At 38.9% G+C, this 124,007-nt stretch overlaps 3 protein-coding genes across 6 annotated transcripts; 2 read left to right on the forward strand and 1 right to left on the reverse strand.

Annotated features, from left to right (window-relative positions):
- The first annotated feature begins 26,641 nt into the window (after positions 1-26,641).
- On the forward strand, positions 26,642-75,822 carry LOC138322608 (methylcytosine dioxygenase TET2-like). Of its 4 annotated transcripts, none has more exons than XM_069266580.1 (10): positions 26,642-26,763; positions 33,793-34,238; positions 59,303-61,013; positions 62,650-62,740; positions 62,867-62,960; positions 65,007-65,215; positions 67,146-67,290; positions 68,614-68,703; positions 69,046-69,183; positions 70,654-75,822. In XM_069266580.1, the coding sequence occupies exons 2-10, from the start codon at positions 33,813-33,815 to the stop codon at positions 72,319-72,321; spliced, it is 4,572 nt and encodes a 1,523-aa protein (XP_069122681.1). In that variant the 5' UTR covers positions 26,642-26,763; positions 33,793-33,812; the 3' UTR covers positions 72,322-75,822. The 4 variants fall into 4 exon arrangements, with proteins under 4 accessions (XP_069122681.1, XP_069122682.1, XP_069122683.1 ...); XM_069266581.1 differs by lacking the exon at positions 26,642-26,763 and adding an exon at positions 27,122-27,274; XM_069266582.1 differs by lacking the exons at positions 26,642-26,763; positions 33,793-34,238 and adding an exon at positions 58,966-59,081.
- A 2,226-nt stretch (positions 75,823-78,048) lies between these two features.
- On the forward strand, positions 78,049-78,864 carry LOC138324187 (uncharacterized). Its single transcript, XM_069269268.1, has one exon. It carries the CDS (start codon positions 78,049-78,051, stop codon positions 78,862-78,864), a length of 816 nt encoding a protein of 271 aa, XP_069125369.1.
- A 6,660-nt stretch (positions 78,865-85,524) lies between these two features.
- Positions 85,525-114,515, reverse strand: LOC138324188 (galactokinase-like). Its single transcript, XM_069269269.1, has 8 exons — positions 114,241-114,515; positions 106,911-107,097; positions 106,383-106,641; positions 104,604-104,815; positions 93,581-93,750; positions 93,163-93,373; positions 91,471-92,046; positions 85,525-91,309 (listed from the first exon to the last, which is right to left on the reverse strand). Exons 1-6 carry the CDS (start codon positions 114,400-114,402, stop codon positions 93,302-93,304), a joined length of 1,062 nt encoding a protein of 353 aa, XP_069125370.1. The 5' UTR covers positions 114,403-114,515; the 3' UTR covers positions 85,525-91,309; positions 91,471-92,046; positions 93,163-93,301.
- Between the last annotated feature and the right edge of the window lie 9,492 nt (positions 114,516-124,007).

Below are 124,007 nucleotides of genomic sequence, written 5' to 3' on the forward strand. Positions count from 1 at the left end.
TGAACACCTAGCCACTTGTGGGCAGGGCCTGTTCTAGTGTACCCTTTCCACAAGATGACATTAAGCGGACACCTAGCCACTTGTGGGCAGGGGCCTGTTCTAGTGTACCCTTTCCACAAGATGGCATTAAGCGAACACCTAGCCACTTGTGGGCAGGGGCCTGTTCTAGTGTACCCTTTCCACAAGATGGCATTAAGCGGACACCTAGCCACTTGTGGGCAGGGCCTGTTCTAGTGTACCCTTTCCACAAGATGGCATTACATGAACACCTAGCCACTTGTGGGCAGGGCCTGTTCTAGTGTACCCTTTCCACAAGATGGCATTAAGCGGACACCTAGCCACTTGTGGGCAGGGGCCTGTTCTAGTGTACCCTTTCCACAAGATGGCATTAAGCGAACACCTAGCCACTTGTGGGCAGGGGCCTGTTCTAGTGTACCCTTTCCACAAGATGGCATTAAGCTGACACCTAGCCACTTGTGGGCAGGGCCTGTTCTAGTGTACCCTTTCCACAAGATGGCATTACACGAACACCTAGCCACTTGTGGGCAGGGCCTGTTCTAGTGTACCCTTTCCACAAGATGGCATTAAGCGAACACCTAGCCACTTGTGGGCAGGGCCTGTTCTAGTGTACCCTTTCCACAAGATGGCATTACACGAACACCTAGCCACTTGTGGGCAGGACCTGTTCTAGTGTACCCTTTCCACAAGATGGCATTAAGCTGACACCTAGCCACTTGTGGGCAGGGCCTGTTCTAGTGTACCCTTTCCACAAGATGGCATTACACGAACACCTAGCCACTTTTGGGCTGGGGCCTGTTCTAGTGTACCCTTTCCACAAGATGGCATTACACGAACACCTAACCACTTGTGGGCAGGGCCTGTTCTAGTGTACCCTTTCCACAAGATGGCATTAAGCGAACACCTAGCCACTTGTGGGCAGGGCCTGTTCTAGTGTACCCTTTCCACAAGATGGCATTAAGCTGACACCTAGCCACTTGTGGGCTGGGGCCTGTTCTAGTGTACCCTTTCCACAAGATGGCATTACACGAACACCTAGCCACTTGTGGGCAGGGCCTGTTCTAGTGTACCCTTTCCACAAGATGGCATTAAGCTGACACCTAGCCACTTGTGGGCAGGGCCTGTTCTAGTGTACCCTTTCCACAAGATGGCATTAAGCGGACACCTAGCCACTTGTGGGCAGGGCCTGTTCTAGTGTACCCTTTCCACAAGATGGCATTAAGCGAACACCTAGCCACTTGTGGGCTGGGGCCTGTTCTAGTGTGCCCTTTCCACAAGATGGCCTTAAGCGGTCACCTAGCCACTTGTGGGCAGGGCCTGTTCTAGTGTACCCTTTCAACAAGATGGCATTAAGCTGACACCTAGCCACTTGTGGGCAGGGCCTGTTCTAGTGTACCCTTTCCACAAGATGGCATTAAGCGACACCTAGCCACTTGTGGGCAGGGCCTGTTCTAGTGTACCCTTTCCACAAGATGGCATTAAGCGAACACCTAGCCACTTGTGGGCGGGGCCTGTTCTAGTGTACCCTTTCCACAAGATGGCATTAAGCGACACCTAGCCACTTGTGGGCAGGGCCTGTTCTAGTGTACCCTTTCCACAAGATGGCATTAAGCGGACACCTAGCCACTTGTGGGCAGGGCCTGTTCTAGTGTACCCTTTCCACAAGATGGCATTAAGCTGACACCTAGCCACTTGTGGGCAGGGCCTGTTCTAGTGTACCCTTTCCACAAGATGGCATTACACGAACACCTAGCCACTTGTGGGCAGGGCCTGTTCTAGTGTACCCTTTCCACAAGATGGCATTAAGCGGACACCTAGCCACTTGTGGGCAGGGCCTGTTCTAGTGTACCCTTTCCACAAGATGGCATTAAGCGGACACCTAGCCACTTGTGGGCAGGGCCTGTTCTAGTGTACCCTTTCCACAAGATGGCATTACACGAACACCTAGCCACTTGTGGGCAGGGCCTGTTCTAGTGTACCCTTTCCACAAGATGGCATTAAGCGGACACCTAGCCACTTGTGGGCAGGGCCTGTTCTAGTGTACCCTTTCCACAAGATGGCATTAAGCGGACACCTAGCCACTTGTGGGCAGGGCCTGTTCTAGTGTACCCTTTCCACAAGATGGCATTACACGAACACCTAGCCACTTGTGGGCAGGGCCTGTTCTAGTGTACCCTTTCCACAAGATGGCATTACAGCTGAACACCTAGCCACTTGTGGGCAGGGCCTGTTCTAGTGTACCCTTTCCACAAGATGGCATTAAGCGAACACCTAGCCACTTGTGGGCAGGACCTGTTCTAGTGTACCCTTTCCACAAGATGGCATTAAGCGAACACCTAGCCACTTGTGGGCAGGGCCTGTTCTAGTGTACCCTTTCCACAAGATGGCATTACACGAACACCTAGCCACTTGTGGGCAGGGCCTGTTCTAGTGTGTACCCTTTCCACAAGATGGCATTAAGCGGACACCTAGCCACTTGTGGGCAGGGCCTGTTCTAGTGTACCCTTTCCACAAGATGGCATTACACGAACACCTAGCCACTTGTGGGCAGGGCCTGTTCTAGTGTACCCTTTCCACAAGATGGCATTAAGCGGACACCTAGCCACTTGTGGGCAGGGCCTGTTCTAGTGTACCCTTTCCACAAGATGGCATTAAGCGAACACCTAGCCACTTTTGGGCTGGGGCCTGTTCTAGTGTACCCTTTCCACAAGATGGCATTACACGAACACCTAGCCACTTGTGGGCAGGGCCTGTTCTAGTGTACCCTTTCCACAAGATGGCATTAAGCGACACCTAGCCACTTGTGGGCTGGGGCCTGTTCTAGTGTACCCTTTCCACAAGATGGCATTACACGAACACCTAGCCACTTGTGGGCAGGGCCTGTTCTAGTGTACCCTTTCCACAAGATGGCATTAAGCGGACACCTAGCCACTTGTGGGCAGGGCCTGTTCTAGTGTACCCTTTCCACAAGATGGCATTAAGCGAACACCTAGCCACTTGTGTGGGCAGGGGCCTGTTCTAGTGTACCCTTTCCACAAGATGGCATTACACGAACACCTAGCCACTTGTGGGCAGGGCCTGTTCTAGTGTACCCTTTCCACAAGATGGCATTAAGCGGACACCTAGCCACTTGTGGGCAGGGCCTGTTCTAGTGTACCCTTTCCACAAGATGGCATTACACGGACACCTAGCCACTTGTGGGCAGGGCCTGTTCTAGTGTACCCTTTCCACAAGATGGCATTAAGCGGACACCTAGCCACTTGTGGGCTGGGGCCTGTTCTAGTGTACCCTTTCCACAAGATGGCATTACACGAACACCTAGCCACTTGTGGGCAGGGCCTGTTCTAGTGTACCCTTTCCACAAGATGGCATTAAGCGGACACCTAGCCACTTGTGGGCAGGGCCTGTTCTAGTGTTACCCTTTCCACAAGATGGCATTAAGCGAACACCTAGCCACTTGTGGGCAGGGCCTGTTCTAGTGTACCCTTTCCACAAGATGGCATTACACGAACACCTAGCCACTTGTGGGCAGGGCCTGTTCTAGTGTACCCTTTCCACAAGATGGCATTAAGCGAACACCTAGCCACTTGTGGGCTGGGGCCTGTTCTAGTGTGCCCTTTCCACAAGATGGCCTTAAGCGGTCACCTAGCCACTTGTGGGCAGGGGCCTGTTCTAGTGTACCCTTTCCACAAGATGGCATTACACGAACACCTAGCCACTTGTGGGCAGGGCCTGTTCTAGTGTACCCTTTCCACAAGATGGCATTAAGCGGACACCTAGCCACTTGTGGGCAGGGCCTGTTCTAGTGTACCCTTTCCACAAGATGGCATTAAGCGGACAACTAGCCACTTGTGGGCTGGGGCCTGTTCTAGTGTACCCTTTCCACAAGATGGCATTAAGCGAACACCTAGCCACTTGTGGGCAGGGGCCTGTTCTAGTGTACCCTTTCCACAAGATGGCATTAAGCGGACACCTAGCCACTTGTGGGCAGGGCCTGTTCTAGTGTACCCTTTCCACAAGATGGCATTAAGCGGACACCTAGCCACTTGTGGGCTGGGGCCTGTTCTAGTGTACCCTTTCCACAAGATGGCATTAAGCGAACACCTAGCCACTTGTGGGCAGGGCCTGTTCTAGTGTACCCTTTCCACAAGATGGCATTAAGCGGACACCTAGCCACTTGTGGGCAGGGCCTGTTCTAGTGTACCCTTTCCACAAGATGGCATTAAGCGAACACCTAGCCACTTGTGGGCTGGGGCCTGTTCTAGTGTACCCTTTCCACAAGATGGCATTACACGAACACCTAGCCACTTGTGGGCAGGGCCTGTTCTAGTGTACCCTTTCCACAAGATGGCATTGACACCTAGCCACTTGTGGGCGCCTGTTTGACCTTCACAAATGGCATTAAGCGACACCTAGCCACTTGTGGGCAGGGCCTGTTCTAGTGTACCCTTTCCACAAGATGGCATTACACGAACACCTAGCCACTTGTGGGCAGGGGCCTGTTCTAGTGTACCCTTTCCACAAGATGGCATTAAGCTGACACCTAGCCACTTGTGGGCAGGGCCTGTTCTAGTGTACCCTTTCCACAAGATGGCATTAAGCGAACACCTAGCCACTTGTGGGCAGGGCCTGTTCTAGTGTACCCTTTCCACAAGATGGCATTAAGCTGACACCTAGCCACTTGTGGGCAGGGCCTGTTCTAGTGTACCCTTTCCACAAGATGGCATTAAGCGAACACCTAGCCACTTGTGGGCAGGGCCTGTTCTAGTGTACCCTTTCCACAAGATGGCATTACACGAACACCTAGCCACTTGTGGGCAGGGCCTGTTCTAGTGTACCCTTTCCACAAGATGGCATTAAGCTGACACCTAGCCACTTGTGGGCAGGGCCTGTTCTAGTGTACCCTTTCCACAAGATGGCATTAAGCGGACACCTAGCCACTTGTGGGCAGGGCCTGTTCTAGTGTACCCTTTCCACAAGATGGCATTAAGCGAACACCTAGCCACTTGTGGGCAGGAGCTGTTCTAGTGTACCCTTTCCACAAGATGGCATTACACGAACACCTAGCCACTTGTGGGCAGGGCCTGTTCTAGTGTACCCTTTCCACAAGATGGCATTAAGCGAACACCTAGCCACTTGTGGGCAGGGCCTGTTCTAGTGTACCCTTTCCACAAGATGGCATTACACGAACACCTAGCCACTTGTGGGCAGGGGCCTGTTCTAGTGTACCCTTTCCACAAGATGGCATTAAGCGGACACCTAGCCACTTGTGGGCTGGGGCCTGTTCTAGTGTACCCTTTCCACAAGATGGCATTAAGCGAACACCTAGCCACTTGTGGGCAGGGCCTGTTCTAGTGTACCCTTTCCACAAGATGGCATTAAGCTGACACCTAGCCACTTGTGGGCAGGGCCTGTTCTAGTGTACCCTTTCCACAAGATGGCATTAAGCGGCATTAAGCTGACACCTAGCCACTTGTGGGCTGGGGCCTGTTCTAGTGTACCCTTTCCACAAGATGGCATTACACGAACACCTAGCCACTTGTGGGCAGGACCTGTTCTAGTGTACCCTTTCCACAATATGGCATTAAGCTGACACCTAGCCACTTGTGGGCAGGGCCTGTTCTAGTGTACCCTTTCCACAAGATGGCATTACACGAATACCTAGCCACTTTTGGGCTGGGGCCTGTTCTAGTTTACCCTTTCCACAAGATGGCATTACACGAACACCTAACCACTTGTGGGCAGGGCCTGTTCTAGTGTACCCTTTCCACAAGATGGCATTAAGCGGACACCTAGCCACTTGTGGGCAGGGGCCTGTTCTAGTGTACCCTTTCCACAAGATGGCATTACACGAACACCTAGCCACTTGTGGGCAGGGCCTGTTCTAGTGTACCCTTTCCACAATATGGCATTAAGCGGACACCTTACCACTTGTGGGCAGGGCCTGTTCTAGTGTACCCTTTCTACAAGATGGCATTACTAGAACACCTAGCCACTTGTGGGCAGTGGCATTAAGCGGACACCTAACCACTTGTGGGCAGGGCTTGTTCTAGTGTGCCCTTTCCACAAGATGGCATTAAGCAGACACCTAGCTACTTGCTGGCAGGACCTGTTCTAGTGTACCCTTTCCACAAGATGGCATTAAGCGGACACCTAGCCACTTGTGGGCAGGGCCTGTTCTAGTGTACCCTTTCCACAAGATGGCATTAAGCGAACACCTAGCCACTTTTGGGCTGGGGCCTGTTCTAGTGTACCCTTTCCACAAGATGGCATTACACGAACACCTAACCACTTGTGGGCAGGACCTGTTCTAGTGTACCCTTTCCACAAGATGGCATTAAGCTGACACCTAGCCACTTGTGGGCAGGGCCTGTTCTAGTGTACCCTTTCCATAAGATGGCATTAAGCGAACACCTAGCCACTTGTGGGCTGGGGCCTGTTCTAGTGTGCCCTTTCCACAAGATGGCCTTAAGCGGACACCTAGCCACTTGTGGGCAGGGCCTGTTCTAGTGTACCCTTTCCACAAGATGGCATTAAGCGAACACCTAGCCACTTGTGGGCAGGACCTGTTCTAGTGTACCCTTTCCACAATATTGCATTAAGCGTACACCTAGCCACTTGTGGGCTGGGGCCTGTTCTAGTGTACCCTTTCCACAAGATGGCATTAAGCGAACACCTAGCCACTTGTGGGCAGGGCCTGTTCTAGTGTACCCTTTCCACAAGATGGCATTAAGCGGACACCTAGCCACTTGTGGGCAGGGCCTGTTCTAGTGTACCCTTTCCACAAGATGGCATTAAGCGGACACCTAGCCACTTGTGGGCAGGGCCTGTTCTAGTGTACCCTTTCCACAAGATGGCATTAAGCGGACACCTAGCCACTTGTGGGCAGGGCCTGTTCTAGTGTACCCTTTCCACAAGATGGCATTAAGCTGACACCTAGCCACTTGTGGGCAGGGCCTGTTCTAGTGTACCCTTTCCACAAGATGGCATTAAGCGAACACCTAGCCACTTGTGGGCTGGGGCCTGTTCTAGTGTACCCTTTCCACAAGATGGCATTAAGCGGACACCTAGCCACTTGTGGGCAGGGCCTGTTCTAGTGTACCCTTTCCACAAGATGGCATTAAGCGAACACCTAGCCACTTGTGGGCTGGGGCCTGTTCTAGTGTACCCTTTCCACAAGATGGCATTACACGAACACCTAGCCACTTGTGGGCAGGGCCTGTTCTAGTGTACCCTTTCCACAAGATGGCATTAAGCGAACACCTAGCCACTTGTGGGCTGGGGCCTGTTCTAGTGTACCCTTTCCACAAGATGGCATTAAGCGAACACCTAGCCACTTGTGGGCTGGGGCCTGTTCTAGTGTACCCTTTCCACAAGATGGCATTAAGCTGACACCTAGCCACTTGTGGGCAGGGCCTGTTCTAGTGTACCCTTTCCACAAGATGGCATTAAGCGGACACCTAGCCACTTGTGGGCAGGGCCTGTTCTAGTGTACCCTTTCCACAAGATGGCATTACACGAACACCTAGCCACTTGTGGGCAGGGCCTGTTCTAGTGTACCCTTTCCACAAGATGGCATTACATGAACACCTAGCCACTTGTGGGCAGGGCCTGTTCTAGTGTACCCTTTCCACAAGATGGCATTAAGCGGACACCTAGCCACTTGTGGGCTGGGGCCTGTTCTAGTGTACCCTTTCCACAAGATGGCATTAAGCGAACACCTAGCCACTTGTGGGCAGGGCCTGTTCTAGTGTACCCTTTCCACAAGATGGCATTACACGAACACCTAGCCACTTGTGGGCAGGGGCCTGTTCTAGTGTACCCTTTCCACAAGATGGCATTAAGCGGACACCTAGCCACTTGTGGGCAGGGCCTGTTCTAGTGTACCCTTTCCACAAGATGGCATTTAAGCGAACACCTAGCCACTTGTGGGCAGGGCCTGTTCTAGTGTACCCTTTCCACAAGATGGCATTACACGAACACCTAGCCACTTGTGGGCAGGGCCTGTTCTAGTGTACCCTTTCCACAAGATGGCATTAAGCGGACACCTAGCCACTTGTGGGCAGGGCCTGTTCTAGTGTACCCTTTCCACAAGATGGCATTACAACGAACACCTAGCCACTTGTGGGCAGGACCTGTTCTAGTGTACCCTTTCCACAAGATGGCATTAAGCGGACACCTAGCCACTTGTGGGCAGGGCCTGTTCTAGTGTACCCTTTCTACAAGATGGCATTAAGCGGACACCTAGCCACTTGTGGGCAGGGGCCTGTTCTAGTGTACCCTTTCCACAAGATGGCATTAAGCGAACACCTAGCCACTTGTGGGCAGGGCCTGTTCTAGTGTACCCTTTCCACAAGATGGCATTAAGCGGACACCTAGCCACTTGTGGGCTGGGGCCTGTTCTAGTGTACCCTTTCTACAAGATGGCATTAAGCGAACACCTAGCCACTTGTGGGCAGGACCTGTTCTAGTGTACCCTTTCCACAAGATGGCATTACACGGACACCTAGCCACTTGTGGGCAGGGCCTGTTCTAGTGTACACTTTCCACAAGATGGCATTAAGCGGACACCTAGCCACTTGTGGGCAGGGCCTGTTCTAGTGTACCCTTTCCACAAGATGGCATTAAAGCGAACACCTAGCCACTTGTGGGCTGGGGCCTGTTCTAGTGTACCCTTTCCACAAGATGGCATTACACGAACACCTAGCCACTTGTGGGCAGGGGCCTGTTCTAGTGTACCCTTTCCACAAGATGGCATTAAGCTGAACACCTAGCCACTTGTGGGCAGGGCCTGTTCTAGTGTACCCTTAGTGAATAAGCCGTACAATCTAAAGTAGTTTGATAAATAAACATTCACATACTTTATTCTGCTTATGGACAGCATGGAATGTAGTGGTATTCGTCCCCAATGCAAATATTGTCACTGAGCTTGCAAATGTTACTTACTTCCGCATTTTATTTGTTGACCATTGCAAGTGATTTACTGTTTCCTAACTTGAACTTTAACTTTTGTTTAATTGCTGCTTCAAACCAAGTTACATTGAGGATGTTCTAGCTTAACAATAGATTAGACATACCACAGTGGTCTAAGGTAGAATTAACGTGTGAAATCCATGGAGATAAAAAAATTCGAGCATTATGTAAATACATTTGCAGTTTATGTAACATATTGGATATCTTGCAATCATTGTCACTTGATACAATTCTTGCCCAGATATTTAGCATACAAGTTAGTTATAGCAAGAGGCATTCTTCCTAGTTCGCCTCTGGTCATATCATTACTTGTGCGAGTATTTATGTTTAACAATAATTTACAAAATGTTGTGGGTACAGTTTCAACAATTTCACGCTTTCAAAACCTCATACCTCGCACCCATACAGCAATATCGGTGCTACAAGTCTATCAAAATGATCTGACGCCATATTATTTGCTAATGTTAATAATCTCACTTTTCTTATTAATGAAAACATAGACCTTTTACCCTGCTGGACTAGTTTCGTTTCAGCTTCATGAAAGTTGTGGTTGAAAATGATACCCAAGTATTTGGAAATTTTCTGATTTTCCCTTTAAAAAATTACAAGTCATCAAGTTAGTTTTGTCTACAATGACATCTATGTTCCATAAATTACTCTAGTTTTCAAGCTCATTAAGGTCTTTTTGTAAACAGTCAGGGAATTCTGCTAGTACAACGGTATCATCAGCATACATTAAAATGTACAATTTAAAAAAAAAAAACACTTCAAATGTGTCATTATCAAAATTATTATGAATTAAATATGATAGATAAGGGAGCCCATTATAAATTTTTCCACTATGATCTGATAAATCATTCAAAAATAAGGCAAATAACAGTGGTGATAGATTTTCTCCCTGTCTCACACATTACTGCCAACCCTTACACATGACTTAGCGTGGTCATGTAAACATTTAAAACAACCTTTAAAATCTTTCCATTCACCTTATTAGCCGGTAACTTCATCCAAAGCATCTGTCTGTTCACACTATCAAAAGCCACATACAACATTTTCTTTTGATTCAAATGCAAATCAATCAATGTTTTTAGATTGAAAATATGGTCAATCGTAGAGTAACCATGTCTAAATCCTGCTTGCTCTTCACAGAGTAGATAAGATACTTGAATAAACCGAGTAAGTCGATTATTAATACATGCTGTAAAGAGTTTGCTAAAACAACTCAACAAAGTTATACCTTTGTAATTTTCAGGGTTCTGTAAGTTACCTTTCTTTTTGTAAATAGGTATAAAAAGGCCTTTGCCCCATTCTGATGGAGTAATATCAGTTTGAAGTATTAAAGTGAAGAAAAAAATCAAGTAAAAATATCTCGCCCATATCTGGCATAGCTGCTTAAAGGAATTCATTAAGTATCTTGTCAACACCAGCGGATTTATTATTTTTTATGGTATTCACTACCTTAGTTACTTCTGATAAAGTAAAATTGATGTTAATGTACTCATTTTCTTGAGCGTTCACAAAATTTGGTACAATACTGTCTACTTCGTCTGCTTGAATTAGAATTAGTAAATCTGATTTGGTGCTGACATTATCATCCAGAATTAGTAAATCTTATTTTGTGCTGACATTATCATCCAGAATTAGTAAAGTGATTTTGTGCTGACTCTGATATTATCATCTAGAATTAGTAAATCTGGTTTTGTGCTGACATTATCATACATAATTAATAAATCTGGTTTTGTGCTGACATTATCATCTAGAATTAGTAAATCTGGTTTTGTGCTGACATTATCATACATAATTAAAGAAATCTGGTTTTGTGCTGACATTATCATCCAGAATTAGTAAATCTGATTTTGTGCTGACTCTGACAATATTATCCAGAATTAGTAAATCTGATTTTGTGCTGACATTATCATACATAATTAAAAAAATCTGATTTTGTGCTGACATTATCATCCAGAATAAGTCAATCTGATTTTGTGCTGACTCTGACATTATTATCCAGAATTAGTAAATCTGTTTTTGTGCTGACATTATCATCCAGAATTAGTAAATCTGATTTTGTGCTGACATTATCATCTAGAATTAGTAAATCTGATTTTGTGCTGACATTATCATCCAGAATTAGTAAATCTGATTTTGTGCTGACATCATCATCCAGAATTAGTAAATCTGATTTTGTGCTGACATCATCCAGAATTAGTAAATCTGATTTTGTGCTGACATCATCATCCAGAATTAGTAAATCTGGTTTTGTGCTGACATCATCATCCAGAATTAGTAAATCTGATTTTGTGCTGACATTATCATCCAGAATTAGTAAATCTGATTTTGTGCTGACATTATCATCTAGAATTAGTAAATCTGATTTTGTGCTGACATTATCATCCAGAATTAGTAAATCTGATTTTGTGCTGACATTATCATCCAGAATTAGTAAATCTGATTTTGTGCTGACATCATCATCCAGAATTAGTAAATCTGATTTTGTGCTGACATTATCATCCAGAATTAGTAAATCTGATTTTGTGCTGACATTATCATCCAGAATTAGTAAATCTGATTTTGTGCTGACATTATCATCCAGAATTAGTAAATCTGATTTTGTGCTGACATTATCATCCAGAATTAGTAAAGTGATTTTGTGCTGACATTATCATCCAGAATTAGTAAATCTGATTTTGTGCTGACATTATCATCTAGAATTAGTAAATCTGATTTTGTGCTGACATTATCATCCAGAATTAGTAAATCTGATTTTGTGCTGACATCATCATCCAGAATTAGTAAATCTGATTTTGTGCTGACATTATCATCCAGAATTAGTAAATCTGATTTTGTGCTGACATTATCATCCAGAATTAGTAAATCTGTTTTTGTGCTGACATTATCATCCAGAATTAGTAAATCTGATTTTGTGCTGACATCATCATCCAGAATTAGTAAATCTGATTTTGTGCTGACATTATCATCCAGAATTAGTAAATCTGATTTTGTGCTGACATTATCATCCAGAATTAGTAAATCTGATTTTGTGCTGACATTATCATCCAGAATTAGTAAATCTGGTTTTGTGCTGACATTATCATCCAGAATAAGTAAATCTGGTTTTGTGCTGACATTATCCTCCAGAACTAGTCAATCTGTTTTTGTGCTGACTAAGACATTAAAATCGCCAAAAAGACAGACTTGTTTATAGTTTTCTGGGTTGAAGTCAAGTAAATCAACCGAGATTCAGTCAAAAATATCTGGCTTACTATAAACAGAAATCTGTGGTGGAACATTTATCACTCCAAATAAATTAGTATCTTTATTTTCAGTTCCAAACCATAAAACATTGTTTGAGTTACCGTTTCGTACTTGTTTTTTTTATCAGAGAGATCTGATTTACACACAAGAACAATACCTCCTGAAGCACGTTTGAATTTTTTCCTGTTTCTGGTTATCAAAATATGTCCTAAATCAGTAAAATATTGACCGATGTCATCTAAATCACACAGTTTGGTCTCAGACCTATGATATCATAACTTGTAACAAAGTTAGCAAACTCTGGACTTCTAATTTTAGATTTTAGCCCTCAAACATTTTAAGTAACATATGACACGGAACGTTTCCCTTTCTGATGAGTGCGCGCGACACGTTGGCATCACAATGATGGGTTTTGCTTTTTACCTTTGATTGATCATCCCTATTCTGTGACACGCGCTCACCTCATTCCTTCTCACATTTGCCCCGATTCTTTGAAAGACATTTAGAACATTGTCTAAAGATTCTTCTTCGTTTTCATTCCCGTTGTTTGTCTCTTGTAAGTTGAACATGCTTACTTGTCTTTCCTCGTTTACTGCCCTAATTTATCATTCTCATATTTTAGCATTCTGATTCTATTATACATTTTGTTTATTTGTACTTTCATTGCTGCACTCTGCTCCTCAACCTCTTGGAATATTACTTTCACCGACCTTTCCACCGTCGAGATTTCTGGTACCAAAATGACAGTCAACATATATACAACGGTTCAAAAGTTACTGTGGAAAACGCGGACGACCTTTTCAAGATAGGAGTAACACCTAACTACGACACCATGACTAGGCCAGGAAGGTACCTATCGTGCAAAGCGAAGAAAATGCCACATGTAAAAATATTAACTTTGTTGCTTAAACTGATTGCGGGCTACACAGACAATATGACTTCAGGAAAATTCAGGTCAATTTCAGGAGAAATTTTTCAGATCAAATTTACCTGAAAATAGCAAAAAAAAAGTCACCTTGACCTGAAATTGACCTGAAGTTCACATGAAGAATTTTTCAGGTCAATGAAATTCTTCATGTAAAATTGACCTCAATTTCAGGTGAATTTCATGTGAATTTCAGGTCAAGATTTTTTCACGTCAAATTGACCTGGAGACATATTGCCTGTGTATTTTGTGTGTTCCCTCGCTAACCTGGCATGACTCTATTGCCTGTTGAATGGTTACGTTAATGTCATTCTTTATCTCTGTCTTATCGTCCGTGTCCATTGGCTCTCTTATCAAAGTGTTCAACACATAACTTATTTGACTGAAATTTAGTTTTTTAGGTCACCTGAGACGAAGTCTCAAGTGACCTATTCTAATTGCCTTTTGTCCGTCGTCGTGCGTCGTCCGTCGTCCGTCGTATGTCCGTAAACAATTTACATTTTCGACTTCTTCTCCAAAACTGCTGAAGCAATTTCAATGAAATTTTGCACAAACCTTCTAAGGCATAAGGCCAATCAAAATTTTGAATGATATGGTCCCCACCCCCCAGGGGGCTATGGAAGGGGCCAAAAGGGGTAAAATTGAGTAAAATTTCAAAAATCTTCTTCTCTACTCACAGATGTGGTAGAATCAAATACTCTTCATAGATAGAAAGGTCTTAAGGTCCTTTACAAAAATTGTGAATTATATGACCCTGGGGTCTCTAGTTTCCCGCTGGGGAGGGGGTTAAGTTTAATCGCTGAATCGCTGAAATGACATCTTTGGTAAGCTTCTGGGCTTGTTTGATGTACGTTGATGCTTTCTTCAACTGGTATAGTACTATACATATGCGTACTATTTGTTAAAAACTTAAAAACTTTACTGTAGTTTATATTGGGAAAACACATTTTTGCGCATTATTTGGTCATTTGTAATAGGAAATGAGTCAAATGTTGTCAGAATTATCAGTATGAGAAGGCCATTTAATCCTATTAACAAATTTTCAATGACTGACCCCCAGGAGCCTTAGGGGCGGGGTCAAAATGGGTCAAATAGGCTAAAACTTCATAAATCTTATTCTGAAATTCTGGAAATGGTAGAATCAAATACTTTTCATAAATAGAAAGGTCTTAAGGTCCTTTACAAAAATTGTGGATTATATGACCCTGGGGTCTCACGTTTCCTCCCTGGGGAGGGGTCAAGTTTATTATAGTTTATATAGGGAAAACACATTTATGAGCATGTTTTGCTCAATTTTCATTGGAAACAAGTCAAACTTGGTAAGAATTATTAGCCTGAGATAGCATTTTAATATCATATCCACATTAGTCCTGGCTGACCCCCTGGATGCAGAGGGGCGGGGCTAAAAAAGGGTCAAATAGGCTAAAACTTCAAAAATCTTCTTCTGAAATTCTGGAAATGGTAGAATCAAATACTTTTCATAAATAGAAAGGTCTTAAGGTCCTTTACAAAAATTGTGAATTATATGACCCTGGGGTCTCACGTTTCCCCCCTGGGGAGGAGGTCAAGTTTACTATAGTTTATATAGGGAAAACACATTTATGAGCATGGTTTGCTCAATTTTCATTGGAAACAAGTCAAACTTGGTTAGAATTATTAGCCTGAGATAGCATATTAATATCATATCCACATTGGTCCTGGCCGACCCCCTGGGGGCAGAGGGGCGGGGCTAAAAAAAGGTCAAATAGGCTAAAACTTCAAAATTATTCTTTTAAAATTCTGGAAATGGTATAATCTAATACACTTTATAGATGAAAATGTCTTAAAGTTTGTTTATAGAAATTGTAAATTATATGACCCTGGGGTCTCCTGTTTCCCCTTGGGGAGGGGGTCAAGTTTATTATAGTTTATATAGGAAAAACACATTAATGAACATTTTTTGCTCAATTTTCATAGGAAATGAGTCAAACTTGGTTAGAATTATTAGCCTGAGATAGCATTTTAATATCATATCCACATTGGTCCTGGCCGACCGCCTAGTGGCAGAGGGGCAGGGCTAAAAATGGGTCAAATAGGCTAAAACTTCAAAAATCTTCTAAAATTCTGGATATACTAGAATCAAATAATTATAGATGGAAAGGTCTTAAGGTGTTTTATTAAGTTGTGAATTATATGACCTTGGGGTCTCACGTTACCCCCTGGGGAGGGGTCAAGTTACTTTCGTTTATATAGGAAAAACATATTTGTGAACATTATTTGCCCAATTTTCGTAGGAAATTAGTCAAACTTGATTAGAATTATTAGCCTAAGGTATAGCATTTTAACATCCATATCCGTCCTCGATGACCCCCTGGGGGACCAGAGGGGCAGGACCAAACAGGGTCAAAATGATAAAAATTTCAAAAATACCTCTAAGTTCACAGGTTTGATGGAAGCAAATACTCTTCATAGTCTAAAAAGTCAAATTTATAAATCACTGACCAACTTCAAGGCCCAGCATATGGTGTTTATATGTCTTTAATTTGTTTCATTATTTGTTTCATTATATATTCTAACTCAGGTGACCGTTCAGGCCCATGGGCCTCTTGTTTTATTTTACAACTCTGGATGTGTGCTGCTCCTCTCGTGTTCTTTTCTCACCAATTTTCTCATTACTACCTTTCTTTGGTGTCCTATTGGGGTTTCCTGGCATCCTATCAATTATACTTGATTGGATCCTTCTGTATGTACTTGTATGCCCCTGGTTTTCACTTTTTCCTTGTTTGACTTTAATCAAGGTCATTCATCGTCGACAGCCGCCATGGTCCATCTTGATCGCTACCATCATGTGAATGCTGTTCAACATCAGTATGCTATTGGACCATGAGTATAGTTACAGTTTTCTGTGTGCGTTTGTAGCCGCAAGAAGCGTTCGGGGACAAGCAGATACGTAATAAGACATGTTAAACTCTATTTGGTCTCGGTACTTTATATTATGAAACTGCTTCAGACTCATCTAGTTCCTAATTCAGTAGATTTGGTATGGCTGTTTTTATAATAATTTGTGTATTGCAACAGAATTTTGTCTTTAGATTCCTTACATGTATTTGGCGTTTATTTGTTTACATTGTTGTCGAGCTTTGTTTATGTCTATATCACCAGATTCCAGTATTTGTTCCAATCATTGTGACATTGAGATCTTTTAAATTAAAAAGCTAAAATCCAACACTGAACTCAAATAGTCGAAAGTCAGTGACGATACAGTGATGTTTTGAATGATTCGAATTATCTATTGTTATAGAAGTAGTGTCAGACTACTTAAATCATTGATTTGTGGCAGCCCCATACAAAGTAACAAAGCAGAATATCTTAGAGAATAATGCTGCATTTTTAGCCCACCATCATCAGATGACTGGGAGCTCAAATTGGACCTGTATGGAAGGCTTGTTTTCCCAATAGTCGGGACTCCATTACGTCCAGACATGGTTTTGGTATCGGTCCAGTCCAGAACTATCATCGCAGTGGAACTTACAGTACCTTGGGAGGAAACGTGTGAACAGGCGGCGCATGAAAGGAAGAATTAGAAGTATGTGGATCTAATAGCAGACTGCAAAGAGAAATGGTGGAATGAATGCATGCCCGTTAGCAATCGAGGTTGAGTGCAGGGGTTCCCGGCTCAATCATCGAACAGAATCCATCAACATTTAGGAGTATGGGGAAGGCAATGTCATCAGCCACGAGGAGAATTGGTGAAGCTGCTGAGAAAGCATCTTGCTGGTTATGGCACCGTCGGGGAGACTTGGAATGGAAGTCAGGATCCATCGAGAAGTGGATTAGTCACCACTACTGACCCACCAACTGGAGGATATCGTGGTTTAGAGTTGAAACATCTGAGGATACTAGTAGTTGTCGACCACCTGATGCGTATGGAGACTGACAAGTGAGCGCAGAGTGGCAGAAAACCAGGCATTTGAAATACAGGGATGCCAGTAAGATGATGCAGCATTGGATCAGTTGTAAGTATAACATAACAGATGGCACACTGATGGTAGTAACCACTGAAGTATCGAGGATGGTCTAATGTCGGACTCTACAAACTGATGGTAGTAACCACTGAAGTATCGAGGATGGTCTAATGTCGGACTCTACAAACAGATGGTAGTAACCACTGAAGTTGAAGTATCGAGGATGGTCTAATGTCGGACTCTACAAACAGATGGTAGTAACCACTGAAGTATCGAGGATGGTCTAATGTCGGACTCTACAAACTGATGGTAGTAACCACTGAAGTATCGAGGATGGTCTAATGTCGGACTCTACAAACAGATGGTAGTAACCACTGAAGTATCGAGGATGGTCTAATGTCGGACTCTACAAACAGATGGTAGTAACCACTGAAGTATCGAGGATGGTCTAATGTCGGACTCTACAAACAGATGGTAGTAACCACTGAAGTATCGAGGATGGTCTAATGTCGGACTCTACAAACAGATGGTAGTAACCACTGAAGTATCGAGGATGGTCTAATGTCGGACTCTACAAATGATGGTAGTAACCACTGAAGTATCGAGGATGGTCTAATGTCGGACTCTACAAACAGATGGTAGTAACCACTGAAGTATCGAGGATGGTCTAATGTCGGACTCTACAAACAGATGGTAGTAACCACTGAAGTATCGAGGATGGTCTAATGTCGGACTCTACAAACAGATGGTAGTAACCACTGAAGTATCGAGGATGGTCTAATGTCGGACTCTACAAACAGATGGTAGTACCACTGTCGAGGATGGTCTAATGTCGGACTCTACAAACAGATGGTAGTAACCACTGAAGTATCGAGGATGGTCTAATCGGACTCTACAAACAGATGGTAGTAACCACTGAAGTATCGAGGATGGTCTAATGTCGGACTCTACAAACAGATGGTAGTAACCACTGAAGTATCGAGGATGGTCTAATGTCGGACTCTACAAACAGATGGTAGTAACCACTGAAGTATCGAGGATGGTCTAATGTCGGACTCTACAAACAGATGGTAGTAACCACTGAAGTATCGAGGATGGTCTAATGTCGGACTCTACAAACAGATGGTAGTAACCACTGAAGTATCGAGGATGGTCTAATGTCGGACTCTACAAACAGATGGTAGTAACCACTGAAGTATCGAGGATGGTCTAATGTCGGACTCAACAAACAGATGGTAGTAACCACTGAAGTATCGAGGATGGTCTAATGTCGGACTCTACAAAACAGATGGTAGTAACCACTGAAGTATCGAGGATGGTCTAATGTCGGACTCTACAAACTGATGGTAGTAACCACTGAAGTATCGAGGATGGTCTAATGTCGGACTCTACAAACAGATGGTAGTAACCACTGAAGTATCGAGGATGGTCTAATGTCGGACTCTACAAACAGATGGTAGTAACCACTGAAGTATCGAGGATGGTCTAATGTCGGACTCTACAAACAAGATGGTAGTAACCACTGAAGTATCGAGGATGGTCTAATGTCGGACTCTACAAACAGATGGTAGTAACCACTGAAGTATCGAGGATGGTCTAATGTCGGACTCTACAAACAGATGGTAGTAACCACTGAAGTATCGAGGATGGTCTAATGTCGGACTCTACAAACAGATGGTAGTAACCACTGAAGTATCGAGGATGGTCTAATGTCGGACTCTACAAACAGATGGGTAGTAACCACTGAAGTATCGAGGATGGTCTAATGTCGGACTCTACAAACAGATGGTAGTAACCACTGAAGTATCGAGGATGGTCTAATGTCGGACTCTACAAACAGATGGTAGTAACCACTGAAGTATCGAGGATGGTCTAATGTCGGACTCTACAAACAGATGGTAGTAACCACTGAAGTATCGAGGATGGTCTAATGTCGGACTCTACAAACAGATGGTAGTAACCACTGAAGTATCGAGGATGGTCTAATGTCGGACTCTACAAACAGATGGTAGTAACCACTGAAGTATCGAGGATGGTCTAATGTCGGACTCTACAAACAGATGGTAGTAACCACTGAAGTATCGAGGATGGTCTAATGTCGGACTCTACAAACAGATGGTAGTAACCACTGAAGTATCGAGGATGGTCTAATGTCGGACTCTACAAACAGATGGTAGTAACCACTGAAGTATCGAGGATGGTCTAATGTCGGACTCTACAAACAGATGGTAGTAACCACTGAAGTATCGAGGATGGTCTAATGTCGGACTCTACAAACAGATGGTAGTAACCACTGAAGTATCGAGGTTAATGTGGTCTACTAATGTCGGGACTCTACAAACAGATGGTAGTAACCACTGAAGTATCGAGGATGGTCTAATGTCGGACTCTACAAACAGATGGTAGTAACCACTGAAGTATCGAGGATGGTCTAATGTCGGACTCTACAAACAGATGGTAGTAACCACTGAAGTATCGAGGATGGTCTAATGTCGGACTCTACAAACAGATGGTAGTAACCACTGAAGTATCGAGGATGGTCTAATGTCGGACTCTACAAACAGATGGTAGTAACCACTGAAGTATCGAGGATGGTCTAATGTCGGACTCTACAAACAGATGGTAGTAACCACTGAAGTATCGAGGATGGTCTAATGTCGGACTCTACAAACAGATGGTAGTAACCACTGAAGTATCGAGGATGGTCTAATGTCGGACTCTACAAACAGATGGTAGTAACCACTGAAGTATCGAGGATGGTCTAATGTCGGACTCTACAAACAGATGGTAGTAACCACTGAAGTATCGAGGATGGTCTAATGTCGGACTCTACAAACAGATGGTAGTAACCACTGAAGTATCGAGGATGGTCTAATGTCGGACTCTACAAACAGATGGTAGTAACCACTGAAGTATCGAGGATGGTCTAATGTCGGACTCTACAAACAGATGGTAGTAACCACTGAAGTATCGAGGATGGTCTAATGTCGGACTCTACAAACAGATGGTAGTAACCACTGAAGTATCGAGGATGGTCTAATGTCGGACTCTACAAACAGATGGTAGTAACCACTGAAGTATCGAGGATGGTCTAATGTCGGACTCTACAAACAGATGGTAGTAACCACTGAAGTATCGAGGATGGTCTAATGTCGGACTCTACAAACAGATGGTAGTAACCACTGAAGTATCGAGGATGGTCTAATGTCGGACTCTACAAACAGATGGTAGTAACCACTGAAGTATCGAGGATGGTCTAATGTCGGACTCTACAAACAGATGGTAGTAACCACTGAAGTATCGAGGATGGTCTAATGTCGGACTCTACAAACAGATGGTAGTAACAACTGAAGTATCGGAGGATGGTCTAATGTCGGACTCTACAAACAGATGGTAGTAACCACTGAAGTATCGAGGATGGTCTAATGTCGGACTCTACAAACAGATGGTAGTAACCACTGAAGTATCGAGGATGGTCTAATGTCGGACTCTACAAACAGATGGTAGTAACCACTGAAGTATCGAGGATGGTCTAATGTCGGACTCTACAAACAGATGGTAGTAACCACTGAAGTATCGAGGATGGTCTAATGTCGGACTCTACAAACAGATGGTAGTAACCACTGAAGTATCGAGGATGGTCTAATGTCGGACTCTACAAACAGATGGTAGTAACCACTGAATATCGAGGATGGTCTAATGTCGGACTCTACAAACAGATGGTAGTAACCACTGAAGTATCGAGGATGGTCTAATGTCGGACTCTACAAACAGATGGTAGTAACCACTGAAGTATCGAGGATGGTCTAATGTCGGACTCTACAAACAGATGGTAGTAACCACTGAAGTATCGAGGATGGTCTAATGTCGGACTCTACAAACAGATGGTAGTAACCACTGAAGTATCGAGGATGGTCTAATGTCGGACTCTACAAACAGATGGTAGTAACCACTGAAGTATCGAGGATGGTCTAATGTCGGACTCTACAAACAGATGGTAGTAACCACTGAAGTATCGAGGATGGTCTAATGTCGGACTCTACAAACAGATGGTAGTAACCACTGAAGTATCGAGGATGGTCTAATGTCGGACTCTACAAACAGATGGTAGTAACCACTGAAGTATCGAGGATGGTCTAATGTCGGACTCTACAAACAGATGGTAGTAACCACTGAAGTATCGAGGATGGTCTAATGTCGGACTCTACAAACAGATGGTAGTAACCACTGAAGTATCGAGGATGGTCTAATGTCGGACTCTACAAACAGATGGTAGTAACCACTGAAGTATCGAGGATGGTCTAATGTCGGACTCTACAAACAGATGGTAGTAACCACTGAAGTATCGAGGATGGTCTAATGTCGGACTCTACAAACAGATGGTAGTAACCACTGAAGTATCGAGGATGGTCTAATGTCGGACTCTACAAACAGATGGTAGTAACCACTGAAGTATCGAGGATGGTCTAATGTCGGACTCTACAAACAGATGGTAGTAACCACTGAAGTATCGAGGATGGTCTAATGTCGGACTCTACAAACAGATGGTAGTAACCACTGAAGTATCGAGGATGGTCTAATGTCGGACTCTACAAACAGATGGTAGTAACCACTGAAGTATCGAGGATGGTCTAATGTCGGACTCTACAAACAGATGGTAGTAACCACTGAAGTATCGAGGATGGTCTAATGTCGGACTCTACAAACAGATGGTAGTAACCACTGAAGTATCGAGGATGGTCTAATGTCGGACTCTACAAACAGATGGTAGTAACCACTGAAGTATCGAGGATGGTCTAATGTCGGACTCTACAAACAGATGGTAGTAACCACTGAAGTATCGAGGATGGTCTAATGTCGGACTCTACAAACAGATGGTAGTAACCACTGAAGTATCGAGGATGGTCTAATGTCGGACTCTACAAACAGATGGTAGTAACCACTGAAGTATCGAGGATGGTCTAATGTCGGACTCTACAAACAGATGGTAGTAACCACTGAAGTATCGAGGATGGTCTAATGTCGGACTCTACAAACAGATGGTAGTAACCACTGAAGTATCGAGGATGGTCTAATGTCGGACTCTACAAACAGATGGTAGTAACCACTGAAGTATCGAGGATGGTCTAATGTCGGACTCTACAAACAGATGGTAGTAACCACTGAAGTATCGAGGATGGTCTAATGTCGGACTCTACAAACAGATGGTAGTAACCACTGAAGTATCGAGGATGGTCTAATGTCGGACTCTACAAACAGATGGTAGTAACCACTGAAGTATCGAGGATGGTCTAATGTCGGACTCTACAAACAGATGGTAGTAACCACTGAAGTATCGAGGATGGTCTAATGTCGGACTCTACAAACAGATGGTAGTAACCACTGAAGTATCGAGGATGGTCTAATGTCGGACTCTACAAACAGATGGTAGTAACCACTGAAGTATCGAGGATGGTCTAATGTCGGACTCTACAAACAGATGGTAGTAACCACTGAAGTATCGAGGATGGTCTAATGTCGGACTCTACAAACAATGGTAGTAACAGAAGTATCGAGGATGGTAGACTCTACAAACAGATTTGAACCACTGAAGTATCGAGGATGGTCTAATGTCGGACTCTACAAACAGATGGTAGTAACCACTGAAGTATCGAGGATGGTCTAATGTCGGACTCTACAAACAGATGGTAGTAACCACTGAAGTATCGAGGATGGTCTAATGTCGGACTCTACAAACAGATGGTAGTAACCACTGAAGTATCGAGGATGGTCTAATGTCGGACTCTACAAACAGATGGTAGTAACCACTGAAGTATCGAGGATGGTCTAATGTCGGACTCTACAAACAGATGGTAGTAACCACTGAAGTATCGAGGATGGTCTAATGTCGGACTCTACAAACAGATGGTAGTAACCACTGAAGTATCGAGGATGGTCTAATGTCGGACTCTACAAACAGATGGTAGTAACCACTGAAGTATCGAGGATGGTCTAATGTCGGACTCTACAAAGAGATGGTAGTAACCACTGAAGTATCGAGGATGGTCTAATGTCGGACTCTACAAACAGATGGTAGTAACCACTGAAGTATCGAGGATGGTCTAATGTCGGACTCTACAAACAGATGGTAACTACAGAAGTATCGAGGGATGGTCTAATATCGGACTCTACAAACTGATGGTAGTAACCACTGAAGTATCGAGGATGGTCTAATGTCGGACTCTACAAAGAGATGGTAGTAACCACTGAAGTATCGAGGATGGTCTTATGTCGGACTCTACAAAGAGATGGTAGTAACCACTGAAGTATCGAGGGTGGTCTAATGTCGGACTCTACAAACAGATGGTAGTAACCACTAAAGTATCGAGGATGGTCTAATGTCGGACTCTACAAACATATGGTAGTAACCACTGAAGTATCGAGGGTGGTCTAATGTCGGACTCTACAAACAGATGGTAGTAACCACTGAAGTATCGAGGATGGTCTAATGTCGGACTCTACAAACAGATGGTAGTAACCACTACTCCAATCTGTTTCGAGGATGGTCTAATGTCGGACTCTACAAACAGATTGTAGTAACCACTGAAGTATCGAGGATGGTCTAATGTCGGACTCTACAAACAGATGGTAGTAACCACTGAAGTATCGAGGATGGTCTAATGTCGGACTCTACAAACAGATGGTAGTAACCACTGAAGTATCGAGGATGGTCTAATGTCGGACTCTACAAACAGATGGTAGTAACCACTGAAGTATCGAGGATGGTCTAATGTCGGACTCTACAAACAGATGGTAGTAACCACTGAAGTATCGAGGATGGTCTAATGTCGGACTCTACAAACAGATGGTAGTAACCACGGAAGTATCGAGGATGGTCTAATGTCGGACTCTACAAACAGATGGTAGTAACCACTAAAGTATCGAGGATGGTCTAATGTCGGACTCTACAAACAGATGGTAGTAACCACTGAAGTATCGAGGATGTTCTAATGTCGGACTCTACAAACAGATGGTACTTCAACTACAGATGTCAGCAGTGCAGGAAACCATTAAAGGTATTTTCCAGAGAACATTTACGTGGTATATTGTTTTAGTAAAGAGGGTGCTATCGTCTTAGTGACGGCATTAAGTACAGACGTGAAGGATGATTTTGAAAGGAAAATTATCTGTCTTTCCAACGAATGAATGAATGTCCACTTTGCTACACGCTTTATATGGTTGTCCACTTTGTAACACGCTTGATATGATTGTTTACTTTGTTACACGCTCTTTGTTACACTTGAGTGATTGTCTACTTTGTTACACTTGAATGATTGTCTACTTTGTTACACTCTTGAATTATTGTCTATTTTTTACACGCTTAAATGATTGTCTTCTTCTAAATGCTTGAGTTTTACGCTTGAATGATTGTCTACTTTGTGTCATTGTTGAATGATTGTCTACTTTGCTACGCTTGAATGATTGTCTACTTTGTTACGCTTGAATGTTACGCTTGAATGATTGTCTACTTCGTTACACGCTTGAATGATTGTCTACTTTGTTACATTGTTGAATGATTGTCTACTTTTTTTACACTCTTGAAAGATTGTCTACTTTGTTACGCTTGAATGTTACGCTTGAATGATTATCTACTTTGTTTCATTGTTGAATGACGCTTGAATGATTGTCTACTTTGTTACACTCTTGAATAATTGTCTACTTTTTTACACGCTCAAATGATTGTCTACTTTGTTACACTCTTAAATAATTGCCTACTTTGTTACGCTTGAATGATTGTCTACTTTGTAACATTGTTGAATGATTGTCTACTTTGTTACACTCTTGAAAGATTGTTTACTTTTTTACACTTTTGAATGATTGTCTACTTTGTTATATTGTTGAATGATTGTCTACTTTATTACGCTTGAATGATTGTCTACTTTGTTATACGCTTGAATGTTATGCTTGAATGATTGTCTACTTTGTTACATTGTTGAATGATTGTCTACTTTGTTACGCTTGACTGTTACGCTTGAATGATTGTCTACTTTGTTACATTGTTGAATGATTGTCTACTTTGTTACACTCTTGAATGTTACGCTTGAATGATTGTCTACTTTGTTACGCTATTGAATGGTTGTCTACTTTGTTACACTCTTGAATGATTGTCTACTTTGTTACGCTTGAATGGTTGTATACTTAGTTACACTCTTGAATAATTGTCTACTTTGTTATACGCTTGACTGTTACGCTTGAATGATTGTCTACTTTGTTACGCTATTGAATGATTGTCTACTTTGTGACACTCTTGAATGATTGTCTACTTTGTTACACTCTTGAAAGATTGTCTAGTTTGTTACACTCTTGAAAGATTGTCTACTTTGTTACGCTTGACTGTTACGCTTGAATGATTGATTGTCTACTTTGTTACACTCTTGAATGATTGTCTACTTTGTTACGCTATTGAATGATTGTCTACTTTGTTACGCTTGAATGTTACGCTTGAATGATTGTCTACTTTGTAACATTGCTGAATGATTTTCTACTTTGTTACACTCTTGAATGATTGTCTACTTTGTTACGCTTGACTATTACGCTTGAATGATTGTCTACTTTGTTACGCTATTGAATGATTGTCTACTTTGTTACGCTTGAATGGTACGCTTGAATGATTGTCTACTTTGTTACATTCTTGAAAGATTGTCTACTATTTTACTCTCTTGAATGATTGTCTACTTTGTTACATTTTTGAATGATTGTCTACTTTGTTACATTTTTGAATGATTGTCTACTTTGTTACATTGTTGAATGATTGTCTACTTTGTTACATTGTTGAATGATTGTCTACTTTGTGACACTCTTGAATAATTGTCTACTTTGTTACATTGTTGAATGATTGTCTACTTTGTTACACTCTTGAATGATTGTCTACTTTGTTACACTCTTGAAAGATTGTGTACTTTGTTACACTCTTGAAAGATTGTCTACATTTGTATTTCACTTTTCTAGACTTTATATCTAAGTCTCTGATTTTAGGTATGATTTTGTCAACAGTTGATCTACTCGACCTGTAAATATTTCCAGAAACAAATATTCATATATGTATATATGTTTCTGATATTTCAGGATAAAACATTATCATAGTCGCATATAATTTTCTTTAAATGTAATTTATCAGAATGTCTGTGATGGGATGAATCAGAGATTGAGGATATTTATAAATTATATGTCTGGATGAAATACAAATATTTAGTACAGCTAGATCACGTTTATATCTATACTAGTGTAATGAATAAGAATCGATATAAATCCACGCACATTTATAACGTACATGTATGTAGAGTATTTGACAACCTCGGTATTTATAGTGACAAGTCCAAACGCGAATCAATCAAACTATCGATCGATTTAATGGCTCCGTGAGTACAACATGTTTGATTTCTGAAGTATTTTACATGTCTAATTGAATACAAAATCAACCTTATTTTGATAAGTTTAAAAAAAATACGCATGCTACTCTCACTATGCTACTCATGTGATTTCCGTTGCCTTAAAGCTGGAGTACACTATTAGCGAGTTTATCCAAGTGCGAAATGACGAGGTCACGTGACCGAGTGTCTGCCCCGTGTATTTGCATAAACGAGGAGACGACAGGTCGGGTCCCGACAAAAGGTAAATATAGCATTATCTATACACTAATTACGTTCACAACTTTTCCACGAAATGCACTTACTCGCTATTGTATGTTTTGACCACAGCAAAAACTCCGCGCTAGGGCCTGCTGGAAATTACAGAACGTTTTACAATATGGTTGACCTCGAAACATACTAAAGATTTCGTGCATGGCGAGCACTTGTATGTTGTGTATACAGACAGTGTTGTTTTTATATCGTCAATACAGGCAGTTTGCAGTCAGATAGGAGAACAAGTGTAGTTATATGTGTATGTTTTGGAACAATAGAATCTAATTTTGATTTAGCTAGACGTTATGCATGCCTAGGTTGTCCAGTAAGCGTGAAAATCCTATCGCGAAACGCCGCCCAGATATGTTGGATCCGCATATTTTATGTTGTCGGGATCTATAAATAGCCACGTCGAACCACAAACAATGCCATGTTTTCATGTGATCTATGTCTACTTGAGATTTCGTGGGGTCTTATTTAACATCGTCATAGTCTTAAAGGTAACGTTTTGTCGCTTAATATTACATTATACAATCGACCACGTTTTGTCGGTAAGTTACAGTGTATCGTATGGGATACACAAATGTGTACGTGAGAATCGACATGCTCTCAATGAAACCCCGTGGGGATTTACAGTCGTGAACCTATTGACCAAGTTATAATTTTACGATTGATTACATTATTTTTTTTCGTTCTCTCCAACACGTAAAATTTTGTGTTGATGTATTTATCTTCTGCAAATGAGAAACAATGTTGTACAATGTAAAATAATGTATATTAATAAGTATATGTATCTGTTTTATAATTGTTAAGGACAAACAAATTTAAAGATGATTTTGCTTTTCATTATAGAAATCTAAAAAATATGTAATGAAAAAAATGTTATCATTTAACTAAGATTAATAGTTTTCTCTTGAAAAATGAAATCATTTTATTTTTAAGTAAAATAAAGAAAAAACCTAGAGAGTGATAATTAATGAGTAACTATTGTGTTTTATGTATCATGTCATTTGTGGAGAATCTTCCCGTTATTGTGCAATAATAATGCATTGTTGCAGTTTTCACAAGGCGCAAGATTTAAATGCACATTTATATTCTTCGAAACAGAAGAAATTCTTATAATGAAGAAAAAAATCTACCTTTAGAATAAATAAAAAAAAACATGATTCACAAATTGTTTCCTATTATATCAATTATTATTTGTTTGGGTAAGATCGCAAGTAACAATTTGGGGAAAACCCCATGTGTCTATAAATAGCCACGCTGTGGCGACACATGCAAGGATTGTATATTGTATCGGTACTGTACAACAGTATTTAATCATCTGACATTGTAGGTACACTTGTCCTAACTATACACTAACAGATACATTCCGATAAATTGTTTATTGTTGTCTAACGTTACACAATATTGGTGTTTTTTTCCCCACACATTTCTATGGGAACGCGACAGGGATTTGAGCAGTTTATAAATTTTGACGGATGATTTCTGATATACATATACATTAGTTAATATAATAATAAATTAATTAGTGTTGGTAATCGGTTGTATAATTATAATCGATGATTTGTTTAGGACAACCTACTAATTATCCATTATATAAAGAAGTTTTTTTTTTTTTTTTTTTTTAATTCTAATTATTGTGTGTCTAAGGCATTTTGAAATGTGGTTTTGCACCAATACAAACATAATAAAAGTTAAGAACAGTAAAAAAACAACACAATTTATCTTCAATTTTAATAATTATAATTACTAATTTTCATAATTGATTGTCTTTGGGAAAATAATATCATAATCGATAAATCATTGATTAAAATCGAGAAGCGTTCTAACACTAAAATTAATTAAATGAAAGTTTGATTAAAAATCACACTCTATTTTACTATTTATAAAGAATTTTCTTTATTCAATAATTACTTGATAAATTGATTATGAGTCGATAATCGTATGAGTTGAGCTTCATTTCAAAGTTAATATTCTTACCATACAGACTCCGGCTTTCCTCCACTAACAAATTTTGCACATCCTTACATGACCCTGGCTGTTAATAGGACGATAAACTAATAAAAACAATAAAAACGTATGTGATTGTTTTTGTCATCTGGAATCTTACCGCAATTGTTACTGCTGAAAAGAAAAATTCACATTAATTTCACAATAAAAACAACCAAAACGAAACCGATCTGAAAGGTTTTATAAGAAATATTTACTTTCATGAAAACTTGGCCTGGCAACCAACTTTTTATAGTTGTGGCTCAGATTCTCCAATGTATTTATAAACCTATTTATTTGTTTGTTATTTGTAATCAACATTTGATTCATCTTAGTAAAATTAGAAGGTCAAACTGTTATATTGTAATGTAAGTAACTTTTGCAACTGAAGAAAAATACTTAATCGTCTACTCCTGCTTTTGATTTGAAAAAATACTGTTTGTCAGCGGTGGAGCATCTTTAAGATGGTTACACGTTTAAGATGTTGCTCTAAAAACAACCATGTGTGATGTGTTTACATGACGCAAATATTTATTGAGGATGTTTGACTGGTTTTAAATGCTACTTTTGATTGTTTGTTTATATTTATCATACATATTGACAACGACTGTCAGAAAAGTTGTTCAATGTCAAGGTCAACACTAATATAGCTTAGTCGGATAATTAAGCAGCTAAATGATGCGAGAAGAGCAGAAAGTCTTGCTTCACTCCATTCATTGTGAAAACTTGTGGTGAACTCTTTCTTATTGTAAATGCATTAGAATTCACCTATAAATGGGGATTCCCCTGCTAGCGAATGCTTATCCTAAAATAGCGCACCGTGCCTGTTGATACTACTACCAAAGTTAGGACACGTAGAGAAGTATCCGTTAGATTCAATCAGTTTTGTCAGTATTTTCATTGTATTCAAACGTGTTAAGAATGCCACCGAACAAATAAAATTGTGTTGATGAATGTGATGTAACTAGAATGCACACCTAATGTGACGTGTAGTTGGCTTCTTAAATATAGGAACTTTAGGTTATGTTAACCTCCAGATTACATGTGCGACATGTACGTGCTAAAAATAGCATAAAAGTTTATCTTTGACAAAACTGATGTTGTTTAGAGAAACCTTTTATGATAAATGATGCAATTGACCAACTTGTTTATAATTCTGAAATTGTTTGTTAGGTAATTGGTAGTCATCTAAAGCTTATTTTCAGAATACATTTAGAAGTTTCCATATATTGTTCACACAAATATTTCTTTACTAAAGGAAATCTCATTCAAGTGGAAAGTGTGACATACAACATAATATTTTATTTTTCATCTTGCACACTTATAAATACATAATCTAAACTAGCAAATCAGTAGGAAGAAAAGATTTACAAATTAAGAAATATTTGCATCTATATATATATAGATACGAAAATATATTTAATATATAATAAATTTGAAGTAAAATCCTTACGGACGAAAAATATAAGAAACAAGGACATAGTCATTCAGATCCCCCGCCAATGGAGATATCAAAGCTGAAGTAAGTTTGATTGTAGAGACTTATGTGTATGGAAAGAAAACAGGAAAAAGGAAGTTGAGCTAAAGAAAGATGGAGTATAATTCAAGTAGAGTGGGGCTGCAATTGTTGAATCAGGTATACAGCCTTGACATTAATTTATATTAGACTATATACACAAAGATGGGTGGAGTTTTGCAAAGTAACATTTACCATTTACCATGATATTTTCAGCAATGTTTCCATGGTAACGGAAAAAGTGCAAAAAATGAAAATAGCAAAAGGTACTACTAGACCATAAAAAGAAAGTGTCTATGAAGTTTCGTGGAAATATCTCTGCTGGTTTTAGAGTTATGCTCCGGAAATGAACCTGCTACAAAAATATGATATTTTCAGCAATGTTTCTATGGTTACAGAAAAAAGCACAAAAAGTGAAAACCTAAAAATAGCAAAAGGCACTACTAGACCATAAGAACAATGTGTCTATGAAGTTTCATGGAAATATCTCTGCTGGTTTTAGAGTTGTGCTCCGGAAACGATTCTTACACAAAAATCTGCCATTTTCAGCAATGTTTCCATGGTTACAGAAAAAAGTACAAAAAGTGAAAACTTTAAAATAGCAAAAGGCACTACTAGACCATAAGACAAATGTGTCTATGAAGTTTCGTGGAAATATCTCTTCTGGTTTTAGAGTTATGCTCCGGAAACGAACCTGGTACAAAAATATGCTATTTTCAGCAATGTTTCTATGGTTACAGAAAAAAGTACAAAACGTGAAAACCTTAAAATAGCAAAAGGCACTACTAGACCATAAGACCAATGTGTGTATGAAGTTTCGTGGAAATATCTCTACTGGTTTTAGAGTTATGCTCCGGAAACCATTCGTACGGACGGACGGACAGACGGACGGACGGACAGACAGATGGACGGACGGACGGACGGACGGACGGACGGAACCCATTTGTATATCCCCCGCCAACTTCGTTGGGCGGGGGATAATAAAAACAGTAATGACTGACTAGTTACATGAGCGCTTTGGCTCCATTCAAGGGAGCTCTTCAGACTATATAGAAGCCATCCATCACACGCTTGCTTGGATAATTTTCAGAGTGATCAAACTATGTGCAGGCTTTATTTGTAAATTTTCTTGGCAATAGTTTGGCTCTGTCCCTGGTGATATTTGAAAAATCTCGTTCATATCAATACACACAAAACAAATTGTAAAACCTTGACCTTTTATTGTCTGTTATTGTTGACAGGAAGTGTGTGAACTGCTGTAATAAACTTATTGTGACAAGTTTGAACTTGTAAGATGATTCTTATCAGAGCAATGATAGCTATAGGAGTTCCCAACAATTGTTCACCTATCTTTTTAAGTTAATTTTAATTATGGTGTTGTCTTCGTTACATTTAGTGATATTTTTCATGCGTGGGAATCTGTTTATTGGTGCAGTTGAACAGAAGTAAGTTATCATAATTAGGTAGGCATCAAATGATCATGACTTACAATAACGGTTCACTAGACACAGTCACCTTGACACTTATATATTGTGATTATTTATGATTCCAGTTTTATTCGGTGCGAAGCAGAAACGTCAAGGTTTTCAATGTAAAGCAGTTCAATGGAAAAACTAAAAAGTAAATGTTGTAAAATCAGCAGAAAAATTTGCGCAGAGCTCTAGATCCATTTAGTGTATGACACTTGTGGCAACAACACTTGAATGTGGCGACCACAGAAATTCAACTGCCTTGTATCGTAAATGTGTTGGAATCCACCTCTGAAAGGGGATTCCCCAGCGAGCGAAATGCTTATCTTAAAATAGCGCAGTGTTCATCGATACAACTTCCAAGTTGGGAAATGTAAATAAGGATACGTTAAATTGTTGGAACTAATTATATCAAGTACTTTAGATCTCTAGTTATGTTGATGACTTTTCATATATATTAACTTAAGTGTGAATATATTATTTCTGCGTCACATTAATTTCTAGACTGCACCCATTAATGTGTTCAGTGGGTTCCAGTGCACAGAGAATGACATTGAACATGTTATTTTTCTGATTGAATGTGATGGTCTTACATATAGATAATGTAACTTGTAGAAAGCTGATTTATTTGGCAGGTAATATCCGTAACAACATGCTGATTGATATCTGTTAGCATCATCATTTTACGGACAGCTTAATGAAAATGAGCTACTTGAGACGATGTTCACAGAATAAAAAATATGAAAAAAATTACTAAGAATAAAATACATGAAGATATAGTGTATATAAAATTTTATAATGCTATGATCAACAACTTTGTTATTAAAGTGCTCCTTTTAATGATTTTAAAACTTTTAATTTTGATGAAAGTTAGCAAAGCTCATTTTCCATTCTACTGAGTTTTGGAGTGGAATGTAAGACCTGCACTCAATGAGATTGATTTTTCTAAAAGTGCAATTTATTGAATTCATAAAATTGGTGTGTTTTTTTTTTACATATGGAACATTTATTAAACATTGTTTGAGGAAATGAAACGTTAAATTTGATAGCATACTTTTATTTCTAAGTAATCGAGTCTGAAATAAACTAAATACCAGATGCACTTCTGTTTGAAGGAACTGATCATTGGATCGGTTATGATATTATGGTCAATCGGTGATTGTATTAACGGAAAAATCAACAAAAATGTCAAGAAACGTGAGCAAATATAAAAATAATAATAATAATTAAAAAAACCCATAAAGAATTTAATCAAAACGTCTTTTGATTTTGGTTCTATTTCCAAGTCAACAAATTTGTGGCTCCTTTTTTTGTCTACAGTTGCTTGGCAGATGGATATTTCCCTCCATGAATGTGCTCGAGTGGGGCTGGTTTACGTGACTTGCTTCACGTGTCCATGACTTGTATTGATTTTGTTGTGAGTTGTGAGACGTATAATAGATTTCCTTTTTGGTCGTAGGGCTGTATCGGTTTTTGATCAGTTGTTACAGACAGCATTGTACTGTATAGGCTGTTCACTGAATCACCAGGCCGTGATCTAATTCAATAAAATTAGGAACATTATATGAATAATAGTTTCTCTAATACATCTGTAGCTGTCCTATTCAAATAAGTTAAAAATAAAGGATATTTAGAAGAAAGCAAAGCTCGCTTAATAATTTAATAATGATAGAAAGTAGTAATTTTATTGTAATTTGAAAGCAGTAACTGTATACACAAATAAATCCAGTGTTTGACATAAGCTACCATCCACACGAGCTAGGTCAACCTTTATTGATTCTAGGACACTATAGTTTATCAGGAGCTACCACTGCAAAGAGATATCCGGGTCACCAGGAACAATGACATTCACAGCTTCATATAATGTCAGCATTTCTCTTCAATTGCACAATCTGAATTAAATTTTCTTCTTCATCCAAAAAATATGTTTATAATCTATTATTTCAAAAAAGTTTGATGTTATGATAATGAGATTTAGTGTTTCCTTGTTGTGTATATATATAATGAGATTTTGTTTATAAGAGTTTGTTTTTCCTCGTAGTTTGCAGAAGGTGATGTGTGATGGATGATGGAAGGGTACGGGCAGATGGAGGGTGGGCCATGGCACAAGGGCAGTTCCCCTTCCCTGGTACCTACAATCCCCTGGGCACCGCTGTGACTCCACCCAATAAGGATGTGTCCCCTAGTAGCTACAGTTCCCAAGGGAATGCTGGTCCACCCAATAAGGACGTGTCTTCAATCCCAGGGATGTCTTCTTTCAAGGCTGGCATTCCTGTAGGAAAGGAAGGCTGTCCATCGATTGATGTTAGATTCTATGGTGCTCCTAGACCTGCGACTGGACTGGATGGTCCAGGCTTCAGTGGACCTAGTACCAGTCTTGGACTGTCCACTGTCCCAAAGCCAGGACCGCTGGCCCCGGGGTGGAAGCAGTTTGGTTCGGGTGGGATGGCAGGGATGTTTGGTCAGCCTGACAATCCCACAGCAGAGGTAAGTATTTGTTCTGTTATTCTATATAACTAAGCTGTAATTATATGTTTTAGAACTTTCTGCTCCAGAGCTTTTTGTGCTGAAATTTAATTTCACTATTTACATTTTTTGTCTGTTGATAATTAATCAACAATTATTGAAATTGCATTAGTTCATCATGATGCTTACCTTAAACTCTTTATAATCATTTAGGCTAAAATATGGTAGTACCAAATTAAGTACATACAGGTATATAATATAAATATATATATATTAACAGTAATAATAATTAAATACCACTAAAAAAAACCTGATATAATCAGATAAAAAAAACCCTTAAAAACCTGTTCAAAACTGACCAATATTTTGTTTATCTTGCATGCTGATCATGCACTTACAATTATGAAGAAAAATAGTTTGGAACACATAGCAAGTTTGTACTGAATGATGTAATCAAAACCAATAAATCATCAAAGAATCACTAAATAAATGAATGATAACTTATTTGAGTAAGTTTCCTGTCTTCTGATTGCTGGAGAACTTGGTAGATTTATGAGAAGTTCCCAGGTGTACAAATCAGTTGTGTGTACAAAGCCTTGAGGGTCAAAGGCACTGACTAATCAGGTGATTAAACAGACTGACCAATGGATCATCTAGTGTGGTCAAGAATTTGGCGGGAGACATTGTGAGGCACAGCTGAGTAACATATTGTGTTCATCAGATATCAAATAGACAGGGAAAATATGTACTGACTGTACTAGTGACCTTGGGTCAGTGTTGGTCAGTGTATTCAGAGTGACCAGTGTATACACACAAGTCATGAGTGTAGGTAGGTCACGAGGTCAACTTCCTAGGGGCCTGATTATATATGAGGGGGACCTCCTGAGCTAACTGTAACTACTTACTGTTGATCTATCTCACACCTGTTGGGGTGAGGTGGGGCTCTAAATGAGGGGGGTCTCCTGAGCTAACTATAACTACTTACTGTTGATCTATCTCACACCTGTTGTGGTGAGGGGGCTCTATATAAGGGGGGTCTCCTGAGCTAACTATAACTACTTACTGTTGATCTATCTCACACCTGTTGGGGTGAGGTGGGGCTCTATATCTCCTGAGCCAACTGTAACTACTTACTGTTGATCTATCTCACACCTGTGTGGTGAGAGGGGCTCTATATAAGGGGGACCTCCTGAGCTAATTGTAACAACTTACTGTTTATGTATCTCGCACCTGTTGTGTTGAGGGGGCTCTATATGAGAGGGGACCTCCTGAGCTAACTGTAACTACTTGCTGTTGATCTATCTCACCCCTGTTGGGGTGAGGTGGGGCTCTAAATGAGGGGGGTCTCCTGAGCTAACTGTAACAACTTACTGTTTATGTATTTCGCACCTGTTGTGGTGAGGGGGCTCTATATAAGGGGGGTCTCCTGAGCTAACTATAACTACTAACTGTTGATCTATCTCACACCTGTTGGGGTGAGGTGGTGCTCTATATGAGGGGTACCTCCTGAGCTAACTGTAACTTCTTACTGTTGATCTATCTCACACCTGTTGTTGTGAGATGGGGCTCTACATGAGGGGGACCTCTTGAGCTAACTATAACTACTTACTGTTGATCTATCCCACACCTGTTGTGGTGAGGGGGGCTCTATATGAGAGGGGTCTCCTGAGCTAACAGTAACTACTTACTGTTGATCTATCTCACACCTGTGGGGTTAGGGGGGGCTCTATATGAGGGGACCTTCTGAGCTAACTGTAACTACTTACTGTTGATCTATCTCACACCTGTGGGGTTAGGGGGGGCTCTATATGAGGGGACCTTCTGAGCTAACAGTAACTACTTACTGTTGATCTATCTCACACCTGTGGGGTTAGGGGGGGCTCTATATGAGGGGACCTTCTGAGCTAACTGTAACTACTTACTGTTGATCTATCTCACACCTGTGGGGTGAGGGGGCTCTACATGAGGGGGACCTCTTGAGCTAATTGTAACTACTTACTGTTGATCTATCTCACACCTGTTGTGGTGAGGGGGACTCTATATGAGGGGGACCTACTGAGCCAACAGTAACTACTTACTGTTGATCTATCTCACACCTGTGGGATGAGGGGGGCTCTATATAAGGGGGACCTCCTGAGCTAATTATAACTACTTACTGTTTATCTCACACAAGGTTAAACAACCTCCTCCCCAGTTCTCTCAAGATTAAACAACCTCCTCCCCAGTTCTCTCAAGATTAAACAACCTCCTCCCCAGTTCTCTCAAGATTAAACAACCTCCTCCCCAGTTCTCTCAAGATTAAACAACCTCCTCCCCACTTCTCCCAAAGTTAAACAACCTCCTCCCCACTTCTTCCAAGGTTAAACAACCTCCTCCCACTTCTCCCAAGGTTAAACAACCTCCTCCCCACTTCTCCCAAGGTTAAACAACCTCCTCCCCACTTCTCCCAAGGTTAAACAACCTCCTCCCCACTTCTCCCAAGGTTAAACTATCCTATCCACATTTCTTCCAAGGTAAAACAACCTCCTCCCCACTTCACCCAAGGTTAAATAACCTCCTCCACACTTCTCCCAAGGTTAAATTACCTCCTCCCCACTTCTCCCAAGGTTTAATTATTTTCTTCCCACTTCTGACAAGGTAAATTACCTCCTCTCCATTTCTCTCAAGGTTAAACAACCACCTCCCCACTACCCCCAAGGTTAAACAACCTCCTCCCCACTTCTCTCAAGGTTAAATAACCTCCTCCCCACTTCTCTAAAGATAAACAACCTCTTCCCCACTTCCCCCAAGGTTAAACAACCCCCTCCCCACTTCTCCCAAGGTTAAACAACCTCCTCCCCACTTCTCCCAAGGTTTAACAATCCCATCCAAACTTCTCCCAAGGTTAAACAACCTCCTTCCCACTTCGCCCAAGGTTAGACAACCTCCTCCCCACTTCTCCAAGGTTTAACAATCCCATCCAAACTTCTCCTAAGGTTAAACAACCTCCTTCCCACTTCTCCCAAGGTTAAACAACCTCCTTCCCACTTCATCTAAGGTTAAACAACCTCCTCCCCACTTCTCCCGAGGAGAAACAACCTCCTCCCCACTTCCCCCAAGGTTAAACAACCTCCTCCCCACTTCTCTCAAGGTTAAACAACCTCCTCCCCACTTCTCCCAAGGTTAAACAATCCCATCCAAACTTCTCCCAAGGTTAAACAACCTCCTTCCCACTTCTCCCAAGGTTAAACAACCCCCTCCCCACTTCTCCCAAGGTTTAACAACCTCCTCCACACTTCTCCCAAGGTTAAACAACCTCCTGCCCTCTTCACCCAAGGTTAAATAACCTCCTCCCCACTTCTCCCAAGGTTAAATTACCTCCTCCCCACTTCTCCCATGGTTAAATAACCACATCCTCACTTCTCCCAAGGTTAAACAACCTCCTCCCCACTTCTCCCAAGGTTAAATAACCTCATCCTCACTTCTCCCAAGGTTAAACAATCTCCTCCCCACTTCTCCCAAGGTTAAACAACCTCCTCCCCACTTCTTCCAAGGTTAAACAACCTCCTCCCCACTTCTCCCAAGGTTAAACAACCCCCTTCCCACTTCTCCCAAGGTTAAACAACCTCCTCCCCACTTCTCCCAAGGTTAAACAACCTCCTTCCCACTTCTCCCAAGGTTAAACAACCTCCTCCCCACTTTTCCCAAGGTTAAACAACCTCCTCTCCACTTCTCTCAAGGTTAAACAACCTCCTCTCCACTTCTCTCAAGGTTAAACAATCTCCTCCCTACTTCTCCCAAGGTTAAACAACCTCCTCTCCACTTCTCTCAAGGTTAAACAACCTCCTCCCCACTTCTCCCAAGGTTAAATAATATCTTCCCCACTTCTTCCAAGGTTAAACAACCTCCTCCCCACTTCTCCCAAGGTTAAACAACCCCCTTCCCACTTCTCCCAAGGTTAAACAATCCCCTTCCCACTTCTCCCAAGGTTAAACAACCCCCTTCCCACTTCTCCCAAGGTTAAACAACCCCCTTCCCACTTCTCCCAAGGTTAAACAACCCCCTTCCCACTTCTCCCAAGGTTAAACAACCCCCTTCCCACTTCTCCCAAGGTTAAACAACCCCCTTCCCACTTCTCCCAAGGTTAAACAACCCCCTTCCCACTTCTCCCAAGGTTAAACAACCCCCTTCCCACTTCTCCCAAGGTTAAACAACCCCCTTCCCACTTCTCCCAAGGTTAAACAACCCCCTTCCCACTTCTCCCAAGGTTAAACAACCCCCTTCCCACTTCTCCCAAGGTTAAACAACCCCCTTCCCACTTCTCCCAAGGTTAAACAACCCCTTCCCACTTCTCCTAGGGGATTATTGCTAATGGAGTTGGAGTATAACACTCCCCAAGCACACCTACACACATGCATACCTACACACATGCATACCTACACACATACACACCTCCACCACCACCACCACCATCATCACTACACTGCTTTTAAATTGACCTTGTAGACCTCTTTATTGATCACAACTTCAGATAATCATACAGATAAAAGGTAACAACTACCCCGGTTACTTCCCTTAGTTACAATTGACAAGTCTAAAAAATTGATAGAGCCAAAAGGCCATAGATACTTTAATACTACACTGTAATATATATTGGATTTGTAATTTATAACATTGGTTTTGGTTTGAAGTAAACTATATCATGTGATGAGGACTGTTGTAGGTGTAGGACTAATTTCTTTTGGAGGTGGAATGGGAGGGGGGGCACGTAGAGGGTTGTCATAAAAGAATCCTCAATATACAATGACTAGGTTAGGGATGAAAGGAAGATGTGTAGGAGACAGATAAAATCTAATGTATAGAAAGAGAATTGGTCGTTAGAGGACTAAAGGAAGTTGTGTGGGAGACAGATGAAATCTAATGTATAGAAAGAGAATTGGTCGTTAGAGGACTAAAGGAAGTTGTGTAGGAGACAGATAAAATCTAATGTATAGAAAGAGAATTGGTCGTTAGAGGACTAAAGGAAGTTGTGTTGGAGACAGATGAAATCTAATGTATAGAAAGAGAATTGATCGTTATAGGACTAAAGGAAGTTGTGTTGGAGACAGATGAAATCTAATGTATAAAAGGAATGTTGAGGACTAAAGGAAGTTGTGTTGGAGACAGATGAAATCTAATGTATAGAAAGAGAATTGGTCGTTAGAGGACTAAAGGAAGTTGTGTGGAGACAGATGAAATCTAATGTATAGAAAGAGAATTGGTCGTTAGAGGACTAAAGGAAGTTGTGTGGGAGACAGATGAAATCTAATGTATAGAAAGAGAATTGGTCGTTAGAGGACTAAAGGAAGTTGTGTGGGAGACAGATGAAATCTAATGTATAGAAGGAGAATTGGTTGTTAGAGGACTAAAGGAAGTTGTGTGGGAGACAGATGAAATCTAATGTATAGAAGGAGAATTGGTCGTTAGAGGACTAAAGGAAGTTGTGTGGGAGACAGATGAAATCTAATGTATAGAAGGAGAATTGGTTGTTAGAGGACTAAAGGAAGTTGTGTGGGAGACAGATGAAATCTAATGTATAGAAGGAGAATTGGTTGTTAGAGGACTAAAGGAAGTTGTGTGGGAGACAGATGAAATCTAATGTATAGAAAGAGAATTGGTCGTTAGAGGACTAAAGGAAGTTGTGTGGGAGACAGATGAAATCTAATGTATAGAAGGAGAATTGGTTGTTAGAGGACTAAAGGAAGTTGTGTGGGAGACAGATGAAATCTAATGTATAGAAGGAGAATTGGTTGTTAGAGGACTAAAGGAAGTTGTGTGGGAGACAGATGAAATCTAATGTATAGAAGGAGAATTGGTTGTTAGAGGACTAAAGGAAGTTGTGTGGGAGACAGATGAAATCTAATGTATAGAAAGAGAATTGGTCGTTAGAGGACTAAAGGAAGTTGTGTGGGAGACAGATGAAATCTAATGTATAGAAAGAGAATTGATCGTTTAGAGGACTAAAGGAAGTTGTGTGGGAGACAGATGAAATCTAATGTAATAGAAGGAGAATTGATCGTTAGAGGACTAAAGGAAGTTGTGTGGGAGACAGATGAAATCTAATGTATAGAAGGAGAATTGGTTGTTAGAGGACTAAAGGAAGTTGTGTGGGAGACAGATGAAATCTAATGTATAGAAGGAGAATTGGTTGTTAGAGGACTAAAGGAAGTTGTGTTGGAGACAGATGAAATCTAATGTATAGAAAGAGAATTGGTCGTTAGAGGACTAAAGGAAGTTGTGTGGGAGACAGATGAAATCTAATGTATAGAAGAGAATTGATGTTAGAGGACTAAAGGAAGTTGTGTGGGAGACAGATGAAATCTAATGTAGAAGTGTGTTGTGTGGAGACAGATGAAATCTAATGTATAGAAGGAGAATGGTTGTTAGAGGACTAAAGGAAGTTGTGTGGGAGACAGATGAAATCTAATGTATAGAAAGGAGAATTGGTCGTTAGAGGACTAAAGGAAGTTGTTGTAGACAGATGAATCTAATGGAGACAGATGAAATCTAATGTATAGAAGGAGAATTGGTTGTTAGAGGACTAAAGGAAGTTGTGTTGGAGACAGATGAAATCTAATGTATAGAAAGAGAATTGGTTGTTAGAGGACTAAAGGAAGTTGTGTGGGAGACAGATGAAATCTAATGTATAGAAGGAGAATTGGTTGTTAGAGGACTAAAGGAAGTTGTGTTGGAGACAGATGAAATCTAATGTATAGAAAGAGAATTGGTCGTTAGAGGACTAAAGGAAGTTGTGTTGGAGACAGATGAAATCTAATGTATAGAAAGAGAATTGGTTGTTAGAGGACTAAGGAAGTTGTTGGGAGACAGATGAAATCTAATGTAAGAAGAGAATTGGGTTAGAGGACTAAAGGAAGTTGTGTGGGAGACAGATGAAATCTAATGTATAGAAAGAGAATTGGTTGTTAGAGGACTAAAGGAAGTTGTGTGGGAGACAGATGAAATCTAATGTATAGAAGGAGAATTGGTTGTTAGAGGACTAAAGGAAGTTGTGTGGGAGACAGATGAAATCTAATGTATAGAAAGAGAATTGTTCGTTAGAGGACTAAAGGAAGTTGTGTTGGAGACAGATGAAATCTAATGTATAGAAAGAGAATTGGTCGTTTAGAGGACTAAAGGAAGTTGTGTTGGAGACAGATGAAATCTAATGTATAGAAAGAGAGAATTGGTCGTTACAGATGAAATCTTAAGGAAGTTGTGTTGGAGACAGATGAAATCTAATGTATAGAAAGAGAATTGGTCGTTAGAGGACTAAAGGAAGTTGTGTGGGAGACAGATGAAATCTAATGTATAGAAAGAGAATTGGTCGTTAGAGGACTAAAGGAAGTTGTGTGGGAGACAGATGAAATCTAATGTATAGAAAGAGAATTGGTTGTTAGAGGACTAAAGGAAGTTGTGTGGGAGACAGATGAAATCTAATGTATAGAAGGAGAATTGGTCGTTAGAGGACTAAAGGAAGTTGTGTGGGAGACAGATGAAATCTAATGTATAGAAAGAGAATTGGTCGTTAGAGGACTAAAGGAAGTTGTGTGGGAGACAGATGAAATCTAATGTATAGAAAGAGAATTGGTCGTTAGAGGACTAAAGGAAGTTGTGTGGGAGACAGATGAAATCTAATGTATAGAAAGAGAATTGGTCGTTAGAGGACTAAAGGAAGTTGTGTGGGAGACAGATGAAATCTAATGTATAGAAAGAGAATTGGTCGTTAGAGGACTAAAGGAAGTTGTGTAGGAAACAGATAAAATCTAATGTATAGATGAGAATTGGTTGTTAGAGGACTAAAGGAAGTTGTGTAGGAGACAGATGAAATCTAATGTATAGAAAGAGAATTGGTCGTTAGAGGACTAAAGGAAGTTGTGTGGGAGACAGATGAAATCTAATGTATAGAAAGAGAATTGGTGTTAGAGGACTAAAGGAAGTTGTGTGGGAGACAGATGAAATCTAATGTATAGAAAGAGAATTGGTTGTTAGAGGACTAAAGGAAGTTGTGTGGGAGACAGATGAAATCTAATGTATAGAAAGAGAATTGGTCGTTAGAGGACTAAAGGAAGTTGTGTGGAGACAGATGAAATCTAATGTATAGAAAGAGAATTGGTCGTTAGAGGACTAAAGGAAGTTGTGTTGGAGACAGATGAAATCTAATGTATAGAAGGAGAATTGGTTGTTAGAGGACTAAAGGAAGTTGTGTGGGAGACAGATGAAATCTAATGTATAGAAAGAGAATTGGTCGTTAGAGGACTAAAGGAAGTTGTGTTGGAGACAGATGAAATCTAATGTATAGAAAGAGAATTGGTCGTTAGAGGACTAAAGGAAGTTGTGTGGGAGACAGATGAAATCTAATGTATAGAAAGAGAATTGGTCGTTAGAGGACTAAAGGAAGTTGTGTGGGAGACAGATGAAATCTAATGTATAGAAAGAGAATTGGTCGTTAGAGGACTAAAGGAAGTTGTGTGGGAGACAGATGAAATCTAATGTATAGAAAGAGAATTGGTCGTTAGAGGACTAAAGGAAGTTGTGTAGGAGACAGATGAAATCTAATGTATAGAAAGAGAATTGATCGTTATAGGACTAAAGGAAGTTGTGTGGAGACAGATGAAATCTAATGTATAGAAAGAGAATTGGTCGTTAGAGACTAAAGGAAGTTGTGTGGGAGACAGATGAAATCTAATGTATAGAAAGAGAATTGGTCGTTAGAGGACTAAAGGAAGTTGTGTGGGAGACAGATGAAATCTAATGTATAGAAAGAGAATTGGTCGTTAGAGGACTAAAGGAAGTTGTGTGGAGACAGATGAAATCTAATGTATAGAAAGAGAATTGGTTGTTAGAGGACTAAAGGAAGTTGTGTGGGAGACAGATGAAATCTAATGTATAGAAAGAGAATTGGTGTTAGAGGACTAAAGGAAGTTGTGTGGGAGACAGATGAAATCTAATGTATAGAAAGAGAATGGTCGTTAGAGGACTAAAGGAAGTTGTGTGGAGACAGATGAAATCTAATGTATAGAAAGAGAATTGGTCGTTAGAGGACTAAAGGAAGTTGTGTAGGAGACAGATGAAATCTAATGTATAGAAAGAGAATTGGTTGTTAGAGGACTAAAGGAAGTTGTGTGGGAGACAGATGAAATCTAATGTATAGATGAGAATTGGTTGTTAGAGGACTAAAGGAAGTTGTGTGGGAGACAGATGAAATCTAATGTATAGAAAGAGAATTGGTCGTTAGAGGACTAAAGGAAGTTGTGTAGGAGACAGATAAAATCTAATGTATAGAATGAGAATTGGTTGTTAGAGGACTAAAGGAAGTTGTGTGGGAGACAGATGAAATCTAATGTATAGAAAGAGAATTGGTTGTTAGAGGACTAAAGGAAGTTGTGTGGGAGACAGATGAAATCTAATGTATAGAAAGAGAATTGATCGTTAGAGGACTAAAGGAAGTTGTGTGGGAGACAGATGAAATCTAATGTATAGAAGGAGAATTGGTCGTTAGAGGACTAAAGGAAGTTGTGTGGGAGACAGATGAAATCTAATGTATAGAATGAGAATTGGTTGTTAGAGGACTAAAGGAAGTTGTGTGGGAGACAGATGAAATCTAATGTATAGAAAGAGAATTGGTTGTTAGAGGACTAAAGGAAGTTGTGTGGGAGACAGATGAAATCTAATGTATAGAAAGAGAATTGGTCGTTAGAGGACTAAAGGAAGTTGTGTGGGAGACAGATGAAATCTAATGTATAGAAAGAGAATTGGTCGTTAGAGGACTAAAGGAAGTTGTGTTGGAGACAGATGAAATCTAATGTATAGAAAGAGAATTGGTCGTTAGAGGACTAAAGGAAGTTGTGTGGGAGACAGATGAAATCTAATGTATAGAAAGAGAATTGGTCGTTAGAGGACTAAAGGAAGTTGTGTTGGAGACAGATGAAATCTAATGTATAGAAAGAGAATTGGTCGTTAGAGGACTAAAGGAAGTTGTGTAGGAGACAGATGAAATCTAATGTATAGAAAGAGAATTGGTCGTTAGAGGACTAAAGGAAGTTGTGTGGGAGACAGATGAAATCTAATGTATAGAAAGAGAATTGGTCGTTAGAGGACTAAAGGAAGTTGTGTTGGAGACAGATGAAATCTAATGTATAGAAAGAGAATTGGTTGTTAGAGGACTAAAGGAAGTTGTGTGGGAGACAGATGAAATCTAATGTATAGAAAGAGAATTGGTCGTTAGAGGACTAAAGGAAGTTGTGTGGAGACAGATAAATCTAATGTATAGAAAGAGAATTGGTCGTTAGAGGACTAAAGGAAGTTGTGTAGGAGACAGATGAAATCTAATGTATAGAAAGAGAATTGATCGTTATAGGACTAAAGGAAGTTGTGTGGGAGACAGATGAAATCTAATGTATAGAAAGAGAATTGGTCGTTAGAGGACTAAAGGAAGTTGTGTGGGAGACAGATGAAATCTAATGTATAGAAAGAGAATTGGTCGTTAGAGGACTAAAGGAAGTTGTGTGGGAGACAGATGAAATCTAATGTATAGAAAGAGAATTGGTCGTTAGAGGACTAAAGGAAGTTGTGTTGGAGACAGATGAAATCTAATGTATAGAAAGAGAATTGGTTGTTAGAGGACTAAAGGAAGTTGTGTGGGAGACAGATGAAATCTAATGTATAGAAAGAGAATTGGTTGTTAGAGGACTAAAGGAAGTTGTGTAGGAGACAGATGAAATCTAATGTATAGAAAGAGAATTGGTTGTTAGAGGACTAAAGGAAGTTGTGTGGGAGACAGATGAAATCTAATGTATAGAAAGAGAATTGGTCGTTAGAGGACTAAAGGAAGTTGTGTGGGAGACAGATGAAATCTAATGTATAGAAAGAGAATTGGTTGTTAGAGGACTAAAGGAAGTTGTGTGGGAGACAGATGAAATCTAATGTATAGAAAGAGAATTGGTCGTTAGAGGACTAAAGGAAGTTGTGTGGAGACAGATGAAATCTAATGTATAGAAAGAGAATTGGTTGTTAGAGGACTAAAGGAAGTTGTGTGGGAGACAGATGAAATCTAATGTATAGAAAGAGAATTGGTTGTTAGAGGACTAAAGGAAGTTGTGTAGGAGACAGATGAAATCTAATGTATAGAAAGAGAATTGATCGTTATAGGACTAAAGGAAGTTGTGTTGGAGACAGATGAAATCTAATGTATAGAAAGAGAATTGGTCGTTAGAGGACTAAAGGAAGTTGTGTGGGAGACAGATGAAATCTAATGTATAGAAAGAGAATTGGTTGTTAGAGGACTAAAGGAAGTTGTGTGGGAGACAGATGAAATCTAATGTATAGAAAGAGAATTGGTCGTTAGAGGACTAAAGGAAGTTGTGTGGGAGACAGATGAAATCTAATGTATAGAAAGAGAATTGGTCGTTAGAGGACTAAAGGAAGTTGTGTGGGAGACAGATGAAATCTAATGTATAGAAAGAGAATTGGTCGTTAGAGGACTAAAGGAAGTTGTGTGGGAGACAGATGAAATCTAATGTATAGAAAGAGAATTGGTTGTTAGAGGACTAAAGGAAGTTGTGTGGGAGACAGATGAAATCTAATGTATAGAAAGAGAATTGGTTGTTAGAGGACTAAAGGAAGTTGTGTGGGAGACAGATGAAATCTAATGTATAGAAAGAGAATTGGTCGTTAGAGGACTAAAGGAAGTTGTGTGGGAGACAGATGAAATCTAATGTATAGAAAGAGAATTGGTCGTTAGAGGACTAAAGGAAGTTGTGTGGAGACAGATGAAATCTAATGTATAGAAAGAGAATTGGTCGTTAGAGGACTAAAGGAAGTTGTGTGGGAGACAGATGAAATCTAATGTATAGAAAGAGAATTGGTCGTTAGAGGACTAAAGGAAGTTGTGTGGGAGACAGATGAAATCTAATGTATAGAAAGAGAATTGGTTGTTAGAGGACTAAAGGAAGTTGTGTGGGAGACAGATGAAATCTAATGTATAGAAAGAGAATTGGTTGTTAGAGGACTAAAGGAAGTTGTGTGGGAGACAGATGAAATCTAATGTATAGAAAGAGAATTGGTCGTTAGAGGACTAAAGGAAGTTGTGTGGGAGACAGATGAAATCTAATGTATAGAAAGAGAATTGGTCGTTAGAGGACTAAAGGAAGTTGTGTGGAGACAGATGAAATCTAATGTATAGAAAGAGAATTGGTTGTTAGAGGACTAAAGGAAGTTGTGTAGGAGACAGATGAAATCTAATGTATAGAAAGAGAATTGGTTGTTAGAGGACTAAAGGAAGTTGTGTGGAGACAGATGAAATCTAATGTATAGAAAGAGAATTGGTCGTTAGAGGACTAAAGGAAGAGTGTGTAGGAGACAGATGAAATCTAATGTATAGAAAGAGAATTGGTCGTTAGAGGACTAAAGGAAGTTGTGTGGGAGACAGATGAAATCTAATGTATAGAAAGAGAATTGGTCGTTAGAAGACTAAAGGAAGTTGTGTGGGAGACAGATGAAATCTAATGTAAAGAAAGAGAATTGGTCGTTAGAGGACTAAAGGAAGTTGTGTGGGAGACAGATGAAATCTAATGTATAGAAAGAGAATTGGTCATTAGAGGACTAAAGGAAGTTGTGTAGGAGACAGATGAAATCTAATGTATAGAAAGAGAATTGGTTGTTAGAGGACTAAAGGAAGTTGTGTGGGAGACAGATGAAATCTAATGTATAGAAAGAGAATTGGTCGTTAGAGGACTAAAGGAAGTTGTGTGTAGGAGACAGATGAAATCTAATGTATAGAAAGAGAATTGGTCGTTAGAGGACTAAAGGAAGTTGTGTGGGAGACAGATGAAATCTAATGTATAGAAAGAGAATTGGTCGTTAGAGGACTAAAGGAAGTTGTGTGGGAGACAGATGAAATCTAATGTATAGAAAGAGAATTGGTCGTTAGAGGACTAAAGGAAGTTGTGTGGGAGACAGATGAAATCTAATGTATAGAAAGAGAATTGGTCGTTAGAGGACTAAAGGAAGTTGTGTGGGAGACAGATGAAATCTAATGTATAGAAAGAGAATTGGTCGTTAGAGGACTAAAGGAAGTTGTGTGGGAGACAGATGAAATCTAATGTATAGAAAGAGAATTGGTCGTTAGAGGACTAAAGGAAGTTTGTGTGGGAGACAGATGAAATCTAATGTATAGAAAGAGAATTGGTCGTTAGAGGACTAAAGGAAGTTGTGTGGGAGACAGATGAAATCTAATGTATAGAAAGAGAATTGGTCGTTAGAGGACTAAAGGAAGTTGTGTGGGAGACAGATGAAATCTAATGTATAGAAAGAGAATTGGTCGTTAGAGGACTAAAGGAAGTTGTGTAGGAGACAGATGAAATCTAATGTATAGAAAGAGAATTGGTTGTTAGAGGACTAAAGGAAGTTGTGTAGGAAACAGATAAAATCTAATGTATAGATGAGAATTGGTTGTTAGAGGACTAAAGGAAGTTGTGTAGGAAACAGATAAAATCTAATATATAGATGAGAATTGGTTGTTAGAGGACTAAAGGAAGTTGTGTAGGAGACAGATGAAATCTAATGTATAGAAAGAGAATTGGTCGTTATAGGACTAAAGGAAGTTGTGTTGGAGACAGATGAAATCTAATGTATAGAAAGAGAATTGGTCGTTAGAAGACTAAAGGAAGTTGTGTGGGAGACAGATGAAATCTAATGTATAGAAAGAGAATTGGTCGTTAGAGGACTAAAGGAAGTTGTGTGGGAGACAGATGAAATCTAATGTATAGAAAGAGAATTGGTCGTTAGAGGACTAAAGGAAGTTGTGTGGGAGACAGATGAAATCTAATGTATAGAAAGAGAATTGGTCGTTAGAGGACTAAAGGAAGTTGTGTGGGAGACAGATGAAATCTAATGTATAGAAAGAGAATTGGTCGTTAGAGGACTAAAGGAAGTTGTGTGGGAGACAGATGAAATCTAATGTATAGAATGAGAATTGGTTGTTAGAGGACTAAAGGAAGTTGTGTGGGAGACAGATGAAATCTAATGTATAGAAAGAGAATTGGTCGTTAGAGGACTAAAGGAAGTTGTGTGGAGACAGATGAAATCTAATGTATAGAAAGAGAATTGGTCGTTAGAGGACTAAAGGAAGTTGTGTGGGAGACAGATGAAATCTAATGTAAAGAAAGAGAATTGGTCGTTAGAGGACTAAAGGAAGTTGTGTAGGAGACAGATGAAATCTAATGTATAGAAAGAGAATTGGTCGTTATAGGACTAAAGGAAGTTGTGTAGGAGACAGATGAAATCTAATGTATAGAAAGAGAATTGGTCGTTAGAGGACTAAAGGAAGTTGTGTGGGAGACAGATGAAATCTAATGTATAGAAAGAGAATTGGTCGTTAGAGGACTAAAGGAAGTTGTGTAGGAGACAGATAAAATCTAATGTATAGAAAGAGAATTGGTCGTTAGAGGACTAAAGGAAGTTGTGTGGGAGACAGATGAAATCTAATGTATAGAAAGAGAATTGGTCGTTAGAGGACTAAAGGAAGTTGTGTAGGAGACAGATGAAATCTAATGTATAGAAAGAGAATTGATCGTTATAGGACTAAAGGAAGTTGTGTGGGAGACAGATGAAATCTAATGTAAAGAAAGCGAATTGGTCGTTAGAGGACTAAAGAAAGATGTGTAGGAGACAGATGAAATCTAATGTATAGAAAGAGAATTGGTCGTTAGAGGACTAAAGGAAGTTGTGTGGGAGACAGATGAAATCTAATGTAAAGAAAGAAAATTGGTTGTTAGAAGACTAAAGAAAAGTTGTGTGGGAGACAGATGAAATCTAATGTATAGAAAGAGAATTGGTTGTTAGAGGACTAAAGGAAGTTGTGTGGGAGACAGATGAAATCTAATGTATAGAAAGAGAATTGGTTGTTAGAGGACTAAAGGAAGTTGTGTGGGAGACAGATGAAATCTAATGTATAGAAAGAGAATTGGTCGTTAGAGGACTAAAGGAAGTTGTGTTGGAGACAGATGAAATCTAATGTATAGAAAGAGAATTGGTTGTTAGAGGACTAAAGGAAGTTGTGTGGGAGACAGATGAAATCTAATGTATAGAAGGAGAATTGGTTGTTAGAGGACTAAAGGAAGTTGTGTGGGAGACAGATGAAATCTAATGTATAGAAAGAGAATTGATCGTTAGAGGACTAAAGGAAGTTTGTGTAGGAGACAGATGAAATCTAATGTATAGAAAGAGAATTGGTCGTTAGAGGACTAAAGGAAGTTGTGTGGGAGACAGATGAAATCTAATGTATAGAAAGAGAATTGGTTGTTAGAGGACTAAAGGAAGTTGTGTAGGAGACAGATGAAATCTAATGTATAGAAAGAGAATTGGTTGTTAGAGGACTAAAGGAAGTTGTGTTGGAGGCAGATGAAATCTAATGTATAGAAGAATAAATTGGTTGTTAGAGGACTAAAGGAAGTTGTGTGGGAGACAGATGAAATCTAATGTATAGAAAGAGAATTGATCGTTAGAGGACTAAAGGAAGTTGTGTGGGAGACAGATGAAATCTAATGTATAGAAAGAGAATTGGTCGTTAGAGGACTAAAGGAAGTTGTGTGGGAGACAGATGAAATCTAATGTATAGAAAGAGAATTGGTTGTTAGAGGACTAAAGGAAGTTGTGTTGGAGACAGATGAAATCTAATGTATAGAAGGAGAATTGGTTGTTAGAGGACTAAAGGAAGTTGTGTTGGAGACAGATGAAATCTAATGTATAGAAGGAGAATTGGTTGTTAGAGGACTAAAGGAAGTTGTGTTGGAGGCAGATGAAATCTAATGTATAGAAGGAGAATTGGTTGTTAGAGGACTAAAGGAAGTTGTGTTGGAGGCAGATGAAATCTAATGTATAGAAGGAGAATTGATCGTTAGAGGACTAAAGAAAGATGTGTAGGAGACAGATGAAATCTAATGTATAGAAGGAGAATTGATCGTTAGAGGACTAAAGAAAGATGTGTAGGAGACAGATGAAATCTAATGTATAGATGAGAATTGGTTGTTAGAGGACTAAAGGAAGATGTCTAGGAGACAGATGAAATCTAATGTATAGAAAGAGAATTGGTTGTTAGAGGACTAAAGGAAGTTGTCTGGGAGACAGATGAAATCTAATGTATAGAAAGAGAATTGGTTGTTAGAGGACTAAAGGAAGTTGTGTAGGAGACAGATGTATACACGTGTGTAGTTACTAAATAATGAATCAGTAAGGACAGAGATGATCAATATAATGTGTGGCTAAACCAAGATCAATAATCCTTCTGTGTAACCTCAATCATTATATATATGTAGATTATGATACAAGTGTCGGTAAATTATCAAGTTAACTCCCATGCCTATTCAGTTAACTTCCTAGTCAGTCCATCTTAGTTTCTATAGTCTAACCAGTTAAGTCCCTTGTTGATCTATATAACTTTCTTGTCTACCCTGATCCAGCTATGTCCATTGTCTATCCAGCTAACTCCCTTGTCTATCCAGTTCACTCCCTTGTATATGCAGTTATTTCCCTTTTCTATCCAGTGATCCCTTGACTATCCTGATCCAGCTAAGTCCATTGCCTATCCAGCTAATTCCTTTGTATATCCAGCTGAGTCCCTTGTGTATCCAGTTATCTCCCTTGTCTATCCAGTGATCTCCCTTGTCTATCCTGATCCAGCTAAGTCCCTTGTCTATCCAGTTATCACCCTTGTCTATCCAGTGATCTCCCGTGTCTATCCAGTTTACTCCCTTGTCTATCCTGATCCAGCTAAGTCCCTTGTCTATTCAGTTATCTCCCTTGTCTATCCAGTTACCTCCCTTGTCTATCCAGTTCACTCCCTTGTCTATTCTGATTCCAGCTAAGTCCCTTGTCTATCCTGATCCAGCTTACTCCTTTGTCTATCCATTTATCCCACTTGTCTATCCAGTGATCTCCTGTGTCTATCCAGTTAACTCCCTTGTCTATCCAGTTGTCTCCCTTGTGTATCCAGCTATCTCCCTTGTGTATCCAGTTAACTCCCTTGTCTATCCTGATCCAGCTAAGTCCCTTGTCTATCCAGTTATCTCCCTTGTCTATCCAGCTATCTCCCTTGTGTATCCATTTATCTCCCTTGTCTATCCAGTGATCTCCCGTGTCTATCCAGTTATCTCCCTTGTCTATCCAGTTATCTCCCTTGTCTATCCAGTTATCTCCCTTGTGTATCCAGTTAACTGCCTTGTTTATCCTGATCCAGCTAAGTCCCTTGTCTATCCATTTATCTCCCTTGTCTATCCAGCTATCTCCCTTGTGTATCCATTTATCTCCCTTGTCCATCCAGTGATCTCCCGTGTCTATCCAGTTATCTCCCTTGTCTATCCAGCTATCTCCCTTGTGTATCCAGTCAAGTCTCTTGTCTATCCTGATCCAGCTAAGTCCCTTGTCTATCCAGTTATCTCCCTTGTCTATCCAGCTATTACAGACTATCCAGGTTTGGGTGCTCCAAGCTACAGTATGTAAAAAGTAGGTCCTCACTACTTCTGCAGCTATGCTTTGTCTGCTTTGCCTTGAGGATGGGAAAATTGATCTTTTCTCACAATGCCATTAGTCATTACGCTGCATTAAATTGTACATTGATTATTTCATCAGGAATCAAACTCTATGAAGGCAAATTTTACTCCTCTTGATTTTATAACCTCCCCAATTATACAGATAGGTTTCTTAGTTTATACAGTGAATACAGAGGCTCCCCTGAGTGTTGTAGATAAAATGATGAAGTCCATGTACTTGCTGTGACATGTTAGATTATAAAGGATTTATCAAACAATCACTTAGGACTGATCAAAATGATTTCAGGAAAAGAAGTTTTTTTTACTAAAAACCTAGGTAGACTTGATAGTATGTCTTATTGAAAGCACACACTAGAACTTATCCATGTCTGGTAACTGCCAGTCTGGTCTGGGCCCTGTCTGCCTCCTACTGTTTAATGCAGATAAACATTTCTAAAGAAATGATTTAATATGCATTTGATTATGGAAAACAAGTTTTAAAGTATACTCTTAAGCAGCATCAAGACTGTTAAAGAGAAAATTAAATTTGCAAAAAAATGACAGCCTTTTTGCTGAGGAACCTGTTTCATATTGCATGAAGAGCTAAGAGATATTGTTTTCCATGGCTTGACAAAGAATATGAAATGAGAGTAGAAGTATATTGATGGATGTGTAGACCGAGTGTCAGCCTGCCTCAAGTTACCAGCTTTCTGTGTTATAGGCCTCACACAAGATAACAAAGAACATTCACAGTCTGTTTCTCTCACAACCAAATTTCTGGCTTTTAATTTAAAATGTTAAGATTTTAGAAATGATAGAGTATAAGGATGTGGTCAGATTGGTTTACTATAAACCGTTGTTAGCATCCATTGTCTGTTATGTAAGTCAGGTGATAGGAAATGTATTTCAATACTGCGGCTAAATTCCTGTAGTCCTTAGATGACATGTTATGGTAGTCTTTGTATATATTCTGGAATTTATTCTATAACGATAGAAATTTGAACTGAGCGGCACATGTTTGTGACATACTTAAGTTATGTCTGTCTATAATTTACCTGGAAGTTGAATGTATATTTGATAGCTTTCTGAATCAGAAGTGTGTCAGCATGCAGTCTAGCCGGGTAAATTACATTCATAAGTGTCTGTCTTGTGAGACACCAATACAGGAAGGAAGCCTGGAAAGGATGTGTTAACTAATGATACTGATGAACTTGGAATTTCTATTTGTTGAGCTTGGAAAATGGAAATTGTGCACAATATATCTTTGATGTTTATGTGCTAATGAGAGGTAATGGAGGCCCAATAGATCAGTGTTAATGAGGTATATATAGCCTACTAAACTGATAATGACAACACATGAGTATCAAAGTCAATAATTTGATTGACAAATTTATAAATTGCATGTTACACCGTCACAAGTGTAAGGTTTTAGTAATACTATAATTAAATCCAATGTAGACAAAGCTTTCAATTTCTTTATCTATAAGAGAGGCGAAATTAGGCTGGAATGTATCTATAGTGACTTCATCAATAGAGGATCTTACATGAGTGGCTATGTGATATGAAATTTATCAAACAAGTTCAATAATTTGATATTATATATTAATATCGAATATATTAAATTATTTGATGAGTTTGATAAATTTCATATCACACAGTCACAAGTGTAAGATTCTTTTTATCACAAAACTTTTTTTAATAGAAATACAAGCAAAACTATAAATTTCGTCTCTATATAAAATTGTAGGAATCCGGCTTGGACGTGACGTTTCCGTGTACTGAAACGATCATGTGACATCATATATAGATTATGACATCAAAACTACGCTTTACGTCATAATAGTGTTATTATACATGTGTCTTATGATATTTATGACATGGCAATATGACATGGCTGGACGGGTCACTTATGTGATGATAGTGTTATTACACCTGTGTCTTATGATATTTATGACATGGCCGTATGACATGGCTGGACGGGTCAGTTATGTGATGATAGTGTTGTTACACCTGTGTCTTATGATATTTATGACATGGCCATATGACATGGCTGGACCCGTCAGTTATGTGATGATAGCGTTTTTACACCTATGTCTTAATTATGATATTTATGACATGGCCATATGACATAGCTGGACGGGTCAGTAATGTGATGATAGTGTTGTTACACCTGTGTCTTATGATATTTATGACATGGCCGTATGACATGGCTGGACGGGTCAGTAATGTGATGATAGTGTTGTTACACCTGTGTCTTATGATATTTATGACATGGCCGTATGACATGGCTGGACGGGTCAGTAATGTGATGATAGTGTTGTTACACCTGTGTCTTATGATATTTATGACATGGCCGTATGACATGGCTGGACGGGTCACTTATGTGATGATAGTGTTGTTACACCTGTGTCTTATGATATTTATGACATGGCCGTATGACATGGCTGGACGGGTCAGTAATGTGATGATAGTGTTGTTACACCTGTGTCTTATGATATTTATGACATGGCCGTATGACATGGCTGGACGGGTCAGTAATGTGATGATAGTGTTGTTACACCTGTGTCTTATGATATTTATGACTTGGCCGTATGACATGGCTGGACGGGTCAGTTATGTGATGATAGTGTTGTAACACCTGTGTCTTAATTATGATATTTCTGACATGGCCATATACAGGACATGGTTGGACGGGTCAGTTATGGAATAAAAATGAGCCTATGAAGAATGTCCTTCCATATCTGTCTATGACTTCATAAACCCAAAAGATATTGAGGCTTACAGATACTGTGTTCAGTTGACTCACCAGTGGCTAGACATGACAGACTGCAGACAAAAATAGAATGTCTCATTTCAAAAGTGGGTCACTATATAGGTGGCCCTATAGCTAGCTGCCATACATTTTGTTTACTACTGTATGAACAGCATATAAACAGATAGAGTCATGTAGGCAGTAAACAATTAAAAGAAATTAATTACTCACTTACTATAGAATGGTATTGTGTATCTAAACTTACTATAGAATGTTATTGTGTATCTAAACTTACTATAGGATGTTATTGTGTATCTAAACTTACTATAGAATGTTATTGTGTATCTAAACTTACTATAGAATAGTATTGTGTACTTAAACTTACTATATGGTGTTATTGTGTATCTAAACTTACTATAGGATGTTATTGTGTATCTAAACTTACTATAGAATAGTATTGTGTATCTAAACTTACTATAGAATAGTATTGTGTATCTAAACTTACTATAGAATAGTATTGTGTATCTAAACTTACTATAGAATAGTATTGTGTACTTAAACTTACTATAGAATGTTATTGTGTATCTAAACTTACTATAGATGTTATTGTGTATCTAAACTATATTACTATAGAATGTTATTGTGTATCTAAACTTACTATAGAATGTTATTGTGTATCTAAACTTACTATAGAATGTTATTGTGTATCTAAACTTACTATATGATGTTATTGTGTATCTAAACTTACTATAGAATAGTATTGTGTATCTAAACTTACTATAGAATAGTATTGTGTACTTAAACTTACTATAGAATGTTATTGTGTATCTAAACTTACTATAGAATGGTGTTATTGTGTATCTAAACTTACTATATGGTGTTATTGTGTATCTAAACTTACTATATGGTGTTATTGTGTATCTAAACTTACTATAGAATAGTTATTGTGTATCTAAACTTACTATAGAATAGTATTGTGTATCTAAACTTACTATAGAATAGTATTGTGTATCTAAACTTACTATAGAATAGTTATTGTGTATCTAAACTTACTATAGAATGTTATTGTGTATCTAAACTTACTATATGGTGTTATTGTGTATCTAAACTACTATAGTATTGTGTACTAAACTTACTATAGAATGTTATTGTGTATCTAAACTTACTATAGAATGTTATTGTGTATCTAAACTTACTATAGAATAGTATTGTGTATCTAAACTTACTATAGAATAGTATTGTGTATCTAAACTTACATACTATAGAATAGTATTGTGTACTTAAACTTACTATAGAATAGTATTGTGTACTTAACTTACTATATGGTGTTATTGTGTATCTAAACTTACTATAGAATAGTATTGTGTACTTAAACTTACTATAGGATGTTATTGTGTATCTAAACTTACTATAGAATGTTATTGTGTACTTAAACTTACTATAGAATAGTATTGTGTACTTAAACTTACTATATGGTGTTATTGTGTATCTAAACTTACTATAGGATGTTATTGTGTATCTAAACTTACTATAGAATAGTATTGTGTATCTAAACTTACTATAGAATAGTATTGTGTATCTAAACTTACTATAGAATAGTATTGTGTATCTAAACTTACTATAGAATAGTATTGTGTATCTAAACTTACTATAGAATGTTATTGTGTATCTAAACTTACTATAGAATGTTATTGTGTATCTAAACTTACTATAGAATGTTATTGTGTATCTAAACTTACTATAGAATGTTATTGTGTATCTAAACTTACTATAGAATTTATGTGTCTAAACTTACTATAGAATGTTGTGTATCTAAACTTACTATAGAATAGTATTGTGTATCTAAACTTACTATAGAATGTTATTGTGTATCTAAACTTACTATAGAATGTTATTGTGTATCTAAACTTACTATAGAATGTTATTGTGTATCTAAACTTACTATATGGTGTTATTGTGTATCTAAACTTACTATAGAATAGTATTGTGTATCTAAACTTACTATAGAATAGTATTGTGTATTAAACTTACTATAGAATAGTATTGTGTACTTAAACTTACTATAGAATGTTATTGTGTATCTAAACTTACTATAGGTGTTATTGTGTATCTAAACTTACTATATGGTGTTATTGTGTATCTAAACTTACTATAGGATAGTATTGTGTATCTAAACTTACTATAGAATAGATGTGTATTACTATAAATGTATTGTATCTAAACTTACTATAGAATAGTATTGTGTACTAAACTTACTATAGAATGTTATTGTGTATCTAAACTTACTATATGGTGTTATTGTGTATCTAAACTTACTATAGGATGTTATTGTGTATCTAAACTTACTATAGAATAGTATTGTGTATCTAAACTTACTATAGAATAGTATTGTGTACTTAAACTTACTATAGAATGTTATTGTGTATCTAAACTTACTATAGGATGTTATTGTGTATCTAAACTTACTATAGAATGTTATTGTGTATCTAAACTTACTATAGAATGTTATTGTGTATCTAAACTTACTATAGGATGTTATTGTGTATCTAAACTTACTATAGAATAGTATTGTGTATCTAAACTTACTATAGATGTTATTGTGTATCTAAACTTACTATAGTTATTGTGTATCTAAACTTACTATAGAATAGTATTGTGTATCTAAACTTACTATAGAATAGTATTGTGTACTTAAACTTACTATAGAATGTTATTGTGTATCTAAACTTACTATAGAATGTTATTGTGTATCTAAACTTACTATAGAATGTTATTGTGTATCTAAACTTACTATAGAATAGTATTGTGTATCTAAACTTACTATAGAATAGTATTGTGTATCTAAACTTACTATAGAATAGTATTGTGTACTTAAACTTACTATAGAATGTTATTGTGTATCTAAACTTACTATATGGTGTTATTGTGTATCTAAACTTACTATAGAATAGTATTGTGTATCTAAACTTACTATAGAATAGTATTGTGTATGTAAACTTACTATAGAATAGTATTGTGTACTTAAACTTACTATAGAATGTTATTGTGTATCTAAACTTACTATAGAATGTTATTGTGTATCTTATGTATATAGTGTAAGGACATTTCTTACATTGAATGTCAAATTTTATTGTCTCTAAAGATTTGTAGTAGCTGTAATTACTGGATTAACGATAAAGGCAATTAAAATAACATTAATAAATGATGCCCGTTAAATGAATCTCCAAAACTAATTGGTAATTAATCAGCAATATGTTGGTTTTAAGTAGGTGATAATCAATTTCACACCTGTATCACAGGTAAATGGTATTGGGTCACAGTCTGGTAGACCCAATTACCACTTGAGTCTGACACCGTCTACCCTGGGGAAGTGTTTACCTGTCTGTATCCCTGGGGGTAGTGTCTGGGGGATATATATGCTACAGAAGAACCACTCAAGATGGATATATATACTCTACACTCATGGCTATATATACCACAGTTCCTAAATCATACTCAGGATTTGGTAACAGGTGCTCTGTTAATGTCCTGATTTTTCTCTATGTGAAGTGAGTGACTTGTAACAGATCTATAGTTACATTGACCTTTCCAATGATCCATTTGAGGATATTGTCAGTATAATCCATGTGGAGAGAATATGTTGTCACTCTACAAGCCATACCAATTGCAACAGGTACAGTAGGTTTATAGCATTGTAACACAAAATTAAAATCTAATTTTATAATGTTCAACTTTCCAGTTGTCATTGATAGAAGACACACTATTGTTGATACACTTAGATTGTATCTGTAATGTGATGTACTAAAAGTGACAAAATGATTGAGGCATGATTATAATCTATCAGCGACAGAAAAGATATAGCTAAATGGCAATGTGGCATTTACATTTTATCCATGCAGGGACCTGAAAAGGGAAAAAATATAAAGCGGAAAGCAGAACATTAATTTATGTATTAATTTTTGTGTTAGATAATTATTTCTTAAAATTTCATTTGATATTAAAATTAAAATAGACTGAAACAAAAATAGATTTAAAAAGTAAATTGTGTAAATTTTGCTTTGAAAGAATTTATATCAGGTCTGATGTAATATAATTATTTTCATTTGTTTTTCGTAGCAAAAATTGTTCAACTTGTGAAAATGCAGTACTGCATGGTAGTAAATATGTCACTATGTACTGTCGGTCCATATTGGGAGGGAAATTGAATGGTTGTGAGTCTGGGGTTACCTTGTCATGTAGAATTCAAAGATAAAAAAGCAAGATGCTGTGCTTTCTCTTTTAACTGCTTATGTGTTGGGCTGTTTTTTGTGTTGAGCTTCATATGTAGAATAAACGACATTTAGTATACTCCATCGTTCATGCATGACAACAAAATTTACATTTGATGAGTCATGTCTTGTGTGTCGCGGTACAATGGTTTGTTATTAACCAGGATCCTCTGCTCCGAAAACTTCCTATTCACATGTATTAACGTGACACAAGTGCATTAGGAAGCAGGAAACTGTATGTCATTGTCTGAATTTCCATGATGTCTACATGAAGGCACTTTTAAATGGCTACCTTGAGCTTGTACATACGAATTTGTAACATATTCACTAAAATATGTTAGGAGACAAACCAATGATATAATTTATTCTATGATATGGTTTCATTATATATGTACCTACTGATCAAAATAATGTGTCAGTAATAAAGACTTAGTGTGTAATGTGTATAACTTGTTTGGCTTGAGCATTGGTGTCCATTCTATAACCTATTGTATAATAATATTTCGTTTTGTATATTTTCAGAAGTCTACATATCCAAGGAAGAGCTACCCGACCACGTACAGCCAGGGACTCGACAAATTTACAGGGTTCAAGGGTCACAGACCAAATGGCACAGATCCAACTAAACCCAAAATGGCAGCTTCACATTTTCAGGAATTTTCATCATATCCATTTGAAAGAACTAAAATGTCACCAAATAGTGCTCAAGGTTATATGAATTTTCATGGACAGCAACAACTCAACGGTCATCTTCCTCATACAGGATCTGGTTTCCAAGGCAACATGTTTTCAGACAAGGCCGAAATGGGGTCAAGGTCAACAATGTTGGACCAGAAACGGGCCATAACCCCAAATGGTTTAGATAAAAAAATGCCTCCTTTCCCAGGACAATTGTCTTTCAAAAATTCAATGGACTTTTCATTTAACATGAAGCAAAATTCAACAAATAAATCAATGGAAGAACTTTACCAGAAACCACAATTGAATTCGGTAGATTCTGGTAACCATAATATCCAAGTTAATCGTGGAATGGGATATGGGGGTCAATTTCACCAATCGTCGTCCTATATGGATCCATTTATGATGAAAGGTTATGAAGGGAATTTTATGAAAAATGAAGTGGGAAACAGTCTGATAAAATCTGAAAATAACCATAGTGAACCAAAACCAAAAAAAAGGAAAAAGAAGTTAGTTGATGGTGAAAATGTTGGCCTAGTCCCAAAAAAAAAGAAAATGAAGGCCACGAGTAAAGACAAGTTATCGCCTCCACAGTTACCGTCCATTGATCACTGCCTTGGGGCAGAATTAGGAGTCGGTGAACAGCCTCGCAATACCGAGGGTCTCAGTCCTGAAATGGATGATCCGAGTAAACCATCACACATCGACACAACTTCACGTCCTCAAAGCAGTGGTTCTCAAAATAGTCATTTGGGAGAAAATTGTTCAACAGTACCTGAAAGGTTTGATCACATGAAATTCATTGAATCAATGAAAAATGAGGAGAGGTACAAAGCTGCAGAAGATGGTAGAATTACCCCGTGTTGTAACAACTGTGACAAGTTAGGGATGAGGTATTCTCCTTTGTGTAGCAGTAAGTTACGGACACTGTCTCCGGAGATGTCCTCGTCCTTCGACGGTCAAGACAGTAGTGGTCGGTTTCACCAGCCTGTGCCCATGTCTCGTCTGTCCCCCAACTGTACTGTGACGAGTAGTGGTGTGAACAGCGTCTCCTCTGTTTCTCAGGATAGCGTTGCTTCTCAGCAAGGCAAACAAACATTTCAACTACTAAATCACTCACATCATCAAAGTGTAAATGGAAAACCAGTAGTATCTGATATCAAAGATGATTGTTCCAGCCAGATATATTCTACAACAGATCAGAAGTTACTTGCTCATACAACCTCTGATAGCCTCGATTACAATGTGTGTAAGAAGGAGGATTACAAGGACAGTAAAGGTCTGGATATGATGGCACGGGAAGCGGAGAAAGAAAACTGTGTCAACAGTAGTCGTATGAATGGCGTGTCCGATGTACGGATTAGTGGGGAGGAGGCGGGCATGCTGCCACCGTTAAACGGTGTGAAGATGGATCACTTGTCCTGGGCAGCGGACCAAGTACAGAAACTAAAGGACACCGTGCTAGGAAAACAGGAGGAGGAGGACGACTTGAAGGAGAGACTGAAGAACAACATAAAGATTGCCATTCCTAAATGTGGCTGTAAGGGCCCTGACTGTAAGTATATCTCAGGTATTCTGTATACATTATACATTAATACCCGTAAACGAGGCTGTAAGGGCCCTGACTGTAAGTATATCTCAGGTATTCTGTATACATTAATACCCGTAAACGAGGCTGTAAGGGCCCTGACTGTAAGTATATCTCAGGTATTCTGTATACATTAATACCCGTAAACGAGGCTGTAAGGGCCCTGACTGTAAGTATATCTCAGGTATTCTGTATACATTAATACCCGTAAACGAGGTTGTAAGGGCCCTGACTGTAAGTATATCTCAGGTATTCTGTATACATTAATACCCGTAAACGAGGCTGTAAGGGCCCTGACTGTAAGTATATCTCAGGTATTCTGTATACATTAATACCCGTAAACGAGGCTGTAAGGGCCCTGACTGTAAGTATATCTCAGGTATTCTGTATACATTAATACCCGTAAACGAGGCTGTAAGGGCCCTGACTGTAAGTATATCTCAGGTATTCTGTATACATTAATACCCGTAAACGAGGTTGTAAGGGCCCTGACTGTAAGTATATCTCAGCTATTCTGTATACATTAATACCCGTAAACGAGGCTGTAAGGGCCCTGACTGTAAGTATATCTCAGGTATTCTGTATACATTAATACCCGTAAACGAGGCTGTAAGGGCCCTGACTGTAAGTATATCTCAGGTATTCTGTATACATTAATACCCGTAAACGAGGCTGTAAGGGCCCTGACTGTAAGTATATCTCAGGTATTCTGTATACATTAATACCCGTAAACGAGGTTGTAAGGGCCCTGACTGTAAGTATATCTCAGGTATTCTGTATACATTAATACCCGTAAACGAGGTTGTAAGGGCCCTGACTGTAAGTATATCTCAGGTATTCTGTATACATTAATACCCGTAAACGAGGTTGTAAGGGCCCTGACTGTAAGTATATCTCAGGTATTCTGTATACATTATACATTAATACTCGTAAACGAGGTTATATTATTTGTGAAAGTACGTTAACCCTTTGTATACAGAGATGGGTGGTATACAGGTAAGTATATCAGGTATTCCGTATTTGTATATTACAGAGTTATCTTCCCCTGTGGGTAGGTAATGATTGTGACCTCATGTGCTTGTGAGGTTAACATCGTTTTGCTGTCATCGTTTTGGAGAACACAATGTAAATTGTGCTCATAAAATAATAACGTAACAGTCGTTACCTACCTGTAAGGGAGCTAACTCTGTAAGAAGCAAAGACGGAATACAGAGATGGGAGGTATAGAGTTCCTAGTCTGTAATATTTATGATATAGATATGTAGAGTAATGGCTGATGTTGAGGAACTAAACTACCTCTGTACCAGAGTATAGCTTCAATTAAAGAGTATCCTGTCTAGGAATTGCAGTTATTCATATACTTGAAAACAGCATGAATATCATAAATTGAGAAATGTCATAATAATGGATAATAGAGCCGAAAGTGTTGTGTTAATAATACATTTTTATTTGTTACAATGCATGATATATAAGTGTGGAATTACAGACAAAACTTTGACTGTAAGTAGTATTATACAGGGCTACAGGCTGTAAGTAGTATTATACAGGGCTACAGGATGGATGACCTGTACACCATGTTTCAGAGTTTTATGTTGTGTTACAGATGTAGCCAATGAGGATGAAGAAGGCCCCTACTATACACAGCTTGGATGTGGCCGTAGTATACAAGCCGTGAGGGAGATGATGGAGAAAAGGTTAGTGTCACTTGTCAGTCATCACAGAAAAACATCAAAGAATGTGTGTCACAAGTTTGAAATAATTTCTAACAATCTGAAATGAGTACAAGAATTTAACTATATTAGTCATTATTTACTTTTCAGAACCGGAGTGAGCGGTAAAGCCATAAGAATGGAAAAGATACGCTACACTGGCCGTGAAGGCAAAAGTACTCAGGGCTGTCCTATAGCTAAATGGGTAGGTACTTCCATCAGGAATGTTTTAGTACTCAGGGTTGTCCTATAGCTAAATGGGTAGGTACCTCCATTGGGAACGTTTTAATACTCAGGGCTGTCATATAGCTAAATGGGTAGGTACCTCCATTGGGAACGTTTTAGTACTCAGGGCTGTAGGTACCTCCATTGGGAACGTTTTAGTACTCAGGGCTGTCGTATAGCTAAATGGGTAGGTACCTCCATTGGAAACGTTTAAGTACTCAGGGCTGTCCTATAGCTAAATGGGTAGGTACTTCCATTGGGAACGTTTTAGTACTCAGGGCTGTCGTATAGCTAAACGGGTAGGTACCTCCATTGGGAACGTTTTCGTACTCAGGGCTGTCGTATAGCTAAATGGGTAGGTACCTCCATTGGGAACGTTTTGATACTCAGGGCTGTCGTATAGCTAAATGGGTAGGTACTTCCATTGGGAACGTTTTAGTACTCAGGGCTGTCGTATAGCTAAATGGGTAGGTACCTCCATTGGGAACATTTTAATACTCAGGGCTGTCCTATAGCTAAATGGGTAGGTACTTTCATCAGGAACGTTTTGATACTCAGGGCTGTCCTATAGCTAAATGGGTAGGTACCTCCATCAGGAACGTTTTGATACTCATGGCTGTCCTATAGCTAAATGGGTAGGTACCGCCATTGGGAATGTTTTAGTACTCAGGGCTGTCGTATAGCTAAATGGGTAGGTACTTCCATTGGGAACGTTTTAGTACCCAGGGCTGTCGTATAGCTAAATGGGTAGGTACTTCCATTGGGAACGTTTTAGTACTTGGGGCTGTCCTATAGCTAAATGGGTAGGTACCTCCATCAGGAACGTTTTAGTACTCAGGGCTGTCGTATAGCTAAATGGGTAGGTACTTCCATTGGGAACGTTTTTCATACTCAGGGCTGTCGTATAGCTAAATGGGTAGGTACTTCCATTGGGAATGTTTTAGTACTCAGGGCTGTCGTATAGCTAAATGGGTAGGTACCTCCATTGGAAACGTTTTAATACTCAGGGCTGTAGTATAGCTAAATTGGAAGGTACCTCCATTGGGAACGTTTTAAAACTCAGGGCTGTCGTATAGCTAAATGGGTAGGTAACTCCATCGGGAACGTTTTGATACTCAGGGCTGTCGTATAGCTAAATGGGTAGGTACTTCCATCAGGAACGTTTTAGTACTCAGGGCTGTCCTATAGCTAAATGGGTAGGTACTTCCATCAGGAACGTTTTAGTACTCAGGGCTGTCCTATAGCTAAATGGGTAGGTACTTCCATCAGGAACGTTTTGATACTCATGGCTGTCCTATAGCTAATTGGGTAGGTACCGCCATTGGGAATGTTTTAGTACTCAGGGCTGTCGTATAGCTAAATGGGTAGGTACTTCCATTGGGAACGTTTTAGTACCCAGGGCTGTCGTATAGCTAAATGGGTAGGTACTTCCATTGGGAACGTTTTAGTACTTGGGGCTGTCCTATAGCTAAATGGGTAGGTACCTCCATCAGGAACGTTTTGATACTCAGGGCTGTCCTATAGCTAAATGGGTAGGTACCTCCATTGGGAACATTTTAGTACTCAGGGCTGTCCTATAGCTAAATGGGTAGGTACCTCCATCAGGAACGTTTTGATACTCAGGGCTGTCCTATAGCTAAATGGGTAGGTACCTCCATTGGGAACGTTTTAGTACTCAGGGCTGTCCTATAGCTAAATGGGTAGGTACCTCCATTGGGAATTTTTCAGTACTCAGGGCTGTCCTATAGTTAAATGGGTAGGTACTTCCATTGGGAACATTTTAATACTCAGGGCTGTCGTATAGCTAAATGGGATAGGTACTTCCATCAGGAACGTTTTAGTACTCAGGGCTGTCCTACAGCTAAATGGGTAAGTAATTCAGGTCTGTCGTATAGCTAAATGGGTAGTTATTTCAATTTGGAATGTTTCATTAATGTTATTGTCAACTTTTTGTAATTATTTGTCATCAATCACTGATATTTTTTCATACATTAGCTGACAAATATTTTAATTGTTTTTTCATCAGATTATCCGTCGCTCCAACAAGGAAGAGAAATATTTATGTGTGGTACGACAGAGACTTGGCCACTTCTGTGAATCTGCCTTCATTGTCATTGTACTTGTTGCTTGGGAGGGTATCCCCTCACAGTTGGCGGACGACACTTATAACTACCTCACATCCTCTCTTACCAAATATGGCTTTGAAACGGAGCGGCGATGTGGCACGAATGACCGGTAAGTCTACCACCTGTTTAATTGTTACCTTAAAATTCTTAATTGACATTCATAACTTCACAAATCTGATTTCTATTGCACTGTTTCCTGCTCTTGCTTATGCTATTTTATCTTAAGGTTCACAAAGACTAGGTAATGTGTTGTGTAGAAAAGTAAGTGTAATTTACCAAGGTCCACAAAGACTAGGTAATGTGTTGTGTAGAAAAGTAAGTCTAATTTACCAAGGTACACAAAGACTAGGTAATGTGTTGTGTAGAAAAGTAAGTCTAATTTACCAAGGTCCACAAAGACTAGGTAATGTGTTGTGTAGAAAAGTAAGTCTAATTTACCAAGGTCCACAAAGAGTAGGTAATGTGTCATGTAGAAAAGTAAGTCTAATTTACCAAGGTCCACAAAGACTAGGTAATGTGTGATGTAGGAAAGTAAGTCTAATTTACCAAGGTCCACAAAGACTAGGTAATGTGTTGTGTAGAAAAGTAAGTCTAATTTACCAAGGTCCACAAAGACTAGGTAATGTGTTGTGTAGAAAAGTAAGTCTAATTTACCAAGGTCCACAAAGACTAGGTAATGTGTTGTGTAGAAAAGTAAGTCTAATTTACCAAGGTCCACAAAGACTAGGTAATGTGTCATGTAGAAAAGTAAGTCTAATTTACCAAGGTCCACAAAGACTAGGTAATGTGTCACGTAGGAAAGTAAGTCTAATTTACCAAGGTCCACATTGACTAAATAATGTGTCGTGTAGAAAAGTAAGTCTAATTTATCAAGGTCCACAATGACTAGGTAATGTGTCACAAAGAAAAGTAAGTCTAATTTACCAAGGTCCACAAAGACTAGGTAATGTGTCATGTAGGAAAGTAAGTCTAATTTACGAAGGTCCACAAAGACTAGGTAATATGTCACGTTGAAAAGTAAGTCTAATTTACGAAGGTCCACAAAGACTAGGTAATGTGTCGTGTAGGAAAGTAAGTCTAATTTACGAAGGTCCACAAAGACTAGGTAATGTGTCACGTGGAAAAGTAAGTCTAATTTACGAAGGTCCACAAAGACTAGGTAATGTATCACGTAGGAAAGTAAGTCTAATTTACGAAGGTCCACAAAGACTAGGTAATGTGTCACGTGGAAAAGTAAGTCTAATTTACGAAGGTCCACAAAGACTAGGTAATGTGTCACGTAGAAAAGTAAGTCTAATTTACCAAGGTCCACAAAGACTAGGTAATGTGTCTGTAGAAAAGTAAGTCTAATTTACCAAGGTCCACAAAGACTAGGTAATGTATCACGTAGAAAAGTAAGTCTAATTTACCAAGGTCCACAAAGACTAGGTAATGTGTCACGTGGAAAAGTAAGTCTAATTTACCAAGGTCCACAAAGACTAGGTAATGTGTCACGTGGAAAAGTAAGTCTAATTTACCAAGGTCCACAAAGACTAGGTAATGTATCACGTGGAAAAGTAAGTCTAATTTACCAAGGTCCACAAAGACTAGGTAATGTATCACGTAGAAAAGTAAGTCTGATTTACCAAGGTCCACAAAGACTAGGTAATGTGTCACGTAGAAAAGTAAGTCTAATTTACCAAGGTCCACAAAGACTAGGTAATGTATCACGTAGAAAAGTAAGTCTAATTTACCAAGGTCCACAAAGACTAGGTAATGTGTCACGTAGAATAGTAAGTCTAATTTACCAAGGTCCACAATGACTAGGTAATGTGTCACGTAGAAAAGTAAGTCTAATTTACCAAGGTCCACAAAGACTAGGTAATGTGTCACGTAGAAAAGTAAGTCTAATTTACCAAGGTCCACAAAGACTAGGTAATGTATCACGTAGAAAAGTAAGTCTAATTTACCTTTGACTTTGTAGCTCTAAAAATTACTTTCCCTATGTTAGTTTATCTTAATGCTTGTGTGTTTGCTAATTTCATCGTGCACTCTTCCAGAAAGACGTGTGCATGTCAGGGTATAAACCTGCGGCGGAGAGGAGCCTCATTCTCATTTGGATGTTCGTGGAGCATGTACTTCAATGGCTGTAAATTTGCAAGAAGTCGAGAAGCAAGAAAATTCAAACTCAAGGACACATCCCAGGTAATTATGACATGCTCTATATAACCTGTTATGTAAAGGATTATTCTGACAGAGTATTATAAAATAATATAGATATATCAAATCTTATGTGGAACTGAGGATATTGCTTTAATATTTTCACTTTACATTGTATATAAATCATTATTAGACCAAGTTGATCTGTCAAGAGTATCTTAATATTTGCTAACTAACATAATTTTGCTAAGCTTGCAAGTTACATATGACTTGAAAAAATATGATCATGGTGTTATGGTAATGTATGTTATCATGGTGTTATGGTAATGAATGTTATCATGGTGTTATGGTAATGAATGTTATCATGGTGTTATGGTAATGAATGTTATCATGGTGTTATGGTAATGAATTTTATCATGGTGTTATGGTAATGAATGTTATCATGGTGTTATGGTAATGAATGTTATCATGGTGTTATGGTAATGAATTTTATCATGGTGTTATGGTAATGAATTTTATCATGGTGTTATGGTAATGAATTTTATCATGTTGTTATGGTAATGAATGTTATCATGGTGTTATGGTAATGAATGTTATCATGGTGTTATGGTAATGAATTTTATCATGTTGTTATGGTAATGAATGTTATCATGGTGTTATGGTAATGAATGTTATCATGGTGTTATGGTAATGAATGTTGGTGTTATGGTAATGAATGTTATCATGGTGTTGTAGTACTGTATGTTATGGTAATGAATGTTATCATGGTGTTATGGTAATGAATGTTATCATGGTGTTATGGTAATGAATGTTGGTGTTATGGTAATGAATGTTATCATGGTGTTGTAGTACTGTATGTTATGGTAATGAATGTTATCATGGTGTTATGGTAATGAATGTTATGGTGTTATGGTAATGAATGTTATCATGGTGTTATGGTAATGAATGTTATCATGGTGTTATGGTAATGAATGTTATCATGGTGTTATGGTAATGAATGTTATCATGGTGTTATGGTAATGAATGTTGAATGTTGGTGTTATGGTAATGAATGTTATCATGGTGTTATGGTAATGAATGTTATCATGGTGTTATGGTAATGAATGTTATCATGGTGTTATGGTAATGAATGTTATCATGGTGTTATGGTAATGAATGTTATGGTGTTATGGTAATGAATGTTATCATGGTGTTATGGTAATGAATGTTATCATGTTGTTATGGTAATGAATGTTATGGTGTTATGGTAATGTATGTTATCATGGTGTTGTAGTACTGTATGTTATGGTGTTGTAGTACTGTATGTTATGGTGTTATGGTAATGTATGTTATCATGGTGTTGTAGTACTGTATGTTATGGTGTTGTAGGAGGCAGAGCTGGAGGAGAAGCTACAGAACCTGGCCACCATTGTAGGGCCGGTCTACAAACAGGTGGCCCCTAGTGCTTACAGTAACCAGGTGAGACAGGAATGTCAGCAAGCTAAAAAGTTCTCTTATCATTGTTATAAAACAAATGTTTAACTACTTCCTTTGAGATTTAAAGGATTTAATTTGTAATTGGTAATCCTTAGTCAAAGCTACACTATACGTATATGTGATTTTCACCCGTCTATGTGGTAAGTGGTGTGTTCCTTAGGATTCTGTATGTTAAATGATTTTTTGTGTACTCCAGTAAATCCTTACACATACCAAATTTTATGTGACCTGTATCAGAGAGAGTACCATGGTACTGAGTTGTGTGGCATGCAGATAAACCTTGTGTTGTTGAAGTATAAACCTAGGTCAAACTTTTCTCAACAGGTTGCTTTTGAGAAGGGTGCTTCAGACTGTCGTCTTGGTAATGAAGAAGGTCGGCCATTTTCTGGGGTGACTGCATGTGTAGACTTCTGTGCTCATGCCCATAAAGATCTACACAATATGAACAATGGCAGTACAGTGGTGAGTTATAAATACATTAGGTGGGTCAAAGGAAAGAACTATAGATAAAGGTCAGCAGGTGTGTCAAAGGAAAGAACTATAGATAAAGGTCAGCAGGTGTGTCAAGGGAAAGAACTATAGATAAATGTCAGCAGGTGTGTCAAATGAAAGAACTATAGATAAAGGTCAGCAGGTGTGTCAAAGGAAAGAACTATAGATAAAGGTCAGCAGGTGTGTAAAGGAAAGAACTATAGATAAAGGTCAGCAGGTGTGTCAAAGGAAAGAACTATAGATAAATGTCAGCAGGTGTGTCAAAGGAAAGAACTATAGATAAATGTCAGCAGGTGTGTAAAGGGAAAGAACTAACAATATGTCAGCAGGTGTGTAAAGGGAAAGAACTAATGATATATGTCAGCAGGTGTGTCAAAGGAAAGAACTATAGATAAATGTCAGCAGGTGTGTAAAGGGAAAGACCTAACGATATATGTCAGCAGGTGTGTAAAGGGAAAGAACTAACGATATATGTCAGCAGGTGTGTAAAGGGAAAGAACTAATGATATATGTCAGCAGGTGTGTCAAGGGAAAGAACTATAGATAAATGTCAGCAGGTGTGTCAAGGGAAAGAACTATAGATAAATGTCAGCAGGTGTGTAAAGGGAAAGAACTAACGATATATGTCAGCAGGTGTGTCAAGGGAAAGAACTATAGATAAATGTCAGCAGGTGTGTAAAGGGAAAGAAAGCAGGTGTGTAAAGGGAAAGAACTAACGATATATGTCAGCAGGTGTGTAAAGGGAAAGAACTAACGATATATGTCAGCAGGTGTGTAAAGGGAAAGAACTATAGATATATGTCAGCAGGTGTGTAAAGGGAAAGAACTAATGATATATGTCAGCAGGTGTGTCAAGGGAAAGAACTATAGATAAATGTCAGCAGGTGTGTAAAGGGAAAGAACTAACGATATATGTCAGCAGGTGTGTCAAGGGAAAGAACTATAGATAAATGTCAGCAGGTGTGTAAAGGGAAAGAACTATAGATAAATGTCAGCAGGTGTGTGTCAAGGGAAAGAACTAATGATATATGTCAGCAGGTGTGTCAAGGGAAAGAACTATAGATAAATGTCAGCAGGTGTGTAAAGGGAAAGAACTATAGATAAATGTCAGCAGGTGTATGTCAAGGGAAAGAACTATAGATAAATGTCAGCAGGTGTGTGTCAAGGGAAAGAACTATAGATAAATACATCAGGTGTGTCAAGGGAAAAAACTATAGATATATGTCAGCAGGTGTGTTAAGGGAAAGAACCATAGATAAATGTCAGGTGTGTCAAGGAAAAGAACTATAGATAAATGTCATTGTAAGTACAAAAAAAGGTATTCAGAAATTGGGTCTGATCTATTCAGTCCTGTCCCACTTCCATGTATGGAGGTTTCACAAGAAAAGAAACTTGTAGATTATTGTACCAGAAGGCTTTAACACTTCCACTTTGTTGCAGGTTTTGACCTTGACCAAACATCGAGGTTTAGAAAAGCCTGACGATGAGCAGCTCCACGTGCTGCCACTGTATGTCATGGATCTGGAGGACGAACATGGGAACCACGAGGCTCAGATGGAAAAGATCAAGAATGGCTCACTGGAGTGTTTACAAGTTTATCCTATGGAGATGAGAGTTCGATCTACTCCACTCACTCCCAGCCGGAAAAAGAAAGGAAAGAAAGACAAAAACAGCCCAGGGCCTGGACGAAAAAGAGGCCCCAAGCCAGCAGTCGATTCAAATTCATTTAGCCCTCAGGACTCTAGTAAAGATCCATTGTTAAACAATTCTCAGGAATCTCTCTCAAATATGTACTTTAATTCACATAATTCCAGATCTTCAGGGAATGGAGAAACTCCGAAACCTTGCTTAAATAATGGGGAAAAGTCTGGTGATAAAATGTCTAATCCCAGGGATCTGCTGGCGGGCAAAAGCTTTATATCATATGAGGATATGATGTCCCTATCATCAGAGCCTGGGTTTGCCAATCTTTACGAATCCTTTTGGAGTTATTTTTACTCGTATGGTACATTCCCTCCTCCAAGTTTTCTTAACTCATGGAACATTAACAAAGACAAGCTACCACAGGCTACCAACTCTAATAATAATGCTTCAAATGGTATTGCTCAAGGTCAAACTGACCTCCGATCTCAACAAGGGCAGCACGGCGACCTCTTTAAATCTGGTTCTCATCAAGAACTGGACAATGCAGGTCAAAGGTCGTGTCCGTCAACACCAGGGCCGGGTGCGTCCCCTCTTGATCTTTTGTCAGAAGCAGTTTCCACAAGAACCAAACAGTTTGATGAAGATCCTCAAAAGCATCCATCCATGCAACGTCCAAACTCCACAGGCAGCTTCCCGCTCAATCTACCTCACAATAACCAATCTAAGGGAGATAACTTTACAACACCTCACAGCCAAACTTTCCAGTCAATGCCTTATGCTAACCAACAACATTCCAATATGGCTGGAGCTGGCATGAATGTGCCTCCCAGTGACATGGCTGGGACTGGACAAAATATGCCTCCACCCAACATGGCTGGCTCATCTAATATGTTGGGTGGATTTCAGGAAAGTGCTGATAGTGCTGTGTTGGATCCTACCGTGGTGAAGTGTGAAATGGAGTATAATGAGAATGCCTTTACTGACCCGACAGTTGGAGGGGTCGCTATAGCGCTGTCACATGGTGCTGTATTGTTTGAGGTGGCCAAGCGTGAACTTCATGCCACAACTGGACTACGTAATCCGGACCGTGCTGCTCCCACCAGAATAAGTCTAGTTTTCTATCAACACAAAAACTTAAACTATCCACACCATGGCTTTTATGAGTATGAACAGAAAATGGAGACGATGAGACAGAAGAGGCTGGAAAAGTTAAAAGAAGCTACAGGTGTGTCTCCTGACGTCACAGATCTGCCCATCAAAAATGGTGCAACTACTGTGAACGGTAAGAAGAAGAAAGCAAAAAAGAGCAAGAAAGTGGACATCATGGAGACGTCAGCTGCCCAGTATAAATACATGTGGGAGGTACCTATAGGTATGTCAGAGTCACGCACCACCGACTCTGTGATAACACGCTGGATCGATCCCCAACCCATGGTCACTGGACCATATCAACGATGGGTATAATGATGTCTAATTTTAGGATGTAAATTTAGTTAAGCCGTAGAAATGTTTGGCGACTGTTTGTTGTATTTGTGATATAGAAGCTGATAAACCTATTTACACTGCTCAAATCCTATATCACAGTGTGTAGCTGTCCTTATTTAATATCATTAGCCTCTGTCTTAGAAAAACATAGCTTGTCAAATGTGTCTTTAAGATGTAAATAAATGATAAAAAAGTTCGATTTATAAAGACTAGATAAACATATTTATAAATTGCTAACTTATAGTTTTTAAGTTAAAGCTATGTACACAATATTAGTGAGCCTGGTATCACTTGATTGATGAGTGTTTAATAGTGCAATGGTAGCCGGATCCCTCTCTATGGTAGCCGGATCTCTTTCTATGGTAGCCGGATCCCTCTCTATGGTAGCCGGATCCCTCTCTATGGTAGCCAGATCCCTCTCTATGGATACATTTACTGTAACATGTTAGTGTTAATAGTAGCTACATAAACAGTTCATTTACACTGTTTTATCAATAAGTACATAACTGTTGACCAAATCATTCCCCTTGTGATCAAATAACCAGGGAGGTTAATTACATCTAATCAGTTTTAATTACTAGATATTATGATGTAGTGGGAGGTTACTTAGAGTGAAATACAGACTTCAAAACAACAAAAAACACAATTGTTAATGACGATTATATACTGTCAAAACTGTTAGTGATAGGGTCGAGAGTTATATTTGTGTGTCACTGTCTCTATTGTAAATATTTATAAACCCTGAAACACATTACGACTTTTTAAAGTCAGAAACCAGAAATTCTTTCAGTGATACTGTTTAATTAGTAATGCTTCTTCTCTGTCTCTGATCTTTTATGAGATGTGTATGATAACATTCCTGTACATAAAGTGCTTAGCTCTGTCGTTCAGATATTTTCTCATAACTGATACACTTCTAAATGCTGTGATTTGTTATTTATAAACGGCATACAGCATTTCAATCTGAATTTGGTCTACTGTTGAAAAAGTGTCTATCAATATCGTATCATTATTTCACTGTGCTTAGTAACTGAAATTTATTGAAATTTCTATTTCATTTTACATTGTTGTTTTACACATATTTTTAGAGAGATCAGAGATGCTTTAGTGGGTAATCTTTTTTATTGAAATTAAAATTTTTATTCAATTATGTCTTTATTACATTGTATGAACAGGTTTAATTTTTAGAATTGACAGATTTAATGTCATTTTAAAATGTTTTTCGAAAAATGTTTTATCCGTTTTCTTGTTATTGGAAATTTTTAAAGGCAGCACAATTAAAAATCTTCTATAATATACGATCAAAGTTGTAACATGGGTTTATTTTGAATAAGGAACGTTGTTTACAGGTATTCACCATTGTCTTCATCAAGTCTTAAGATAGGTGTTACCTTATAATGCTTTTATATCTTTTTGTGTTGACTACGAAAAGATCATTTGAATATTTATTATTTCTTAGTGAATTGACTGAAAAGTTTTTATCTATCCTGTTAGATGATCAGTCACACAGGATTTACATTAGAGCTGTTTGAACACTGATGTGGTATTACTGAACATTTAACTGTCTTACTGAACGTCTCTTTTTATTGAAGTGCTAGTTTACACACAAAAGGCCAACATGTAACTATAAAGAAATAATGAACAAAGTTTGTTCAATTTCTCCCCTGATATGTATAACAGTTCTTGTATCTTTGTTTATGAGTTTCCGTGAATGATTTTTGTTTTCACTGCTTAGATAGGTGTTTGTGATGTATTCTGCTAAGAACAGGAATGAAAGCTAAATGGTTTGTAGTTTTCTCTAATTTTGGTTTCTCTCAGGGATGATATAAATCATGTTCATTATCATCTGAGCCATGAGGCTTTCCATTCTGTGATGTTTCTACTTTTTATGATTCTGTTTCATTTGTTAGAATTGTGGATATGTTGTTTTTTGTTTTAGTTAAGCCTTTTGTTATTTGCTGTAAATATACAGTATGTTAATGCCTTATAATAAGGGAACCAAACGCAGGCGGAATACTGCAGTTTTATTTGTTTGAAGCATTTGGTATTAAATGCTCTTTTATTATTTCTAGATTATGTTAATTTACAAAGTTAGTTTCCAAAATTGATATTGTTAGATGTCATTGTTGTAGGCATTCTGTAGGAAATACCAGCCAATATATACGACACGAGTTTTCTGTACCTGTGTCCTAACAATCAGTTAAGGATAGATACAATTACAGAAAAAACTCTTTTGATAATCTCTGTGGAGGTTTTTCTGTTTAACCAAAGTGTTCAACATGTGTTTTCTCAATGTGTCAGATTCAGTAGATAGTTGTGTTTACTTTGTGTAAATGAGATAAAATAAGCAAGTGATCCTAATAATGTGTTTAAGTGCTGGTATTCAGTTGTTTGGCAAGAACAACTTGTTATCTAACCATCCATTGGCCAGTATTATAATTTACTTCAGGGTCAAAGTTCATATCAGTGTCATTATCTTATATGTTACATCATACAAGGGGCAGATAACTCCTGTACCCAAGGCAGCAAAAAATACCATCAGATCCTTTGTATTTTTGTACGGTCCAAACTTTGTCAGGTTTTCCTGAAAACTCTGTTGTTACATCATCATATTTAACACGTTAACAAATTTAAGATATTCTTGCAATATTATACAACTGTACAGCTATATATTAGCAATGAGCTTGTGTAAATGCTTTAAGTTATTTAACGTACACATAGATAATAGTGATATTGTCCTTATACATCTATCAATACAGGTTCTCTGTTTGTTGGTAGAGTTGTGTCCCTTTAACTGAATGTGCTGAGTTTCCTGCCTCAACATTTTCACGCCATTTCTAGTAAAATTGAGAACTTCAAATCAAAATCCCTCAAAAATCTTCATTCTCAATTAGAAAATATTAATTCTCTTCAGAAATATGTTAAACATTATGAAAACTTTAATCGCAGTACATGTAAATTTAAAGAGGAAATCGGAGTACATTCAGGTACAAAGGATAGACTGTAAACTTATTGTCGACCTGTATATATATTCATGATGCATGGTAAATGATTATTGTTGTTGAAGAAATCAATTCTGAATGAAATGGCATATACATAAATTAAATTGATTGTAAGTTCCTAATTGTTCTTCCTACCTATATTGGCCAATAACAAGTCTGGTAACTAGTAAACAGAATGTTTGTGTATTAATATGTGGCTGTATTCTGTTGTATGCTATTTAGAGAACAATGAAGGAGACTAGTAAATTCTTGTGATTTATATATTAAACACACTTTTATTTCATATAATGTGAACTGTATCATTTTGTTTCTGTGTAGATTTTGATCTCTGTATATTGGAGACAAATTAATTGTAGAATGATTTACCAAATGTCATTGTTTGGTAACCAGAGATATACACTTATATTATTGTACGTATATTTGATCAATGATTACTTTGCGTAAATATATTAAAATCTATTCTTAATCTGAACAAGAAGCCTTGTTTTGTCATTTTGACTTCGCACCAGAGACCTGGAAACTTTAGATCCTACATTTCCATGAGTATGGTATGTAACAGAGAGGAGAAAATGTAGCAGCCAGACAGAATTTGAACCTGGGACCTCTGAATACTAGCCGTATGCTCTACTGATTGAGATACAATTGAATTTTTTTGATGACCGACCAAGTTAAATCCCGCTACACTCCTCCATTCCTTTTCAAAGCCTTTGCCCTCGAAGACATACAAGACCCTATACACTACCACCATGGGTATTTTATTTGCACACCAAGTTTTTAACGAGAGGAGAAAACATAGCGATCAGACCGGGACCCTCCAAACACTAGCCCTACTGCACTACGGACCGAGCTACCTGGTCACCATTGTTGGACCCAGTTCACTCCTGCTACAATTATAAGTGCTATTTGGAGACAAACATATATGTTAATCTACATGGGTCTGAAAGGATCTACGTCTGACAATAGAAAGAGGGATCTTTTCTCTGCTTTTCAAACTTTTACTACATATTACTACATATGAAATTTGAGACAGATCCCTTCAGTTCTTTCTGAGAAATATCATTAACAAACTTAAACTACCAAAATCAAAGATGGCGGCCGGCCGCCCATCTTGTTGACTGATCAGTCACAAAATGTAATATGCACAACAAGGGCCCTATGGGAACATACATTCACAATTTAAGAGAGATTGCTTCAGTACTTTCTGAGAAATAGCGGTATCAAGCTTCAACTATCAAAGTCTAAGATTGAGGCCTGTCAGCCATCTTGTTCACCGCTTGGTCCGAAAATGCAATATGCACAACTTAAGGGCTCTAGGTCAAGCTACAAATTTGGGAAAGATCCCTTCAGTACTCTCTGAGAAATAGCGGTAACAAACTTTAACTATCAAATTTCAAGATGGCTGCCTGTCGACCATCTTGTTAACTGATCAGTCCCAAAATGCAATATGCACAACTAGGGCCTAGAGGAACCTACATATCAAATTTGAAAAAGATCCCTTAAGTGCCATCTGAGAAATAGTGGAATATTGCATTTTGGGACCGATTGGTCAACAAAATTGCCACCAGGCAGCCATCTTGGATTTTGATAGTTAGAGTTTGTTACCACTATTTCTCGAGAGAGTAGAGCCAGGCAGCCATCTTGGATTCTGATAGTTAGAGTTGTTACCGCTATTTCTCAGAGAGAACTGAAGGGATCTGTCTCATATTTCATATATAGGTTCCCCATAGGGCCCTAGTTGTGCATATTGCATTTTGGGGCCGATCGGTCAACAAGATGTCCAACAGACTGCGTTCTTGGATTTTGACAGTTGAACTTTGTTACCGCTATTTCTCAGAAAGTACTGAAGGGATCTGTCACAAATTGCATGTGCAGGTTCCTCTAGGGCCCTAGTTGTGCATATTACATTTTGGAACTGATCGGTTAACAAGATGGATGACAGGCCACCATCTTTGATTCTTCTATGACAGTTGAAAAATGAGAATTAAAGTATCATCAGAAGAGTTCAGAGAAAGCAATAAAGTAATTAGTTAAAACTGTTAACAATAGTGAAAGGACCAGGACACACACAGAGATAGGTTTCAAAAGAGAGAGTGTGGGAGTAAGGATGGAAGACTCACAGAGGACAATGGTGTGTGGAAGCATGGTCAATTTAGTTAAAGCCATTGATGGTTTCAAACAAGGTCCAGAGACAGCACATGGTCACCTAAGACTTCAAAAGGATAGATGTAGACCCGCCTCCAGATGGATAAACTAGCCAATAGAAATAGTAGATTTTGTCAGAGTAAAAGTAGAAGTTTAGTCATGTAGCATATAAGGGATAGGAGAGAAATAAAAAGAGAGAGAATTGAAGTGAGAGACACAAGTTGAAGGTTAAGATTGAGAAGTTGTGGTCAGAATTGGACAGAGAATTATAGAGTATCCAGAGTTTGAACTAAAGGAATTACAATACAAAGTGAGAGAGAGAAAGACTGAAGGCAGGTGTTCCCATGGAACAATATGTGTGAGGATACTGTATATACATTTTAGTTATCATAATAAAAGGAAGTGGAACCAACAAAGTGTTGAGTGTGTATCTCAAGTAAGGACAGCAACAACGACACCCCAAAGCAAATGGTGATATGCCCCAAAAATAACCGGTGATATGTGGTGGAGACATCCGGCTACCAGGGTGGTAACATCTTCACCCTGGTAAAAGAAGAAAGAAATGGCATCAAAAGACTTTCCATCTTTGGAAAAATACGATGGGGACAGCTGTGCAAAGATATGGCTAGCAAAGTTTGAGAAAATTAGTAAGCTTAGGAAGTGGAAGGATGAGGAAAAAGTCCTTCAATTGTCCTTGCTACTTAAGGGCAAGGCGGAACAGTGGTTATTTTCTCAACCTACTGAGGTACAGGAAAACCTGGAACATCTGATTGGGAAATTTTCAAGCCGATTTTTCCCTAGTGAATTGGAAAGGCCAAGCCGAGTTGGAGAATTCCTTAAATCTAGGCAAGAAGGGAGAGACGTTAAGGACTATGTAGAGAGTGTTAAGATAAAGGGACTAGAATTAGGTAGAAGTGAGAATGAAATCTTTGATGTGCTCATCAATGGTCTGGACCAACATGTTAAATCATTCGTCCTTGGGAAAGAGGCCAAAAGTGTGGACGACATTATAAAATTTGGAAGTATGTCACAGTCAATTGGACGTGTGGATTCCAGTAGAGAAATGGAAGGAACGATTTCAAACCTCAAAAAGGAATTGCTGCAGTTAAGAGAAGAATGTGAGGCCAGCAAGAGTGAACTCGAGAAGGTTAAAAGTTCACAGGTGATGAGTGTTAGGAGTGCACGTGGAAGGCCAAAGGACAGAGATATAAACAGTCAAAGATCATGTCAGCATTGTGGTAAGTACCACCATAATTCAGTTAAATGTTGGTTCCGGGATGCAGAGTGCTTCCATTGTGGGAAAAGGGGGCACATTAAAGCAGTCTGTAGAGCTCTGAAAGTTAAAGGATCTAGAGAAGGGCATAAGGAAAGGAAATAGGGGTGCGCGCCTATCCCTAGGGATGGGCACAAAGATAGGAAACAGGGTATAGTATTGAAATCTTTAGACAGATATCAAGTTCCAGTAAGGCTAGGACATAGAACTTATGAAGCATTGGTAGATACTGGAGCAGAGGGTATATCCTGTATAGACTGTAAGGTATGGAAAGATTCAGGGTTTAGGAAATCTGTTGAAGTTGAGAAGTCTAAGTTGAATATTTTGCATTCGGCTAATGGTAGTGACATACAAGTTAAGGGTCAGGTTACGACACCTATTTCTATTGGACATCTAGATATGGTACAAACATTCCAAATTATAGAGAATTTGAGTTTCCCCTTGATCTTAGGAACAGATTTTTTGAGAACAAATAGAGCTAGAATAGATTGTGGGAATGGATGTTTAGAATTACAGGGTGGGATTGCTATGGTGGCATTCTTGAGGTCACCAGGAACTCACCGCAAATCTAGCGTAGCCATGTTAGTTTGTAACATTCAAATAGCCCCGCGGTCTATTGCTAGGGTTCCTGTACATGTTAGGTTTAAAATTAATTGAACCTACTTCAAGTTTGCCTACTAAGTGCAAGGTAATGGGTGCCAGGACAGTATCAGAGATTCAGGGAAGTAGAGCTATCTATCAAGTTCTGAACCCAACAAATAGCTTTGTAGAACTCAGGGCTGACCAGCCACTTGCTCTGGTCACGTCTTTGAGTCAGGGTGACTTAGTAGGGGAGTTTTCTGAAGATCAGTTATCTACTTCAGTAAACAATGTCACAAGTCCTTCACAGCTGAATACTGAAGCTTCAGATTTTGTTACCAGGGAGAATATAAGTATAGCCAAAGACTTAGGTGTCAGAGTAAATACTTCCTCATTGACTGAGAGAGAGAATGACGTTCTGTTAGCCTTTCTAGGAGATAACAGAGACATATTTGCCAAAGATCTATCGGAACTAGGTACATCTAACCTATATTTCCATGAAATAGATACAGGGGATGCCAAGCCTATAAAGCAAAGGTTTTATAGAACCTCGCCACAGGCTAAGTCAGAGATAGAGAGACAAACCAAGGAAATGTTAGGCAATAGAATTATTGAAGAGGCAAACACACCATGGCAAAGTCCAGTGGTATTGGTAAAGAAGGCAAATGGAGAATTCAGATTTGCTGTTGACTATCGCAAAGTTAACCAGGTCACATTGCCTATGAGCTTTCCAATTCCAAGGTTCGAGGATATTTCGGACACGATAGGTCAAGCAAAAGCTCAGTTCTTTTCTAGTTTAGACTTAAAATCAGGATTCTGGCAGATTCCGTTAGAAGAAAGTTCTAAGCAGAAAACAGGGTTTGTTACTCATCAAGGTGTATACCAATTTACGAAACTTCCATTTGGTCTATCGAACTCTCCATCAGCGTTTTCAATGGTTATGTCTGAGGCATTAAGAGATTTGACATACAAGTTTGCCCTCGTCTACATTGACGATATACTTGTGTTTTCTTCAACATTTGAAGATCACTTGAACCATTTAGCTCAGGTATTCCAGAGGCTGCGTGAGGCTAATTTACGGCTTCACCCAATGAAATGTCATTTTGCTATGCCACAGGTTAAATACCTTGGCCACATATTTTCAAAGAATGGCATAAGTGTAGACCAAGAGAAAATCAAAGCAGTTTCAGAGTATCCCATTCCTAAGACTGTGCATGATATTAGAGCGTTTCTAGGACTATGCAACTACTATCGTAGGTTTGTTAAGGGATTTGCTGAAATAGTAGCACCTTTGAATGAACTCCTGAAAAAGGATACCAAGTTTCTTTGGTCAGATTCCTGTCAGCAGTCATTTGATAAAATGAAGCAGTGTTTGACTTCAGCTCCCATTCTTGTATACCCTGATTTTAGCAAGGAATTTATCTTGTACGTTGATGCTTCAACTAAGGCAATAGGCTATGTATTGGGACAGCGAGATGCTGAAGGAAGAGAAAGATGTGTTGCTTATGCTGGGAGAGCTTTGAGAAAAGCAGAGAAAAACTGGGGAATAACAGATTTAGAAGGATTAGCATTAGTAGAAGGTATAAGACATTTTCATGTTTACCTGGCTTCAAAGAAGTTTACTGTGTTTACAGATCATATGGCCATTAAGACTATACAAAATTCAAAGCAGAAGGCTGGCAGAACTGCCAGATGGGCAGTCTTGCTACAAGGGTACAATTTCGTGATAGAACACAAGGCAGGACGTAAACATTCCAATGCAGATGGTTTGTCTAGCCGTGATTATCCTGAAAGGTCAAGCCCAGGCCCTAATGACCCTGTTCATGAGGTCATAGTAGCTCCTACACAGAGAAGGGTTGAGTACAGGCTAGACTGGCCAGACTGTATAGCAGGTCATGTTTCAGTGTTGAACAACCAGGGTGAAGGTCATATGCATAGTCAAGAACTGGACAGTTCTAGTAGTAGCACCCCAGTGTCAGACAGAACTCCAGACAATCTAAGGGTGAATCAACTGGAGGATTCAAATTTGTCTCACATCATTAAGTATCTGGAAGATAGAGTTCTTCCTGATGATAGGAATTTAGCACATACAGTTGTCAGAGAGTCTAATGACTTTATTATGGATAATGGTGTTTTGTATCATCTGTACTACCCAAGGGGTAAGGGTCCTAAAAGTGAGAGAGTTATCAAACAGTTGGTAATTCCCGAGTCCATGAGAAATGACATACTACTGGCATATCATGACTCTTTAACAGCAGGTCACCAGGGCATTGAGAGAACATTTCATAGCATCAGGCTAATATACTATTGGCACAAAATGTTTAGAGATATACAGTATTACTGTAAGTCATTGGAAGTGTGTGCCAGGTCTAAGCGAAATGTGCATCATCAGGATGCACCTCTGAAACCTCTTCCTATAGAAGATGTGTTTGGTAGAATTCATATGGACATTCTAGGCCCTTTGCCTAAAACCACACAAGGTCATAGGTACATTCTACTGATCGTAGATTCTTTTTCAAAGTGGTGCGAGGCATTTCCACTAGTGTCATATGAGGCTACAGAGGTAGCAAGGATTATGTATAATGAGTTCATTTGTAGATATGGAGCTCCTAGAGCTATTCTCACAGGAACTGTGTCATATGTTTCAAATTACAAAGTTGAATACATCTTCTTACCATCCTCAGACAAATGCAACCTGTGAGCGTATGAATGACTCTATTGCTACTACACTGAGAGCATTTTGCAATGAAAAGCAGAATAATTGGCATGAGATACTACCAAGTATTATGCTGAGTTATAGGGCAGCTCCATCTACACAATCTTCTCAGTTTTCTCCTTATTTCCTCTTGTTTGGTCGTGAGTGCTGCTTACCTATTGATACAGCATTGACTCCTAATCCTAGTATTTCCAAGACAGCACAGGACCATATTACCAAGGTAATGCGCAACCAGGAAATATACAAAAGGCACAAAAGAAATATAAAAGTCAACATGACAAGAAATCCAAAAACCCAGGCTTTGTGGTAGGCCAGAGAGTATGGTTACATTGTAAGAAAGTACCAGTGGGTTTGTCGGCTAAGCTTTGTCAGAAGTGGGTAGGACCTTACTACATCACTATGGTCTTTGACAATCACAGGTATAGGCTCAGAGAATGTAAGACAAACAAAGTAGTGAAATCTCTCATACATGCCAATAGAATGAAACTTTACACTAGCCCAGAACTCAGACCTACCAACCCCCCTCCCATGACACATGGTGTTGAAACTGATCAGAACCCAGAACTAATTGAAGAGCAGGACGCAATACCCTGCACAGTTGAGACTGATCACAACTCAGAACCCATAAATGATACGAATGATACCAATTCACAACCAAAAGAAAGAGAGGAATGGCTCACAGTAGATAAAATTCTGTGTTGCAAACCTAGCAAGGGTGTCAAGTGGTATAGAGTAAAGTGGGTAGAAAAGAAGGAAACTTCATGGGTGAATGGAGAGGTAATACCTGAACATTTGATTCGAGAATTTCACATTAGCAGAACTCTCCAAGGTCGTAGCAAGAAAAAGAGTAGAATTAGCAAGTAGTGCAGTGTAGAGAAAAAAAAAGAAAAGAAAAAAAGGTTCCCTTCCAAAGCTGTTGTTAGTATCAATACCTAGTAATTAGTAATGAGTAGTGAAGATACGATGAAAACACTTGCTATATGCAGTGTACATGTAGGTCATGATTAACTTTTATATAAAGGAAAAGCTTCTTGATAGACTTCAGTCCTTTTCTTTTCTGATTGAGTATTATAAACTTATCTTTTTGGTAGATCATTTTATGTTTTCTGGTCTAGTCGACAGTAAATTAGGCCGCACTATTAGGAACTTTGGTATTATTATTTTTTTTTACTAGGAACATGTAGATATTTGCTAAGAATATAGTTTATGGTCCATAAAGAAAAGATTACGACAGTTAGAAACCTTTGAGCAATACTTATCAAGTATTAAAAACTGTGTTTAACATGAAAACCTTCTCTAAGATTTATCCTAGCTAGGAAATGTACAGAGAAATTGAGGGAAAATACAGAAATCCTCATTCTTACTGAGAAATATATATTTACATGGTATATGTAAAAGAGGCAAAAGCTTTAAGAAAAGAGTGGAGAAGGATAAATTACTACAGTTATTGTTTCATGGTAGTTGAAGTCTGGGAAAGAGTTAAGACAAGTAGGAGTTTTGCGACTGCTAGAATAAGAAGCTAACCAGTCTTGATAGTGTAATTGGCATTTCAGACTGGCATGTTATTCAGTTTTCATTAGGCGATAATCATATGCCTCAATATTGAGAGGAGGTCGAGTTACGATTTCAGTAACATTTGACATGTTTTTGATTTATCATTGGAAGCCTACTTTGTGAATTGTTTGACATGGAACCTACATTTATATGTGAAATATGTTGGTATTTACATTGATAATATGTGACTTTTGTTTTGAAAGACAGTGAATTCTATATGGATTATATGGACACAATATATGATGGAATTAATCACTGCAGCCCAGCGGTGATGGAAAAAGAGTTTGAGATGTTTGGAGATTAACGGACAATTAATTTTTTTTTCTCCCACTCATCTCAATCTTTTAAGAAATAATATCTATTTGTGAGTAATGAATTTGATCATAATGTTGTTTGCATGATATGTATTTTGCATGTTGGTAGATAGATACAGTGTATATCATTATAATCATTGATGTAGTATTGAAAATTAGAAAAAAATATATATTGGTTAGTATGAAAGTTTGTGGAACAAACTTAAGGGAGAGGAGGCAAGTATGACAGTTGAAAAATGAGAATTAAAGTATCATCAGAAGAGTTCAGAGAAAGCAATAAAGTAATTAGTTAAAACTGTTAACAATAGTGAAAGGACCAGGACACACACAGAGATAGGTTTCAAAGGAGAGAGAGTGTGGGAGTAAGGATGGAAGACTCACAGAGGACAATGGTGTGTGGAAGCATGGTCAATTTAGTTAAAGCCATTGATGGTTTCAAACAAGGTCCAGAGACAGCATATGGTCACCTAAGACTTCAAAAGGATAGATGTAGACCCGCCTCCAGATAGATAAACTAGCCAATAGAAATAGTAGATTTTGTCAGAGTAAAAGTAGAAGTTTAGTCATGTAGCATATAAGGGATAGGAGAGTAATAAAAAGAGAGAGAATTGAAGTGAGAGACACAAGTTGAAGGTTAAGATTGAGAAGTTGTGGTCAATATTGGACAGATAATTATAGAGTATCCAGAGTTTGAACTAAAGGAATTACAATACAAAGTGAGAGAAAGACTGAAGGCAGGTGTTCCCATGGAACAATATGTGTGAGGATACTGTATATACATTTTAGTTATCATAATAAATGGAAGTGGAACCAACAAAGTGTTGAGTGTGTATCTCAAGTAAGGACAGCAACAACGACACCCCAAAGCAAATGGTGATATGCCCCCAAAATAAACGGTGATACTTCTTCGATTTTGATAATTGAAGTTTGTTACTGCTATTTCTCAGAAAGCACTCAAAGGATCTGTCTCAAATTTCATGTGCAGGTTCCCCTAAGGATTTTGTTGTGCATATTGCATTTTGGGACTGATCAGTCAACAAGATGGCCGCCAGGTAGCCATCTTGGAATTATGATAATTGAAGTTTGTTACAGTTTATATATTTCAGAAAGTACTCGAAATATATTTATCAAATTTCATATGTAGTAATATGAAGTAAAAGTTTGAAAAGCAGAGAAAAGTTCCCTTTTTCCATTGACAGACATAGATCATTCTTTGGTGGGCACCAAGATCCCTCTGGGATCTCTTGTCATATAAACTGCTTCTTCTCTGAAACTAAGCATGTGATAGCACTCATTAGGCAATGGTAGCATCCTTATTGGGTGGGAATTCAAAACTGTACAAATGGTCGGGCTATTAGGTTACCATCTATAAGGTAAGCATGCTTGACCTGACCAAGGTACATGGACATACCAGGTCTATACATAAATCTATAAATCACCTGACCAAGGTACATGGACATACCAGGTCTATACATAAATCTATAAATCACCTGACCAAGGTACATGGACATACCAGGTCTATACATAAATCTATAAATCACCTGACCAAGGTACATGGACATACCAGGTCTATACATAAATCTATAAATCAACAAAGTTAGGTAGTGATACAGGAGTTTAATATATATTATTATGTAAATGGAGTGAAATTCTAAACAATTATGATTCATAATTCTACCAACAATATACATTGGTAGGATATCTCAGATTTATTTCAACCCATCTCACAATATTCTCCAAAACAAGAGTCCCGGAGGGCCTGTATTGCTCACCTGGTTTGTAATGCCAAGTAATGTTCTGAATACAGGTTCTTTTTTAAGGGGAAATAAGGATGTTTCTGGCCAAAGGAGAAGGTATGTTAGGACTCAAATATGACCCCAAAATTAATTCTCCAGTAAAGAACATATTTTGCCATATCACAGTTGAATACATTTGCTAACACATTACATCCCGAAAATATCCCGCAAGTGCCAATTATGTTCACTATGACATCATCAACATGCAGTTTCCCGCCATTTTTCACAAAAATCCTTGAAAAATCATACTTTTTGAGTGGTTTTCTCTACAAATAAATGTGGCCGCCTTCGTGGAGCAGAAAGAGATTTTCACACGTTGTGTATCGTGTATTTACACATATCCATGCAAAATATAAAGTTGCTCCAAGGTGGCGGCCAAATCCATTTCAAGCCTTTTCTAACTTGAAGATGATAATTTCTAGCAAAATTTGGCGAGAAGAGGAAAATCATCAATTTGATGACGTCATAGTTGGAGCACATCGTGTACATGGTTATAAAAAGTTACGTTTTGATGAATGGCAAGTATGAGAGTATTTATTGATGTGAAATCGATGTGGATCAGAGTTAATATTTTTCGGCCTGAAAAATTAAGGCCAAATACTGGTCCTATCATATCTACTCTATGACTAGTAGCGATTTAAAGGATTTACCTCTGTTTCCCCTATTGGGGCCCCACCCCTCCTGCCCTTGGTGGGTCAGAGCCAAAATTAATACAAACTCTATTCTCCTTTCCAACAGGATGTTTCTTGCCAAATCTGGTTAGAATCCATGCAGAACTTTATGACTAGTAGCGATTTAAATGATTTGCATCAATTTCCCCTATTGGGGCCCGCTTCTCCTGCCCCCAGGGGGTCAGAGCCAAAATATATAAAAACTCTGTTCCCATTCCCCGAAGAATGTTTCTGGTAAAGTTTTGTTATAATCAATGCAGAACTCTATGACATGTAGCAATTCAAATGATTTGCCTCAATTTCCCATATTGGGCCCTGCCCCTCCTGCCCCTGGGGGTCAGAGGAAAATTTGTACAATATCTGTTCCCCTTCCCCCAAGGATGTTTCTGGCCAAATTTGGTTACAATCCATGCAGAACTCAATGACTAGTAGTGATTTACAGGAAATGTTGACAGATGGACGACGGACGCCACACCACGACATAAGCTCACTGGCCCTTTGAGCCAGGTGAGCTACAAATGTAGATTTAATGTTTCTATTAATAAAAGATGAATTACCAGGTGCTTATATTATTAGTAATATATATGTAAGAAATTTCTGAAGTAAGTTCAGTAAAACATGGGCCAGGTAATGTGAATGATAAAGCACTACATGTCTAAAGTGTAATTACATCAGTTTGGCAAATTCATCATGAACATTAAAATAATAAGTTTCTGGGTAAATCTCAACAGGAACAATCTCTTCAATATTCATCACCAAAAACAAAATATAAATATGTGCAAGATTTACAATTGCAGTTTAGATAAATATAAATAAATTATTATTGGTTTTGATGAATTTGTGCAACGCAATAATTTACACCTATAAATTACCCATGATACTTTAACATGAGATGTGAAAAAGGATGTCCCTAAAGGTCACAGCTATCTGTATGACAATACTAGTGTGTAAAAGGCATGTTCTATACAAGTTAGTTCTACAAACAAACCAAATATCTGTACCCATAGGTCTACAAACAAACCAAATATCTGTACCCATAGGTCTACAAACAAACCAAATATCTGTACCCATAGGTCTACAAACAAACCAAATATCTGTACCCATAGGTCTACAAACAAACCAAATATCTGTACCCATAGGTCTACAAACAAACCAAATATCTGTACCCATAGGTCTACAAACAAACCAAATATCTGTACCCATAGGTCTACAAACAAACCAAATATCTGTACCCATAGGTCTACAAACAAACCAAATATCTGTACCCATAGGTCTACAAACAAACCAAATATCTGTACCCATAGGTCTACAAACAAACCAAATATCTGTACCCATAGGTCTACAAACAAACCAAATATCTGTACCCATAGGTCTACAAACAAACCAAATATCTGTACCCATAGGTCTACAAACAAACCAAATATCTGTACCCATAGGTCTACAAACAAACCAAATATCTGTACCCATAGGTCTACAAACAAACCAAATATCTGTACACAAACATCATGATAATCACAAACCATGACGACAACCATACTACAGATGGTAACCGATGGAACCACACACAATACATTTATTGAACTTTAATGCCAGAAGTCACAATCCATGTCTACAGACAACAGGAGAAGACAAGTTTGGTCTTTGATCATTGTTTGATAGCATTTATTGTACTTGTTACACCATTTCCCAACCTATGGTCTATAAACCTGATCACTGTACTACAACTATGGATTTGTCACAGGCTCCTGTGTCTATATATACCTGATCACTGTACTACAACAATGAATTTGTCACAGGCTCCTGTGTCTATATATATACCTGATCACTGTACTACAACAATGGATTTGTCACAAGCTCCTGTGTCTATATACCTACCTGATCACTGTACTACAACTATAGATTTGTCACATGCTCCTGTGTCTATATATACCTGGTAACTGTACTACAACAATGGATTTGTCACAAGCTCCTGTGTCTATATTTACCTGGTAACTGTACTACAACAATGGATTTGTCACAAGCTCCTGTGTCTATATACCTACCTGATCACTGTACTACAACTATAGATTTGTCACAAGCTCCTGTGTCTATATTTACCTGGTAACTGTACTACAGCAATGGATTTGTCACAGGCTCCTGTGTCTATATTTACCTGGTAACTGTACTACAACAATGGATTTGTCACAAGCTCCTGTGTCTATATATATACCTGATCACTGTACTACAACAATGGATTTGTCACAAGCTCCTGTGTCTATATTTACCTGGTAACTGTACTACAGCAATGGATTTGTCACAGGCTCCTGTCTATATATATATATACACCTGATCACTGTACTACAACAATGGATTTGTCACAGGCTCCTGTGTCTATATATACCTGGTAACTGTACTACAACTATGGATTTGTCACAGGCTCCTGTGTCTATATATACCTGGTAACTGTACTACAACAATGGATTTGTCACATGCTCCTGTGTCTATATTTACCTGGTAACTGTACTACAGCAATGAATTTGTCACAGGCTCCTGTCTATATATATATATACACCTGATCACTGTACTACAACAATGGATTTGTCACATGCTCCTGTGTCTATATATACCACTTAACTGTACTAAAACAATGAATTTGACACAGGCTCCTGTGTCTATATATACCTGGTAATTGTACTACAGAAATGGACTTGTCACAGGCTCCTGTATTGGTAATAATTACTGATTTCGCTTTACAAATACTGGAGCGCTCTGTATGAAAATTATCACTGCTTGTTACATTTTAAAATCTACATAGTATTGATGTTTGTTCTTCCTCTTTACAACAAGTTTTAATTTCTTTTAGCAACCTAAAGTGTCATCCTAAGTGAACTGTATAATGTTAAATTTGGTACCACAGCAAAATCCATAAAATATGATTACCTCTAAAATGTATATACAAATACTGAAAAGTATGCAAGATCCACAACACATCACTACAACCGAGTCCTGGCCGTCATGGTCAAAGACAGAACAATCACAACACCAGGGCCCGGCACCATAAAACTTTCTCAGATTTCTTACTCAAGTCTATGTAAATTCTATAGTTGAGTAATACATCTGTTTGAGAATAGTTTTATAGTGCCACGGCCCTTGTGTATCTGAACACATTGATGATCCGTAACAGCCTGATGAGGTAGGAATTTCTGACCAGTCTACTAGCCTATTTACATGGCATATCGTCGCTTAATTTAGACTATACATAAGGAAATACTTATCATTATATCGTTGTTTTCTTAGGAATACACATTAGGCAAGTATATAACTACATATCGTTGTTTCTAGAGAATGACAGATCATTCTTCCTAACATCAATTCGCTGCCTATCATTATTTTGTTCCACAGTGTAAATTAAATAATTTTCAATGAAATGAAATGTTTTCTGACAATAATATAGAACAATAATGAAAATTAATATAGACTTGCATAATTTCCAACAAAAGAAATGTTTTCTGACAATAATATACATTGTAAATATGAACAATTAAAACAGACTTTCCTTATTTATAATTGTGTCCCGACAAGTACTTAGGATCCAGTATAATATTATGTCTTATTATGTATTATTGTGTATATGTATTTGTTAGTTATAGTTAACTTAGACAAAATAAAGAATCTGAATCAGTATAATAGAGTGAACTCCACATAGTGTGATTATTTATTACCAGACTTGCAGATAAAACTTGTTATAATAACAGTTGGCTATAACAAGGTGTTTGATCCCGATACGAGTGCAGTACCTACAAGGCAAATATCTAAACTAGACAGGTCACAAATTAAAGGTCCATATTTAGACAGGCTCCACAACCAAGAGGTTGACGATCTACACAAAAACAGTCGTGACGAAACAAATCTGCTCTATACAGGAAAATATACAGACTAGTAAACATGTGAAGTATCAAAGACTAGAAAGGAGATTCGTTTAGTGAGATTCAGGTAAAAAGTCATAGACAGATAAACATTATTTATGTGGGGTATCACATTAAATATTTAGTGGTTCACTTATAGGGCTCTTATAGATCAAAAGTAATCTATTTGATAGTTATCTGGGCACTATAAACAGTCTCAAAAAATCTTACATTTTTATATGTAAATAAGCCAATCAAGGTCTGTCTCTCTTTGGGTATGGAAAAATAACAAAGCTTAGACTGCATATTTGTACAATTGCATTTTACGATATAAACCAATTGAAGTTAAGGCACAGTGTTGATCTTTAAGTGATTCTATTTGTAATGTATAACCAGTATTTTGAGGTATGACTTTTAGTACTTTGTCCCATTCCATACAATAAATACCTTGCATATACAAATACAATACTGTATTCACAGTACCAATGTGCATAAACCACATACAACCTTATTATTTTTATAGGAACTCTGAATTTGATTGACTCAGATCCAAATGAATTTCTAATGGTTTATAATCTACAAATTATTGTTTCATTTTCTTTGGTTAAAAATATCCGTCCATAGCTTTCATTGGTTTGTCAGGGCAGTTTTTCTTTGTCCTTGATACTGTGAATACCGTACACACAATTCCCCATATACCTGATTGTTCTTCATACTGTGAATACCGTACAAACAATTCCCCATATACCTGATTGTTCTTCATACTTAAATATCGTACAAATAATTCCCCATATACCTAATTGTTCTTGATACTTAAATATCGTACAAACAATTCCCCATATACCTAATTGTTCTTGATACTTAAATATCGTACAAACAATTCCCCATATACCTGATTGTTCTTGATACTTAAATATCGTACAAACAATTCCCAATATACCTTATTGATCTTGATACTTAAATATCGTACAAACAATTCCCAATATACATAATTGATCTTGATACTTAAATATCGTACAAACAATTCCCCATATACCTATTGTTCTTGATACGTTAATATCGTACAAACAATTCCCCATATACCTGATTGTTCTTGATACTTAAATATCGATACTTGATACTTAAATATCGTACAAACAATTCCCCATATACCTGATTGTTCTTGATACTTAATATCTACAAACAATTCCCATATACCTGATTGTTCTTGATACTTAAATATCGTACAAACAATTCCCCATATACCTAATTGTTCTTGATACTTAAATATCGTACAAACAATTCCCCATATACCTAATTGTTCTTGATACTTAAATATCGTACAAACAATTCCCCATATACCTAATTGTTCTTGATACTTTAATATCGTACAAACAATTCCCCATATACCTGATTGTTCTTGATACTTAAATATCGTACAAACAATTCCCCATATACCTAATTGTTCTTGATACTTAAATATCGTACAAACAATTCCCCATATACCTGATTGTTCTTGATACTTAAATATCGTACAAACAATTCCCCATATACCTGATTGTTCTTGATACTTAAATATCGTACAAACAATTCCCCATATACCTGATTGTTCTTGATACTTAAATATCGTACAAACAATTCCCCATATACCTGATTGTTCTTGATACTTAAATATCGTACAAACAATTCCCCATATACCTAATTGTTCTTGATACTTAAATATCGTACAAACAATTCCCCATATACCTGATTGTTCTTGATACTTAAATATCGTACAAACAATTCCCCATATACCTAATTGTTCTTGATACTTAAATATCGTACAAACAATTCCCCATATACCTAATTGTTCTTGATACTTAAATATCGTACAAACAATTCCCCATATACCTGATTGTTCTTGATACTGTTAATATCGTACAAACAATTCCCATATACCTATTGTTCTTGATACTTAAATATCGTACAAACAATTCCCCATATACCTATTGTTCTTGATACTATACGTACAACAATTCCCCATATACCTATTGTTCTTGATACTTAAATATCGTACAAACAATTCCCCATATACCTATTGTTCTTGATACTTAAATATGTACAAACAATTCCCCATATACCTAATTGTTCTTGATACTTAAATATCGTACAAACAACATAAATTCGTACAACAATTCCCATATACTATTGTTCTTGATACTTAAATATCGTACAAACAATTCCCCATATACCTAATTGTTCTTGACTATATGTACTTAATACCTATGTCTGATACTTAATATCGTAAACAATTCCCCATATACCTAATTTCTTGATACTTAAATATCGTACAAACAATTCCCCATATACCTAATTCTTATACTTAAATATTTCATTTATACCTAATGTTCTTGATACTTAAATATCGTACAAACAATTCCCCATATACCTAATTGTTCTTGATACTTAAATATCGTACAAACAATTCCCATATACCTAATTGTCTTGATACTTAAATATCGTACAAACAATTCCCCATATACCTAATTGTTCTTGATACGCAAACAATTCCCAATACTATTGTTCTTGATACTTAAATATCGTACAAACAATTCCCCATATACCTAATTGTTCTTGATACTAAATATCGTACAAACATTCCCCATATACCTATTGTTCTTTTACTTAAATATCGTACAAACAATTCCCCATATACCTAATTGATCTTGATACTTAAATATCGTACAAACAATTCCCTATATACCTAATTGATCTTGATACTTAAATATCGTACAAACAATTCCCTATATACCTGATTGTTTTGATACTTAATATCGTACAAACAATTCCCTATATACCTGATTGTTCTTGATACTTAAATATCGTACAAACAATTCCCATAACCTAATATACAAACAATTCCCCATATACCTAATTGTTCTTGATACTGTTAATACAGTACAAACAATTCCCTATATACCTGATACAATAACTATAAGACTATGTAAGATTTCAATGAATGTTTGTAGCACTTGGTATGACCAGGAACATCCTCATGGAAGTGGACACATCATATAGAGATCAGTCGCGCCCCTTCTGCTGCGGCACATACATAGAATGTGGCCTTCCCCGTGTAGCTTTTCTGTGGAGGAGAGAAAATCAAAGTATGATGATAAGCATTACCTACTTAACTAGGACAAATCTGTAATATAACGAATACATCTCACTTACCAGGGACATCAATTTCCAGTGAATAGATCCAGAATAATATTCTATAGATAGGTTATGAAATGGTTACTGTCATACACCGTACACTCTACTTTTATCACCAACATCAGATAAACTGTACCTGTACATGTTCCATGACCTTCTCAACCTCACTCTTCTTCACCAAGGTCACAGTACATCCTCCAAATCCTCCACCGGTCATTCTTGACCCGTACACTCCATCTACCTCTAATGCTGCTTTCACAAGTTGGTCAAGTTCTGGACACGACACCTCATAATCATCCCTACAATAATGACATCAGAGCCACATACTCATTAAATATAATTAAGTCACTAATTCAAAAAGTTGCATTGCATTTATAATATTAAATCTGGGTTACGCTAATTAAACCCATGACACACAGCATGTGTCTTATTATTTAACCTTTTAACGTCATAATTTTCACCTGCATAATTAAGATAAGAAAGTATATAACTGTTTTATTCAAAGAAACCAATCCCTGTATCACCACATTATCTGTGTATATGCTAGCTTGTACAGTTACATCATAGGCATATAATCAAACAAATGTACTACACACACATACTAATATGGGGGCTAGAGACACAAATTTTTCAATCGAAAATTTCAAAGGGCTGTATTGAGCAAATGGATGGTATATAGATATACAGTAACATACTGGTACGTTTGCTTTCTACCTTACTTTCATTCATATGAAGCTGAAGTGCTGACATACAGTGGTTTTTGAACTACCCATTAGAGACTTGGCATGTTATCGGAGGACATCACAGTGTCCGACCAGTTGAAATCTGGCTGTTTTCCGTTGTTTCCGGATACCTAGTGACATTTATACGGCATGATTTATATTGTATCATATACCAAATTAAAGATAAATTATGTGGCTGTCAGTTCAGAGTATTCCCATTGTCACATCTTATACGGTTTGTTAAAAATGATACTTTTTCTAAAATTGGGTAGTGTTATATGGCCGGCCAAGTGATAGACCTGGACACTGTACTACATATAAATAGAGAGAAAAATGTTTAGGACCAATGCCTATGGTTACACTAATGACAAGATATGACAACATACATTCAACTGCTGCAAGACTGTAAATGTTTGGTTAACGTCCTACTAGCCATTAATACCCAAGGTCATTTAAGGACATATGTCAGGTTAAGATGGCTGATAAAAGCTGGAGAAAAACCACGGACCAGCAGTCAGTAAGGAACTACCTGGCAACTACTGCTCTCATAAAGGATTCAAACTGGTGACCTAGAGGTGGAGGGCTGTGTGGAGAAAAACCACCGACCAGCAGTCAGTAAGGAACTACCTGGCAACTACTGCTCTCGTAAAGGATTCAAACTGGTGACCTAGAGATGGAGGGCTGTGTGGAGAAAAACCACTGACCAGCAGTCAGTATGGAACTACCTGGCAACTACTGCTCTCATAAAGGATTCAAACTGGTGACCTAGAGGTGGAGGGCTGTGTGGAGAAAAACCACCGACCAGCAGTCAGTATGGAACTACCTGGCAACTACTGCTCTCATATAGGATTCAAACTGGTGACCTAGAGGTGGAGGGCTGTGTGGAGAAAAACCACCGACCAGCAGTCAGTATGGAACTACCTGGCAACTACTGCTCTCATATAGGATTCAAACTGGTGACCTAGAGGTGGAGGGCTGTGTGGAGAAAAACCACCGACCAGCAGTCAGTATGGAACTACCTGGCAACTACTGCTCTCATAAAGGATTCAAACTGGTGACCTAGAGGTGGAGGGCTGTGTGGAGAAAAACCACCGACCAGCAGTCAGTATGGAACTACCTGGCAACTACTGCTCTCATATAGGATTCAAACTGGTGACCTAGAGGTGGAGGGCTGTGTGGAGAAAAACCACCGACCAGCAGTCAGTATGGAACTACCTGGCAACTACTGCTCTCATATAGGATTCAAACTGGTGACCTAGAGGTGGAGGGCTGTGTGGAGAAAAACCACCGACCAGCAGTCAGTATGGAACTACCTGGCAACTACTGCTCTCATATAGGATTCAAACTGGTGACCTAGAGGTGGAGGGCTGTGTGGAGAAAAACCACCGACCAGCAGTCAGTATGGAACTACCTGGCAACTACTGCTCTCATATAGGATTCAAACTGGTGACCTAGAGGTGGAGGGCTGTGTGGAGAAAAACCACCGACCAGCAGTCAGTATGGAACTACCTGGCAACTACTGCTCTCATATAGGATTCAAACTGGTGACCTAGAGGTGGAGGGCTGTGTGGAGAAAAACCACCGACCAGCAGTCAGTATGGAACTACCTGGCAACTACTGCTCTCGTAAAGGATTCAAACTGGTGACCTAGAGGTGGAGGGCTGTGTGGAGAAAAACCACCGACCAGCAGTCAGTATGGAACTACCTGGCAACTACTGCTCTCATATAGGATTCAAACTGGTGACCTAGAGGTGGAGGGCTGTGTGGAGAAAAACCACCGACCAGCAGTCAGTATGGAACTACCTGGCAACTACTGCTCTCATATAGGATTCAAACTGGTGACCTAGAGGTGGAGGGCTGTGTGGAGAAAAACCACCGACCAGCAGTCAGTATGGAACTACCTGGCAACTACTGCTCTCATATAGGATTCAAACTGGTGACCTAGAGGTGGAGGGCTGTGTGGAGAAAAAAACCACCGACCAGCAGTCAGTATGGAACTACCTGGCAACTACTGCTCTCATATAGGATTCAAACTGGTGACCTAGAGGTGGAGGGCTGTGTGGAGAAAAAACCACCGACCAGCAGTCAGTATGGAACTACCTGGCAACTACTGCTCTCATATAGGATTCAAACTGGTGACCTAGAGGTGGAGGGCTGTGTGGAGAAAAACCACCGACCAGCAGTCAGTATGGAACTACCTGGCAACTACTGCTCTCATAAAGGATTCAAACTGGTGACCTAGAGGTGGAGGGCTGTGTGGAGAAAAACCACCGACCAGCAGTCAGTATGGAACTACCTGGCAACTACTGCTCTCGTATAGGATTCAAACTGGTGACCTAGAGGTGGAGGGCTGTGTGGAGAAAAACCACCGACCAGCAGTCAGTATGGAACTACCTGGCAACTACTGCTCTCATAAAGGATTCAAACTGGTGACCTAGAGGTGGAGGGCTGTGTGGAGAAAAACCACCGACCAGCAGTCAGTATGGAACTACCTGGCAACTACTGCTCTCATAAAGGATTCAAACTGGTGACCTAGAGGTGGAGGGCTGTGTGGAGAAAAACCACCGACCAGCAGTCAGTATGGAAATACCTGGCAACTACTGCTCTCATAAAGGATTCAAACTGGTGACCTAGAGGTGGAGGGCTGTGTGGAGAAAAACCACCGACCAGCAGTCAGTATGGAACTACCTGGCAACTACTGCTCTCGTAAAGGATTCAAACTGGTGACCTAGAGGTGGAGGGCTGTGTGGAGAAAAACCACCGACCAGCAGTCAGTATGGAACTACCTGGCAACTACTGCTCTCATATAGGATTCAAACTGGTGACCTAGAGGTGGAGGGCTGTGTGGAGAAAAACCACCGACCAGCAGTCAGTATGGAACTACCTGGCAACTACTGCTCTCATAAGGATTCAAACTGGTGACCTAGAGGTGGAGGGCTGTGTGGAGAAAAACCACCGACCAGCAGTCAGTATGGAACTACCTGGCAACTACTGCTCTCATATAGGATTCAAACTGGTGACCTAGAGGTGGAGGGCTGTGTGGAGAAAAACCACCGACCAGCAGTCAGTATGGAACTACCTGGCAACTACTGCTCTCATATAGGATTCAAACTGGTGACCTAGAGGTGGAGGGCTGTGTGGAGAAAAACCACCGACCAGCAGTCAGTATGGAACTACCTGGCAACTACTGCTCTCATATAGGATTCAAACTGGTGACCTAGAGGTGGAGGGCTGTGTGGAGAAAAACCACCGACCAGCAGTCAGTATGGAACTACCTGGCAACTACTGCTCTCATATAGGATTCAAACTGGTGACCTAGAGGTGGAGGGCTGTGTGGAGAAAAACCACCGACCAGCAGTCAGTATGGAACTACCTGGCAACTACTGCTCTCATATAGGATTCGAACTGGTGACCTAGAGGTGGAGGGCTGTGTGGAGAAAAACCACCGACCAGCAGTCAGTAAGGAACTACCTGGCAACTACTGCTCTCGTAAAGGATTCAAACTGGTGACCTAGAGATGGAGGGCTGTGTGGAGAAAAACCACTGACCAGCAGTCAGTATGGAACTACCTGGCAACTACTGCTCTCATATAGGATTCAAACTGGTGACCTAGAGGTGGAGGGCTGTGTGGAGAAAAACCACCGACCAGCAGTCAGTATGGAACTACCTGGCAAACTACTGCTCTCATATAGGATTCAAACTGGTGACCTAGAGGTGGAGGGCTGTGTGGAGAAAAACCACCGACCAGCAGTCAGTATGGAACTACCTGGCAACTACTGCTCTCATATAGGATTCAAACTGGTGACCTAGAGGTGGAGGGCTGTGTGGAGAAAAACCACCGACCAGCAGTCAGTATGGAACTACCTGGCAACTACTGCTCTCATATAGGATTCAAACTGGTGACCTAGAGGTGGAGGGCTGTGTGGAGAAAAACCACCGACCAGCAGTCAGTATGGAACTACCTGGCAACTACTGCTCTCATATAGGATTCAAACTGGTGACCTAGAGGTGGAGGGCTGTGTGGAGAAAAACCACCGACCAGCAGTCAGTATGGAACTACCTGGCAACTACTGCTCTCATATAGGATTCAAACTGGTGACCTAGAGGTGGAGGGCTGTGTGGAGAAAAACCACCGACCAGCAGTCAGTATGGAACTACCTGGCAACTACTGCTCTCATATAGGATTCAAACTGGTGACCTAGAGGTGGAGGGCTGTGTGGAGAAAAACCACCGACCAGCAGTCAGTATGGAACTACCTGGCAACTACTGCTCTCATAAAGGATTCAAACTGGTGACCTAGAGGTGGAGGGCTGTGTGGAGAAAAACCACCGACCAGCAGTCAGTATGGAACTACCTGGCAACTACTGCTCTCATATAGGATTCAAACTGGTGACCTAGAGGTGGAGGGCTGTGTGGAGAAAAACCACGACCAGCAGTCAGTATGGAACTACCTGGCAACTACTGCTCTCATATAGGATTCAAACTGGTGACCTAGAGGTGGAGGGCTGTGTGGAGAAAAACCACCGACGACCAGCAGTCAGTATGGAACTACCTGGCAACTACTGCTCTCATAAAGGATTCAAACTGGTGACCTAGAGGTGGAGGGCTGTGTGGAGAAAAACCACCGACCAGCAGTCAGTATGGAACTACCTGGCAACTACTGCTCTCATATAGGATTCAAACTGGTGACCTAGAGGTGGAGGGCTGTGTGGAGAAAAACCACCGACCAGCAGTCAGTATGGAACTACCTGGCAACTACTGCTCTCATAAAGGATTCAAACTGGTGACCTAGAGGTGGAGGGCTGTGTGGAGAAAAACCACCGACCAGCAGTCAGTATGGAACTACCTGGCAACTACTGCTCTCATAAAGGATTCAAACTGGTGACCTAGAGGTGGAGGGCTGTGTGGAGAAAAACCACCGACCAGCAGTCAGTATGGAACTACCTGGCAACTACTGCTCTCATATAGGATTCAAACTGGTGACCTAGAGGTGGAGGGCTGTGTGGAGAAAAACCACCGACCAGCAGTCAGTATGGAACTACCTGGCAACTACTGCTCTCATAAAGGATTCAAACTGGTGACCTAGAGGTGGAGGGCTGTGTGGAGAAAAACCACCGACCAGCAGTCAGTATGGAACTACCTGGCAACTACTGCTCTCATATAGGATTCAAACTGGTGACCTAGAGGTGGAGGGCTGTGTGGAGAAAAACCACCGACCAGCAGTCAGTATGGAACTACCTGGCAACTACTGCTCTCATATAGGATTCAAACTGGTGACCTAGAGGTGGAGGGCTGTGTGGAGAAAAACCACCGACCAGCAGTCAGTATGGAACTACCTGGCAACTACTGCTCTCATATAGGATTCAAACTGGTGACCTAGAGGTGGAGGGCTGTGTGGAGAAAAACCACCGACCAGCAGTCAGTATGGAACTACCTGGCAACTACTGCTCTCATATAGGATTCAAACTGGTGACCTAGAGGTGGAGGGCTGTGTGGAGAAAAACCACCGACCAGCAGTCAGTATGGAACTACCTGGCAACTACTGCTCTCATATAGGATTCAAACTGGTGACCTAGAGGTGGAGGGCTGTGTGGAGAGGAAAAACCACCGACCAGCAGTCAGTATGGAACTACCTGGCAACTACTGCTCTCATATAGGATTCAAACTGGTGACCTAGAGGTGGAGGGCTGTGTGGAGAAAAACCACCGACCAGCAGTCAGTATGGAACTACCTGGCAACTACTGCTCTCATAAAGGATTCAAACTGGTGACCTAGAGGTGGAGGGCTGTGTGGAGAAAAAACCACCGACCAGCAGTCAGTATGGAACTACCTGGCAACTACTGCTCTCATATAGGATTCAAACTGGTGACCTAGAGGTGGAGGGCTGTGTGGAGAAAAACCACCGACCAGCAGTCAGTATGGAACTACCTGGCAACTACTGCTCTCATATAGGATTCAAACTGGTGACCTAGAGGTGGAGGGCTGTGTGGAGAAAAACCACCGACCAGCAGTCAGTATGGAACTACCTGGCAACTACTGCTCTCATATAGGATTCGAACTGGTGACCTAGAGGTGGAGGGCTGTGTGGAGAAAAACCACCGACCAGCAGTCAGTATGGAACTACCTGGCAACTACTGCTCTCATAAAGGATTCAAACTGGTGACCTAGAGGTGGAGGGCTGTGTGGAGAAAAACCACCGACCAGCAGTCAGTATGGAACTACCTGGCAACTACTGCTCTCATATAGGATTCAAACTGGTGACCTAGAGGTGGAGGGCTGTGTGGAGAAAAACCACCGACCAGCAGTCAGTATGGAACTACCTGGCAACTACTGCTCTCGTATAGGATTCAAACTGGTGACCTAGAGATGGAGGGCTGTGTGGAGAAAAACCACTGACCAGCAGTCAGTATGGAACTACCTGGCAACTACTGCTCTCATAAAGGATTCAAACTGGTGACCTAGAGATGGAGGGCTGTGTGGAGAAAAACCACTGACCAGCAGTCAGTATGGAACTACCTGGCAACTACTGCTCTCATATAGGATTCAAACTGGTGACCTAGAGGTGGAGGGCTGTGTGGAGAAAAACCACCGACCAGCAGTCAGTATGGAACTACCTGGCAACTACTGCTCTCATAAAGGATTCAAACTGGTGACCTAGAGGTGGAGGGCTGTGTGGAGAAAAACCACCGACCAGCAGTCAGTATGGAACTACCTGGCAACTACTGCTCTCATAAAGGATTCAAACTGGTGACCTAGAGGTGGAGGGCTGTGTGGAGAAAAACCACCGACCAGCAGTCAGTATGGAACTACCTGGCAACTACTGCTCTCATATAGGATTCAAACTGGTGACCTAGAGGTGGAGGGCTGTGTGGAGAAAAAACCACCGACCAGCAGTCAGTATGGAACTACCTGGCAACTACTGCTCTCATATAGGATTCAAACTGGTGACCTAGAGGTGGAGGGCTGTGTGGAGAAAAACCACCGACCAGCAGTCAGTATGGAACTACCTGGCAACTACTGCTCTCATATAGGATTCAAACTGGTGACCTAGAGGTGGAGGGCTGTGTGGAGAAAAACCACCGACCAGCAGTCAGTATGGAACTACCTGGCAACTACTGCTCTCATAGGATTCAAACTGGTGACCTAGAGGGTGGAGGGCTGTGTGGAGAAAAACCACCGACCAGCAGTCAGTATGGAACTACCTGGCAACTACTGCTCTCATATAGGATTCAAACTGGTGACCTAGAGGTGGAGGGCTGTGTGGAGAAAAACCACCGACCAGCAGTCAGTATGGAACTACCTGGCAACTACTGCTCTCATATAGGATTCAAACTGGTGACCTAGAGGTGGAGGGCTGTGTGGAGAAAAACCACCGACCAGCAGTCAGTATGGAACTACCTGGCAACTACTGCTCTCATAAAGGATTCAAACTGGTGACCTAGAGGTGGAGGGCTGTGTGGAGAAAAACCACCGACCAGCAGTCAGTATGGAACTACCTGGCAACTACTGCTCTCATATAGGATTCAAACTGGTGACCTAGAGGTGGAGGGCTGTGTGGAGAAAAACCACCGACCAGCAGTCAGTATGGAACTACCTGGCAACTACTGCTCTCATATAGGATTCAAACTGGTGACCTAGAGGTGGAGGGCTGTGTGGAGAAAAACCACCGACCAGCAGTCAGTATGGAACTACCTGGCAACTACTGCTCTCATATAGGATTCAAACTGGTGACCTAGAGGTGGAGGGCTGTGTGGAGCTAAAAAACCACCGACCAGCAGTCAGTATGGAACTACCTGGCAACTACTGCTCTCATAAAGGATTCAAACTGGTGACCTAGAGGTGGAGGGCTGTGTGGAGAAAAACCACCGACCAGCAGTCAGTATGGAACTACCTGGCAACTACTGCTCTCATATAGGATTCAAACTGGTGACCTAGAGGTGGAGGGCTGTGTGGAGAAAAACCACCGACCAGCAGTCAGTATGGAACTACCTGGCAACTACTGCTCTCGTAAAGGATTCAAACTGGTGACCTAGAGGTGGAGGGCTGTGTGGAGAAAAACCACCGACCAGCAGTCAGTATGGAACTACCTGGCAACTACTGCTCTCATATAGGATTCAAACTGGTGACCTAGAGGTGGAGGGCTGTGTGGAGAAAAATCACCGACCAGCAGTCAGTATGGAACTACCTGGCAACTACTGCTCTTTTAAAGGATTCAAACTGGTGACCTAGAGGTGGAGGGCTGTGTGGAAAAAAACCACCGACCAGCAGTCAGTATGGAACTACCTGGCAACTACTGCTCTCATATAGGATTCGAACTGGTGACCTAGAGGTGGAGGGCTGTGCGGAGAAAAACCACCGACCAGCAGTCAGTATGGAACTACCTGGCAACTACTGCTCTCATAAAGGATTCAAACTGGTGACCTAGAGGTGGAGGGCTGTGTGGAGAAAAACCACGGACCAGCAGTCAGTATGGAACTACCTGGCAACTACTGCTCTCATAAAGGATTCAAACTGGTGACCTAGAGGTGGAGGGCTGTGTGGAGAAAAACCACCGACCAGCAGTCAGTATGGAACTACCTGGCAACTACTGCTCTCATAAAGGATTCAAACTGGTGACCTAGAGGTGGAGGGCTGTGTGGAGAAAAACCACCGACCAGCAGTCAGTATGGAACTACCTGGCAACTACTGCTCTCATATAGGATTCAAACTGGTGACCTAGAGGTGGAGGGCTGTGTGGAGAAAAAACCACCGACCAGCAGTCAGTATGGAACTACCTGGCAACTACTGCTCTCATATAGGATTCAAACTGGTGACCTAGAGGTGGAGGGCTGTGTGGAGAAAAACCACCGACCAGCAGTCAGTATGGAACTACCTGGCAACTACTGCTCTCATAAAGGATTCAAACTGGTGACCTAGAGGTGGAGGGCTGTGTGGAGAAAAACCACCGACCAGCAGTCAGTATGGAACTACCTGGCAACTACTGCTCTCATATAGGATTCAAACTGGTGACCTAGAGGTGGAGGGCTGTGTGGAGAAAAACCACCGACCAGCAGTCAGTATGGAACTACCTGGCAACTACTGCTCTCATATAGGATTCAAACTGGTGACCTAGAGGTGGAGGGCTGTGTGGAGAAAAACCAGAGGGCCAGAAGTCAGTAATGGAACTACCTGGCAACTACTGCTCTCGTAAAGGATTCAAACTGGTGACCTAGAGGTGGAGGGGCTGTGTGGAGAAAAACCACGGACCAGCAGTCAGTATGGAAGTACCTGGCAACTACTGCTCTCATATAGGATTCAAACTGGTGACCTAGAGGTGGAGGGCTGTGTGGAGAAAAACCACCGACCAGCAGTCAGTATGGAACTACCTGGCAACTACTCAGGATTCAAACTGGTCTAGAGGTGGAGGGCTGTGTGGGAAAAAACACCGACCAGCAGTCAGTATGGAACTACCTGGCAACTACTGCTCTCATATAGGATTCAAACTGGTGACCTAGAGGTGAAGGGCTTGTGCAACTACTGCTCTCGTAAAGGATTCACACTGGTGACCTAGAGGTAGGGCTGTTGTGGAGAAAAACCACGGGACCAGCAAGTAGGACTACCTCAACTATAACCCTCATAAAGGATTCAAACTGGTGACCTAGAGGTGGAGGGCTGTGTGGAGAAAAACCACCGACCAGCAGTCAGTATGGAACTACCTGGCAAACTACTGCTCTCATATAGGATTCAAACTGGTGACCTAGAGGTGGAGGGCTGTGTGGAGAAAAACCACGGACCAGCAGTCAGTATGGAACTACCTGGCAACTACTGCTCTCATAAAGGATTCAAACTGGTGACCTGGAGGTGGCTGTGTGGGAGAAAAAAACCACCGACCAGCTTCAGTATGGAACTACCTGGCAACTACTGCTCTCATATAGGATTCAAACTGGTGACCTAGAGGTGGAGGGCTGTGTGGAGAAAAACCACCAGGCCAGCAGTCAGTATGGAAAACTAACCTGGCAACTACTACATGATTCTCAGATAGGATTCTAACTAGGTGACCTAGAGGTGGAGGGCTGTGTGGAGAAAAGACCACCCGATCCAGCAAGTCAGTAAGGAACTGAACCTTGCAACATACTGCTTCTCATAAAAGGATTCAAACTGGTGACCTAGAGGTGGAGGGCTGTGTGGAGAAAAACACTGCGACCAGCAGTCAGTATGGAACTACCTGGCAACTACTGCTCTCATAAAGGATTCTAAACTGGTGGACCTAGAGGTGGAGGGCAGTGTGGAGAAAAACCACCGACCAACAGTCAGTATGGAACTACCTGGCAACTACTGCTCCTCACTAAAGGATTCAAACTGGTGACCTAGAGGTGGAGGGCTGTGTGGAGAAAAACCACCGACCGTTACCCTGGAAACATACTGCTCAGTGTTTCCATAAGATTCAACCTGGTGTACTTTGACCGTGACCTTGGTAGGACGACATACCCTTCAGATCGTCTTCGTTAGCTTCTCGTAGACTTTTCTTGTTGATCATTTTAGCAGTAAGTTCACACTGGCGTCGTCTGGTGGGGTACTCCGTCCCAGTTAACTCATGTTTCACGTTAGAATTAGTAACCAGGACAACCACATTAGGATCCTTCATAGCTACCAGGCGACTTTCGATCGACCTTAACAATCAAGCAATTTATTTTCAACTGTCTTATCAATCTATTTATCATATAACACTAAGTCTTATAGAATGTGAAGTGATATTTACTACATGTACATACATTGTATACATATAAGGGTTGTCAGACCGGTTGGATTTTACTAAAATCAGACTTCCGACCGAGTAACCCGTTAACCGTTGACAACCCTAATATATATGAAACAATCACATTATCGGTAAATGATAATAATTATAATAGTTTAATTTCAAGTTAGAACATCAAAGAATGAAATTATTTATTTCTGATTTTATTCTCATGAGAAAGTAGAGACCAACAAGCATGCACTAAAACAAGTTTCTGATACTGAAAAGGGAGATAATCCATGGTTTCCACCATGGATCATTTTGGATAATTCATTTTATTTGAAATTAATTTAGATATGACATTCTGCAATATTTCTATTGACTTAAGGTAGGTCCATACTTTTGAAAATCGCGCCAATTCATATGGCGCTATACCGGAAGTTGCGGAGGTTGTTTTGAATTCCAGAATGGTTTCCGATACGCCACAACATCACACTTGGATATTTTTTCAATAGGTGAAAATACATATACATATAATATTGAATGTTTAAAATTATCAAATAAATCAAATAAAAGCAGTGAAGTGAAAATTATATGCTATCTCTGAGGTTTTTGCGTCCCTGTCGTAAATGGGAATGGATTTTTAAACACCGGAAGTGCCGTTCGTCGCTATAAATCATAAGAGGGGACCCGGCCGGACCGAAATTCCGGAATTCTAAAAAAATCGCATACGGATTTCCTTTAAACACACAATTTGGAGAAAATCATAAAAACAAACAGACATAAACCAGATATAATATCACAAAAACGTATGAATTGATGTGGAATGTTTTTTTGCGGCATGATTTTCAAAAAATAGTCAAATATAACCCATCTTAGCACTGGATGAAATGGGGGTAGGGTTGCGAGTTACAAACTTCAAGCTTACAAAATTGTGAAATTTTGATCGAGGACCCCGTGTTTTTATATGATATTTGAAAAACATATTACCTTGGGCATATCATATACAAATATTGTGAAATTGACATGGGTTTTCATTTCCTTTTTGGCCTATTCATTGATTTTTTACGGGCGAAAATATGGCAAAACATGATAACTACGTATAGAAACGGTCCTGGGAAATAACAAAAATTAGTTAGCATTTGTAAAAATAAAATAGTTTTGTATATTGTTCTATCGTAAGAAATTTAGGACAAAAAATCAACAGGATCGAGACTACATTCACCCTAATATACAGAAAACATAATCTTATGAATTTTTCTATTTTCGGTCAGCAAATTTGCATGGATGGTATATTTCAAGCTCAAATATCTCAAAAAGTAGTTCGAGAACACCCATTTATCTTTATAGATTTGAAATCTACATGAAAAATGCAAGAAAATAAGACCTGTTAGAAAAAAATGACATGGGTTTTCCCAAAAGTATGGAGCTACCTTAACTCTGATAACAATATCCCAAGCATGACATCAAACGTCATCGCTGTCGTAATCTTTTCCTCTCACCTGCAGTCGATGAGGAGGGCATTATCCTTCTCCCCCATGACAGAGATGAACTGATCCATGATACCACAGGGCATCCCTGGAAACTCGTGTTCGGCCTTCTGACATGCCAGAGCCTTATCCTTCTTGTCCACCTGACCAAAGGTTCCGGTTATACCCTCTAAGAAGGTGTATGTCGCCACCTCTATGGACGCTGAACTGGAAACTCCACCCCCGATAGGCACCGATGTTATAATGACTGCATTGAATGCAACCTTCTCTCCTGTTAGAGAAATCATTCATATGAAACACCATTAGCAGCTGACTTGATACTACAACATACCATGTTACAATGTCATTAAAAGTGTAAGAATAAAAAAGTAACTTCTATATCTTAATACTTTTGTGAGGTTAAATACTGTTCTCTTACTTCAAAGTCAATCCTAAAATAAGACAGTAGAACAAAAACTTAATCATTTTTGTCACTCATCTGCAAAATATTCATTACTTTTTTAATCTTTTAAAAATGAGAAAGAAATGTTAGTGAATTACCTTTGAAGTTGGCCACAACCCCCTTGACATAGTTAGCCCATTTAGGTGAGCCTGGTTGTAACGGTGTTTCTGGGGCAGGGACGTTAAACTCCACCTCACCGGTCTCATTGACCTCCGCTAAGGTCACAACGCGGCAAACATCACCAGCCACCTTACGACCAACCACTAAAGTGACTTGAGGCAAGGCCTGGAAAATATATAAGTTAAACATATTATCAAATTAGGGATACCAGGTAAGGTGAAAAATGTTAGACAAAGTAATGCTACACACAATGTATTCCAATGTATTATTATGTTTATTGTTCCTGGATTCAGGGGGGAGGAAGTGTGTGGTGTGTTTGTGTTGGGGGGAGGGTGGGGGTTAAAAGTGGTGAGGGTTAATATGAGTGGGGGTAAGAGTTTAGGTGGGGTAACTTTGGGTTTTTTAAAAACATATTTTCTAGAGAGGTTGGTCTGTATGCATGGTTTAATAAATTTAGAAAATGATGTGACTACTGACAACTGACATCCGATAAGGGAATTATAATGTTGACTACTGACAACTGACATCCGATAAGGGAATAATAATGTTGACTACTGACAACTGACATCCAATAAGGGAATTATGATGTTGACTACTGACAACTGACATCCGATAAGGGAATAATAATATTGACTACTGACAAGTGACATCCGATAAGGGAATTATGATGTTGACTACTGACAAGTGACATCCGATAAGGGAATTATAATGTTGACTACTGACAACTGACATCCGATAATAAGGGAATAATAATGTTGACTACTGACAACTGACATCCGATAAGGGAATAATAATGTTGACTACTGACAACTGACATCCGATAAGGGGGAATTATAAGGGATGTTGACTACTGACAACTGACATCCGATAAGGGAATAATAATGTTGACTACTGACAACTGACATCCGATAAGGGAATAATAATGTTGACTACTGACAAGTGACATCCGATAAGGGAATTATGATGTTTGACTACTGACAACTGACATCCGATAAGGGAATAATATATGTGACTACTGACAAGTGACATCCGATAAGGGAATAATATTGTTGACTACTGACAAGTGACATCCGATAAGGGAATAATAATGTTGACTACTGACAACTGACATCCGATAAGGGAATAATAATGTTGACTACTGACAACTGACATCCGATAAGGGAATAATAATGTTGACTACTGACAACTGACATCCGATAATGGGATATAATAATGTTGACTACTGACAACTGACATCCGATAAGGGAATAATGTTGACTACTGACAACTGACATCCGATAAGGGAATAATAATGTTGACTACTGACAACTGACATCCGATAAGGGAATAATGATGTTGACTACTGACAACTGACATCCGATAAGGGAATAATGTTGACTATGACAACTGACATCCGATAAGGGAATAATAATGTTGACTACTGACAACTGACATCCGATAAGGGAATAATAATGTTGACTACTGACAACTGACATCCGATAAGGGAATTATAATGTTGACTACTGACAACTGACATCCGAATAAGGGAATAATAATGTTGACTACTGACAAATACTGACAACTGACATCCGATAAGGGAATAATAATGTTGACTACTGACAAGTGACATCCGATAAGGGAATAAATAATGTTGACTACTGACAAGTGACATCCGATAAGGGAATAATAATGTTGACTACTGACAACTGACATCCGATAAGGGAATAATAATGTTGACTACGATAATGGAATAATAATGTTTGACTACTGACAACTGACATCCGATAAGGGAATAATAATGTTGACTACTGACAACTGACATCCGATAAGGGAATTATGATGTTGACTACTGACAACTGACATCCGATAAGGGAATAATAATGTTGACTACTGACAACTGACATCCGATAAGGGAATAATAATGTTGACTACTGACAACTGACATCCGATAAGGGACTGGTTGACTAGCAAGACAACTGACATCCGATAAGGGAATAATAATGTTGACTACTGACAACTGACATCCGATAAGGGAATAATAATGTTGACTACTGACAACTGACATCCGATAAGGGAATAATAATGTTGACTACTGACAACTGACATCCGATAAGGGAATAATAATGTTGACTACTGACAACTGACATCCGATAAGGGAATTATAATGTTGACTACTGACAACTGACATCCGATAAGGGAATAATAATGTTGACTACTGACAACTGACATCCGATAAGGGAATTATGATGTTGACTACTGACAACTGACATCCAATAAGGGAATAATAATGTTGACTACTGACAACTGACATCCGATAAGGGAATAATAATGTGTTGACTACTGACAACTGACATCCGATAAGGGAATAATAATGTTGACTACTGACAACTGACATCCGATAAGGGAATATGATGTTGACTACTGACAACTGACATCCGATAAGGGAATAATAATGTTGACTACTGACAACTGACATCCGATAAGGGAATAATAATGTTGACTACTGACAAACTGACATCCGATAAGGGAATTAATAATGTTGACTACTGACAAGTGACATCCGATAAGGGAATAATAATGTTGACTACTGACAACTGACATCCGATAAGGGAATAATAATGTTGACTACTGACAACTGACATCCGATAAGGGAATAATGATGTTGACTACTGACAACTGACATCCGATAAGGGAATAATAATGTTGACTACTGACAACTGACATCCGATAAGGGAATAATAATGTTGACTACTGACAACTGACATCCGATAAGGGAATAATAATGTTGACTACTGACAACTGACATCCGATAAGGGAATAATAATGTTGACTACTGACAACTGACATCCGATAAGGGAATAATAATGTTGACTACTGACAACTGACATCCGATAAGGGAATAATAATGTTGATACTGACAACTGACAACTGACATCCGATAAGGGAATAATAATGTTGACTACTGACAACTGACATCCGATAAGGGAATAATAATGTTGACTACTGACAACTGACATCCGATAAGGGAATAATAATGTTGACTACTGACAACTGACATCCGATAAGGGAATAATAATGTTGACTACTGACAACTGACATCCGATAAGGGAATTATGATGTTGACTACTGACAACTGACATCCGATAAGGGAATTAATAATGTTGACTACTGACAACTGACATCCGATAAGGGAATAATAATGTTGACTACTGACAACTGACATCCGATAAGGGAATAATAATGTTGACTACTGACAACTGACATCCAATAAGGGAAAATGATGTTGACTACTGACAACTGACATCCAATAAGGGAATAATGATTGTTGACTACTGACAACTGACATCCAATAAGGGAATAATAATGACTACTGACAGTATTGACATAAATATAATATTTGTAAAGGTTAGTAAAATAGAATCATGTTTGCCAGCTCTTTTTTTAATATCAGAATAAATCTCTCTTTCTATTACTGTAGGCTATTCGGCACATTCTGGTTCAAAATGAGAAAGAAAAACAAAACCCGAGACCTCCTCTTAATGGAATAGTGTCTGGTTTTACTGGAACAATTTACAAAGGGGTTAAATTTCCTCTATCACAATTTCCTGTGGTAAACATGGGTGTGTTGATAACTAGCCAATCCTGATCACCAGCTTGTGACCTTCACCTACATATTGTAGACGGGTATAGGAGCTAGACTTGCATTAGTTCCAGTATTTATTTACTAAAATGGTTTTATCAAATATATTTTATTACCATTTAACATGCAATGGAATCATGTACAAGTTTTACAAGCAAAATAAAGCCCGATCACAAGAAATAAACAGTCAAGAAGACATCATACATGTAGTTTATATATTACACAAAAATGAATTTTAGCAAGGGAAAGAAAGAGAGACAGAAGAAAGAAAGAAAAGGAATGAGTAAGAGAGAGAAATTTTGATAAATATATTAATGCTCAAAATCTTGTTATCAACTCTTTTTTCAAATCTTCTTTTAGTCAAGCCAACTCTGAAAAAGATGGCAGAAGACAAGTTAATGCTAATTAACCACTTTTCAAATCTTTTATTTATCAATTAATGTTCATATAATCCTTACTAAGTCTATGTTTATTATATTTAAATCTTGTTGGGGTCTTGTTTTAATGTTTAAAGCTTAATGCAAGCATATCATATATGCTTGCATTATGCTTTGACCTTTAATTTTCTTTAAAAATCAGCTGATTTCAAACACCTGCTATTACCCATATATACCATACAAACAAGAATTACCAGTAATTATAAGTATCGCCCGTACAGCATTATTGTTTTATTACATAACTATAATGGAATATTCAAAAACATCTGAGAGAAGAAAAAAAACATGATGTTTGGCCATCTTGTTGGCCGATCGGTCCCAAAATGCAATATGCACAACTAGGGTTCTAGGGGAACCTACATATGGAATTTGAAAATGATCCCTTCAGTACTTTCTGAGAAATAGCGATAACAAACTTTAACTATCAAAATCCAAGATGACGGACGCTCGGCCATCTTGTTGACCGATCGTTCCCAAAATGCAATACACAACTAGGGTCCTTGGGGAACCTGCATATAAAATTTGAGAATGATCCCTTTAGTACTTTCTGAGAAATAGCGATAACAAACTTTAACTATCAAAATCCAAGATGGCTGTCTGGGGCCATCTTGTTGAGAGATCAGTCCCAAAATGCATTATGTACAACTAGGGCGCTAGAGGGACCTATGTATGAAATTTGAGAACGATTCCATTAGTACTTTCTGAGAAATAGCGATAACAAACTTTAACTATCAAAATCCAAGATGGCTGCCTGGCAGTACTTTCTGAGAAATAGGGATAACAAACTTTAACTATCAAAATCCAAGATGGCTGCCAGGCAGCCATCTTGTTGACCGATCGGTCCAAAATGCAATATGCACAACTAGGGTCCTAGGGGAACCTACATATGGAATTTGAAAATGATCCCTTTAGTACTTTCTGAGAAATAGGGATAACAAACTTTAACTATCAAAATCCAAGATGGCTGCCAGGCAGCCATCTTGTTGACCGATCGGTCCAAAATGCAATATGCACAACTAGGGTTCTAGGGGAACCTACATATGGAGTTTGAGAATGATCTTTTCAGTACTTTCCGAGAAATAGCGATAACAAACTTTAACTATCAAAATCCGAGATGGCGGACGCTCGGCCATCTTGTTGACCGATCGGTCCCAAAATGCAATATGCACAACTAGGGTCCTAGGGGAACCTACATATGGAATTTGAAAATGATCCCTTTAGTACTTTCTGAGAAATAGCGATAACAAACTTTAACTATCAAAATCCAAGATGGCGGACGCTCGGCCATCTTGTTGACCGATCATTCCCAAAATGCAATATGCACAACTAGGGTCCTTGGGGAACCTGCATATAAAATTTGAAAATGATCCCTTTAGTACTTTCTGAGAAATAGCGATAACAAACTTTAACTATCAAAATCCAAGATGGCTGTCTGGCGGCCATCTTGTTGAGAGATCAGTCCCAAAATGCATTATGCACAACTTGGGCCCCAGAGGGACCTATGTATGAAATTTCCTTTAGTACTTTCTGAGAAATAGCGATAACAAACTTTAACTATCAAAATCCAAGATGGCTGCCTGGCAGTACTTTCTGAGAAATAGGGATAACAAACTTTAACTATCAAAATCCAAGATGGCTGCCAGGCGGCCATCTTGTTGACCGAACAGTCCAAAAATGCAATATGCACAACTAGGGCCCCAGGGGAACCTACATATGAAATTTGAGAATGATCCTTTCAGTACTTTCCGAGAAATAGTGATAACAAGAATTGTTACGGAGAATGATCCTTTCAGTACTTTCCGAGAAATAGTGATAACAAGAATTGTTAACGGACGGACGGATGGAGGGACGACTGACCACGGACAAAAAGCGATTTGAATAGCCCACCATCATCAGATGGTGGGCTAAAAAACTGTATTATAAAATTGAAATACAGTTATTCTGATATTTTATATTTAATTTTCTGTATACATGTACAGTTTTAGTTCATCTGTGTTTAAATATTGTATATGGTAAAGTTATCATTTAAAAGTGGTTCTGGACTCCAGGTGACTGGTCATTTTTTCTATAAGGGAATCACCTCCTGCTAGTGTTTGGAGGTCCTGGGTTTGATTCAAGGTGACTGGTCATTTTTTCTATAAGGGAATCACATCCAGCTAGTGTTTGGAGGTCCTGGGTTTGACTCCAGGTTACTAGTCATTTTTTCTATAAGGGAATCACCTCCTGCTAGTGTTTGGAGGTCCTGGGTTTGCCTCCAGGTTACTAGTCATTTTTTCTATATGGGAATCACATCCAGCTAGTGTTTGGAGGTCCTGGGTTTGATTCCAGGTGACTGGTCATTTTTTCTATATGGTAATCACACCCAGCTAGTGTTTGGAGGTCCTGGGTTTGACTCCAGGTGACTGGTCATTTTTTCTATAAGGGAATCACATCTGGCTTTTGTTTGGAGGTTCTGGGTTTGACTCCAGGTGACTGGTCATTTTTTCTATATTTGACCTAGTATAGGTGTCAACATACACATAATTAAGTGCCCCTCCCCCTTTTTTGAAAGGCTCAAATTATCTATTATTTAATGCATGAAGTTTAAATTGAAATGTTTAAATTATTAACTATACATTTTATCTGACATATCATTTGTCCTGTAATTTGTTGGTTAATTATAGTGTAATATAACTTTGTGAAAGGTCTGAATAAGGTCCCTTTATTTACTAAATTTCCTCAATTTTCCTCTATATATTGATACAAAGTATAATTTTGAGAACAGTGATTTATAACAATTAAAACAGTAGTACAATGTTGAATACTAAACATATGTGTCTTCATTTCAAGTTACATGTATACATGTAAATGCAACCGACTGTATATAATGTACATCTACATTGTAGCTTTCTTCCTACATTTGTATACATACAATTACTTATTAATGTTACATTATATGATTCTATAACTGTAAATGCCATCTATCAGTTGCATGGAGTCAAGGTTGCATAAATGATACCCAAGGACGTAGATGAGAAGGATAAGTCAATCGGGGTCTTGGACGTGAAACAATGCATTGGGGATGAGAAACATTTCGTGAAATCTGAAATAAATCATTTTGAACATGTCGCAGCCAGTGGATTCCACTAAAAGGTCAAGTGTGGTTAGGGAAAGATTCGATCGTTTGATATTTATAAACAACCATTGACTATCATTCTACCAAGGTAAAACATATAATAATTAAATAACGATATATACACAGGCCCAACTCACCATGGGAAACACGAACCCCTCATTGTAATCCGTGTGTTCCCCAATCAAGTTCACCCTTCCCGGCGCACACCCAACGACCTCGGGTTTTGTACCAAACCGTTCCTCGTATGAGACGCATGCTTTCTTGAGCAAATCTTCCACTTTAGGGATATCTGTGGCCATAGTTATAGGTGGTGTCACGATGATTTGTCGGTAAAGGGCCCAAACAGTAAGCGACAGTAAACGTGTATACCTCTCAAGGTTTTCGGTGTCGATGCAATTTTTGCTACAGCTTAACATAGTCCGGGCATTGCGTGAACCACTACGTATACGCTCCGTTGGCGTAGTAAAAAAAACAACAAAAAACATCATACTTAAAACACATAGGATAAAAACGTATTTATGAACTACATGTCTGGGTCTACATGTGCAGTTTTATAAATTTTACCACAATACCTCGTGTTATTCCACGGGAAGTGTTTAAAGTGAATAGTCGGGCAAAGAAAACCAGTCTAATTGCGTTCATTTACCTTCCAAAAATTCTCACATATTGATACGAAGGTCAGGTTCTGCTTAGTTTCCCAGTTCTGACCATTAAAGTACAGAAAAGTTGAAAGCATTGAAAGCGAGGCTGCGTGGAAATGTAACCACGGACATAAGTGAGCCGGGAGGACGTTTTAGAATTTCCATACTTTAAATTAATTTCTTCGTACGCAAACAGATTTTGACGAGAGATTTTATTTTTCCATTTCATAAGAAATTATACTGGATACCTTCACACCATTTTTACCGACTTTAGCCATCCTTGCCCGACTGTTCACTTTATTCTTCCACAACTGCATGTATTATGATCAACAATTTATAGACATTTGTGTGTAAACATGAATACTTTCTAATTCCGTGCTTTGAGAAATTTTGTAGTCTACGATTAGAAACATCTAAACCTTCTTAATTGTTTCCTGTTGCGTTGAAAGAATTAGCTGCAATATTTTAGTTCAAAAGACTTTTAGTCGGATAATGGCGTCGTCTTGTCGAAAGATAGTAGACCGGGTACGTATTTTCGTTCTAAAGTGGAATTAGTCTAATCTTGCAAGTATCAATATACTACAGTAATGATGACAAAGAAATACTGAACTCTCTGATGATGATGATAAGCAGGTTTTTGATAGTCAGACACTAGGATGTAAACTTTTTATGACGTCACACCACCTTTTCTGAGATCTCCCATTGCACAATATTAAGCAATACATCCTACATGTAAATCATCACATCTACCAGTTGTGTATATAACGACAAATCCTTTCTATAATAAGTAATGTACAGTTATAATTAAACTGCATGGGGGCCTACCACAGGGACATGATAATGTTAGTTACAGTAGAATCCTACTGGGGCCTACTACAGGGACATGATAATGTTAGTTAGAGTGGAATTATACTGGGGTCTACCACAGGGACATGATAATGTTAGTTACAGTCAAATCATACTGGGGTCTACCACAGGGACATGATAATGTTAGTTACAGTAGAGTCATACTGGGGTCTACCACAGGGACATGATAATGTTAGTTAGAGTGGAATTATACTGGGGTCTACCACAGGGACATGATAATGTTAGTTACAGTCAAATCATACTGGGGTCTACCACAGGGACATGATAATGTTAGTTACAGTAGAATCATACTGGGGTCTACCACAGGGACATGATAATGTTAGTTAGAGTGGAATTATACTGGGGTCTACCACAGGGACATGATAATGTTAGTTACAGTCAAATCATACTGGGGTCTACCACAGGGACATGATAATGTTAGTTACAGTAGAATCATACTGGGGTCTACCACAGGGACATGATAATGTTAGTTACAGTGGAATCATACTGGGGTCTACCACAGGGACATGATAAATGTTAGTTACAGTCAAATCATACTGGGGCCTACTACAGGGACATGATAATGTTAGTTACAGTGGAATCATACTGGGGTCTACCACAGGGACATGATAATGTTAGTTACAGTGGAATCATACTGGGGTCTACCACAGGGACATGATGATGTTAGTTACAGTGGAATCATACTGGGGTCTACCACAGGGACATGATAATGTTAGTTACAGTAGAATCATACTGGGGTCTACCACAGGGACATGATAATGTTAGTTAGAGTGGAATCATACTGGGGTCTACCACAGGGACATGATAATATTAGTTACAGTGGAATCATACTGGGGCCTACCACAGGGACATGATAATGTTAGTTACAGTAGAATCATACTGGGGCCTACTACAGGGACATGATTATGTTAGTTACAGTGGAATCATACTGGGGTCTACCACAGGGACATGATAATGTTAGTTACAGTGGAATTATACTGGGGTCTACCACAGGGACATGATGATGTTAGTTAGAGTGGAATTATACTGGGGTCTACCACAGGGACATGATAATGTTAGTTACAGTGGAATCATACTGGGGCCTACCACAGGGACATGATAATGTTAGTTACAGTCAAATCATACTGGGGCCTACCACAGGGACATGATAATGTTAGTTACAGTCGAATTATACTGGGGTCTACCACAGGGACATGATAATGTTAGTTACAGTCAAATCATACTGGGGTCTACCACAGGGACATGATAATGTTAGTTACAGTAGAATCATACTGGGGCCTACCACAGGGACATGATGATGTTAGTTACAGTAGAATCATACTGGGGCTACCACAGGGCCATAATGTCACAAGGGACATGATGATGTTAGTTACAGTAGAATCATACTGGGGTCTACCACAGGGACATGATAATGTTAGTTACAGTGGAATTATACTGGGGCCTACCACAGGGACATGATAATGTTAGTTACAGTGGAATCATACTGGGGTCTACCACAGGGACATGATGATGTTAGTTACTGTGGAATCATACTGGGGCCTATCACAGGGACATGATAATGTTAGTTACAGTCGAATCATACTGGGGCCTACTACAGGGACATGAAAATGTAAGTTACAGCTGCATCATATGGGGTGTGTAGCGTGTATTAAGTGCGGGGGAAGGGGGGGATGATTCCAAAAATGGAACATACAAAGTATCTGCTACAGCTTGGTTCATTGTTTGTTGGACCAAAACTAGTTTATCTTACCCATCTGTTATAATAACAGCATTAGTTCTTGTAAAATAACATGGTAGTAAAATAATAGAAAATACGAGTTTAGTAGTCAAACACTAAAATTCATCATAACAAAACTTGTGGTAACCACGACTACGCATACCTATGATTGCGTACACCGAAATAAAACGCTCGGTACTGTGAATTCAGTCATTTCTCACAGTGGAAACAGGGCAACCATTGTTTGATATGTTATTTTCCAGGATTCTGTCTATCATACGGCTGTTCTGACGAACTACAATTTCACATTCAGCCAAGCAAAGTCCTGTACCATACCCAGGTGCTGTTTTTTTTGTGTGAGAAAATCGCGTGTTGTTTCTTCAATAGATTTTTATTCAAGTAAGGACAGTAATTATCTCTTGCATTTTTAGAAACTGCAATCATTTTATCACCGAAACGCAACATCTACAAGAGTGTTGCATGAAGCATAGAAGCGACATGGGTGATTTCCCAATCACGGTTGACACTCGAAGCGGAGCATTCGACGCCATATTTGCTTCGCATACCAAATTACACCTTCCAAGACACGTTCGGCCACTGCATATTGAAACTACGCTTCGTCCGATGAAGCGATCTAGGCTATAATTCAGGAGATGAACAGAAAAAAACGCCAAATAGCTTAAAGTTTGCTCTTTATTGACAATGTTATTTATTTGTATAATCCATCACATTTTCATAATTGTAGAGGTGTTACACTAAATAAACGTGATGTTAACTGTGAATTTCCTCATCCCATTATATTTAAATCTCTGCTAATCTAGATACAGATTTCTAACAACACCGCTTCTTTGTTCTTGTGAAACAAGATTCTCTAGAAACGGGGTTTCCATAATTCGAATTGAAAGCGAACGCACTGTCTAAAAAATAGTTTGTTTTGCTTAATATCTCAAAATTTTGATCTTTTATAATATCAAAAATAAATTCTTTCTACCACATGTCGAAACGTATTACGGTATTGTAATAAATTTATTCGGTTAGCAACACACAACACAATGTTTGTAATGATCAATCATCGGTGTGTACGTACGTCAAGCATCATATCCTAGATGCTTTAATCAAGGATTTCTTTAATTGTTACGTAAAATTACATTTTACAGTCACATACTTTGCAATTTACAATGTAAGAAAATGTTATCTAATTAAAGCTTATTCGTTGCTGAACTCCTCGACGTAAAAATCCGAAACTTTTATTTCTGTGTGGATTTTCTTTCATAATTATACGAAGATACTAGCTACTGGTTGTAGCGGAAAAGATCTCACCTCTGACTGACTATTCTGCAAATATTATGTAACGATTTGTGCTTGTAGGGTAACTCGAGAAGTCGTTCGAAAAACAAGTTGAACATGGCGCGGTGGAGGTTAAAGTAGTGGCTACACGATGTTTTTAAATGGAGTTTCTACAAAGTACGCGTCATGACACCTCAATGGAGATTGTGGTAAGAGTTCCTTTGAACCATTCTAGATGTTTATGAGAAAGCAAAATTTTGGTGAGAAACAAATTAATTTATCCTTTTCATTCATTTCTCATATTGTACTAATAAAACAAAACAACTCTCCATATTTATTATTGTATAATTAAACAGTACGATTAATTTAAGCCATAGTTTTGTACAGAATTTTTTGCTTTAGTTCGCGACTGACCAAGTGTGTGTAGTGGGTAATGACGATAGACTTCAGAGCGATGGTAAGTGTCAGTAAATGTGGGTTCCAATCTCGCCGAGAGTAGGTTACATAAATCAAAAAGATTGTATCCGCTTGTTATACGTTCATGTCACTTAACTAAGCAATATGTATGAGTAGTTGTATGAATGCGAACAAAGGAAGTAGGTACATGAATACAATAGGTATTTTTCTGGATTTTAAATTTGTTTGTTCTCATTTTAACCCCAAAAAGGACCACATGCTCAATTGTTATTGGTATCCTTAAAAAACAACCCTCTTTCAGACATTGACTAAGCAGCAAAGAATAAATTATTTTTGATTGGGGGGGTTCAAAAGGAACTCTTTCCGAGATTGATGGATGAACACAGTTATGGGTACTGTTTACCCCACAAGCGTAGATTTTGTGGCTTTTGGCTTGGTTTTTGATGGTGCCCATTAGAGCCGAGACGACATTTCGACCGGACAGGGAAGATGTCTACCTAAACATATTTTTCGTAAATTTCCGATTCATCAAGCCATAACTTCGTCAATACTTGGCCAATTTTGTTCATCAAGCACTCAATGGAAAGATGAATTATATCTCTTTAAGTAAGATATCCGTCAATACTGTATATAACCCATTTATTAAAAGTAATCATGGTTTTTAAAAAAAGAGGTCGAGAAAAACGAACCTATTTTTTAAAAACCATGATTATTTTAATAAATGGGTTATATACAGTATTGACGGATATCTTACCTAAAAAAGAAATAATTTATCTTTCCATTGAGTGCTTGATGAACAAAATTGGCCAAGTATTGACGAAGTTATGGCTTGATGAATCGAGAAATTTACGAAAAATATGCTAGGTAGACATTTCCCTGTCCGGTCGAAATGTCGTCTCGGCTCTAATGGGCACCTCAAAAACCAAGCCAAAACCACAAAATCTACGCTTGTGGTGGTAAACAGTACCCATAACTGTGTTCATCCACAACCTCCTATGGAGGTGTCATGACCCGTACTTTGTAGAAACTCCATTTAAACATCGTGTAGCTCACTTACTTTAACCGTCACCGCCATGTTCATTTGTTTTTCGGAACGCTTCTCGAGTTTACTTACAAGCACAACATTACATAATTTGCATAATATAGTCACGATATGTAAAGTCGAGAAGCGTTCCGAAAAAAACAAATGAACATGGCGGTGACGGTTAAAGTAAGTGAGCTACACGATGTGATTTGAAACATCGAATTTCACTCTTTTAGTTATTTACAATCGAGCAAAGTTATTGTAGGATTTACTTCACTCATAAGTCATCATAAAAATAGTTGATTGGCTTTTCCTGTGACCGTCGATATAAGTGATAGCACATCAGTTATAACCACGGACTATTATATATGACGTCACACGGTTTAGAGCTAGAAAATATGCATAATCGGGTGGTCTGAAAATTGATGACCTCGATATCGACGGCTTACAGGTTATTCCGGTCGCGTGCGGCACGGAGAGGTTTCTACTCTACACGTGCTAATAAAGCCATATCCAACATAAACTGAGATTATCTTTTTTGACTGCACAAATCCTTTAAGGGAGATGTTAGAAAGAAGAAACTTCAATGAGGAGAAATAGAAAAAATAATATCTCAAATTTTGTCGCCTTTCACATCAAGAAACGGGAACAGCAGGTACAATTCTAACGACATACCTGCAAAGACATGCAGTTCTATAAAGCCAATTCGGATGATAGATAAAATAAAATGATGCCACGGGATAAATAATTTTATCAAATATTCATCCATACCAGACACATCAGAATACATGAAGGTACATATTATAATAAATGTCATATTATCATATGTAAGCGGATTAATATAAGTTTTTGTTTCTTAATGCAACTCTATTATCTGTTGTACTAGTACATATACTTCTTACATATGTTCATTATTGTACTCGAGCTTGGCAACTCACAAGAACGGAAATTACAATGTTAGAGAGAGCACAACATTTTATAGTTAAATCGATACAGGGATTCGAAAAGAGGACCAGAACGGATATGTGCACATCCTTACTTGGTTGGACCTCTATTGAAGCGTATGTAGACACCAGAAAATTGTTATTTTTTGGAAGATTATGTAGAATGAAACCAACATCTCTTGTTTTTAAAGTTTTTACTCCTAGACTCCTTCTTTTTCGTCTAGGTAGAACATACCAAAAGGTATTTATCCCTGACAAAGTAGAAATATTTAACAAGTTCTCATTATATAAAGAGTTAAAGACATTTTTTGAAAAGCGGGACTTTTAGAAAGAATGTTGTTTGGAAAAAAATAGTTTACAATGCTGTTATGAAATTTGAGGAGCATAATTTTAATGAACATGTGAAAATTGATACAGACTTTAGAAGATTTCGTGAATTACATAACGAATTTAAACCATATATTTTATGGAAGCTAGCGCTTTTGTTCCCCCAGTACAAAGAAATAATACATTATATAATGAAAATATTTATAACTATACGTAGTCTGAATACAATGGAATTATGTCATAAATGTGGGTTTCTGTACACGGACCCTATGACACATTTAGTTCTACAATGTTCATATACCTCTGAGTTGAGAGACCAACTTTGGTGTTGCATAATTAATATCAGTGACATATTGTTTAGTGTATATTTACACTCGCTTACAGATGTACAGATATTTCATATATTGATTGGAGGGAATGTTTCCTTCACTATTAGTGAAGAAGAACTGAATAATTTCAGAATAAAATCTGTTGTCTATGTCAGAGATTTAAATGTAATTATTTAAATCTCTGTCTATGTGTACAAGATGTGTAAATTATATTATGCTTAATCATGTATTAACTGAAAAAGAGGAGTTGATATATTTATAAAGTATAACACTTTAATATGAATTACATACTGTGTCCTTAAAATTATAGAATAGATGTGCGAGCCCGTAACGCCCCGCTGGTACCTGTAGGGCTCTCCCCAACCCTACTGTTAGTTGTATCATTTTGTTATAAATTTCATAAAACAAAAGACTTATGGGTAATGAATAATAATTAAGATAATAAGAAGCATCGGGTTGTACATTTTTTTTCATACAATCCTTTATTTAACGTATACTTTAAATGACTATTTATAAGATATTTTGTATATACTTATACTTGTACTTATATTATTGAACAAACAACTATTCATTAATGCAATGTTTACTTTGTATTACTCTTATATTTAAAAATTCTTTGTATATTTGTGTTTATTATTCATGCTTTTTGTAATCTTCAAATTTGGAGGCAATAAAGAGAATAATAATAATCTGCAAGTTTATGTGCTGCCAGTCTGTAACTAACACAACGGTCCCCTATATAGATATAGAAATCTACTTTGTCCCGCATTACTGCTCGTATCCTATTATGTAATCGTGTTCGTTTTGTATGCCTTGATAAAGGGGCAGATCGCCTCGAAAATTTGACAATTTTGTTTTGTCCACACAGTTGGAATTACTTCCTTGTCCCAGATATTGAAATTAATGTTGCGATAGTTTGACGAAAATCCGACCAACCGCTCATATACATGTCATATCGATACATGTACCCGTGTATATAGTTTCACTCCTGAAGATGGACATGTGAGCTTACATGTGTCAGAGACTCTGCATATGTGTAGTGATTACGATTATTTATAGGTTTTTGTACGTAATACACATATATTTTTGACCAATATACCCCACACAATGCCTCGTATAAACTCTGAAAACTGTATTCATAATGAAAGATAAATTCGGTAGGAGTGGTAGTATTACCAGAAGCATACCGAATTCGGATTTTGACCTGAGAATTTCCCGGTCGTGGTATTAGACACCCCACTTTTTTGATGGAAATGATCATGTATTGATGTAGAATTTTCTCAATATCATTTATTAAAGTTTTGAATATCCTAAAGTGTTACTGTGTTTTATCGTCGCTAAACAGGTGTATCCTGTAATATACTTGCAAAAATGTTCATTTATTTTAAACCTGTAATTCACAACATTTTTTTGACTAAAAATTCCTTTACAGGGATTATTTTATTTAAAAACTTTGAAAGTTAAATTAAGTTTCAATGATTAAAGATAACCTTTCCACATTGAATGAGGAGTTAACATTTTAAAAAGTACGTAAACTTTTTTAAGGATTTTGGAAAAAAATAGTTTAATGTGTATGAATTTGAAAAATAATTTTAATGTAAAGTATTTAGCCTTTACTGTCGTACTGCAGTGAATAACCGTAAAGTAATTAAACATATATTTTATGAGAAGTACCCTCGTACATATTTATATAGTTAAAAACAGTATGAAAGGGTTTACAAAGAAAAAATACATTGAATAAAATTATTTATAACTATATAGTCTTTATACACTAGAATTATGTCATAAATGTGGTGTTTCTGTAGAGTGAAAAAACATATTATGTTTTAAAGTCATAATCCTTTACCTCTGAGGTACCATATTTTGTTGAACTCGTATGGAAACCATTTTTGGTGACCAACCGAGAAAATTTAATCGTTCCAGTATACAAACTGTAACATTTTTAGCCTATTAACTCGCAACAGTAAGAAATGAAACATTTTGATAAAGAAAAAACATTACTGCCTTTAAATTTATGTGTGAGGAATTTGAAGACATAAACTATTAAAATAAAATCAAGCCTGTTGAAAAATTGAACAGAACTTTTAAATATGATTCATGATATTGAATAAGTGAATTTTTGTCAGTATTGGTTTGCCTTTAATTAAGCAGTGGGTTGAGCAATGAGGGAGTGAATCATATTTGTTATATAAATTTGAAATATTTATAACTTATGCCGTAGTCTGGTGACTTGGAATTTGTCATAAAGGAGTTGATGAGGACCATATGATACCATTTGTTTACATTGTTGAATTTATACCACCTATGTTCAAGACAATTTTTATAGCATAATTTCATGAACAGTCATTGTA

This window comes from Argopecten irradians, chromosome 5 (genome assembly GCF_041381155.1).
Source record: "Argopecten irradians isolate NY chromosome 5, Ai_NY, whole genome shotgun sequence".
Taxonomy (NCBI): Eukaryota; Metazoa; Mollusca; class Bivalvia; order Pectinida; family Pectinidae; genus Argopecten; species Argopecten irradians.

Coding starts and splice junctions, on each gene's coding strand:
- LOC138322608 (XM_069266580.1), top strand. CDS start 33,813: ATGGATGATGGAAGGGTACGGGCAGATGGAGGGTGGGCCATGGCACAA. Junction 65,216..67,145: donor CGATGTGGCACGAATGACCG/GTAAGTCTACCA, acceptor GCACTCTTCCAG/AAAGACGTGTGCATGTCAGG. Junction 68,704..69,045: donor CTAGTGCTTACAGTAACCAG/GTGAGACAGGAA, acceptor TTTTCTCAACAG/GTTGCTTTTGAGAAGGGTGC.
- LOC138324187 (XM_069269268.1), top strand. CDS start 78,049: ATGGCATCAAAAGACTTTCCATCTTTGGAAAAATACGATGGGGACAGC.
- LOC138324188 (XM_069269269.1), bottom strand. CDS start 114,402: ATGGCCACAGATATCCCTAAAGTGGAAGATTTGCTCAAGAAAGCATGC. Junction 104,816..106,382: donor GCCCTCCTCATCGACTGCAG/GTGAGAGGAAAA, acceptor TTGATTGTTAAG/GTCGATCGAAAGTCGCCTGG. Junction 93,374..93,580: donor AGGTCATGGAACATGTACAG/GTACAGTTTATC, acceptor TCTCCTCCACAG/AAAAGCTACACGGGGAAGGC.